Source organism: Delphinus delphis, chromosome 1 (genome assembly GCF_949987515.2).
Source record: "Delphinus delphis chromosome 1, mDelDel1.2, whole genome shotgun sequence".
NCBI lineage: Eukaryota > Metazoa > Chordata > Mammalia > Artiodactyla > Delphinidae > Delphinus > Delphinus delphis.
The window spans coordinates 7,557,248-7,675,284 of record NC_082683.1 but is presented as its reverse complement, the minus strand read 5'-3'; the positions used below and the strand labels follow the sequence as shown (position 1 = coordinate 7,675,284).

General features: G+C 42.6%; 1 protein-coding gene across 4 annotated transcripts; it reads right to left on the bottom strand.

The window, feature by feature from the left end:
• Positions 1 to 1,138: 1,138 nt before the first annotated feature.
• UBE4B (ubiquitination factor E4B) lies at positions 1,139 to 112,289 on the bottom strand. 4 transcript variants are annotated; one of them, XM_060013887.1, is made up of 29 exons: positions 111,569 to 112,235; positions 83,024 to 83,210; positions 76,582 to 76,717; positions 70,005 to 70,092; positions 68,808 to 68,952; positions 66,852 to 67,080; positions 65,971 to 66,387; positions 65,112 to 65,255; positions 58,197 to 58,338; positions 56,599 to 56,699; positions 55,493 to 55,607; positions 51,652 to 51,735; positions 49,014 to 49,070; positions 48,329 to 48,445; positions 48,143 to 48,241; positions 47,656 to 47,769; positions 45,612 to 45,810; positions 41,490 to 41,628; positions 33,315 to 33,414; positions 31,916 to 32,043; positions 27,471 to 27,569; positions 26,526 to 26,761; positions 20,498 to 20,624; positions 18,707 to 18,851; positions 14,500 to 14,634; positions 11,864 to 12,055; positions 4,005 to 4,179; positions 2,911 to 3,057; positions 1,139 to 2,578 (listed from the first exon to the last, which is right to left on the bottom strand). In XM_060013887.1, exons 1-29 carry the CDS (start codon positions 111,590 to 111,592, stop codon positions 2,517 to 2,519), a joined length of 4,083 nt encoding a protein of 1,360 aa, XP_059869870.1. In that variant the 5' UTR covers positions 111,593 to 112,235; the 3' UTR covers positions 1,139 to 2,516. The 4 variants fall into 4 exon arrangements, with proteins under 4 accessions (XP_059869870.1, XP_059869858.1, XP_059869850.1 ...); XM_060013875.1 differs by lacking the exons at positions 65,112 to 65,255; positions 65,971 to 66,387 and adding an exon at positions 112,247 to 112,289 and having other exon boundaries at positions 111,569 to 111,715; XM_060013867.1 differs by lacking the exons at positions 65,112 to 65,255; positions 65,971 to 66,387 and having other exon boundaries at positions 111,569 to 111,715; positions 111,901 to 112,235.
• Positions 112,290 to 118,037: the final 5,748 nt, after the last annotated feature.

Below are 118,037 nucleotides of genomic sequence, written 5' to 3'. Positions count from 1 at the left end.
GGAACTTACTTTAATATCCATAATTCACAGAATGAAGGCAGTCACAAGTTTCTATACAATAGCAAGCCTTAGACTCTAAAAATAGAAATAGCAAACATCTTCCCCCTAGAGACAGTACAAGTAGGAATGCCCTAGCCGGCAGAAGGTCCTTCAAACCTCCGAATTCTGAATTTTCAAAATGATGAGTACATCTGAAGGGGTAAAGCAGCATCTTATTACATTCATGGGGAAAGAGTGAGGCATGCAAATAACACGACAGAACCTGTGCCTGAACCTGATAAACCTCTGCAGAGTTTATCTTCTGGATAGAGAGGAGAGAAACAATACACATGCATGACATGGAGAAACAAAACTGGCAATAGAAGCCAATAAACATCATTAACTGTATAGGCATAAATGTATATAAACTTGGTAAAAAATAAATTAACAATTATCTGCACAGTGGGATTACAGGTGACTTTGGCTTTCTTTTACCTATATTGTCTAAAATTGTTGTTAACAGGAATACATTATATTTTTTGGAAAAAGGAAAAAGTTGATTTAGTCCAAATGTGCTCAAGAGTAGTGGCTGAGGGCATGGACTCTGGAGCCTGGACACCTGCTCTTCCACTAATTGGCCAGGTGACCTTGGGCAAGTGACCTAACCTCTCCACATCCCACACCCTGACCTGCTGGAAAAAAAACAAAGATGATTGTACCATCTTAGAGAACGAAATCGTAAATGTAAAGGCCTTGGCATAGGTTGGCACACAGTAAGTGCTGCAGAAACGCTTGCTCTTATTACATGAGCTGGTAGGTTTCATCAACTGCAGTACCTAAGATAATGTTCATGAGATGCGTTGAACTTGAGCAAAAATTTTCAAGGTCAGGGAAAATATATTTGCAATAGGGTAACCACCTGAGAACTGAAGAGACTGAACATGACAAAGCTCAACCCCCTTGAACAAGCAAACAGTGACACAAGAACCAACTGGAGCATCAAGACTGACACAATAGGAAAGTTTTATTTTAAAAACAGCAACTCCTAATTGGCTCCAGGAAAGATCATGTACCACATGCCAACACATCTGGCTCTTGGTCTTCACCCACCCCTTTGTTTTCCACAAAAAGAAGAGACTCAAAGAAGATTCCTTCTGAATGTGTATCACCATTTATTGTAGTTTGCGTCAGGAACTGAACAGAGGACATTGTCTGTGGAGCGGGAAAGAAAGGAAAAGAAAAAGAAAGTATGTTTTTGTAGACTTAATTTCTTCAAAACACTTTATGGTTTCAAATTCTTTTTTACCCCAAAGGAGATTCAAGAATCCGAGTATGGTTAAGTAGGGAGCAGTAATACAAAAAATCGTGTGTGTGTGTGTGTGTGTGTGTGTGTGTGTGTGTGTGTGTGTGTGTGTGTGTGTGTGTGTGTGTGTGTGTGTGTGTGTGTGTGTGTATGTTTTTCTTTGTGTGTGTTTTTACAAGCAGATGTACTTCCACATTTCTTGCACCCCTTTTTTGCTTTGGTAAGGCCAAGCCCCACAGGACACATCATACAAACGACCCCTGCCTTGAACTCACAGACTCAAGGGTTGAGGAATTTATTTACCCTCGCAGGATAACTATAAAGGTTTCCAACTGTCACATAGCATTAAAAATAACCCAACCCCCCCCAAACCGTAAGACGCGAAATCCTGATACACTTAAATGCTTCCTTTGCTGCAGCTGTTCCTCAGATTCCTAATCGTGGACTCACTACAAGGACCAGAGCAACAGGATTCTCTTCATTTTGTTTAGAATAAAAAAAAATTTTAAGGGACATTTCAAAATAATAAAAAAAAAAAAACTGAAATTCAAATTCTGAAAATATCTTGCCTTTTTTATTAATCATGTCATCTAACACCAATTAAAAAAACAAATATGTGAATATGATATAAAAATACGATCCCAGGATTAACACTTTGTTGCAGGCACAGTTATCTCACAGAATAAATGTTTGGAGGGCCAGGGAAAAGAGTTTATTTTTGTTTTTGCTTCTCTTAAAAAAAATCCACAGCAGTGCAAGTAGGATCAGGATGGGGCCGGCGGGGGGAAGAGTCTTAGCAGCAAAATGTCCAAGGTTCTCTAATCACAATCAAAACCAACGGATACTGGATTTAGGAAAAAAAAAAAAAAAAAAAAAAAAAGGGATGAAGGGGATGCTGCCCAGACCCATTCGTCATCAATCACTAAAAGACTTCCGTAGCAAAAGCCCCAAATTGTGACATATGAAGGACGTGCTCTATTACACAAGCAATCATAAAACGTATCCCTCAAGCTTTTGACCACGTCTGTCACTTAAATATATGTACAGGAATTGGGCTCCTCTTCTTATTCATGTCCTTTCCGGTCTCCACTGTTTGGTCACTCTGGGTAGGCTCTTGGTGTATTTTGCCACTTCTGGCCTCCAACATGTGAACAGCATTTGCACCACCGATGCTGCTCCTGCCTGCCTCGCCGGCCTTGGCTGTTTCTCGCAGAGGGTGGGCAAGGGGGATGGTTTAATGATCATTGTTCTGTTTCTCTCTCATCCAGGCATGAATCTGTTCTTTCAGTTCTGGCACTGAGAAAAGAAAGGAAAGAATTAATACCCCAGATGGGAGGGCTCTTCCTGAGAGATGATGCTTGTAGTTCTGTATAAAAGGAAAGAAAAGGCAATTCATCCCCTCACTGAACTGAAGGCTGAAGAAGAAATAGGACATGAAAAGTAAGAACTGGAATTCTGTAGTGAAAAAGAGCAAAGAATGTTTTATGTCTTGTCCATTAAGTGTCAGAAACCATGTAGTGTCTGGATTTGTTAAATTTCCCCCTTTTGACTACTCTCTGATACACGATTTTGGCCTCACTGCTCGGTACAGCTGCAGGCACTGCAGTTCGAGCCATGCCCTCCTCTACCTGGCTCCAGCATGCTCTCTGTCAGCGTCTGTCGGTTGAAGGGGTCCGTGGGGGAGTTCAGCAAGTGCCGCAGGATGATGGAGCGGTCCATGATGGTGCCAGAGGGCAGCCGCACGGGGTCAGTCATCAGGGTGTCCATCAGAGGGTCTACAGAGACAGAGCAAAGCAAACTCTGATCTAACAATAGAGCCTAAAACTGAAAAAGAAAACAGAGTCCCTCCTATCAGTGAAAAATATAACCATAGGAAACAGCAACCAAACGGCCCCTACCAGGCCCCCAAGTTTAGGAGGAAATCAGCATTAGATAAAGGCATACACTTCACCTTTTGTAGAGAGGGGAAGCACCCTTTTGTCAGCTACTGCTGGGAGGAAAGAACAGACAAAAAAGACAGCAGGACAGACAGGCCCTCCCGAGCTGTATGGCGAAGATGGCAGGCTAGAATCAACCTTTCCTCTTAGGACTACTCAGAATTCTTTGAAAACATGAGTCCCCACTTGTAAAGGCAAGATTGACCTTAGAATCTTCAGGGTTGTTATCTGGTTTGAAATCAGGCTGAGGACTTTTTTCTCTTGTAATTTATAATATGAACTAAAGGTAGATAAACAGAATTTCAATTTCTGACCAGTGTCTCAAAAAGCAATGAGAGGGGGCTTCCCTGGCGGTGCAGTGGTTAAGAATCTGCCTGCCAATGCAGGGGACACGGGTTTGAGCCCTGGTCCGGGAAGATCCCACATGCCGCGGAGCAACTAAGCCCTTGCGCCATAACTACTGAGCCTGTGCTCTAGAGCCCGCGAGCCACAACTACTGAGCCCACGTGCCACAACTACTGAAGCCCACGCACCTAGAGCCCGTGCTCCGCAACAAGAGAAGCCACTGCAGTGAGAAGCCCACGCGCCACAACGAAGAGTAGCCCCCGCTCGCCGTAACTAGAGAAAGCCCACGCACAGCAACGAAGACCCAAGGCAGCCAAAAATAAGATAAATTAAATTAAAAAAAAAAAGTAATGAGAGCACAGAATGTCCTCTTCTAATGTTACATGTTTCAAGTTAACTCAAATCAAAGAATTCCACGTGAAAAAAGCGGGCCCACTCGCCTCTGAACTCGTCTGGGGCGTCACTGTAGTCGATTTCTGCACGCGCGTTCTTGGCCACGATCTCCTCCACCTTCTCAGCCAGAAGTTTAAACTTCTCTATCGCTATTGTGGATTTGATCCCTGCCTTCCGCATCTTCAAAATAACTTCTTCAAACAATTCTTTGCTGTAGGATCTCTGAAAATGAGGAAAGACACCGTGAGACGTAAATATATTTTAAGTGGAAAAAAGCAAGCTGCAGAAAATACCCAAAGCATCATCTGTTTTCTAAAAAAGCCCTAAAATTCTAATGTACATATATAAATACTTTGACATGGCTATAAATACATAAAGACTGGGCTAATACGCACCAAACTGTACAAGGCCTCTGGAAAGGGCTTCAGGATTGAGGCAAATGAGGGGAATTTTAAAAAGTTTTAATTACTTTTATAGCAAACATCCATTTCTCTTAAAATTTAAATATTAAAAAGAGAAGGAAATATTAAAAAGAGAAGGACTGAAAGTCTACTTCAGTCCTTGCCAGGCACTGAGCCCTAGCAGCCTATGAGAGGAGGTGGAAATTTCAGTTCTTTTCCCTAAAGGTAAACATGGTGAAAACAACCCAATATAGTTCATAATCAACAAGCGCGTTCTCCCATTCCCTGTCAATCCTTATTTAAGATCTCTCAGTTCAACGCTGTTAAATGTCAGGGGCTCTGCTGACGGGAGCAGACAGGGTTTATGCCTGTGAGAGTGGGAGGGCTGGTCTACACAGCAAGCGCCCACCAAAGACCCAGGCAAGCCTGGGTTTCAATCCTGGCTTTACCATCTACCTGCTGTGTGGTCTTAGAGAAAGCTCTAACTCTCCTGAGCCCCAGTTTCCTCAGGTGTAAAATGGGGGTAGTAACACCTACCCCACAGGTGCCTAATTTATATAAATCACTGCCATTTCAAAATATCAAAGTATATCGTATTTTGCATTTACGGCAAAATCACTGAATGCTTGTCACTTTAGTGACAGTGATGCAAATGGAGGAGGGGAATGACTAAATCTGAAACTCTGAATGACAGGACCATAATCTGTGACCTGTGATTTCTAAACGAGGATTCACATGAACATCATGGGATGAACTCATCTCAATACTTGTGTTCCCTTAGAAGGCTGGAATGAAAGTCCTCAGTCTTTCTTCGGTTCTTTTTTAACTTCAGTTTCTAAATAAGTGCACATGCTCGCTTTCTCTCTCCACACACAGCCACGCCCCTTATTTAATCCATGCAACTCAGGGGAAAAGAGAGGAGAGGACAAAAAGCCAGCAGGGCACTTGGGCCTGGCAATAATCCTTTAAAATAATTTGAAAAGTTCAGAGAGCCTCGGTTATAGTTTTCTGAAACTAAATTACTACATTAGGTCAACAGATACTTTATTTGGTGTCTACTTATTATGAGCCAGGTAAGCTACAGTCCCCGTCCCTTTGGGAAGAGGCACAGGGGATAAATGGCCAAAGGGTTATGGTGAGATGTTGGAAGGGCAAAAACGCACAGGGTGGGTGCTGCTATCCACACTACTGAGACGATTCATCTTGAACTTCTCTGTGTAAACAAGTAGTCATTCTTAGCCCATTTACTATTCTCGAAAATATCACCCACTCTATTTCTCAAAAGATGATTGAGTTTTTAACCAACTGACTTCTGCCTGTTGTTAAGTCAACTTCTAAGATAGAGCAGTGGAGTGAGCATTATCAGAAATCAAAGGGTAGGGACTTCCCTGGTGGGGCAGTGGTTAAGAATCCGCCTGCCAATGCAAGGGACATGGGTTCGAGCCCTGGTCCGGGAAGATCCCACATGCTGCGGAGCAACTAAGCCCGTGTGCCACAACTACTGAGCCCACGAGCCACAACTGCTGAAGCCCGCGTGCCTAGAGCCCATGCTCCGCAACAAGAGAAGCCACCGCAATGAGAAACCTGCACACCGCAACAAAGAGTAGCCCCCGCTCGCTGCAACTAGAGAAAGCCTGTGAGTAGCAATCAAGACCCAGCACAGCCAAAAAAACAGAAATAAGAAATCAAAGGGTACTTATGATAAGAGGACATGGCACTCAGTTTCAAAGAGCAGTGGTGCCAATGAATCGACCAAATACAGATTACTGAGTTGCTGCTTCAAGTTCAGTGTGGATGGTGTCAGAGAGGAAGCAAAGATGTTGTGGGTTTTTTTGGCTGTGCTGGGTCTCGGTTGTTGTGTGCGGGCTTTCTCTAGTTGCGGCAAGTGGGGGCTATGCTTTGCTGTAGCGCACGGACTTATTGTGGTGGCTACTCTCGTTGTGGAGCACGGGCTCCAGGCGCGCGGGCTTCAGTAGTTGCAGCACATGGGGCCCAGAGCGCACGGGCTTCAGTAGTTGTGGCGCGTGGGCTCAGCAGTTGCAGTGTGCGAGCTCTAGAGCACATGGGCTCAGTAGTTGCGGCTTGTGGGCTCTAGAATGCGGGCTCAGTAGTTGTGGCGCCTGGGCTTAGTTGCTCCGCGGCATGTGGGATCTTCCCAGCCCAGGGCTTGAACCCATGTCCCCTGCATTGGCAGGCAGATTCTTTTTTTTTTTTTTTTGCAGTACGTGGGCCTCTCACTGTTGTGGCCTCTCCCGTTGCGGAGCACAGGCTCCGGACGCGCAGGCTCAGCGGCCATGGCTCATGGGCCCAGCCGCTCCGCGGCACGTGGGATCTTCCCGGACCGGGGCACGAACCCGTGTCCCCTGCATCGGCAGGCGGACTCTCAACCACTGCGCCACCAGGGAAGCCCGGCAGGCAGGTTCTTAACCACTGTGCCACCAGGGAAGCCCAGGCTGATTCTTAACTACTGGACCACCAGGGGAGTCCCAAGATGTTGTTCTTGACCTCAAGGACCTTACAGAATGGCTACAGAAATTAAACATAAAAATATCTGCAAATCATGTATCTGATAAAGGTCTAGTATCCAGAATATATAAAGAACTCACACAGAATATATAAAGAACAAAACAGAAAGAATCCAATTTAAAAAATGGATAGGGGCTTCCCTGGTGGCACAGTGGTTAAGAATCCACCTGCCGGGCTTCCCTGGTGGCGCAATGGTTGAGGGTCCGCCTGCCGATGCAGGGGACGTGGGTTCATGCCCCGGTCTGGGAGGATCCCGCATGCCGCGGAGCAGCTGGGCCCGTGAGCCATGGCCGCTGAGCCTGCGCGTCCGGAGCCCGTGCTCCGCAACAGGAGAGGCCACAGCAGTGAGAGGCCTGCGTACCAAAAAAAAAAAAAAAAAGAATCCACCTGCCAATGGAGAGGACACAGGTTTGAGCCCTAGTCCAGGAAGATTCCCACATGCCGTGGAGCAACTAATAAGCCCATGCACCACAACTACTGAAGCCCGGGAGCCTAGAGCCCGTGCTCCGCAACAAGAGAAGCCACCTCAATGAGAAGCCCACACACTGCAACAAAAAGTAGCCCCCGCTTGACGCAACTAAAGAAAGTCCGCGTGCAGCAATGAAGACCTAATGCAGCCAAAAATAAATAAATAAGATAAAAAATGGATGAAGGGGAGTTCTCTGGTGGTCCAGTGGTTAGGACTCGTGCTTTCACTACCGAGGGTCTGGGTTGAATCCCTGGTCAGGGAACTAAAATCCCACAAAGCTGCTGGGTGCGGCCAAAGAAAAAGAAAAAGATGAAGGATCGAACAGACATTTCTTCAAAAAAGATATACAAATGGCCAGCAAGTACACGAAAAGATGTTCAACAGCATTTGTCATTAGGGAAATGCAAATCAAAACCACAGTGAAATACAACTTTACTCCCACTAGGGTGGCTATTTAAAAATAAAAAAACAAAACAGAAAATAGCAAGTGTTGGCGAGGATGTGGAGAAATTAGAACCTTCGTACACTGCTGGTGGGAATGTTAAACATAGAATTACCATATGACTCAGAAATTCTACTCCTAAGTATATCCCAAAGAATTGAAAATAGGTATTCAAACACTTTTACATGAATGTTCACAGGATACTATTTATAACAGCCAAAAGGTGGAAACAATTCAAATGTCCAGCAATGGATGAATGAACAAACCAACCATGGTATAGCCATATAATGAAACATTAAGCCGTAAAAAGGAGTAAGGTACAGATACGTGATATAACATGAATGAACCTCGAAAGCATGCTACATGAAAGAAGCCAGGCACAAAAGGTTATACACTGTATGATTCCATTTACATGAAATATTCAGAATAGGCTAATAGATAAATGTAAAAATAGGTAAAATAAAGACAGAAAGCAGTTTAGTGGTTGCCAGGAGCTGGGGTGAGGACGAAGGGACACTGACTGCTTAATGGGTACGGGATTTCCTTGTGGGGGTGATTAGAGGTGATGGTTGTACAATACTGTGAATGTACTAAATGCCACTGAATTACACACTTCAACATGGTTAATTTTATGTTATGTGAATTTCACCTCAAAAAAAAAAAAAAAAAAAAAGGAAGGCTGCAGGACTTCCCCGGTGGCGCAGTGGTTAAGAATCCGCCTGCCAGTGCAGGGGACATGGGTTTGAGTCCTGGTCTGGGAAGATCCTACATGCTGTGGAGCAATGAACCCCGTGTGCCACAACTACTCAGCCTGTGCTCTAGAGCCCGCGAGCCACAACTACTGAGCCCACATGCCACAACTACTGAAGCCCACGCGCCTAGAGCCCGTGCTCCGCAACAAGGGAAGCCACCGCAATGAGAAGCCCGCGCACTGCAACGAAGAGTAGCCCCCGCTCGCTGCAACTAGACAAAGCCTGCGTGCAGCAATGAAGACCCAACACAGCCAAATAAATAAAGAAATAAATTTATTAAAAAAAAAAAGGAACGCTGCATAGGAGAAGTGAGATTTCACATGGGCTCTTTTTTTTTAAAATTTTTATGGTTGTGTCGGGTCTTAGTTGCGGCATGAGGGATCTTCGTTGAGGAATGCGGGATCTTTCACTGAGGCATGCGGGATCTTTCACTGCAGTGCGTGGGCTTCTCTTTAGTTGTGGTGCGCGGGTTCCAGAGCGCAAGGACTCTGTAGTTTGTGGCACGCGGGCTCTCTCGTTGAGGCACGCGAGTTCAGTTGTTGTGGCGCGTGAGCTTAGCTGCCCCGCGGCATGTGGGATCTTGGATCCCCAACCAGGGATTGAACCTGTGGTCCCTGCATTAGAAGGTGGATTCTTTACCGCTGGACCACCAGGGAAATCCCAAGATTTTTTTAAAAATTTTTTAAAAGTCTTTATTGAATTTGTTACAATATTGCTTCTGTTTTATGTTTTGGTTTTTTGGCCAGGAGCCATGTGGGATCTTAGCTCCCTGACCAGGGATCGAACCCACACCCCCTGCACTGGAAGGCGAAGTCTTAATCACTGGACCACCAGGAAGTCCCCATTACGTGGGCTCTTTACTACTATTGTTGTTTAATGGAACATGGTGTGAACAGACAGCGTTCCATGAACAACAGATCTGCCGTCCATCTGCCCGGAAACCACAGGCAGACTTGGCCCTCAGTGCAGCTCACTGTGTCAGGCTAAGACCTCTCTCTCTCCTGGGCTCCAGGGACAACTGTCCTGTCGCACTTCCTCTCTGACGAGGGGCTCTCTCCTCAGGCCTGTGAGTGTAAGGCTCAGGGCTCCTCGCGCTGGGGCCTTCTGTCACCTCTCCCGGGCACCTGTCTTCCGCCCGCTCTCGGTGCACAGGAGAGAAGGCTCTCAGTTTCTTCCCTTGCTCGGCTGCTGTTTTTTTCTCCTCTGTCTTCCCAGGAAAACAAGACATACCAGACGGAACCAGAGCGAAGCAAGAGCGCTGCTCCCAAGGGAGAAGATGAAATTCCACCACCTCCCTGGAGCCTTCTAGTCTTCCATCCTTCCACCCCCAGCGCCCCCAGCCCCTCTTCCGAAACAATCCAGTGGGCAGGCTCCTCATCAGCTTACAGCCCATATAAATGGAAAGTGTCCAACAATGAAGACAAACGCCACACTGTACAAGGCAGCAGAGAAACCACTGCAAGAGTGTTTTTCTCTCCACTGTGCCGCTGGCACTTGTGTGCCTGCTTCACGTGTCTGCAAGAACAGGGCTATTTAGACATTCGAGAAGACCCACGTGTCACTGTGCAGAAACCACTGCCTGTGACTCAAGCCACGTGCCACCACAGGCCACCACCTGTGCCACCACCACAGTCCATAGGCATTACCAGGCAGTGTGGACGTTTTGTTGGTCACCAAGGAAAGGCAGCTGGAAGCACTCGGAAACACTCCTTTGTCACCCACTTGGTTTGCACCGTCTCAGTGGGTGTGCTGTGCTCATGCACACTGCAAACTTTATGTTACGTGTTATAACCGCTTGCGACGTGGCAGCCACAGCAAGACCTACCAGGAGAAGAGGGAGCAGGCTAAACGACCCTTCTGAGTCCCTGACAGTGAAAGCAGAGGAGGCCCCGGGCACTCCTCACACCCGATCTCTGGCTGGGCCGGAGAGGCCCAGCTCCAGCCGGCCTGCTGCCCAAGCAGACGACCTGACCTTGCCTGGGGAGCGTTGTCATTTCCTGTCCCTCTTAAGGCTACCGCTTATCTTCCATTTCTCAATATGTGCGGCATCATACAGTCGTAGGCTAGAGAATCATTTTAGCATCTACCCAAAGTAACTGCAAACACCTAACCTGCTCTTTTAACGCGACTTTTTATGGAAAAACTGCTTTAGACATATGTGGTTTTTTCCATTGCAGGTGCTTTGTCAAGACCACATCTCTTGCTTTATCCAAAAGTACCCATGTATGAGAATTATGTCTCAATAAAGCTGTTATTGAAAAATAAAAAGTACCTACAATTCCCCTATTTTGACCTTTGGATGAGATATAAGTAAAGAACCTTCTGGAATGCCTAGTGATGGTTACCCTGAGATGTGAGTTAATACTTGGATAAATAATGTGAACAAAGATGCGGAGACTGAAACGGACATGGCACTTTGGGGGCATTTTAAGTGGAGAGCAGAGAAGCTGAGAACATGGGCTCAGGGCCAGACTGCCAGGTGGGAGTCCTGCCTCTGCCTCACATCAACTGTGCAGCTCGTTAACCTCCGTGTGCCTCCCTGAAAAGCAAGGAATCCAACTAAACCTCAATCGTAGGATCCTGTGAGGATTACAAGTGAAAACATGAAAAGTGGCTAAAACTTGATGCGTGGTTAATAACACCAGTTATTATAACGCTGAAGATGCTGCAGGACACAGGACCGTGGAGGGAGGGGAAGCCCTTCATGAGATACTGAAAAATTAAACATCGAGGCCGGACAGGGGCCGCTTGGACTAAATTGGTAGCTGTGGAAATGAAAACCACAAAATGGATACGATCAGAGGGACGCAAGGAATAAAGGAGGGAAGAATGTAAAGATAACGTAACGGTTTGAAACCTGGAACCACAGAAATAATGGCAGCACTGAAGCTGTTATTAAATCTCCTTCTTGGGAAGAAGATTTGGATTCCCTGCGAAAACCAGGCTCTTTCTGGAAATGCAACCGATTTGTCGAGTGAGGCCCTTAGTAAGATGGGTACAAACTCAACTGGAGACGGATCTGAGAGCCAAATCTGCTCTTTACGCCCAAAGGAAAACAACTGAGTCACATCCATTTACACCAGACAAGTTCCCCTTGCTACTGTGGCCATTATTTCTATTTACATACTAAAAACTTCTCAAACCATGTTTTGAAAAGTGTCACCTTCCTTGATTTCAAGTGGGGAAAATCCAGGAACAGATGGATATGTAATCGCGCAGGGTCTGCCGGGAAATCCACAGGGAAGCAAACTCAAGTCACCCACCTCAGGAGCCTGAACTCCAGGCTCCCTCTGAAACTGTTCCCTTGGGCACTAACCTGGTCGTCAGCAATGGCTTTAGCGAACCGGGCACAGTCCAGCTGCAAGTAAATATCCGTCAGTTGGTCCAACAGCTTCTTTGGTTCAAAGCCATATTTCTCAGGGTTTTCCACTTTCAGGTCACGGCACTTAGGACCACAGAGTTGCTGAAGATTAAAGTTCAGCATCGCAGCCAATCGGGGTCCAAGTTCCTAGGAAATCACAGGATAATAGGACAATTCATGGTGTTGAGACAAGCAAGAAGGACCCAAAACTCCCATTTCAGTGGAGGAACAGGAATTGGCAGGCCCAATCTTCAAAGAATCCCTTATATGTGCTATATCATACGCTGAAGAAGGACACTCCATTCAAACTTTTCTTTACTCTCCGTTTCTAATCCAGTAATTCTAATACTTCATAGAATGTTGCATGCTGATGGAATATTTATAAATACCAAAAAGGCAACATTTTCATTAAATTCATGCTTTTATTATAAAAACAAGGATCACTTCGAATTTGTTAATAGGTAAAAGAGGGAAACTATTCATAATTCCATCATCATCACACGTGTCATGAAAGTTTCTGGAGTATGCTCTTTCAGCCATCATTTTATGCATTATTTTTCTATAAATTTCAAGTCCCTGACAGTTCAGGCAATATGCACTATTCTTATTTATTTATCAGATGCAAAGAGTGAAGAAATATAAAAGAGGTAGAAGATAAAATTTATGTCTTGAATAGTTTTAAATCTAGCCAGTGAGACAAGACAAACTTAAATGAAACAACTAAAAACTAATTATGAAATAATACGCTATAACCCCACAAGGTGACACAGTACCTACTACAGGTGGGCATACATTGCTTTAAGCAAACCTGAAATAGGAAAACCTGGCTTATAGAGTATTAAACACTGGCCATAAAAAATGAGCTGTGAAAGCTTCTCTTTAAGTAACAAGGTTTTCATTAAATTTCATGACTGGATTTATACAAATTCAACTTAAATTTGGCTTCTAAAGGACCTGCTTTTGCACAAAGTAAAAAGTACTCCTGTATTTAATTGTTAAGAAACTGTGAGGTAAAGGAGGGATAAGAATAGGATATAATTGGTAATTTTTTTTTTCCTGAAGTGGGAGAGTTTTGTGTTAACCAGCAAAGAAGGTGAAAACAGTGCAGCAAAGGAAAAGGAAAGATCAAAGCAGGCACAGGCAAAGGCTGGGGGGCAGAAGACTGTGACCCAGGTGTATGGAGAGCTCAGATCAAAGAGTAGGTCTTGAAAAACATTAATTTTAATTGACATGAAAATAATCGACTTAGCTTTCAATAATGTCCTTTACAAAAAATGAAGAATTTAGAACTAAAAATAGGCTTTATGATAATTTAGTCTCAAGCAATTTTTATAGTTTCTGACCTTCTGAACAATCAAAGAGCACTGCCATCGGAGTAGTTGAACACAAAATAAAACATGACTTAGAGCAGGGATTGGCAAACTGCTAGCTGCAAGACATATCTGGCCTGATGCCTCACTTCATGGAGTTTTATTGGAACACAGCAACAGCATAGCTAGCAGCTGCAACAGAGGCCATGTGGCCTACAGTGCCTAAACTATTTACTGTCTGGCCTTCATAGAAAAAGTTTAAAGAAGTCCATTGCAAACCTTTAAGGGAAGCAAGTGTCTGAAGTACCTTATCTAAATGAGTTGAGTGTTCTTACGCTTTCAGTGATGCACTGTTTTGCTTCATGTTCTGCTGCTCTGGCACTGAAATCTATTTATGAAGAGACATGAAATGTAAAGGGGACAGAGGAGGGGGCTCATCTCTTGAGTTGCACGTAGGACAGGGTGTAGTGATAATGATGGAGGTGAGAGTAAACAGGGAAACTGGAGGAGACGTGGAGTAAAATTATATCCCACTGTAAACTTGTCTCCATGTGGGCAAGTCACTACCAAATCTCAGGCCCCTTTCTTGCCTTCCTCACTATCCTGGCCCCGGCCTCACCATAAGACTTCCAAACTCTGTGTGTGTGTTTGCGTGCGTGCGTGTGTGCGTGCGTGCGTGCGTGCGTGTGTGTGTGTGTTGCGGGGGATTGTTGAAGAGAAGCAGAGATCTTCATTTATGCCCCTCAGTTTCGATTTCAGAAACAGGATCCCGGTCTCATCAATCAAGTCATGGCCAAACAATCTGGCTACCTTTGCCCTATCATAAACCCTAATTACGGCTCTCATTAACCTTTGGTTTCCTGAGTGTAACAAACCTACACTGAAGAGAGCCAAAGATCTTATACACTATCAATTATTTCTACTTAATATAGTCTCATTTCCAATTGATGTCACCTACACTTTTCCTATAAATAAAATACTGGAGTCGACGATGACAAAAATATGTCACAGCTTCGACATTAATAATCCAATGTGCTGTCTCAGCAGAAAGTGATATCAGTTATCTTGGAAGTGACCTTTCGCAGACTTCAGACTATCGATAGAATGTTGTGTGTATCGATTAGCATAACTGGGAACAAAATCCGTAACAGAATCTCACCGATCGGTGACTGTGGTGCTGAAACACCCAGGATTTCAACAACTACTCTATTTAGTTATAAGTGATAGACTCTGAATGTGGAATCCAACAGACAAAACAAATACCCCCAAGGTTCTACTCACAGGTCTGAGGAATGGCTTCTGGACCTGCTTGGTGAGGATATGGAACATGTCCACGGTTTCTGTCGCCAGGGCAAGATACGAACGTGAAACGCGCTCATCCTGAGCGAGCTGGGACTGGCGGGCCTGCTGCTGATCCTGGGGAACAGTGAACAGATGCCAGACACATCTCAGTACAGTCAGCAGCTCAGCAAACGCCAAGTGTGAAGGAAAAATACAGTCAGCTCATAACTGGGGAAGTGCAGAATACAGCCAACATACTTAGGGAATGATACAACAACCTGTACAGCAAACCTCCCAGATAACTGGGGTTTATTCCTTTTGCCATCGGATGTCTTAGGGCTTTGAATAAGGGGACCTTGGCACATGACTTAACTTACATGAGACTCAGTTTCCTCAATGATAAAAGAACTCACCATCAGCTTCTATGCAGGACGCAATAAGTGATTCTTACATCCTGCCTGATACACGTGCTAATAAAGGATATTCACCTTCCTCAATAACAACGTCTGCGTAGTCATCGTTATTTTGAAAACCACAGGCGTGCTGCACTATCACTGGCCTATAGGTTTCGCCACAACACCAAGGGCCTGTAGATTGCTCAGCTTTTGAATTCTGTCTCTCCACATCGGTTAGGCTGTCAACCTCTACAACTGTCAGCATGCTTGCCTCTGGTGCCATCCTCCTCCTTCTACTCTGCCATAGGCTGGGAAACAAGACAATAAAGTGTGTTTGACTCATGGGTAAAATAAGGTGGAATCTACTGAAGGCTCTGTGATAGACCAAATACAGAAACATCAGTACGGGCTTAAATTCCTACATCTGCTCAGAGGCCTGTTTACTTTACCTTGGGGGAGGGGAAACAGCTAGAACAGCTGATGTAGCCACACGAGTGCCCCCTGGGTAAGTGCCCGGTGGAGATCCCGCACCAGTGCTGGGTGACCTGCCCACCGCCCTTCGGTCAGGAACGAAAGGCTGAAGCAGGGAGGATGGAGGGAGAGCAAGGTGAGAACCACCTCAGTGTGTGTGTGGGTGTCACATTCATTCATCAATCGTGTGATCCAGCCCCTTCCATAGGCCAGGCCTCCTTTAGGTCCTGGAGATGAAGCACAGAACGTGACCAAGAAGGCTCCCTACCTCATGGAATTTAGACGCTAGTTAGGGAGATAAGCAATAAACAGACACCCACCCAGATACAGATAAGTCTGATAACGATGAAGAAAAATAAAGCCGAGCTGGGGTGGCTGGGGTGGCGGCAGGGTAAGAGTGTGCTGGGGCTGGGGTGCTAGTCTGGAAAGGGTGGTCAGGGAAGGCCTCTCTGAGGAGGTAACATTTAAGCAGGTATCTGAAGGAAGTGAGTCAGCAAGATCCAGGGGAAAAGCACTCAGGGCTCAGGGAACAGCAAGTGCAAAGGCCCTGCTGTTCGGTGGAAGATCAAGGAGGCGAGTGGGGGCAGGGTAGCATGAACGAAGGGGAAGGGCGGGGCCGAGACTGCAGTGCCCTCCAGGCCCAGAGTGTGAGAATTCGGGAAGCCTGGAAGGTCTCTGAGCAGAGCAGGGATGAGAGGCTGACAGATTTTAACACCATCCTGCTGGAATGCACATGGGCAAGGGTGGAGGCTGAAACCAAATGGGGGGCTACTCCGGTAATGCAGGTTAAGAGACGGTAGTGAGCTGGAGGTGGGGGAAGAGGTCAGATAACAAACATACTTTAGGACAGAGCCCAGGGGCCTTTGCTGGGAGAGAGAGGAATCAAGGAAGACTCCAGAAGGTGCTGAGCCAGAGCAATGAGCAGAATGCGGTCGGCACTTCCTGCGACAGGGCAGTCTGGAGAGGAGATCTGGGGGACGACATCAAGGGCTCAGTTTTGGACAAGTCAGGTTTGAGATCCTATTAGACCACTGGGCAGGGGCAGGTCAACAGCTGGTTATGTAAGCCTGAATCAGGAGTGAGCCGAGCTGGGGAGGCACATTCTGGAGTTGTTAGAATACAGACAGCTAAAGCCTTGGAATAGATGAGATCAGCTAGCAGTGATTTTCAACTGGGGGCATCAGGCCACGTGTGGGAATGTTTCCGGTTGCATGGTGACCCAGGGTCGGAGGGAAACATCACTGGCATTCAATGGGCACGAGCTAGAGATGCTAAAGGTCCTGCAGTGCCCGGGACCTTGTCCCATAGCAAAGAATTACTCTTACAGCAAAACTCCAACCAGCATCCTCACCGTGAAACACACGACCTAGGGAGCAAGTGTGTAGAGAGAAGAGAAGCCTGAGAGCTGAGCACCTGGGAGGACCAGGCGGGGAGGCAGGAGGCAGGAAGTGACTCCAAAGTCAAGCAGACCTGATTCTGAAGGAGCATTGTTTTAGGGATTATTTATGCCCTTTTCCATCCGCTGACCCAGAAAAATCAATCGTATCTGCTCAGTCGCCTCATAAACAAATGCTATTATTATAAGCACTGACTCTGGACGAGGTAATGTGCCACAGACCCGCATCCCAACATCGACAACGTAAGCTGGTCCAACATTAGCATCATGAGTGACATAAAGAGGTGTTACAGGAGTGGGGAGAAAGGTGAGACTTTGCAGCTCCACTGATGGGGCAGGTCAGCCGTGAGGGAGTATTTGGACAAGACGTCCCTCAAAGAATGGGTAAGATTTTAATACGTAAGAGTAGAATGTACAGCATTTTGGACAGAAGTGTCTCAAGGCAAACAAAGCAATAGGGGCTACACATCCTGAACACTTTCTCTGGGCTGGTCATGAACTATGTCCTCACCATCTGTCTCTCCTCACAACTTTCCCACAAGGCAAGAACTATCTCTGACTTACGGGCTAGGAAACAGCGAGGAAGAACTGTTAATGTGCGGCAGTGACAGTTCTCAAACCCAGGTCCCCTGGACCCCGAAGCTGGGGCTCTTGCAACTACAGCTCATCTGTTTCCCCGGCACGTTCTGCAAAGGCCGGGGGACTGGACCAGATACGAGCTGACGGACTGTGACAAGGGGTAAGCATGGGAGGAGTTCTTAGAGCCACCCTGGGGAGCCTCAGGCCTGGGGGTGACGCCGCCCCATGGGAAACGGAGAGCGGCAGGAGGAGGGTTTTGGAGGCATAGGAGCGAAACAGTTTAAGATGTGTTTAGAAATGCATATGAGGCTGGTGGGTAGGATGAACGCCATCGAAAGGCTGCCAGTACAGTGCCGAGGGAAAAGATGACGACCACTGCGCCACCTCATGAATACAATTAGAGGGGCTCAAGGAGCGTGGTGGCGTGGACACCGGAGAAATCCAGCATCCACGGACTCTGCGCAAAGCCCCCCAGAAGGTTTAAGTTTGTAGTTGAAGCATGTTGGCTACAGTAAGACGTAAAATTCTCATCAAAGCTGCAGGAATACTTGGAATGAAAGCCTTCCCTAAGTGTGCTTCGACAGTCTACGTTTAAGCGAGTTTTGACTCCACAGCTTTGGAACAACCTCAGTACTATCTTCACCTCGAGAACGCTGCTGCGAGTAAAGAAAAAGCGGTCCTCCCAGCTTTCCGGAAAGCAGTTCTGATTTTTGAACCTAACAAAACCAGGAGCAGAACTAAGCAATATATGAAGTCACCAATAGCTGCGAAGGGCCTAATAACTGACCGGGGAATCGTCTAAATGGTGGCAATCAATGTCAGGAGAGGGCAGTGTGCTGTCACTGGCACAGCAGGAATTTCTCATGGAACCTGGCAAAACAGACCTCTTTTCTGTTTATAACTGAATGTAAAAACCAAGATGTACTCAGAGGAAAAACACCCCATCAGAGCCCTCCTGAGTTAGTCACACAGATGTCCAAAGAAGATCATGCGAACAAACCGAATTCTTGACTAGCAGACAGAGTCCTAGAGATTTAGTTCCTAGTTACTTTCCTACATCTTAACATATTCCAACAATAAAAGCTCTTCTCCAAAACAGCCTTTGAAAGTTAAAAAGGCAGAGAGAGTTTTCAGGACAAAGACTTCTCACCTCATTTCCTAACTTTAGGTCAAGTGTTTAAGGGTTCTCCTACCCCAAACCTGGGCTCTAACTTCACAGAAGCCCACAGGTGGGACGGTAACAAGTACCGACAAGTCTGTCGGACCTAAGCCTTCAGACCCAGATGCAGCCCCCAAAGCAGGGCTCTGCCTGGGGCCAAGGCTGCTTCCCTGCGATGCTGTCCCATCACCTGGACCGTGTCCTCACCCGGGGCAGCTGGTCCCACTGTTCTTTGTTCTTCATCTCTTCTTGCACTTCGTGGATCCGCTTCAAAGACTCCAGGCTTTCATCGAGCAAAAATGTTGTGTCGTTTATCAGCATGTTTATATAGCGGACAAACTGCTTCCCGGAACTAAAAAGGCAATTACACGGTACATGGTCACACATTTCCCTGGAGCGGAGGTGCAGTTCTGGTGCTGCAGCCCCACATCTCCTGAGACCTTGTCATTCTTCTGTATTAACTGATAAGCTCATTCCACCGATGTGCTACAGCCACCCTGCGCGGTTCCCGAGAGCCAAGTCCTAACATTCTAGAGTTCTGCGAGCAAATTCCCTTGGCAGCTCAAATTTGGCAACAGTGGTGGTATTTACACCCTGGACGACCAGCAAATGCTGATCTTTCTCCCCCTCCAGAGAGTGGATTTACCAGCACTCCCCAGCTCATTCCCTCAATAATTTTAAGTAGAGAAAACACTCTTCCAGACTAGAAAAGAAAATATGCTTAAACTCCCCAACATATAAGGAAAGCACAAATACCCACATATAAGAGATAAGAGAACTTCCGATACAGTTCTTCTTTATTATAAAGAAAGACAGGTTGAAGAAAAAGTGGAAGCTGTAATACTGATAAAGTAGGATATTAACATACTTTATGGAAACAGAAGTTTCCAATCTCTGGAACTGTCCTGCATATCCTATTATAATGGAGGGACTTGCTGGTGAGCTGAGATGGCTTGGCCCACCTGTTAGACTCTGTATCTGCCAGATTAGTAGAGAAAAGAGGAGCTACACTTCAGGATCTACTGCTGGGTGACCAGAGGGCAGTGAGCCCATGCCAGGGGTGCGGGGAAGAGAAGTTCCTGTGAACAAGGGCAGAGGCCTGGATTTCAGGAACATGGCAAGTTCAGGATGAACTCTCCAGGCAGATGAAGCTGTGGGCCTGCCTGGTCTCCTAAGCTCATGCCAAGCTTTTTTTGCTGGAATGTAATTCTGATGACAAGAGCAGTTCATGGAGATAACTAAATTAAAGAGGTTACTCTGCAGAAAGGTGTCTAGCAAATGGCTACTCCACTGGTCATACTTATACTGTTGACTAGTAACTCAGTAAACAAGTGACAGCTAGGCTTGACCAAAGACTGAACATGGGTTGCAAAAGATCCAAGGAGATGGGATAAAATCTCTTCTGAAGAATAATTCAAGAGTTCAATATTTTCACCTACCTTTCTATTTGAAGCACTTTTCTTTTTAAAGTAACTTAGATGGAATTACTAATGTCCAGGTTTAAGTAGTCACCGAAATTTCAGGTTGGTAATGAAAAGCCCTTAATCAAGGTCTAGGGCCTCACTACAAAGAACGTCACTTCAAGTGACAGCCTTATCCTATCTGCTTCTGAATCTGAAGTTCTCCTTACATTTCTAACTCTAAAGCTTGGTATCATATTCAAGAGCACCGTAAGATCTCATTTCAGGCATTCTGCAAATTCATTTAATACTGTACTCAGGAAACACCAAAAAACACATCATTTCAGAATAGTTACAGATTCTTTCTCTACGTATACCATGCCCACAGTATCCTGAAAAATCTAAAGTTCAGCAATGTCTGTCAAGCACAGAGATTTAGATAACCCTATTCACATTTAGCAGTACCATCTGGAAAACTTAAGGGAGGCTGAGACCAAGCAAACAGTCAACAAGAACCCAGCTGTGAAAGTTTTTAAGCGGCCACTCTACCTGTGATTTGCAAGAGAGCAAGCTGTGACATTAGGGGCCCAATACTCACTTGAACTCCTCCATAAAGGTGCCATGGTGAGCTATATTTTGCCAAAGGCTTTTAAAAATGGTGCTAATATGATAGCGAATGGTGAACTTGTCATAGAACTCGCTGGTGGCTCCGGTATGCTCAACATCTAAAGAAGAAAGACAAGGGACTGAAGCATATGTACTTTCTTCCCTTTCTAAAAGCAGTTATTGCTGCTACAATGTCATTGAATGAATAATACAAATCTGCAAAATCACAGATGTGATAAAATCTTGTCTATATCTCACATGGAAGGCAGAAGAGAAATTACGAGGTGGTTTTGAAGACAAAAGTTTCACAACCAAGGTCTGGCAATGACACAATAACAAAAGGAACTGGGCTGGGAAAATAGCTTGGCAACACCCATGACCAGAATCTGAATTCTCATAACTCCCCCAATTTTCTTAGTAATTTATAAAAATTCCATAGGACTTTAAATGAGTATCCCTGAGCAGGAAAAAAATTGGGTTAAGTTTTATTAAGGGCCACATACCTACTAAATGTGACTATTATTTTAACTACTTTTGTATAATTGATGTTCTAAAAGTAGAGAAAAGCATAGTAAATCTCTATGTACTCATCATTCATTTACCAATTACCATCATCCATGTATCTTTTTACATGGAGCAAAGATCAAACTTAGTTATCCAAAAGACAAACAGCTTAAGCATGAGAAATTCCTGAATTCATGACAAATCTTAAAAAGAAGGAAAACTGTCAGGTAAAGACAGTACGACTCAAAGAAAAGATAAAAGCCACCCTATAAATGCTGGTGGGGATGAACAGACAATTTTACAAAATGTATCACCAAGCCATCAGTATGCCCATCTTTCTGACCCACCAATTCTATTCAAGAAAACACATGTTCAAAGACTGATCTCCAAGGATACTCATTAAAGTACTATTTATATGAAAAGAATATAAATAATCCAAGTGCCCAACAGAGAACCCAAAAAGGTATTTGTGATATATTAAGTGAAAACCATAGGCTACCAAACAAAATATACAGTTTGGGTCCAATCATATTAAAAAATACACACACACTCACACACATGATGTACAAATTGACTCGAAAGATACAGAGCAAAATGTTAACAGATTCTCTCTGAGTGCAGAGATTATCAATGATTTTTATTTTCTTTTTTGCTATTTTCTATATTTGCCAATGAACAGTTTCTTGGGATTAAAAAGGAAAGTAGTTATTTAAAGATAAAAGGAATAAGCTAAGACCTACGGTACAAAGATCTAAAAGCACTTACATATATTCATTAGGTCAACCTTTCTTTAAGCTGAACTAAGTGTCATTTTATTAACTGTATAAAAATGTGAACTAAAGCGTGGAGGGCTGATTCAGCAGAGTCCACAGGAGAAGAACACCAGGGGCTGACAAAGCCTGGTCAAGGCTCTAAATGGCTCATAACACCTGTACTGTATCCTGAACAGAGCAGAGGCTAAGTAATGACCGTTAACTTACTACCCATCAATATACATCTCTCCCAACATTAAAAGAAAATTCATTCCTAATGTTCCCTCAAAACTGCATCAGCCCAAGTTCTAATTCTCAAGTCCTAGTTCTGAGAGGCCTGCAATGAACTATCCCTGGTAGTTGCTCCCCCGTCACGAGTCTTCTGGCTTGATTCACTAGGCTGCTCGGGCTTCAGGGCCTTTACACTTGCTGTCCTCACTGTCTGCACACTGCGGCTGAGATCTGCTTATTGTCCCCTCTTGGGTCTCATTTTCAACATTACTCCAAAGTCATCTCCTCAGAGACCTCCCCTGACTATGCTTCTTAAAGCAGCACCAGGCCTTCCTCTCACACTCACTCTCTGGAATTACCTCATTTATGGGTTCAGTGTCTGTCTCCCAGCTAGGGTGCCTGACTGGTGATGGCGGGGATTTGGGGTCCTCACCGCTAGGCCCTGGCAGCAACACCAAAGCTGACCCGCAGTAGGAGCTCCGTACGTATTTGTTGAATTAGAGATCGAATCTACTTGGGCTAACGCTGGCTTTGCTGATTCAGATCAGCGTGGGGAAGAGAACAGTCTTGAAGGTAAGTCTTGGTTATCAGTGTTCTTCCTGGTTCTGAGTAGCCAAGTTTTGAGAGCTGGTCCTTAAGGCACTGACTGCTGTGGTACAAATAAAATACTCTTATTTTTGAAACTCAGTTTTATTTTTGGAACAAACATTTGATCTTAAGTATTGTCTAAGCTAGAATACCCTCTCTGGGGTGTAAAAGAGGAGACTGTTCCAGAGATCAATCTCTAATTCACATCTGAGAGTCAGCTGTGCTCAGGAGCCAGGACCTCAGTCAGCAGGACTTAACATGGATTTGATGGACATGTGGGGAGTGTCCACCACGCCCGCGGCAGGGCTCCCTTGGCGCTGGGCCCGTGGTAACTGGAGGAGCACCTGTGCTAATGCCCGGCTGCTGAGGCCGCTGCCACTCACTGGCTGTTTACCTTCAGCAAGCTTCTTGACCTTTCTAAGCTGCAGTTTCCTCATTCGTAAAATGGAGATATTTATAGCATCCATCTTGAGGACTGCCGTGTGGATTTAGTGAAAGGATTAGTAAATGTTCAATAAGCAGTGGCTATTATTAGCATGGGTATCATCTAATACCCATGGACCACCACAGAGGTGGCCCAGGGCCAGAGGGCACACTGCTCCGTGGCAAGGGGGAAAGGAAAAACAACACCCGCCCACCAGCTCCTGGAATCTTACCGGTGGGGGGCCCCCCAGGCCCAGCACTGGTCTCACAGGCAAGAGGCCCAGCCCTGTTCTTTATACCAAAGCCACAGTGACAGGCCCAGGGCACTAACTGAGTACAAAATGCACTTAACTAAAAATTTTTTTTTTAATACTAACAATGCATGTTTACTGTAGAATAATTAAGATGTTCAGATAATTAAAAAAAAAACCCAAACTACCCACAGTTCTACCATTCATAAATAACCAATTCACTGTTAATATTTTGGCGTATACTCTCCCATACTTTTTTCTGTAATATATATATATGTGTACCAAAACGTGGTCCTACTTGACATATTGTTCCATTACATGGCATTTTCTTTACTTTTTATTACTTAACCACGTACTGTAAATAACACACTATTTTTCATGGTTCCCATAGACCCACCGTATGGATACACTATAATTTACTTAACTGACCCACAATTGGCAGGAATTTAGGTTGTTTTTAATACTCTCACTGTACCGCATTATAAATACTAACACAGTGAATGCTGTTATAAACATTTATAGACATTTATATTTATTCCCACAGAATCGATTACTATGAATGAAATTTACAGGTAAGAGGGTGTACTCATTATTTAGCTGCTGTCTCTCAGCCCCAAATCCACCAATTTTTTTTTTAAAAGACATTTATTTATTTATTTCTTTGGTCGCGCCGGGTCTTAGTTGCGGCACTGGGCTCCTTAGTTGCGGCATGTAACTCTTAGGTGCGGCATGCACGTGGGATCTAGTTCCCTGACCAGGGATCGAACCTGGACCCTTGCATTGGGAGGACGGAGTCTTAACCACTGGGCCACCAGGGAGGTCCCCCCAAATCCACCCTTTATACTTGGCTTTGTGATACTGACGCTGGGACTCTTAAGTTTCCCTTTGCCGGCTGGCCCCCTGTTAGGCTCGCCAACAGGGGGCGCTGCAGGGGAGCTGGAAAACTGAAGAAGGGACTTGGACCTCTGTTGGCTTGCTGCTCCCATCATGGACTCTCCAGCCCAGCAGCAGCAGCTGGCTTGTTTCCAGCTTTGTTCCACACTCGCAGGACCAGGAATCCCACATGCCCTCAGAGACACCAGCACCAGCTGGCCAGCATGCTTCCTCAGGCCTGGGTCCCAGTTCTGTCTAAGCACTAATTTGAGGCACTAGAATCCCATAACCCCAGCCTTTTCCCTTGGTTCCCCCAGTCCTAGGGACAGATGATGGCTGCTCCCTGCACCGACAATCTGTACTACCCCAGTGTTCCTTATTTGCCTTTTCTGTCTTCCACTACCTATTTCACCAGTTCCTTATGTTAAATTCTCTCTCTTAAACTAACCAGCAGGTTATGCTAACTGGGCCTTGACTGATATGGAAGATAAAAGGCTTTGGTGTGGACTGCCAATTTGCCTTCCAGGAAGGCTTTACCAACTTACATTCTTAAGAGAGTTTCATAGCACTAATTCTACACACGAGCTACGGAGGAGATGAAACAGACTTGCAGGTTCGTTTATTTCCCTACAACCATATTAGCACTAGGTATTCCCATCTTAAAAATAAATTTAACAGGTAAAAAGAGGTAGTACCTCATCATTATTTTAAGAAATGCAGAATTACCTTCAATTCAGGTAAGCCTGACAGGTGCAAGGGACCATACAAGGTCCCGTCCTGTACACGGGTGATGTACCACTTGTACCTGGAATGGCCCGTGGTCCTCTCCTACCAGGGCTGAGAGGTAAGAGAAGGACAGGAGAGCCAAGCGGGGGCCTTTTACCCAGGAGTGTTCTGCTGTTGCCAAGGTGAGCATGTTAACAAAACTTCAAGAGGCCTGCATACTTGTTTAGGTTTAAGAGGATATAGGCAGGCTTGGGGAAGGAGAGAATCTCCTAGTAGGTGACATAAGATAATAGTGACAAAGGGGAAAGGAGGTAGACAGGTTCTTGAGCCTCAGAAGCACACACAGAGAGATGTCAGCACCAGCCCAAAACAAGCAGGAGCAGGTCTTGGTCTACAGGGAAGGGGTGGTTGTCACTGAACACAGAGGAATCCTCAAACCGCCGCTGCCGCCGTGAACAACAATGGACTGTGCTCCGGGAGGCTAGTGTTTCTTCTAAGAGCATGGCGAGTACATTCTGCTAAATGGGTGCTCAGAACGTGCTAGGTTCAATAGAAGATAAGAAGACAGACAAGGGCTTCCCTGATGGCGCAGTGGTTAAGAATCCACCTGCCAATGCAGGGGATACAGGTTTGAGCCCTGGTCCGGGAAGATCCCACATGCCGTGGAACCACTAAGCCCACGTGCCACAACTACTGAGCCCGCACGATCCACAACTACTGAGCCCACAAGCCACAACTACTGAGCCCACATGCCACAACTACTGAAGTCCGTGTGCCTAGAGCTTGTGCTCCTCAACAAGAGAAGCCACTGCAATGAGAAGCCCGCACACCGCAATGAAGAATAGCCCCCGCTTGCTGCAGCTAGAGAAAGCCTGTGCGCAGCAACGAACACCCAACACAGCCAAAAATAAATAAATAAATAAATAAATAAATAAAAAGAAGACAAACAACACACTTCCTTTCCTGAGAAATATACAAACTGGAGGGAAATGTTCCATCTGTATAATTCTGTGCCTTTGGTAGAGAACAGGTGAATGCGTCCCCTAAGTAATGGGCTTTATGAAAACACATTTGCAGTTCAAAAGCCAAATTAAAAATGAAAATTTGGAATACAATTCAACCAGAAGAGGAAGACCTCCTTGCAGAGTGCCTGATACATTCTCAGTTTTGTTCACCAGTGTCGCCTAGCACCTAGAACAGTGCCTGGCAAATAGCAGGCATTGGATGAATGTACAGAATTAGTCAATGAGTGACTCTCAGAGATCCTGATTCTGTCGGTTTGAGTGGGATCTCCAAGAATAAGCATTTTTAACAAGCTCCTGGTTTTACCCAGTTTTGAAACTCTGGGTTATAGGACAGTGTTGCAAAACTAATGTTGTAAGTTAAAAGCCAAAATGACCCAGGTAGTTTCAGATAAAAACACCAACTTGATCTCAGTGTTACCCATCTGACTTTCAATGGATCTCACTGAATCATCAGGGACTAGTATATAGAGTGGTCAGTGTAATATTTCCACAACTCAGGGGAAAAATAACCGACAGTTTATGCTCTGCTGGCAGTGTATTAGTGGGTCATACTTAAGCCGATGTCAGAATATTAGGTAACAGGTTTAGAACAACTTCAACCACTGGCTTTAGACGACCTTGCCCACCTGTACACATCAGGAACCTACCTGTATAAAACTTCATCAGGGAAGGGACCAACAGCTTGGTGGAGAGAGGATGGTTCTCAATCATTTCAAAAAACTTCTGGGTCCGTGGCTGAACAGCAGGGTTAGTCATAAACATGACTTCTACGAGTTTGGCCACCAGATATGGATTTCGGATGTAGTTCTGGTTACACAACATCACAACGAGGAACATCACAATATCCTGAGTACAGGGCTCATAAAGCACCTGAGGAGAGTATCTGAAGAGAGGTGAGAGGAACAGGTAGTAAAGCTCTGAGAAAACACGGGTGGATGCTGGTGTCATTAGGCAAGGAAGGGGACGAATAGGTCTAGGAGCCAGGACACGGAATTCCCTTTAACTTGCTGAGTTTAAGGTGACTATCCCCATTACAACTAGGTAGATTTAAAACCCATTGCGTCTATTGGCCATAGCATGTTATATTAACTTATGTTTTAGAAAATAAACCAAAGGTATGATTAAATCATAGGTGAATTTTACAAAAGATCTTCACGACCAAAAAGACTTTAAAAAATATTTTGATGGAGCTGTTTTCATTTTTTCAAAGTTCAAATATTGGTTATACACTCAACATATTTCTTTGTAAGCATTCTCTAATTTTACAATTGAGAAAAATTTTGGTACAAAATATAGAGGTGGGTATTTCTGGCTTTTGAATGTTCACTCAGATATTTATAAATGGTTTTCTCCTTGTTTCTCAGACACACAATTCGACTCACTTTTCACAGAGCACATTATTACCAGCACTGTTAATCCTCCTCTGTCTTGAGTTATTACTGGAATTGGCTGGATGCCACAGCCGGATTTATTTTTCCAGTCTCCAGGCAGCATTCGGTTAAAGCAGTGGCATAAGATGGAGGTTCATAATATAATGTACATATTAAATATAAACACATATTAGAACTATGTAATATGGGAATGGGACTTACTGTACAATAAAAAATAAAAATTCAGCAACATCTTCTACATAAAACTCAGGCAATGCTGCAAATACCTTGGGGACATCTGCACTTAAAGGCAGCGTGATGCTGTCAAAGAGAAAAAGTACCGGTTACAAAATGAAATCATGACACATCAAACTACAAGGAATATTACACTACCAACACAAGTAAGTGTTTCACTTGGAAAAAGCTCTCATTCTATAACAGAACTATGTAAAAAGTGCACAGGCAAAGAAACTACAACCAGAAATGAACAGGGAATAATGAAGACAGGGATAGGCTAGGGTGGACGTGAAACATTTTCGTTTTTCCTTTCCTTGATTTCTTGATTTTTATTTATTGCATTAAGATTAATGCAATAAATGTGAAGGAAATAAAAGGGTCATGTTTGGTCATTTTATGGAACTCAAACTGTTTGAGACAACAGAGTTACACATGTACTTTAAATACTATTGGGTTGGCCAAAAAGTGCCTTCAGTTTTTAAGTAAAAATAAAAGACACATTTTTCATTTTCACCAAGAACTTTATTGAACAACGTCTTCACCCTTTTGATCCACTACTTTCTGCCATTTTTCAGGCAACTTCATAATTCCATCTTCCCAAAACTTTTTATCTTTTTGAGCAAAGAACTGTTCCAGGTGCCTTTTACAGTCTTCCAGGGAATTGAAATTTTTTCCATTAAGAGAATTTTGTAAAGACCGAAATAAATTCAAATCCAAAGGTGCAATGTCTGGTGAATACGGCAGATGAATCAGAACTTCCCAGCCAAGCTGTAACAGTTTTTGTCTGGTCATCAAAGAAACATGCGGTCTTGCGTTATCCTGATGGAAGATTATGCGTTTTCTGTTGACTAATTCCGCACGTTTTTTGTTGAGTGCTGCTTTCAGTTGATCTAACTGGGAGCAGTACTTGTTGGAATTAATCGTTTGGTTTTCCAGAAGGAGCTCATGATAGAGGACTCCCTTCCAGTCCCACCATATACACAACATCACCTTCTTTGGATGAAGACCGGCCTTTGGTGTAGTTGGTGGTGGTCCATTTTGCTTCCCCACGATCTCTTCCATTCCACATTACTGCACAGTATCCACTTTGCATTGCCCGTCACAATTTGTTTTAAAAACGGAACATTTTCATTACATTTAAGTAGAGAATGGCATTCGGAAATACAGTCAAGAAGGTTTTTTTTGCTTAACTTATGTGGAATCCAAACATCAAAGCAATTAACATAACCAAGTTGGTGCAAATGATTTCCAACGCTTGATTTGGATATTTTGAGTATGCAGCTATCTCCCACGTGGTATAACATTGATTGTTCTCAGTTAATGTCTTGATTTGATCTCTATCAACTTCAACTGGTCTATCCGACCGGGAGTGTCATCCAGTGAGAAATCTCCAGCACGAATCTTCGCAAACCACTTCTGACAACATTCGATCAGTCGCAGCACCTTCTCCATACGCTGCACAAATCTTTTTTTGCGTTTCAGCTGCGTTTTTACCTTTCTTGAAATAATAAAGCATGATATGCTGAAAATGTGACTTTTTCCCTTCCATCTTCAATATTAAAATGGCTACACAAAAATTCACCAATTCTGATGTCTTTTTTTAAATGCACGCTGATATGACAGCTGTCACATACACCCTAACAAAATTGTTTCGAATGAAGTTAAAGACCACTAAGTGCTACTAGAGCCATCTTACAGAAAAAACTGAAGGAACCTTTTGGCCAACCCAGTATTTTCCACTCCTGCAGGGGGCTTGGGCCAACCTCACCAACATTGGTGATCCTGAGATTTCATAATAACCATAAAATAATAACAAATAAAACAAAAATGGCTGCCTGGAGGAGCTGTCCAGGTGATGATAAAGAGATCAAGAATGTTCTCAGCTCATTCTCTGAATTCGCTAGGGATTTGCCTGGACCCAGTGTCTAGGGGGACCTAATATCCTGTTAACTTCAGCGTTTAGCTTCCAATTTCCTTTTCTATCAATCAAAGATTTTATAGCCAATTTTCCAAGAATATAAAATGGGAAACAGTCTCTTCAGCAAGTGATGCTGGGAAAGTTGGAGAGCTGCATGTAAATCAATGAAATCAGAACACTCCCTCACTCCATGAAAAAAAATAAACTCAAAATGTCTTAAAGACCTAAACATAAGACATGACACCATAAAATCCTAGAAGAGAGCATAGGCAAAGCATTCTCTGATATAAATCATACCAATGTTTTCTAAGGTCAGTCTCCCAAGGCAATAGAAATAAAAACAAAAATAAACAAATGGGACCTAATCAAATTTACAAGCTTTTGCACAGCAAAGGAAACCATAAAAAACAAATGAAAAGACAACCTATGGAATGGGAGAAAAGTATCGGCAAATGATGTGACAGACAAGGGCTTAATCTCCAAAATATACAAACTCATACAACTCAACAACAAAAAAAATCAAACAACACAATTGAAAAATGGGCAGAAGACCTTAATAGACACTTCTCCAAAGAAGACATACAGATGGCCAGTAGGCACATGAAAAGATGTTCATCATTGCTAATTATTAGAGAAATGCAAATCAAAACTACAATGAGGTACCACCTCACAAAGGTCAGAATGGCCATCATGAAAACGTCTACAAATAACAAATGCTGGAGAGGGTGAAAAGAAAAGGGAACCCTCCTACGCTGTTGATGGGAATGTAAGTTGGTGCAGCCACTGTGGAGAACAGTATGAAGATTCCTCAAAAAACTAAAAATAGAATCACCATATGATCCAGCAATCCCACTCCTGGGCATCTACCTGGACAAAACTATAATTCAAAAAGATACATGCACCCCTATGTTCACAGCAGCACTATTCACGATAGCCAAGTCATGGAAAAAACCTAAATGTTCATTGACAGATGAATGGATAAAGAAGATGTGGTACATATATATACAATGGAATACTATTTAGCCATAAAAAAGAACAAAATAATGCCATTTGCAGCAACATGGATGCAACTAGAGATTATCATGCTAAGTGAAGGAAGTCAGAAAGAGAAAGACAAATACCATACGGTATCACTTATACGTGGAATCTAAAACATGGCACAAATGAACCCATCTACAAAACAGAAACAGACTCACTGGCATAGAGAACAGACTTGTGGTTGCCAAGGGGGAGGGGGGTGGGGGAAGGAAGGATTGGGAGTGTGGGATTAGCAGATGTAAACTATTAAATATAGGATGGATAAACAACAAGGTCCTACTGTATAAACACAGGGAACTATATTCACTATCCTGTGATAAACCATAATGGAAAAGAATATTAAAAAAGAAAAGAATGTCTATATATGAGTAACTGAGTCACTTTGCTGTACAGCAGAGACTGGCACAACACTGTAAATCAACTCTACTTCAATTAAAAAAAATAAAGAAAAGCGAGGCTTCCCTGGTGGCGCAGTGGATAAGAATCCACCTGCCAATGCAGGGGACACGGGTTTGAGCCCTGGTCCGGGATGATCCCACATGCCACAGAGCAACTAAGTCCGTGTGTCACAACTACTCAGCCTGCACTCTAGAGCCTGTGAGCCACAACTACTGAGCCCACATGCCACAACTACTGAAACCCGCGCGCCTAGAGCCCGTGCTCCACAACAAGAGAAGCCACTGCAATGAGAAGCCCGTGCACCGCAACGAAGAGTAGCCCCCTCTCGTGGCAACTAGAGAAAGCCTGCGTGTAGCAACGAAGACCCAATGCAGCCAAAATTAACTAACTAAATAAATAAATAAAAGCAAAAACAAAAAAACCCCCAGAACAACAACAAAAAACCCTGAAGATTTTATAGTCAATTTTTAAAAAGCATTATGTCAAAATTAATAATTTAATAGGTGTTGACAGTCCCTTATTACTGTAACTAATTCCAAGGAAAATATTTACTTACTTATTTATGTTTTTCCCCAGGCCGCGCCATGCGGCATGTGGGGATCTTAGTTTCCCAACCAGGGGTCGAACCCATGCCCCCTGCATTGGGAGTGTGGAGTCTTAACCACTGGACTGCCAGGGAAGTCCCCGAAAATATTTATTAATACTACTACTTTCGGGCTTCCCTAGTGGTGCAGTGGTTGAGAGTCCGCCTGCCGATGCAGGGGACACGGGTTCGTGCCCCGGTCCGGGAAGATCCCACATGCTGCGGAGCGGCTGGGCCCGTTAGCTGTCGCCACTGAGCCTGCGCGTCCAGAGCCTGTGCTCTGCAACGGGAGAGGCCATAACGGTGAGAGGCCCACGCAACAACAACAAAAAAAAAAAAAAAAAAAAAAATTACTACTTTCTATATAAGTACAACCTGGAAATGAATTCTTAATAATGTAAGGGTCTTGTCTTAGGTATTGGCTTTGAAGAACAATAAAGACAACACAGCCTGGGGAGTGCAGCCGGTGTGAAGAGGACAGAGCACACTCACTCGGGATAGGCAGGGTCCAGGATGCGGAGCAGCAGCTGAATGAGAAGGCCGTAAAAATTCAGACATCTTCTCAGGAAGCTCTCGTCAAGTAAACCAGCATCAGCACAGGCCTTGCATCGTACCAGTTTCTGCGGAAGCAGGTATGTCCCCACCCATAGATTAATTAGTTGGTGGCTAAGTACCTGCAGCGTGATTGGGCAGGGAATGGGCAAGGAGATGGGAAACCTAGGCTCTAGAGCTTCAAGAGCTTCCTTGCTAACTGCCTGTAAGATGCTGGTCATGTCTCAAGAGCTTTCTCTTTCTCTGTTCTAAGAGAAAGAAAAGGCACGCCATGCGAATCACTGGGCACAGAACCTAGCACACAGTTAGTGCTGAAAAAGGTTAGGCTGTCACTGCCATATTCAAATAACCTGATGGGGGAGGCCCTTCGGAAGTCAGGGATGGTTACTGAGAAGAGCCAGACAAATCCGCATCTCAGTGCCAGGTCAGCATTGAGCTGAAAAGCTGCTCTTGGGCAAAATGCTTGTCCACCAAGGGTATGATACCCCCCCAGAGTATCGCTGTGAGTTTAAACACACACGTGAGCACACAGTGCATATAAACAGTTTATAGGCTTCTTGAAACCTATCTCTGGAGTGCTTAGGGGGTCTATAGACCCCAGAAAAGAGCCCCCAGCTTTTTCAGCATCTCAAAGAGGTCTACTGTATAGATAAATAAAACTGAAATCTTAACTTGTACCAGAAATCTAAGTCAGGTAAAATGTCTACACATCATCCTACTAATCAAGAAAAAACACGACCAGCTAACACTCAGCTTTGTAATGTGAACATAAAAATGCATAAATGAAAAATGCATAAATTTGCTGTCTGTGCTTCCCTTGTACAACCTTAGCTAGCATTTGTTCCCAGTTATGTCTCATAAGCAGAAATCTTCCCATCTGCAGTTAGGTTCTATACGATGGATCGTTTTCAATTAAACGAACAATGAGGGGCAAAGCAAAGAGATCTTTGCACTACCACAAATCCACTTTGTCAAACATCATGAAAATGCGTGGCTGGACAAACTGGAGTTGTGTGTGTTTTGAGGTGCGGGGGCGAGGGTTAGCAGATGGGGAGGATCTTGCACAAGGCAAGGAAAGGGAGGTGATGTTCAACTGAGGATGATAAAATCCATTAAGAATTCATATTGTCATTGGCACAGGCATAGGCATTTTCTGTCCTGAGATTTAAATATACATAGAAACTATCCACAAGTTTTTAAATGTACCATTTTTATCTTGGGGGGAAGAGAATAATGAGAAAAACTGAAGACATTAAACTGCTCACTCAAGGCGCATATTCTGGTGGGAAAATTACTATTATGAGGCTGGTGTATAATTATCCCGATTAATGATACAAACCTTAAGCTGAGTTTTGCAGCGCTTCAGCATTTCACGGTGTCTAGCTGCCAGTGGGGAGTCTTTCCATTGGCTTTCATTGTTTTTCAAATCTTCCACAGTTCTGAAAGTGAAGACTAACAGTCAAATGAAAGAAGACACAGAGATCCATCACCCACCTTATCTGTTCATTTTCACCATGTCACTGACTCTCAGACACATGTTCCCTCTCTCCCCCCATGTCAGCATCACCAAACTCAGTGGCAAGTTATGGCTAAATTGGCAGTATTTTTCTTTCTTACTGATTCCCAACATAACGATGTCTTAAAGTGGATGGCATTTTAGATTTGATGAAATACAGTAATCATTACTTTTGGAAGGACGTACATTGCTCCCTGTTTTTCTGGGAGGGAGAAAGTGCAAGGTCGCCACGCCTACTCAGTGACCCAAAACAAAAGGCTGCTTTACTAAGGACACTTTTCCTTCTGCTTGGAATGCTCTTCTCTGAGGTTACCTTTGCGACTTGCTCCTTCACTCCCTTCGGGTATCTCCTCAAATGTCACCTGTCAGACAGGTAAAGCCTTCCCTGATCATGTCATATGCTGCATATTTTAAAGACTGGCTCACTTAACACTATGTCAACCCTTTCTATCTATCAAAACACTGTGTAGGAAACTAGGGGGCAATAACTTCTTTAAAAGTACATTTCCTAGCGACTTCCCTGGTGGTGCAGCGGTTAAGAATCTGCCTACCAATGCAGGGGACACGGGTTCAAGCCCTGGTCCGGGAAGATCCCACATGCCGTGGAGCAGCTAAGCCCGTGTGCCACAACTACTGAGCCTGCTCTCTAGAACCCGCGAGCCACAACTACTGAGCCTGCGTGCCACAACTACTGAAGCCCACGCACCTAGAGGCCTGTGCTCTGCAATAAGAGAAGCCACCACAATGAGAAGCCCGTGCACGACAACGAAGAGCAGCCCCCGCTCGCCGCAACTAGAGAAAGCCCGTGCGCAGCAACGAAGACCCAACACAGCCAAAGATAAATTAATTAAATAAATAAATAAACAAAAACAAAAACTACATTTCCTTGATTCCCTTGCTGCCAGCATTTCTGCACATGATCTAGCTTCCACCAAGAGGTGAGCCCTCACTGAAGGCAGAAGTGAATATAGTGAAGTGACAGCCACATGGTTCTTCTGGAAGCACAGTGTTGACGGGTTTTGCTTGAAGCACTGGCAGAGGCTGAACCCTGAAGCAGCTTCTTCCTGCCAGGCCAGGTTCGAAGAAGAGCTCTGGGAGTCCTCTTTTCCAGGCGTGCCAGTGATTCAATAAACCAAATAGTAGCCTTAATTATCCTCTTGCTGCTTATCTCAGACGAAGTGGATTCCTCTGTCTACAACTGGAACATGAATAATGGTAGACAGAATAATGCTCCGCCCCACCGCCCCACAGGAAGATGTCACAGCTTAATCCCCAGAACCTGTGAATATGTTACCTTACATGGCAAAAGGAAACTTGCAGATGTGATTAAGGGTATGGAGTCTAAGACGGGCCCATATGTCTGGGTGGGCCCAATGTCATCTCAGGGTCCTTCTAAGAGAAAGAGGGAGTCAGAGTAAGAGAAAGAGTTGTGACAAGTGAAGCAGAGATCAGAGGGAGGGAGAGCTGAAGATGCGATGGTGCTGATTTTGAAAAGAGAGGAAGGGGGCTGTGAACCAAGGAATGTAGGGGGTCTCCAGCAGCTGGAACAGGCAGAGAAAGAGATCCTTCCCTAGAGCCTCAGAAGGAATGCAGCCTTGATTTTAGGACTTCTGACCACCAGAACCCTAAGGTAATAATTTTTGTTGTTTTAACTCAGGAAGGTCGTGGTAATCTGTTGCAGTAGCAAAAGGAAACTAACATAACGACCTATATGCTTATTGGCAAGAAGAGGTTACAGGTAACAGGCCCTTCAGAAAAATGGGCCTTTGGGATTAGTTCTTCGACTGGGCTGGTTTGAAAGTGGTGAAGGGGACTTCCAGTGGTCCAGTGGGTAAGACTCCACGCTCCCAATGCATGGGGCCTGGGTTCGATCCGTGGTTGGGGAACTAGATCCCGCATGCCGCAACTAAGATCCCGTGTGCCACAACTAAGACCCGGTGCAGCCAAAATAAATACATAAAAATAAATACTTAAAAAAAAAAAAAAAAGAAAGCGGTGAAGATTCAGTTAGCATGTGAGAGCATAAAACTGGTAGCCCAGGTTCTCAGTGGAAAAACAGCTGCATAAACGATCACCAGTGACCTCCTGGAGTGAAGAGATGGTGTGGCTACTTGTAACTATGCTGGAAAGCTCACAGAAGAAAATGACAGGCTCCAGATTTTAAAATCTCGCCTCAAGAACAAGCCAATGAGTCAGGGAGTTTCTAAGATGACCATAAAGAAGTAGAGTCTGGTCCTATAAAGCACCAAATTATAACATAGACTGAATCCATAACCTCACTGGATCTCTTATCTAAATGTCAGAGCAAAGACTGGGACTCCAAGAATTCAAATGGAGGAGTTCAGGAGAACCAAAGTACCCAAATCCCTAAATCCCCTGAGCCTCGTCTGACAGCAGAAGCAGCTCCTGCAGTGACTGTAGCTCAGATGGTCAAATTGCAGGATGATGCCATTTCCCTTAGGTCCCAACCCATCATATGTCATTGCTTCCAGAACCGAAACTGGAGTGAGATCAATCACTGTCCTTATGGGCCAATTACAAAGCCATATGCAGGAAAAGCACACATTTGAAGAAAAAAGAAAGACCAAGATTTGCTAACATGTTATATTAGCTTCCTATTGCTGCTGTAACAAATCATCACAAACTTACTGGCTTGCAGCAACACAATTATAGTCTTAGAGTTCCAGAGGTCAGGAGCCTAAAATGGGTCAGCAGGGGATGCATTCCTTCTGGAGGCTCTAGGGAGAGTGTTTCCTTGCCCTTTCCAGCTTCTAGAGGGAGCCTGCATTCCTTGGCTTGTGGACCCACATCACTCTGATGTCTGCTTCTGTCATCACATTTTCCTTTCTCACTCTGACCTTCTTGCCTCCCTCTTAAAAGGACCCTTGTGATACATTGGGTCCACCCAGATAATCTAGGAAAACCTCTCCATCTCAAGATCCTACAATTAATCACATCTGCAAAGTCTCTTTTACCATGTAAGGTAACATATTCACAAGTTCTGGGCACTAGGACATGAACATCTTTGCCGCACCACTATTCTACCTACTATGTATGTAGTGAAGAAATGTGGCAGTATGTGTGGAACAGATTCTGAAGATGCTTGATCACCAAGAGAGGAACATGCTAACACACTCCTAAGTGGGGATAAATTCATTGACATGAATACAACGACCAGAGTCTCTGGATTCAACCTTATCCTGAGTATCTGGGAGGGGCTCTAACTGTGTGCCCACCTGGTTGACTAAAACCTAGAATTGAAGTTGAGTTGTTAGGAATTCCTTGATATAAATTCAGAGGAAGGAATCCAAAATATAAGAAGCTTGGAATATTAATACAGATTTACCACATATGACTAGCTCAGAAAACCACCCTCTCAAAACACACACATATCCCAACTGTGTCCTGGAAGATACTTCTTTTATTTTCTTAATCTGACTTCAGCCAGATGTACTTTTATTTATTTAATTAGTTTTTTTATTTAAAAAATTTATTTATTTTTGGCTGCATTGGGTCTTCACTGCTGCACGCGGGCTTTCTCTAGTTGCGGCGAGCGGGGGCTACTCTTTGTTGTGGTGCGCAGGCTTCTCATTGCAGTGGCTTCTCTTGTTGTGGAGCATGGGCTCTAGGTGTGCGGGCTCAGTAGTTGTGGCTCGGAGGCTGTAGAGCACAGAATCAGTAGTTGTGGCACACGGGCTTAGTTGCCACGGACTACAGGCTTAGCTGCTCCGCAGCATGTGGGATCTTCCCGGATCAGGGCTTGAACCCGTGTCCCCTGCATTGGCGGGCAGATTCTTAACCACTGCGCCACCAGGGAAGCCCTGGAAGATATCTCTTGTATCACCGCACTGAAAAATACACAGGTGAGGGGAACACCAACATCTCTGAAAGGCACCAACCCTCACTGCAGGCTGGGAGTGAAGATGGCAGATGGTGCCATTGACATGTATCCTCCGAAGTCAGTGGGAATGATGGGACCACAGGACGGCATCCACTCCAGGATGAAGGAACAGACAAATCAGAGTTGGAAATTTTTATAAGCCTCTCAATAACTGATATTATAAGCTGATAAAATCAGCAGACATAAGGAAAACTTGAACAAAAGATAAACAAACTTAAACGATATATGTGAAATACTGCAAAAAGCAATATAGCAAGCGGATTCTTTTCTTTTCTTCTTTTTTTTTGGTTGCGTGGCACGTGGGATTTTAGTTCCCTGACCAGGGACTGAACCGAGGCCCTCGGCAGTGAGAGTGCAGAGTCCTAACCACTGGACTGCCAGGGAATTCCTGTGCGCTCATTTCCGCTATGGAACATTTATTAATTTAAATGTTAGCTACAAAGCAAATCTCAATAAAGTTCAAAGAACACAAATCAGAATATGTCTTCTGACAATGGAATTTAGCTAGAAATCAGTAACAAAGGATAAATGAACAAATCCCCCCAAGAATCTGGAATTTAAGCACCCCATCTTTATATAATCCACAAGTCAAGTAAGAAATAATAAAAATTAGAATATATTTTGAACGGAACAATAAAATATGACATACCAAAAGGTGCTCAAGATCACTAACTATTAAGGAAATGCAAATCAAAACCACAATGAGATATCACCTCATACCTGTTAGAATGGCCACTATCAAAAAGATAAGAAATAAGTGTTGGTAAGAATGTAGAGAAAAGGGAAGCCCTGTGCACTGTTGGTGGCAATGTAAACTGGTACAACCACTATGGAAAACAGTATGGATATTCCGCAAAAAATTAAAATTAAAACTACCGTATGATCCAGCAATTCCACTTCTGGGTATTTAGCCCACGAAAACAAAAATGAAAAGATATATGCACCCCCATGTTCACTGCAACATTATTTACAATAGCCAAGATAGAGAAACAATCCAAGTGTCCACCAACAGATGAATGGAAAAAGAAATGTCTCACACACACAGACACACACACACAGAGGAATATTTTTCGGCCATAAAAAAGAATGAAATTTTGCCACTGGTAACAACATGGATGGACCTTGAGGGCATTATGCTAAGTGAAATAAGTCGGACAGTGAAAAATACCATATAATCTCACTTATGTATGGAATCCTAAAAAAACAAACAAAAACCCAAAATACCAAGTTCAAAGACACAGAGAAGATGACTGGTGGCTGCCAGAGGTGGGGGAGTGGGGTGGACAAAATAGGTCAAGGGAGTCAAAAGGTACACAAACCACCAGTTATAAAATAAGTAAGTCATGGGGATGTAATATACAACATGGTGACTATAGTTAATAATACTGTACTGTGTATTTGAAAGTTGCTGAGAGAGATCCTAAAAGTTCTCATCACAAGAAAAAAATATGTTACTATGTACGGTGACAGATGTTAATTAGACTTATTGTGGTGACCATTTTGCAATATATGCAAACATCAAATCATTATGTTGTATACCTGAAACCAACATAATGTTATACGTCTATTATACCTCAGTAAAAAAGATGACCTACTAAAAATGAGGGATGCAGCTAAAGCCATACTTAGAGGGAAACTAAACAGCCTTAAATGCATATATAAGAAAGGGCTAAAAAATGAATGATTTAAATATCAACCTCAAAAAGCAATAGAAACATCAACAAAAAGCAAATTAAACTAAAAGGAAATAATAAAGGCCCTACAGACACAAAAGTGATAAAAAGAGGATACTATGAACAACTTTATACCGAAAAGTTTTGAAACTTTACATACCACGGGAAAACTGGCACAAGATGAAATGAAAATCTAAACAGGCCAATATCTATTAACAATAAAATACATAATTTAAAAAACTTCCCACATAGAAAACTCTAAGCCCAGACAACTTCATCAATGTTTCCAAACATTTAAGGAAGAAATAAAATAATTCTTACACAATAAACTCCTCAAAAAATATAAAAAGAGGGAACACTCCACAACTGATTCTATGTGGCAAGAATAATGTTGATAACAAAATTTGAGAAGGACTTAACAAGAAATGAAAATCATAGGTCAATCTTTCTTTTGAATATAGACTCAAAACTCCGAAACAGAATATTAGCAAATTGAATATCCAATGAGATTTAAAAGCAATAATATAGAGTTGAGTTTATTTCAAGAATATAAGGGAACTTCCCTGGTGGTCCAGTGGTAAAGAATCCACCTTCCAATGCAGGGGACGCGGGTTCGATCCTTGGTCAGGGAACTAAGATCCCACATGCCATGGGGCAACTAAGCCTGCGTGCTACAACTACTGAGCCTGCATGCCTGAACTAGAGAGCTCACACACTCTGGAGCCTGCGCGCCACAACTACAGAGAGAAAACCTACACGCCACAACTAGAGGAAAGCCCAGGAACTGCAACAAAAGATCCTGCATGCCTCAACGAAGATCCCACGTGCCACAACTAAGACCCAACACAGTCAAGAATAAAATAAATAAAATAATAATAATAATTAAAAAAGAATGTAAGATTGGTTTGATATCAGAAAGCCAGTTGATGTAATTCAACCATATTAATAGAATAAAGGGGAAAAAAATCTGATCTCCTCAACAGAGATGGAAAAAGATTTTAATAAAATTCAATTCCTGTTGAGAACAAAAAACTTGTAGAAAATAATCACCTAAAAGGGAATTTCCTTAATCTGATAATAGAGGATGTCTAAAAAACTTCCCCCCATTAACTGAAATAAGAAAGAAATTTTAATAAAGTTATCAATACTTCTACTCAAGACTGTAGTAGAAATTGTAGCCAGGGCAGTAAGGCATGAAAAAGAAAATTATGAGGGCTTCCCTGGTGGCGCAGTGGTTGAGAATCTGCCTGCTAATGCAGGGGACACGGATTCGAGCCCTGGTCTGGGAAGATCCCACACGCCGCGGAGCAACTGGGCCCGTGAGCCACAGCTACTGAGCTTGCGCGTCTGGAGCCTGTGCTCCGCAACAAGAGAGGCCGCGATAGTGAGAGGCCCTTGCACCGCGATGAAGAGTGGCCCCTGCTTGCCACAACTAGAGAAAGCCCTCGCACAGAAATGAAGACCCAACACAGCCAAAAAAATAAATAAACAAATGTGGGGTCTAAAAAAAAAAAAAAAAAAGGAAAAGAATTTAAAATTAATCAATACAATCATAAATAGCATGTAGGTCAAATAATAAAGCATAATTAAAATTAGAAAAATAAGAAAAAAGAAAATTATGAGAAAGAAAGAAAACTGTCATCATTTACAGACAACATGATTACATGTAGAAAAAAAAATATTAAGAAATCTACCAGGCAGTTATTACAATTATTAAGTGATTTGATTCTATTTTAATTCAAGGTAGATATAGATATGACACATTTTCTATCATACTCAGACTACACCACTCCTGGACCAAATGGTGTTAAGTGGCTACTCCATTATTATTGCAGATGACCTGTTCAAAAAAATGTTTGCCTCCTATTCCTGTGACCTTTGTTTGCAGGTGCTGGTACATGGGGAGAAATGCTTAGATTAAGAAAAACAACAATGGTGCTAATGAATAGGAAACTGAGGCTACTATCTGGCCCTTTTAGACTTCTTATGCCACAGGACAATGTGCAAAAAAAGTGAATTACATGTTGGTGGGAGTAAATGACCTTGTTTATTAAGGGAAATCAGAGTTACTGTTTCACAGTCCAGGGAAAGAGGGGTATGTCTGGAACCCAAGAAATCCTTTAAAGTGCCTCCTGATATTACGGTGCCCAGTGGAAAAAGTTAATGGAAGTCTCAACCACATACCAAGTGTTGAGAACTCTAGAAATCAAAGTTTGGGTCACTTCACCATGTAAAGAACTCTGGCCAATCAAGGAACATGGATGTAGTAGCAGAGGCAGTACCCTATGTACCCCTCACATTCAAATCTACTGGCAGTACCCTATGTACCCGTCACATTCAAATCTACTGGTCACAAGGGAACTGCCTGCTTGTGAGAACAAGTGGTGACTCAGGCAACCTCAGGACATGGCATCATGCACATACCTGTTGAGCTCCCGTATGGCCCGGAGTCTGCGGATGTAGCGTCGGCAACCCGGCAGAATTGAGAGATGGTGGGCGTGCAGGGTAAGGAAGAAGCATTCCGTAGGGAATTTCGGCTCAGAAAACGGAGATTGATCTCCATCTAGGAAAAAGAACAAAATCCCCGAAATAAAATCTATCACATGACTATATCAGAGGAAAAGCACAATTAAGAAGACAAAATTACACTTGTATTTTCAAGAAGTTTAAGGACACTTTTTTTTTTTCTTTGCGTTACGCGGGCCTCTCACTGCTGTGGCGTCTCCCGTTGCGTAGCACAGGCTCTGGATGTGCAGGCTCCGTGGCCATGGCTCACAGGCCCAGCCGCTCCACGGCATGTGGGATCTTCCCGGACTGGGGCATGAACCCACGTCCCCTGCATCGGCAGGCGGACTCTCAACCACTGTGCCACTAGGGAAGCCCCCAAGGACACTTTTAAAAAATTAGAATTAATGGGACTTCCCTGGTGGTACAGTGGTTAAGAATCCGCCTGCCAAGGCAGATCAAACCAAACACGGGTTTGATCCCTGGTCCAGGAAGATCCCACATGCTGAGGAGCAACTAAGCTCGTGTGCCACAACTACTGAGCCTGTGCTCTAGACACCGCAAGCCACAACTACTGAGCCCACGTGCCCCAACTACTGAAGCCTGCGCGCCTAGAGCCCATGCTCTGCAACAAGAGAAGCCACTGCAGTGAGAAGCCCGCGCACTGCAACGAAGAGTAGCCCCTGCTCGCCGCAACTAGAGAAAGCCCATGAGCAACAGCGAAGACCCAAAGCAGCCAAAATAAATAAATAAATTTATATTAAAAAAATTAGGCTTAGGTAATGTTATAAGAAAAACAGACTTCCTCTGAGCTCCATGTGTGATCAGGTACTCTGCCCCATCTAATTAAATGTTTATACAAATGTACGCCAACAATCTTCGGTGATGTGTCTTCCTGGTGTATTTTATAGAATCATTTCTACTATTCAAACATCATTGTTAAACCTCAAAATGGTATTAGATTATGTAAATAAGCTACAGATTCCATAGCCATTTCCCTACTGTTGGACATATTTGTTGTTTCTAATTTTCCTCTATTAGAAACAGTGCTGGGAGGATCTATGTATAACAAGTTACTCCCTCACCCCCTCTCCGTTGCCAGCTTTGGGAGCATATTCTGGGAAGTGGAATTATTGAGAAAGACAGTATTACAGATTTTTGTTATGAATCACCAGAATTCACTTTAGATAGACTAAATTAATTGATAAAATGCCATCTATTTATTTACAAACATATTCTATCTTATCACTCTGTTTTTGAATAATTTGTAGTTACAGAACGTTAATTTGAATTTCTTTCAATTTGTATCTAATTCCTACAAATATGTATATTTTCCCTACATTTTATTTGACATATACTGCTTATATTTTTCCCCCCAAACGAAAGACAACTGTTTCTTGGTAGAATTTAGTTTTGGTCTTACACATTTATAACAGTTCTGCATTTTGAATATGATTTTATCAATTATGTGACACATATTTTCTCCCATTCTTTTATTTTACATATTCATTTTCTCTCCCACTATAAAAAGTATGTTTATATATTAAGATATATATATATTATCTCTGATGATATTTTCCATTTCTTAAATCATTAAAAATTTCTCTCTCTTTTATGGCTGGGTCAAATCCTCTGTTCGGCTTTTTCGTGCCAGGGAAGGGTGGAAGCTCTACATTACTCCATGAATAATTTTATAATGTTTAAAACTAAATGTCATATGGTTTTTATGTTTGTCATTAAGTAACATGTTTAAAAAAAATTTTTTTTTAGGAGTTTATTAATTAATTAATTAATTTTTGCTGTGTTGGGTCTTCGTTTCTGTGCGAGGGCTTTCTCTAGTTGTGGCAAGCGGGGGCCACTCGTCATCGCGGTGCGCGGGCCTCTCACTATCGCGGCCTCTCTTGTTGCGGAGCACAGGCTCCAGACGCGCAGGCTCAGTAGTTGTGGCTCACGGGCCTAGTTGCTCCGCGGCATGTGGGATCCTCCCAGACCAGGGCTCGAACCCGTGTCCCCTGCATTAGCAGGCAGATTCTCAACCACTGCACCACCAGGGAAACCCCTTAAAATTTTTTAAATTGAAGTATAGTTACTTTAATAACATGCTTTATAATATAGAGAAAAAGATCCATAATCATAACACTTTCAAAATATTCGTATTTTTATTCCATCAACTCATCAAGATCTATGAGAGATTTCATGAGAATTTTAACTGGCATATATAAAATCTACATAATAACTAAGTCATTGCTATCATTTCTATTGTATACACATACATATTTAAACCCAGAACAGCACATTTCCTCCCATTTGTTCTACGTATCTATTTGATGTTGGCTAATCCAAAAGAGAACTTCTTTTTTTATTGTATTAATTTTTATTGCATATCTCTAGCTCATAAATGTATTTCTAGAGAGGTAGTAACAATTTATGAGGAGTCATTAGCATCCAAACAAAATAAATTTTTCTATTTTTTCCTAGACTCTGTAAACTCTAACTTCTCACCTGGTGCAGCCGAGAACCACCCCTCCACATAAGCTGGATGTGGCTCACTTGGGTGAATGAATAGCATTCCCAGTACTGACAGATTCTCAGGGATTGTAACAAAACAAAGAAATGGAAAAGCAGAAAAGTCTTTTTTTTTTTTTGCGGTACGCGGGCCTCTCACTGCTGTGGCCTCTCCCATTGTGGAGCACAGGCTCCGGACGCGCAGGCTCAGCGGCCATGGCTCACGGGCCCAGCCGCTCCGCGGCATATGGGATGTTCCTGGACCGGGGTACGAACCTGTGCCCCCTGCATCGGCAGGCGGGCTCTCAACCACTGAGCCACCAGGGAAGCCCAGAAAGTCATTATTTTCCTTCACTCAGGAATCACTTTCAAACCCAGTATTTTGCAACATAAAATATGTACCCATTTCTCTTGGATTTCTACTTTTCTGTTTTCCTGATCACCGGTCTCTCAGATACATTTTATTCGTCACAAGCTTCCCTTTGCCTGTGTCTTTCCTTCTTTTCTGCCTTCTCCATCTATACTCCTTTGCATTCTCTCCCTCTGCCCCTCTACCTCTCTGTCACGACTGCGTTTAGCCGGGAAAGCAGCTGTGGTCAAGCAGGGTAGGCTCTCTTCTTCCTCTCCTACAGGCCCTCCCTCTGGAAGGGCCCTTCCTCAGAAAGCGTCTTCCTTAGCTCCAGCCGTCCTCTGGGCAGCCTGTTCTTTAGGGGACCCCCTTGACCTTCTCCACAAACCCTCTAACTACCCCCAACCCGGGCTGGCCTGGCCCCAGGAGCCCAGATCCTAATTCTGGAGCCTGGCTTATCAGAAATCAGGTTGCCTGAGAGGAACAGAAATTCCCTAAAGAATTAGGTTGCTTCCCTCACTACTGCCAAGTAAGAAAAAGTGGAACCGAACTAAACACCGGGAAGGATGGACCCAGATCAGGGAGTGTGGTGGAGCAGACAGAGCCCTGGGCTCGGCTCAGCACACCTGAGCCGCAGGTGCAACTCGCTGATTGACAGGCTAGGTGAGCTGAGCACTTTCTGGAGCCTCAGTCTCCTTATATTTAACGAGTAAGACAGTAGCGTTGCTATTAAGATGTTTATTAAAGTTCTCCTCCTGATAATCCCATAACAGTCTGATGTAGCAGCTTTAGGGGGAGAGGAGTCAATGAAAACTGGCACTGATGATGGAGAACAGGAACAGGGCAAGAGGGAGCCCCAGGGATGGGGGTGGGACGCTGGGGGTGGGACGCTGGGAGGTGACAGACAGGGACGCTGTAGCTGGTGTCAGATTCACACTGTGGGATGATGCTGAGTCCAAATGGGTCCTTCTGTTAGAATGCGTATCTACTCTACTTTTTGTAATTAAAAGAAAATAGAAGAACTGCTTCCCTGGTGGTCCAGTGGTTACAACTCCATGCTTCTGATGCAGGGGGCGTGGGTTCGATCCCTGGTCTGGGAACAAAGATCCCATGTGCCACGTGGGGGAACCAAAAAAAAATAATAAAAGAAGGGCAGCTTTTAACGACCTAATGAACATGTCACTCACAAAGTTCAGTCAGCCAGTCATTCACGTCCTCCATCGTTGCATTCACTCTCGTCTCATCGCTGGGAAGAGTAATCCGACACCTCGGGTGGAATATGTACGTGGGGTCGACCGTCTCTAACTTGATCTTTGTGCTTAGCTGCTGCAGCACCCAAAGGAAATTCAGCATCAATCCGTCCGTAGATACCAATCTATCATCCGTCTGTGAAAGAGAAAAGTATTTAAAATCATGATCTGAACAGAAATTTTGGCACAAGCGTACAGAAAGGAGAGCAAACTTTCATCCTGAAGTCAGCGAGGGGACACCTATAGCACCACCATCGTCACTCTACTGGCAGGTGCGATTTGTTGAGTGTTAACCATACGTGAAGGGTTTTCTCTCACTGAATCTCCACAATAGCCCTTAGAATTGAATGATACTGTTACTCACATTTTACAGAGGAGGAAACTAAGGCTCAGAGAATTTAAGTGATTTGCCTAAGATCCTCAAAATCGGTAAGCAGAAATGCAATAAATGCTATTTCCTTTCTCTTCTTTATTTCCCCTCAGAAGCATCGGAACAACTCGTTTCACAGTTACCACTTGACTAACAGCTTCTCTGGCTGACAGCGATAGCATAATCCTGCTCTAAGAATACAACAATTCTGGGAATTCCCTGGAGGTCCAGTGGTTGGGATGCCGTGCTTTCACTGCCCAGGGCCTGGGTTCAATCCCTGGTTGGGGATCCTGCAAACCGTGTGGCACAGCCAAAAAAAAAAGACCATAATTCTAATAAAGATAGTTAACATCGGTGGAGTGCTCACCACGTACTGGGCATGATTCTAACAGCTTTATATACACTAAGTCCACGAGTCAGGTACTATTATTATCCCCACTTGGCAACAAGGAAATGGAGGCACAGAGAAGCAACTGTCTACGTCCTACTGCCGGCAAACAGTGGAACCCCAGTTGGAAATCCAGGCAGTCTAATACCAAGTCCATGGTATACCTCTTCTCTCTGCTTTTTCTTCTGAGTAGAAATGTCACATCGCTCATTAATAATATAGCAAGGGAGCTTCCCTGGTGGCGCAGTGGTTGAGAATCCGCGTGCCAATGCAGGGGACACGGGTTTGAGTCCTGGTCCGGGAAGATCCCACATGCCGTGGAGTAACTAAGCCCGTGTGTCACAACTACTGAGCCCACACGCCTGGAGGCCGTGCTCCGCAACAAGAGAAGCCACCGCAATGAGAAGCCCGCGCACCGCAAGGAAGAGCAGCGCCCGCTCACCGCAACTAGAGAAAAGCCCACGTGCAGCAACAAAGACCCAATGCAGCCAAAAATAAATAAATTTATTAATAATAATAATATAGCAAGGATGCCCTTTTAACTTTTCCATGCCGGTGAAGTGGTCCCAGCCACCAGCCTCCCTCATCAGGAACACCGCACCTTGTACCTGGTCTCTTCGGGTTGGCTCCTGTACCCCCTCCTCCCATTAGCCCATCCTCCACACAGCAGACTTGGTGATTTCCTTCCCGAAAACCCTCCAGTGGCTCCTCATGACACTTCTTACAACATCAGCTCAACCTGATGGAGCCTCTGCCCACCCCTCCAGCCCATGACCCGCCGGTTTCCTTCCTGTTCACTATCCTCCAGCCATGAAAGCCTGCACGTGGGGCTCGTTCCAAAGCTGGTTCACTCCCACCTTCGTGTTTCACACGTATCTAGAAAGTTCTTTTCTCAGCCTTGTGATGGCTGGCTCTTTCTTATCAGTCAGGCCTCTGATCAAATGTCTCCTCCTTGGACACTCCCATGCCTTCCTTCTGGTGCCTCCATGGTTACTTTCAAGTCCTCTACCTTGCTTCACTGGCTTCATCGATTCTAGAATTAAACATTTACACGTCTACTCATCTACCCTATAGAACATAAGCTCCACAAAGGCAGGAAGCTTGTCTATCTTGTTCAACACTGTATCTCCATTTCCTAGCACAATGTCTGGTAGGTTCTGAATAAATATGACTTAGATGAATGAATTTAATGAATAAGTAAAAGCAGTCTTCAGGAATCCTACCTGCATCTGTGCTTTCTTCATATTGGCATTGACGACAGCTGCCATGTAACCAAGAGCAGCCTCCCGGGTTTCTCCGTTTAACAAAATACTATGCAGAATCTTGAACAGCTCTTGCTGAAATTTATTTTATAAGGGAAGAAAAAAATTAAAACTTTGTTTAAGAAATTATTCCTTTTTGACTTTACGAAAAGCTAAACTCCTTCCCACTTTTTCTCCTCTCCCAGGTCCACTCATTTTAGAAGAACCTGACTACAAGGATAGAAGAAAAGTCCGTATTCAACTGTATCAAGATGATCAGCATGAAAGCAGAATGTGGAGTGGAAGAGGGGAGTAGTTATAGTTTTAATAAAATAGCCTTTGCTATTTCCTTTCCAGGACAGGGGCCCAATTACCTTAATCACACTATAATGAGCCTGTAATTGTGCTGCTTTTAACTTTCAGAACTGAAAACACATTCATCCTTTGGATTCATTTTCTCAACACCTACCCTTCCCAGCTCCAAGTAATGCTGCAGTGATTGGCTCACCACACGAGTGTTTTCCAGGGTAATGGCAGGCCCTGAGAAATATTTTTCAACCACTTTTGCCTGGAAAGAGAAAGCAAAAATTCAACGTATAATATACATTTGGGGAAGAATCTGAACATAAGAGCAGCAAAGTGCCGCTGTACTTACATCATCTTCTGCAAAGACTGAGAAGCTAAAGAAAGCCCCCAAGTACGAGAGTCTCTGCAGCTCCCGCCCAGAGCCAGGGCTTAATGATTTAGGCAACCACAAAGGCAAAGAAGCAACCTAGGAAAAAACAGAAGAGGCAAGTCAAGCTGCTAAATCAGCAAGTGATGTAAAAATGAGACAAAAAGAATTCTCGGCAGGTGACCTGTTCAGCTGGTTCTTAGCCACCAGCAAAATGGCTGACACTTAACATCCAAAAACACAAGGTCACAAATATGTCAGGATGCCTGTCCACTTTTTCTCATTTCAGATGAAGGAAAGCACTCCAGGTCCGCTACATTTTTACAAGATATACTTTTAATTTCCATGTTTCATGATAATATTTGATATCATGCAAATGAAGTATTCCTATACCACCAAAGGACTCAAGGAAACGTTTCCAATAGGACCTGTTGTACTAGCTGTACAATACTTATCTCCCGAAAATCACAAAAGAGAAGTGAATAATGTCATTCCCGGAAATAACGTAGGTGACAACAATGTAACAGTTGAGAGCCACCCACATGTATTACTCACATCTGCATCTCAACGTCCTCCAAGAGACATTTTTCAGATACTGTTACTTAAGGAATATCTTCTGTGTTACATGTTCACTGAAAATGTGCAAGTCCATTAGGGTGGCACTTACCAAATTGCACACAGGGTGTGTCTTTCCAAACTTGGTTTCACAGAGCTCACCTAAAGCCTAGAAACAAGATCAGAAAGGGTCATTTACATGTATTTCATCCTAAACTGACCACCATGGGTAACATCAAGACATAGCTTTAATGCTGCTATAAATAGGTATGCATTCCCAACAAAGCACAAATAGCTTCACTGCTTTTCTGATGAATAAACTAGTACATGTGTGTTGTAAAAAACTTCCGGTAAAACAGAAATATAAAATGAAACTACAAGTCGCTCATAAACTTCACCCTCATTAACCCCTATTGATATTTTGCCCAAGAGCTTTCTAGACATATTTTTGTACGTATACACACAGGGGTAAATGAGTGTATTCTTACAATAAATGATTTTTTCATTTAACATCTTTCTATACCAGAAAGATATGCTTCATAAACTTGAGATGGCTAGTCTTGCCAGTATTAAACAGGACTATAAATAATTAAAATTTAATAAGCGACCAAATTCAAAATATATTTAAAAGTATTCCTTGGTTTCAAGATCCCTGGTTTTTTGAGAACCTCAGAGTTTTCCATTGGCGCTCCAATCGTTCTCGAGTTAAGACAATCAGGAAATATAGTTCTTAGGCACATAGAAAGCGTTTACCATGGCCATGGTAATACAGTCAAACACTATTTTAACAGTGAATTTAATTTCCTCTGTGATTTGGATGTTGCTATGGGAGTTGCTAAAACAGCTGCTGGAAGCCTTTGAGTCCATGCATTTAGGCACTGACACAACTGAGAAGCCGCTGAGGCTCAGAGAGCCACTGAGAAGGAAACATTCTCCCTGCTCAGCACCAGGGCTCCCAAACTCAGCTGCACATTAGGATCACCTGGGCAGCCTCGGAAAGCCCCATGCCAGGCCACGCCCTCACCACATCCTCAACGAATTAAGTCACAGCTTTGGAGAGCCAGGCAGAGGTACTTTCTACAGATCCCCAGGTGATTCCAAAGTATGGCAAAGTTGGGATCCACTGGCCTAGAGGATAATCATGCTTCTTTCTGATTTTAGCTCCAACGGTCTTCCGCTTCCTGCCTTAAATTATTGCCCTTTCTCTCAGTGCACTCCCTTTGCTGCACAAGCATCAATAATGGTACAAAATAAAACTATTGTCTATCATAATGGAGGCCTTTGTCTTTTGACCCAGAAGAACACTTTGTTGATATCTGACACTAAAAGCTCCTTACTGAATCATCAAGCTAATTCAAACCACAAGAGAAAAGCCAACAATTCCAGGAGGGAATATTTATATAATACAGTGATAATTAATGTACACTAAGAGATTTCATCACTGAACTCAAATAATCAGATTTTTCCACTTCTTTTTATGTGCCAGAGACAGAACAATGCACGAGGATTCATAGAATTTCATTAGGAGTGGGAATAACATGTGCACTAGGAAGAACCCTGACATAAATTCATTCAAAATTATTTTTAAAACTAAGACTTCCTGCTTCACCTTCTATTTAACTGGCTTTAATGTTTAAAACATTAATTAATGTTTTAATGTTTAACTTTAATATTTAGCCTTTTAGCTCAGTTTTGATTTTCTGAAACAGATAAATACACCTCTGTGTTGGCACTGATTGTAATTATCTGACTGTATCGTTGTGGTCTTGATTTTTGCCTTGAGGAGAGGCACCTTATCTCATGAGCTCCTGGGTCCTCTGTGTGTGTCACACTTGAGGCGCTCAGGAAGCAGTGAATTAATGGTAAGATGGAATCAAGTTAGCAGAATGAGTAAAAGGAACATGGGCAGCAAAACATCAATTTAACCAAGGCTTCAATTTACACAAGGTCGTGTTTATACAGAGTCAACTAATTTCATGTTTTGATATTTTTCCTTCATACTTTTAGAATGAAAAATATTCAGTAATACTTCAAAGTATTTTTCTCCCAAAATTTTAAAGAAGCAAGGTCAGAGAAGAAAACAGCCTCTTATTTTCTTTCTGGTTCCAATATTTTCACAACTCTGAAGACCCTTGGTGAGAATCTAGCCAATAGTTCTGTTCACAATTTATGCTTCCTCTAAGTGCCTGGAGGAGCTGAGCAAATTCGTGTTTTCCAAGTAAAGCCTGAAGTGAAGTGTACAGCCTCAGGAAACGGGGAAGATGAACAAGAAAAGCACTGTGCAATTTTCTGTGCAAAGTCACTATGTAAAGACAAAATTGTATTCCTTTTCTTAATCTAACTCTGCCTTCTTTATTTGCATCTGTCACAGTGCTTTTTTTTGTTTTGTTTTGTTTTAAATTAACAAAATTTCACCCCAAATATGGTATGCTCATTGCTAGGACAATCAAGAAGGAGACCACCAATGATTATTGTTTTCATAAGCTATAGAATAAGGCAAAGTACATTTTAATGACTGTATCACTGACTCCTGTCTAAGGCTCGGATGGTGAAATATGTACCGCGCTGCTAACTGTCTTCACTGATGCATCTCACTGCACACCAAACACTCTGCACGGCCAACACAATGATTTCATGTTTTAAGTTTGAAAACAAGGCTGATCATGGACCTGAAAGAAAAGTGTATGTTAAAATCATCTGGAAGAAAAACATCTGCTGAATGTGTTACAAGGAAAAGAAAAAAGTTTTACCATGAGGGGGTATTTAAAGTAGTCGCTGTCGAGGGAGCACTCTTTGGCAGCGAGAGCCAGGCCTTGTAAAATGGGGATAAAGATCTACAAGAAAAAAAAATCAGAAATATAAGTTACAGAAAATTTAAGAACAGGAGGCATGTCAAATAAAGTGCCGAATCTGCAAAGTCCAGGCACTTGCACTGCTTGCCCAAGGAAAAGCTGTTTTGCATACACAGGAGCCTAGAATCCAGCCACAGGGTGTTGCTTTGTCCTTTCACAAGGCTGACCGTAAAGTAAGGCAGCTGAATTCTCCAGAAGTAATAGGTTTTGGTGAACCCTAAAACTCTGACAAGACTCCCCGTGATTCAACAGAAACTCACAGATGTGGAGCCTGCTGCAGGACTCTCCCGGGCTCCTTGCTCTAATCAAATAAATTACTCTAACCTGCATATCACAGCAACGAGTATGTTTCTGATTACCAAGCACCTATAACCTGTAAAGAAATTGGACTAAATGTTCCAATATCTGCTCAATTCTATTAACGTTTTAAGAAATTTTTTGTTGCCACCCCTACACCTACACCTTTAATTCTTTCCATCTTTCCTCGTTTACTTCGAAGAGAACAAAAAAAATAGACCAATAATGGATATTATTAGTATCTTAACTTGAATTATGTAGAACAAAGAGATGGCTGGTAAATGTTGAAACTGAAAAAGAAAACTTCATCAGGATGCCTTACCTCCATATGTGGTGTGATTAGTACAACAACCTGATGTCAGGGCCTAAGGGCACTCAAATTTACGTTTACAAGCTCACCATTAATATCAGGGCACAGGAACACTGCAGAATCTGCTCAGCACAGCTCATGTTTAAATTTCACAGTGTACTCACTGAGCAGCACATTTAGGGAGTTGGTTGGGATTCAAGACTAATAACATTAAGCTGAGAATGTTGTAAACAACAGCTGACAGTCTGAATGCCAACAAGTTGAAAAAGGGAGTGTTCTAAAAAGCTACTAGAAAACCTGAAAAATTCTCTTTCCTACTAATTTCATCCCATCGTATGGAACACCTCTGTCATTTAAGGAGCACAGTATTAAAAAGGTGCCCTGCATTACAAAGTGTATTAGAGTGTCTTGAGATATCAACACAGCTCTTGAAGAGATCCTTCTAGTTCTCGCAACCCAAGCAATCAGGGTAGAAGTAATGTGCTTTCGTAAGCTAGCTAAAAATGGAGAGGAAATGCTTAGGTGTAGGGGTGGGAGATGCCCAAACTGCAATCGAGGGAAAAACAGTAGTTCCAGAATCACCAAAAGATAAATTTCACAATTGATCATCTAGAAAAATCTCTTAAGCATTTTTTTCAGGAACGCTATAAAGTAAAACTTCTTTAGAGTTACCCTGTTTTGCAAGTAGGGTTTAAATTATAATAAGCAGACAAAATATTACTAAACATAATACTTTTCAAATATCGAACATTATACTGTTTGTGTGACTTACACGTTTTTAAAATAATTTTATTTTCAAATAAATACCTCCCAGCACCGATAAAAACTGCTCCAAGTGTTCATCTCCAATTCTAAATTCTAACTACTATTTATTGCTGTTTATTTATCTATGAACATCTCAAACTTTAATTAAAGGAAGACTGAAATTTCACTCAAAAGATTTAATCATTCAAATCTGCCACATTCTTAAGACAAAAGGTAAAATGCTGTTTTTCAGTTCAGCAACTCCACTGCACTCATCATTTCTCTTGAGGAAACATGGTGACACGTAAGAAAAGACAAGGGATCAGAATTCTGTGATTAAAAATAAACAGATAGGGCTTCCCTGGTGGCGCAGTGGTTGGGAGTCCGCCTGACAACGCAGCGGACACAGGTTCGAGCCCTGGTCCGGGAGGATCCCACATGCTGTGGAGCAACAAAGCCCGTGCACCACAACTACTGAAGCCTGTGCTCCACAACTGCTGAAGCCCGCGTGCCTAAAGCCCATGCTCCACAACAAGAGAAGCCACCGCACTGAGAAGCCCGCGCACCACAACGAAGAGTAGCTCCCACTGGCAGCAACTAGAGAAAGCCCACGCACAGCAACGAAGACCTAACGCAGCCAAAAAATAAATAAGGTGAAATAAATAAATTTAAAATATAAAAACAAAAAAACACACATAGAGGTCATTTCATAGCCTCTATGTAAGTTTCTTTATGAATAAACTAGGCATAACGTACTTTTTTAGCTGATCTCCAGGCTTTCATACAGGTAAAGCTACTCTGGTTCCTCAAGTGATGTCTTTTTGAGTAGAAGTATTCTACTTTATGTATATTATACATATAATATAGTGTATCACTTAAACCTTACAAGACAGTTATATATTTTCATCAGAGTTCACTTAATTTTCTAGAGAAGAAAAGCTCACTATAATGCCTAAAATATTCCTATAAGTCAGTAAGACCATCATCTAAGATGAGCAGTTGATAAATTCCAAATACAGAATACACAACACTCACTGACTGGGATTTTCACTCCTGGATGCTTCTTTTACTAATATTTTGAAAACTGCTGAAAACACAGTTTCTGAGAATTCAAAGGCCTCAATATGAACAGTTAAAAATAATATTAGGTATAAAAACAGATTAGGGATCTCCCTGGTGGCTCAGTGGTTAAGAATCTGCCTGCCAATGCAGGGGACACGGGTTCGAGCCCTGGTCCAGGAAGATCCCACATGCCGCAGAGCAACTAAGCCCATGCACCACAACTACTGAGACTGCACTCTAGAGCCCATGAGCCACAACTACTGAGCCCGCGCGCTGCAACTATTGAAGCCCGTGTGCTGCAACTACTGAAGCCCGCATGCCTAGAGCCAATGCTCCGCAACAAGAGAAGCCACTGCAATGAGAAGCCTGCGCACCACAATGAAGAGTAGCCCTCGTTCGCCAAAATTAGAGAAAGTCCGTGCATAGCAAGGAAGACCCAAAGCAGCCATAAATAAAAAAACAGAGTTTTTAAAAAAATAGATGAAAAGGAATCATATCATTTGTAGCTATTGCCTCTATTATTCTTTCTAGAAACAAAAAAAGAGATTATCAACAAATTGTAAGAAAATGTCATTAGCATCCTTTCATCATGGGAAATAGCTGTGTTAAAGTTGTTGTGGCAAAGTGCTTACTTTACAACACAGGCCACAGAACAGTAATCAAAATTCATGCCAAGGTTTTACCTTGGAAGAAATCTTTAAGACTAACTTTTTTAGTTGTTATTATTATTATTAAGCTTTATTATTAAATATTACATATCTGCATTTTCACTTGCCTTTACACAATGGGATATCAAAAATGTATGGATACTTAATGAATGAAGTAATCAGTAAGATCTGAGACTTCATTCCCGGTCTAGTGGTGAGAAGACAATGGTTTTATGTGACCTGCAAACTGCAGCTGAGCTAATTTGGTCTTTGATTTATTAATCTCCTTTTTGTAAACTCAGAGAACTACTTTTCAACACTACTTATCTGGCAAATGTATATCACGTCTTATGCTACCTCTTGGTAGTGTGTTAAGAGCTTCTTAAAATCAAAGACAGGGCCTCATATTTCTTCTACTCTCCCAAAGCACTTAGCACAGACCATGTTTAAAATACCTGATGCTTGACTGATTAGTTGAAATGTACACATGATTTGAACAATGCAGCTGGCAATCTGATTTCCTCAGGACAGGAATCTCAGGGAGCTCTCTCTGAGCAAATGACATGCGCATGTTCAAATTCAGGAACCAAAGTTTTCAATATATGGTGTCTTTAGAAATCTACCTCGGCAGGGAAGCTCCTAATCCAGCACTTCCAGCAGCAAACGCACAAAACCTTACCTGCTTGAACACTTCTTCATCCTGGTGAGTGGTTCTCACCAGTTCTTGAATAAAGCCGTATGGGAGATTCCTACACAGCATGTACGGCACCAGGAAGGACGGCTGCTGCAGGGACCTGCAGACCCACGAAAGTCAAGGGCTCTGATGAATCAACTTGTCACCGTGTAACAACAGAACATACAGAATGTCATGTAGCTGACAATCACAGGTCAAGCTTCAAATTTCCCAAATAATCCACACAACAGTCAATCGTTTTAGGCAAAAGATCACCTTTCTCATTGTTAAGATAATCACTTTGGGGGCTTTTCAGTGAGAAACTATAGAAAGTTTGAAAGGATCCATCTTTGCCTCCATATAGCCCTTGAAAAATAAAGCATTAGAAAAACCAAAGTATTATATGTCTCTTTTACTTATTTATTTATGCCTCATCCAATGGGGGAAAAAAAGATTAGCAGTGGCTGAAGACTTTTTTAAGCTCTTATTAATTTTAACCATGGAACAGTGTGTAAGTTTTAGTACATGTGCATCATTTTCCTTTTTTTTTTTTTCTGACAAATTTCAAAAATGGTTATGGTAAGATCATCCAGAATGAATAAATCTTGAACTTTGTCATTTTTCCTTTAGATGTTTTTTCACAAGAGAAATGAAATACACAAATACTCTTTTATTAAACTTGAAACCTTTATGGGACCCTCTGAACAAAAATTAATAATGTAGTACCCTTCGGGTGATTCCCATGTTACCTATTCCACCACTATTCTTTATTATTGAATAATAGAAATTGATTATACCATACATGGACAGTGATGATCTACACATTTTTTTCAAGTATCTATACTGCTTTCAAGCAGCTGCTTTTAAACTGAATTACTAATTTGCTGCCCTGATGTCAACATATTTCAACCACAGTCTATCTCAATAAACCACACAGAGTGTTTTATTTTCATAGTATTTTAGAGAAAGAAAGGGACCTCAGAAACCATCTAGTCAACCACTCATTTCATGGGTAAGGAAGTGAGTTATCCAACGTGGTGCAGAATGGCTGGGCAGCCTGATGGAGAGGGCCCTCTCCCTGCTAACAGCAAGCACATATTGGTTTTTCATACCTTGGTTGTGTGAGGGACCCTTGTAGTACTAATGCAGTATGGGATATGCACTGTGAGCGGATGTTGCTCAGCAGCTGGCTGACTGCTGGCTGGCTGCACATCTGCAAAGAAAGGTAGAGGTTAGGTCTACAAAGACAAACAAAATAATCCCATACAGTTGAAAACTGACAAGAGTCAGAAGAGATCAATCTGCAGCAAATGGCACCCTTTTCTCTTCCTTTACCGATGATGAACAAACTAGAGTAACTGTATCATCCAAGTATAATGTCTCCGCTAAAATCTACAATTAGAGAAGAGAGAAGCAGAAGCTGCAGGTGACCACGTGGGGATTTCAGAGATATGCCCACTCTCTTTGATTTTGCTAAGGTTAAGTGCAGCAAACCCCAAGAAGCCCTTCACAAATATGAAGCTAACAGGTTGACAACCGGATTAGTTTCCAATGGGACACCAGAACTAGAAAATGAAATTGGGGTGGTGGGGATAAATTGGGAGATTGGGATTGACATATACACACTACTATATATACAATAGATAACTAATAAGGACCTACTGAATAGCACAGGGGAACTCTACTTAGTACTCTGCAACGGCCTGTATGGGAAAAGAATCTTAAAAAAAAAAGAGTGGATATTTGTATACGTATAACTGATTCACTTTGCTGTGTACCTGAAACTAACACAACATTGTAAATCAACTCTACTCCAATAAAAACTTAAAAAAAAATGAAATAGGAATGAAATGTGATAATAATAAAGTAACTCAGCATGAAATAGAAGAAAAAGTGCAGCTTGCTGAGTTTAAACCCAGTTTTGCAATTTATTACTTATGTGATTCTGGACAATTACAGGTATCCCTCGCTTTTTGAAAGTTCACTTTACGCCACTTGGCTTTTAGGAAAGACCGAGGTTAGTATGTACTTGATCTCTCTGAGGTTCATTTGCTTATTAACACAACGGAAAAAAATAATACTTATACCACACAGGACCACACTGGACTAATGAACAACTGTGAGAATGAGACCTAGCCAAGTGTCTGGCAGTCTAGGCGCTCCATAAATGTTGGTTATTATGATTACGACAGACTAGGAGAGAAATCATCAGGGCCGTGTAAGTCGCTGGTGGCAGTGGCACTTGGCCCTGTCACTTCTTCCCTCTACTAGGATGTGAGTTCCATGAGGACTGGGATCCTCGTCTGTCTGGTTCACTGATCCACCCCCAGCTTCTAACACAGTGCCTGACCCATAGTAGATGCTCAATAACCACTTTACTGATTGAATACATGAGTGAATGCTCATTAGGGGGTCAAAAACCAATTATTTATCCACCACATAACCAGGTTTTTGTGGGGGTTTTAAAATGAATCCATTTCGGGCTTCCCTGGTGGCGCAGTGGTTGAGAGTCCACCTGCCGATGCAGGGGACACGGGTTAGTGCCCCTGTCCAGGAGGATCCCACGTGCCGTGGAGCGGCTGGGCCCGTGAGCCATGGCCGCTGAGCCTGCGCGTCCGGAGCCTGTGCTCCACAAACGGGAGAGGCCACAGCAGTGAGAGGCCCATGTACTGAAGAAAAAAAAAAAAAAAAAGAATCCATTTCATGTTACCTTCGGTGCTTTTTTTTCCTCTATTCCAACTCGGTCAAAACACTCGATGAGGTAGTTCAGCATATCTGTCTCTTTGCACGTCTCAATGGTGAAATGGTCGCTGTAGGAATCCCAAGTACTTGCCCCACCAGAGGCTCCAAAACTTTGGAGAAAAGAAGAATGGATGATTTTTAGCTGTTCTCAATAAATCACGTTTGATAGAGTTCGCACTGCTGCAGAAAGCCCGTTAGGGTCCCCACGCCCAGAACAAAGCACAGACACCCATGCAGCCGAGGCTGGAGCAGACTGCTTGTTTCACCTGCTCCAAGTCCAACAATAGCAATTTTTAGTAAACATTTTATTGACCTAAGAAGAAAGTCTGTCCAGAAACCCAACATCTTATCTTCTTGGGAACAGCACCTTACAAAACCAGGAGGACTCTAAGAATTGCTACTGAGCACTGGGCATTTGAAGGGATACCACACGTATGTAAATCCAACTGGCCAGCTGCGATTAGGCAGGCTTGGAGGTTAAAGCCAACCTACGCTATTACGTAATCGAAGTCTTTAGGAGGGAAGTTACAAGGGACTAACAAAACATCCCTCTTCCTAACTTCTAGCACAGATCTTAAAAGCCTTCATCCAGCATTCGGCAACAGGACCAGGGCTTAGGAAAACCGTCCAGTTAGAAGGAGACACGAAAAATATGTTACAAACACAAATTTTCCAAAATGTTTGGCAAAAGGGACAAAGTAGTATAGTGAAAACAAAACAAAAACCTTGCACTAGGAGTATCCAAACTTGCGTTCTATTCCCATCCCTACTGCTTACTTGTTACCTGAACCCAGAACTTCATCTCATCTGCAGTGAGGGTTCAATAAAATCACGTGGAGGTGCTTTGTAAAATATAAGCAGGATACAACGTGAGGCACTGTTATTATTAGTAACAACTATTCCCTGAGACCATTATCACAAGGGTTAGGTGTTAGGAAATCAAAGTTTAGATTAACCATCAATAGGTCAAATACCAAATCTGATGTTTAACTCACAAATTTGATAAGACATAAAAGATACAAAAAGATTAATCATGGCATAGGAAGAGGTCAGGAATTATGAAATGAAGACAAATGAAAAAATATAAACTTAGCAAAAAAAAAAAAAAAATTTACATGTGAAAGATGATAAAGGCGGGGAAGAATATCAGGAACTTGAGATACCCATCCCTACTTCAGCCTGGGGCAGAGAGGAGCTAGAAACTAAAAGAAGAATTAAGATATTAATGATACGTTATGCAGATAGATGCATAGATACACAAAAGTAATTTTGGAATATATACATAACTGACCTTAGAATTTTAGAAGAATACACATAATTGACCTTGGAATGAAAGTATGATATTAGAGTATTTCAATTTAAAAAGATGAAAACAATAGCAAGGCTTTAAATCCAAGGCTCTCAGGCCAGAGTCTCGTAAACCTGAATTCTTACAACTTACTTACTACATAGGTCTGACAGAAGGGAAGGGAGGAGGGGAGGCTGAGAAGCAGTCAAAGGCACAAGGCACGGCTTCCCTGGTGGCGCAGTGGTTGAGAATCTGCCTGCTAATGCAGGGGACACGGGTTCGAGCCCTGGTCTGGGAAGATCCCACATGCCGCGCAGCAACTAGGCCCGTGGGCCACAACTACTGAGCCTGCACGTCTGGAGCCTGTGCTCCGCAACAAGACAGGCCGCAACAATGAGAGGCCCACGCACCGCGATGAAGAGTGGCCCCTGCTTGCCACAACTAGAGAAAGCCCTCGCACAGAAACGAAGACCCAACACAGCCCAAAATAAATAAATATATTAAAAAAAAAAAAAAAAAAGCACAAGGCAGCCAACGCCCTCCTGACTGGGCAGGTAATGGAGCCACCCACAAAGTGCCTCACCAGAGACAAAGATGGGCAGCCCAGGGTGGGACACCTCAAAAAACCAAAAACAATTCTTGTGTCTTCACACCACTTAAATTTTGGACTACAGTTCATGGTATGGTAAGATCTGTTATCTGTTAATTGACCTGACAACAGAAAGATGAGGACTGTAATGAAGCAAAGGAAAAAAACAAAACAAAACATAAGAACAAAACCGAAAAACCCACCCATAAATATAAGTAGTGTGGTGAATCCCCAGAAGGAGACAGGGGAGAAAGATATTTGGCTTTACCTGCCACGATCCCGCTCTCAAGCTATCTGTTATCCCTCCCTCTTCCATCTGAGGTTAGTGACTCAGGGACTATATTCACTGCACTTCCCAAAGATGAAATTTGCTAACACAGGCTTATAACTATACACAGTTAAGGTTAAAGTCCCTTTGAAAAGCTCTCACAGATGACACTGAAAATAGATCTTCCTCGTGTTTAAAATGAAGTATTTAAACTATACATTTCCTTGATAATAAGCCCCATCTTTCTCACATTTTTACACCTCTGGAATGGAAAGCATCTGATATTTGATGCCAATAGGTCCTTGCCAGTTGCAAGGAGTCAGTCTGATGCTGTGCCTGTGAACGACTGTGGGAAGTCAACGCGCTTAGCTGGTGGCTGCTGATGCACTGACACTGGGTTCCATTCTCAGCCAAAATGTCCCCTTTCATTTTAACTTAGATCTGAACACCTCAAAGTCAACCGAAATGCCTTCACGAACATTTCGCAAAGGCATGAAAAATGACAGGGTGTGTACGAGACCGCCAGGCAAGGCAACGAGAGACACTCAGAATGTATAAGAGAAGTTTCAAAGATAAAAGACGTTGATGTATGCTGTGATCATCTGTCAGGGACCAAACAACACTTCCAAGTGACTTTCAAGAGAAGAGAAAGAAAGAAAGAAAAGAAACGTAAGTTTAACTAAACAGAAAACATAGAATAAACCCTAGTGTTCGTCAATATGCTTCCAAATTATAAGATCAGTCCTAAGGGTGCCGAAGTAGGTCATGAGCACAGGTATGCAAAGCGGCCAGCGTCACCAGGGATGTGCATGATTGTCAGTGGTCAAAACCGGTTTATAAGGATCTCTAGGTTTGAACTCAAAGAGCTGAACTCAAATTTTGAATGTGATACTGAAGGAGCAAGGGGTGTACAGTTTATATGCATTAAATTTATGCTATCAATGGACATTTTTAACTGTTTTAAAATAGTATTTCATTTTTTTCCTGAAGAAGTTGTTATGAAATTCATGATGCTTTTACAACCGTAACATGGAATGTGACACTGGAAATATGTCATGTTTAAGTCCTAAGAGTATCTATAAAATTATACCTCCCTTGGGAGAACATGTGAACCATTTTCTGATAACGACATCAACAATCCAACTGAATAATTTAATTACTTCACATATTGGAAATACAGCTGAATCCTTCTGAAAACACAATGAAAATATTTCTGGGGATTTATACATGCATCAGATCTGTGCAAATTGAGTCCCATTTTAAATGTACCAAGAAAACTTGTTTCTTAAAAGGATTCCATCGCAGTTTCCGTTCTTCTATTATGGGAATAATCACCCTATTTTATTACTTTTTTAGATGCAGACTTTGGAATGGTATATTTTCTAGATGCAAGGCAAAGGCAGAGCTGGGCAGGGTCAAGCCATGTAAATTCCCTGAACAAATGTCTGCACTGTCGAAGGTCCTGGGGACAGTACACTGAATCAAACAGATAAAGACCTTGTTATATGCCAACTACATTACAGAGAGAAGACAATTAAAAACAAAAAGAGTATAGAAGTGCTTTAAGTGCTATGAAGGAAAAGAAAGGCAGAGTATGGGTGACAGAAAGGGGCAGGAAGAGTGTGTGAGTGTGAATGTGAGTGTGTGTGTGTGTGTACATGTGGGACGCACTGTCTTGCAGGCCAGGGTGAGAGGCTTTGGGTCTTACTCTGTGGGAGAAGGGAAATCACTGGAGGGTTTGGGGGACAGACATGGCAGAAAGATTTCCTTTCGACCATCTCTGTTGCTTCATCTCCAAATAGTGATGGTCAGCAGAAATAAGAGGGGAAAGGTCAATGTTTTCCCCTATTTGCTAGTTTTCTCTTTCTCTATTCACATAGGCTCAGGACTTGCAAGATTTGATCTCCTTCACTGAAATATCTGAGCAGTGAGAAGAAGAACCCAATAAACGAAAGAAAAACTTCTTTCTAGTCCTCAACTTCCTAGGAAACAATCAGAAAACGTTTCCGCAGAATAATTCCTTTGTTATATTTATTACAAAGATAACTCTCACTTCACTCATTTCCATTCCTGCAGGAAGTAGTTCCTTATAATTCTTATAGCTTTTTTCACAGAGCACTACGAAACAGTCTAGAAGGAATGTTTTTGCCTTTCTTAAATTAACCCTTATTATCACCACTATAAATAATTAACATAGGAATGTATGTCCTAACTACTTCACAAAAGATGTACAACCCATCGATTCCACTGGGCAAGCACAAAGGGAGACAGAAACAAGCCCCCTTGACTGCTGCTTCTATGACATTGATCTTACCAGGCGAGAAGTGGGTGTTAAAAGTGCTTACTTCAAAGTAAATAAAATTCTAAGATTAATTAGAAAAGGGAAAGAAAAAAACTCTTCACCGACTGCCCAAATTAATCAGATTTTTCTGCTACTTCTTGGTTCTGACACTACGTGCATTCTCAAGTTCTTCTCTATTTGTTTAATCAGTTATATATGAATATGCCCTGTCCTTCTACATTCTTTTTGATATAGATTCTGATATAGATTCAGAATCTGTAATTTCTAAAACCTGGACAGATCAGATTTCATTTGAACAGCCAGCAAAGGACCTGCCAGCTGACTGGAGTGGAATTTTGTAATTAAGGAGTAAAATGTTGGCACTTTCTTGCCAAGGAACTGAGTAGATGTGTAAACTCTGGGCAGCGAAATAACTCGTAAGGAATGAGAACAACACAAGTCCCACTGGGCAAAGATGGAGAAGCCAGAGGCAGCTGGGTATGGTGGGAGGAATGTGAGTTCTGGACTCAGGCTCTGCCTCGTACTAGTTGTGTGACTAACCTCCCTGTACCCACGTTTCCTGGCAGTAACTAGGGGCGGTGCTGTGAGGATTCGAGTGATAACGTAGGTTGAGAGCTGACACAGTACCCGGCAGGTGATGCTCATAACTATTCGCAGCTACGAGTACATAATCGGTAAGATTTATTTCTCCTTATCAAGTCTAGATCTGAGACAAGGCTGGGATGTTATAAGTCTAGAGCGGAGTCAGTGAAAGCAGCGTACAATTCTGGTATCTTTGTTAGAGGAAGCTGGAATTCAACAGGCCCGGGAGAGACAGCGTTTCTCCCACAGATAGCTTACAGTAAAACAGATAATAAAGCACTTTTTTCAGGTACAGAAATTGATTCCTGACAAGGATGTCTGCTGCATTACTATCATCATGGATGAGGACTTTATCTACATGAAAAAGACACTTCTATCTGTGGGAAATTTACTTGAGAAACAGTGATACAACGTTCAACCTAATACAAATATTGACCTTCCTGAATCAATATTCGACATTGCACCAACACCCCTCTCTCTTTATATACCCTCTAATGGTTCTTCTGAACACCGACGAATTGAATGCAGTGTACGTCACTCCTACGGCTGTCTCTATTTATAGCCTGGAGCTATTTTTGAACACTGCTGGGCACAAATATCAACTTGGTACAGAGGAAACTTCAATTTAAGAGCAAAATTGTAAGACAATGAGTGGGAGGGTTAGAAAGACGGGGCTGTATTTTCTTGTTCAAAGTCACCTAGAAGACCCAAGCGGTCTCTTTCACTCGGTTTTCAGGGGTGAACATTCAGCAACATCATGAGCCATGCTTTAGCCTCTGCTGCCATTCCACAGGCCGTCTAAACAGATACGGTTTGGCTTTACCAAGGCCAAGGAGGTGAATGATTAGCAAAATTTAAGATTAGAAGTGAAAGCAGCGGGACTTCCCTGGTGGCGCAGTGGTTAAGAATCCGCCTGCCAATGCAGGGGACACGGGTTCGAGCCCTGGTCCAGGAAGATCCCACATGCCGCAGATCAACTACGCCCGTGTGCCACAACTACTGAGCCTACGCTCTAGAGCCCGTGAGCCACAACTACTGAGCCTGCGTGCCACAACTACTGAAGCCTGCAAGCCTAGAGCCCATGCTCCGCAACAAGAGAAGCCACCACAATGAGAAGTCCGCAAGCGGCAATGAAGAATAGCCCCCGCTTGCTGCAACTAGAGAAAGCCAGAATGCAGCAATGAAGACCCAACACAGCCAACAATAAATAAATAAAATTTAAAACATTTATTGAAAGAAAAAAAAAAAAAGAAGTGAAAGCAGCATCACAGTTGTACCAGACAGTATGACCCCACATGCTCTTCAGTGGACTGCCCGGAGTGAGCTGGAGGGACACACTCACACACACACACTCACACACACACACACAAGTTCCAGCCCCTCTGCCATTCCTAACTAGCAGCAATCCATGCAACTGTACATAAGAGAACATGCCTCCCAGAGTAGATTTTGCTCACACCTGGCAGCTCCTAAGAATACTCTTCCAACGGATAAATGGAGGGCCTCTCATTTTAGATCTTAGGGTGGGTGAACTGAATGATGACTGATCTTTAATCTTTGATCTTAACGATGACTGATCCTGTTCATGTTCTTGACAAATGATTACATGTAAGTTTTTCTCCAAACTTGTCAGGCAACAACTATGAAATTTTTTTCTGTGTACCACTTTACCCCATGAGAAGGTCCTAATGCTTTAGTACATGCAAAGTTTCTCACATCTTGACTTTTCAGGCCACCTGGAGTCATTTGACCCTATCCTGTTTGGATTCAAAGCACACCTCTAATTAAGACTTATAAAAGTTAGTTTCTAAGCACCTAGGCACATGCAGGGGTAAGACTCCATTCCTCTGATACCTGGACCCAAACTGGACACAAGAAAACTCATCACCACCACCACCACCTTCATCATCACCATCATCATCATCTTCTTCTCCATCTTCATCACTACTGTCCCCAGAAAGTGCGAGGAAGAGGAAGGAGAAAGGACTGTCGTACATACTACCGTAACAAAAGCAAAAAAAGTCATCAGGGAACAAAGGAAAACAGAGAGGAGGAAAGCTTTTACAATTGCTGGCCTTTTAATGAAATCTTACACTACAAGTTTTGTCTACTGACATGCAGAAAAATAATTCACCTAAATTATATAAAGGCATAGGAACCCTTGAGGGGTGGAGGGCGCGGATTAATGGAGTCACGATACTGCTTCTTTCTAAGGGGCTGAAAACAAAGTGTCAAGGCATAACCACTTGCCAGAGGTAAGGGATCTGCTCCCTCAACCCCTTGGTCTGACTGTATTTCAACTATGATTAGCAACAGTACGAAACGTGGAAAAGTGGTCCTGTGAGCCCCAACTCTCAAATACAAGCTGGCCAGTCTCTGAAATTCATTTGTCAGGAGGCATGACATGTGCACTCGATTTCAAACACCAAGTGACTTCTTTTTATTTTGTACAGGAAGGAGGAAGAGTGAGGGGGAAGAAGGGAAGAAAGGGTCTCACCATCAAGCAACCCATACTTTCTGATGTGACTGAAGCCTGGCTGGGCGTGGACTCGGGGCACGAGTCTACCGAACCAGTTAGACACGCGGGTTAATGACCCCAAACAGAGAAACACAGGTAACCGAGGTCAGTGCCACACGACAGTTCTTCCAAACCGTGTTAATCTCCTCTCCCTGCACTGCAAACACGCACCCGACTCTCCTGCTGCATAGATACCTAGGAGAGCTCCTTAGGGAGGAGGGCCGTCTGCTCATGGCACCCGCACCGGATGAGGCGGACAGTAAAGGTGGCCCCGCGCCGGTGGGTCTCTGTCGGGAGGAGCTGGCGGGCACGGCTTGAGGGCTACTAGCTGGGGTGGGCAGGCCTGGGGAGCTCGACAGGATGGAGCTGCCCGAGGACCGCGGGGCAGGAGAAGATGACGACCCCCAGGGGTGGGTGACAGTGTAGGGCCGGTACCGCGGAGACGAGGGCTGGCTTCCCGCAGGTGTCCCTGCAGCTGCGCCGTGAGGACTGAGGGAAGCGGGAGGAGTGGACGCCTGGCTGGCTGCCCGGGACGGGGGGGCCAGAGGCAGACTCATCATTGGCACAGAGCTCCAGACACTCATGCTGGGAGCTGGGCTAGTCTCATAGAGGCTAAACGAGTTGAGAAAGGGAGGAAAGGAGAGAAAATTGAAGAAAAGCTTGAGATAAATAACTAAAATGGAAAATATCATGTTTTTAAAGAATAGTATAATTGCACTTCATATCTCTAAGCGTTCAAGTATAGAGATCTTTTAGAGACTCACCTAAATAACTGTAAGTAGACTGCCGCACTGATTTAGAGGCTATACTTATAATATGAGAAAGCCTTCTTTCCAGAGAATAATATACTATACACAGTCATTTGTTCCTAAAACTTAACTTACCAGTAGCCTAACCATGGAAAGCCACAGAGACCCAAGTGGAAGAGACAATATCTCCTCAATGAGTCAATCCATCCCCCAAACACAATACATGTCATAATCTGCATGACAGGCCCACAAATGAACATTCCCTTCTCTTACATACTTCCTGGCTATTTTACCACCAATGACATGTGCAAAAAGAACCACACCGACCTAGATAAAGAGCTGGCACCGAAGGAACCCACGCTGCAGAACATGGGGCTTGTTCCTGGATTGGAGCCGGTATTTAGCATGAGATTTCTGTCTGGTGACCGAGCTGCCGCTGCAATTGGCTGGGATGTGGCTGTCAGACTGGCAAATGGGTTTTCATCTCTAGTCTGAGTGGACATCATTAGCACTTCCATTAAAATCTGGCCAATCAAGTCCTTAAAATCAGAGAACACTGTTGGAAAGGCAGAATAAAGAAGAGGTTACACATGGTTCTTCATACACACAGTCCTTGAATAAGCCAAAGTGAACCAGAGAAGTTCGATGTGGTATCTTGGGTTGGATTCTGGAACAGTAGAAGGACGTCAGTAGAAAACCTGGTGAAATCCAAATAAGGTCTGGAGTTTAGTGAACAGTAAGATCTTAGTTCTGACAAATATACTATGGTTATGTAAGATGTTAACATTAGGGAAAACTGCGTGAAGTGTATATAGGAACTCCCTGCACTATCTCTAGAACTTTTGGTAAATCTAAAATTATTCCAAAACAGAAAGCTTATCAGAAAAAAAACAAAAAAGAACTGGCGCCCAGCTGATGAGAGTCACTGCTGATATATATTAACTATAAAAAGAAGCTACTCCCAACTACAGAGGTTAGTTTATCACACTAGAAATGCAAACGGGGTTACTATTTCTTCACCTCTGTATGTTTATATAGTTAAACTGTTAAGTACAAAGTTCAAAGTATTTTATGAAGGGTCTAATATTTAGTCACCACCTGCCTTTCTGGAGCAGACTCTTGTCTTCTAGCTTCCTTCTTATTCTTTGCAGCTCCCAACTGCTTTACTGTAGGTCTTTAGATATATTTTAAATATTACTAAATAAATAAAATGTCTAACCCATGTAAATCTTATCTGATTTGTTATTAAAAATTACCACTTATATATGTACTGGACAGATTTAAGAATCTTAACAGTTACAATAATTACAAGTGGCAGGGTTTTGAAACTCATGGTTGCTAAGCTCATCTCTATAACCAGAGTTAAGAAGATCTCAGTGAAGTCAGAAGTAAACTGTCCATCCACCAGGAACACAGAGGACTCATGTGTGTGGGGGTGTGTGTGGGGGTGTGTGTGCGCGCGCGCACGCATGTCTGTCATGGAAGACAAGCAGCAGAGAAAAGGGAATGCAATCTCCTTGATGTTCATTCACTCATTTAAAATGTATCTACTGAGGGATTATTAAGTGCAGGCACTGGGAATACATCAGTGAGCAAAACAGACAAAAATTCCTGCCATCAGGGAGGTTATATACTAGTGATACGTAGAAGAACACTCTGGCGCACTTCCCCTCCCTCTTCTGTTCTCGAAATGACTGCTGTAGAGAAAAGTGAGTGTGCCCTGTAATGCTGGTATCTTGCTAAGAGTTTTATTACTTTGCTGTAAGTGTGGTTTAGTGTAGCCTCTTAAAATAGAATCCTGTAAACACTGCAAAATATCAACATGTGCTATCTTGCTAAGCAGTTTAATCAAGCCGATTTACTCCACTGTCTCCATATGACCCGGGAGGCACTTACAGCAGGCATAGGCCATCCAGAGCGCCTCTCTCAGGATCCCCGGAGACTACCCAGTATACTCCTGCCCAGAGTATAAGAGGCACTAATGCTCTCTCTAAGCACCTTCTTACTGCAAAGGAAAAAACTTCAACCCTGAGACAGTAGAGACTATTAACTTATTTATACGGTTTTCTTTTAGAGAAATCAAAAAAGTAAAAAAAATAATTTATCAATAAGATAGGTGGAAAGTAGCCAAACAGCAGTGTCCTCATCAAGAAGTATCCCTGTAATCAAAAATACAACTGCAAAGCAAGACAATGAATGTGGATAGGCGGGAAAGACAAAAGATTTTTCATCCTGGTTTTCTATTAAGGGCTCTGAAATAAGACAGCTGAGCTTGATTCCTACCTTCTTTTGGGTTCTGCTTAAATTGTGCAGAAAGAGAAGAAAGAAAGATGACATCTCTGTCCCGGTCCTTCCAGGAGACACGGAAGATCTTACAGACCAGCTGTAAGGCCTGTTCTTCAGACACTTCAGAACCTGATGAAGGCTCCTTGTGAGGAAGAAGATTTGAGGGTTAATTTCAAGTAGTAGGAGGTGTGAGTTAGACTTTAATAGAAATACCTAATTCTGATTTAATTTTTTACAAATGAGGATATTTTAGAAATGCATAAAACTATTCACCTACTGATTTAGGGAAAAATAAACTTGCTACTATGACTTCAAGGTTACAACATGTAGGTCTCACGAGCTTACAACGGAAGTCTATGGGGTGGGTGGAGTATAAACCAGCAGGATTGTTATCAGGAATTGCCAAGGAAGATAGTGATAAAGGATGTACATATATCCCATTTATTTACTTTTCTGAATGCTAAAAGACCAGGTTGACATTCTAGGTATACAACCAATTTTTCTCTAGAAATGTTTCCAGAATTCAATGTTTTTCACTACTTTCCATCACAGAAAGTATCATATATGAAAGAACTTTGTAAACACTCAAAACCTATACAAAATAAAGCACTGCACCACCAGGAGGCTACAGCCCAGCTTCTAATAATGTTGCTGAACACCAATAATTTACTGAACAGAAAGTGATGCAATTATCTCTACCAGTTCTACACCATGACACACACCAAAAACCCAAAAAATCCTTTTTCTAAATATAGGGAACTAAGGCTCAGATGATAACAAAATATAAAAGCCTCCTGTTTCCTCACATTCTTGCTTCAATTCCCAGTCATTTCCCTCAGAATACAACCAAAGATGTGATGACCTACTTGCTTAAGCAATTAAAGACAGAAAAAAATTCAAATTAGCTCTAAATTATTTGCTAACATTTACTGAAAAAAACATGGACCTGAAACAAAGATAACTGAAGGATTTTTATCAGGTTAAAAGGACTGAGTTATACTTCCACTAATAAGGGTGATCAAGGCTACCCACTTTTCCTGAAAAAACTAAAAGAAAAAACCCAGTCAACTAAATAGGATCTGCTGGTTTGGGGTGGCATTCTCTCATGGACTTTACAGATACAAGACATGAAGCAGTGTTTATTTATATTACCTGTAACTAAAAACAGAAGCAAGGGCTTCATCTCTTACCAACCTTATCGCTGAGGCTCCTTTTTTCTCTTCGGTCATTTTCATCAACTTCCATATTTTCAATTCCTGAATCCACATCCACCTGGGACATGCTTTAAGTATAAAAGACAATCAGTCTTTCACCTTAGATAAATCCACCCAATGTCATAGCTACTGGTTGACGAAAAGTTTTTGTTTTTTGTGGTTTTTTTTTTTGGCCGTGCCACATGGCTTAAAGGACCTTAGTTCCCCGACCAGGGATTCAACCTGTGCCCTCAGCACTGAAAGCACCAAGTCCTAACCATGGGACCGCCAGGGAATTCCCTGGGGAAAAGTTTTAAACTATCAATCAAAATCAGTCAGGAAAGCAAAATAATAAAGGTTCATCTTTTTTCTCATTAATTTTTAAGAGCTCTTCATATATTAGGATATAAACATTCTATCATTCTTGTTGAAAATATTTTTCCCAAGTTGTCATTTCCTTAGGCTCACTTTCAAAAATAATAATAATATTGTTGGAAATATTTTCCTCGAGTTGTTATTTTCTTAGGCTCACTTTCAAAAACAAAAATTAAGAGCAGGTTTTCTATACATACTATTTCTAAATGATATACAATCAATCAGAGCCTGATTACAAAATCTGGTGAAGTACATATATTATTTCCCCCACATTAAATAACTGTCCCAGCACCACTTATTGAAAAGACCATCCTTTTCAACACCAATATGAAATCACCTACGTCATACGTCCAACTGTCATACATGTGCAGGTCTCCTTCTGGATACTCATTGCTGTTCCATTAGACAATCTGTCTGTCCCTGAGCCAATACCACTGTGTTGTACTTACTACGACTTCACAATAAACCTTGCTATATGCTAGGTCAACGCCTCTACCTTATTCTTCTACCTCAGGAGAGTCTTGGCCATTCTTGGCCCTTTGCTTCCACATGTACTTAAGAATCAGCTTGACGGGTTCCTTAAAACTCCTGTTGGGATTTTGACTAGAATTTCACTGACTCTATAGATCAAATTGGGAAGAAAAGACCTCATTATGTTACTGATCTATCCATGGACAAGGTACCTCTCTCCAAGTATTTAAGGTCTTCTTTCAATAAACTTTGATAATTTTCTCCCTAAGTCTTCCACTTCTTTTGCTAAATTTATCCTTAGGCACCATATATATATATATATATATATATATATATATATTTTTTTTTTTTTTTGGCTGTGTTGGGTCTTTGCTGCTGCGTGCGGGCTTTCTCTAGTTGTGACAAGGGGGGGCTACTCTTTGTTGTGGTGCGCGGCCTTCTCATTGCGGTGGCTTCTCTTGTTGTGGAGCATGGACTCTAGGCGTGCGGGCTTGCTTCAGTAGTTGTGGCTCACGGGCTCTAGAGCCCACGCTCAGTAGTTGTGGCGCACAGGCGTAGTTGTTCCACAGCATGTGGGATCTTCCCGGACCAGGGCTCGAACCCGTGTCCCTTGCATTGGGAGGCGGATTCTTAACCACTGCGCCACCAGGGAAGGCCAGCACCAAATATTTTTAAATAAAATTGTGAATGGGCCTTTTTAAAAGTTAAGTTTTCTAATTTGTTGCGAGTACATAGTAATGTAACTGACTTTAGACACAGACCTCTTATAAGCTACTTGTTTACTTATACACTGGGCTTATAAGGCAATCATTTTATCTCCAAATAATAACTGTTTTGTTTCTTTCACTCCAATCCTAACTTGCTTTACTGCAGTGGGTAGGATCCCATGTTGAATAGAAGCAGAAACAGCACTCATCCTTTTTTTATTCCTGATTTTAAAGAGAATGCTTCTAATTTCTTACCACTGAGTATGAGAGCTGCTGTGGTTTTTTGGTAGATGTCCTTTATATTAGTGAGAATAAGAGGCTATGTTGTAGTAACACATACACTCTGCAATCTTAGAGGCTTCACACTATAAGGGTTTGTTTCTTGCCTCCGCAAAGTTTGACGAGTGAAGCAACCTTACGCCATCTTTAATCTATGCCGTCTGCAATATACAGCCTCCAAGGTCACTAGAGCAAGAGAAGAGAGGGATGGAGGAGGATCATCGGCTCAACTGCCTTCACCTAAAAGTGACACATGTCACTTCCATTCACAAGTCTACTGGACAGAACTAGTTAATTGGCCCCAATCTAATGGCAAAGGAGACTGGAAAGGCAGGGGAGCCTGTGGAATATTTGGTGAACTCTGTCTCTGCCCTACAGTTTAAGGATACAACTTTCTGTCTCCTGTTTGCTAAGATTTTTACCATGAATCAATGTTGAATTGTATCAAACCTTTGCAACTTCCAAGATTATATGGCTTTTCTATTTAATATATAATGTAGTGAATAATATTTATAGATTTTCTAATGTTAAAGCACCTTTGCATTCTTAAGATAAACCCAAGTTGGTCATGTTATATTATTTTTTTTAACTAATCTTTTAGTTGAAATATACAGAAATGTGCATACATGATGTGTTTGGCTGAACAGTTTCACAAAGGAAACATACTAATGTAACCGACACCCAGATCAAGCAACAGATCATTACCAGCACCCCAAAAGTCCCCCTCATGACCCTTTCAATCACTACTACGCTAGCCCACAGTAACTGCTCTCCTGGCATCTAGCCCCATAGATGTTTTGTCTTCTTTTTATGTGCTGCAGTATTTGATTTGCCAATATCTTCAGACTTTTGCAAATATGTTCATAAGCATGATTACCACGTAATTAATTTTCTTCTTTTACGTTATTCTTGTCTGGTTTTGTACATTAAGGTCATATTAGTCTCGTAAACTGATTTGGTAAGTTTAAAAATTACCTGAAAAATGTGTGTAAAGTTGGAATGCTGGAATTACCTATAAAATCATATAAGAAACGTGCTTTCTTTGGAAAATTTTAAAATACTGATTCAATTTATTTCACGTTTTTTTGATTATTCAGGTTCTTTCTTTTTTCTTGAGTCAATTTTGGGAGAATGTGTTTTTCTAGGAATTTGATTTTCATCCAAATTTTGAAATTTATGTGCATCCTGCATATTTACATTTTTTGCAGAATTCTTTTTCAGTAACAAGTATTACTGAGTGCCCGTTCTATGCAGGCATTGTTCCAGGTGTCTGAGATGCCAACAAACAAACAGACAAAAAAATCCCTGCATCATGGAGCTCCATTCTAGTTAAAGGGAGAAAGATAATAAACAATAAACAAAGCATATAGTATATGATAAATGCTATGGAAAAATTAAAGAAAACAGAGCAGGAAAAAGGCAATTGAGAGGGCAGGGCTTTCCCCCTTTTAAATGGGGTGACCTCACTGAAATGCTATCCGGGCAAAAATATGAAGGAGGTTAGCCATGCACATATCCAGAGGAAAAGTATTCCAAGAAAAGGGGTTTTATTCCCAATATTTATTTATATTCTTTTTCCATTTTTCATTTTTAATGTATTATATATAGCTTTATATTCTCTTTAAGAAGCACATTAGCTGCAACACACAAATGATGATATGTAATATTTGTTATTGTTCAGTTCTAGATACTTCCAAATTTCCATTATGATTTCTTCTTTGACTTGTATTTAGAAGCATGATCTGTTTTTAAAATTTCCAAATTCATGATGGGTTTTTAAAAGATTTTTTTACCTTATATAATTATCTAAGCTAATGTCAGAAAACGTGATCTGTATGATTCTGACTCCTGAAACCTGTGGGTCAATGGATTTTATCAGAAAAGAATGTGTATTCTCCAACTGCAGAGTGCCAAATTCTGTATCTTTCAATTTGATCAAACTTGTTAGCTGTGTTGTTTAATTTGTCCATATGCTTACTGATGTTTATTCTCTTTGCTCTATTGATGACTGAAGAAGACATGTTAAAAACCTCCCATTATGATTATGTCTGTGTCAATTTCCTCTAGTTCTATCAAGATTTGCCTTATTTCATGTTGCTATTACATTACTAAGTGCATATACTTTGGAAACTGTTATATCCTACTGGTAAACTAAACACTTATCACTGTACAGTGCTTATTTCTAGTAATACTTTGTGGCAAAGTCTAATTTATTAATATACTTTCCCCAATTTTCTTTTGTTTAGTATTTTTGCCCGGTATATATTTTTCCCTTTCTTTTATTTTCAAACTTTCTCTAACCTAATGTTTCAGGTATGCCTTCAGTAAACAAGAATAAAGCTGTGTTCTATTTTGTTTTTAATCCAACCTGACGTTTCACTGTGATTTACTGTGATTACTGACGTATTTTCATTTCTTTTAACCATCTTATTTTGTGCTGTTTGCCTTTTTTAAAATCTGTGTTTCTTTCTTCCCTTTCTTTGAATTGACTTAAACCCCCTCCCTACCCACCCCAATTCCATATTTTCCCTTTGCTGGTTTGAAAATAAACTCTTTCTATTCTTTCAGTGGTTACCCTTGAAACTTCATCAAGTATTCTTAACTCAAAATCTAAAAGTTGGCCACTGTCTTCACCCCTCTCCCAAGCATACAGATCACTCCCCTTCCGGCTTACCTGCCACTGCTGTTCAGTATGTTAGATCTACCTGATGATCTACTTCTCTCCCCTATACTATTTCATAAACTGTTATTACTGTCTTACACCATCAGTGTTTAGGGTTACCACATATTTAATATTTTCTTGACTCATCTTTCCTTCTTGCATCTCAGACATTAGTCCTGAGACCATTTTCCTTCGTCTTAAACTGCATCTGTTAAAAGTTCAGGTCTTCTGGTGGCAGACTATCAGGTTGTTCTAGTTTGTTTTTTAAATCTATAAATGTCTTTATTTCACCCCTGCTCTTAAAAGATAGTTCCACAAGGGCACATAATTCCCAGCTGACAGTTACTTTCTCTCAGCACTTAATGCTACTTCCACCATCCTCTGGCCTCCATCACTGAGACATCTATCTAACTATTGTTCTTTTGTAGATAATCTCTCATTTCTCTCCGGCTGCTTTAAGCGTCTTTGTCTTTGGTGTTCTGCAATTTTACTATAAAATGTCTGGATATGAATTTCTCTTTGTTTAATCTGCTCGTGAGTTGTTGGGCTTCCTGATCTGAGGATTCATAACATTTATCAACTCCAGAAAAATCCTCAGCCATTTATCTTTTTGATAATGGCTTCCAAACCAGCAGAGGAAAAAACATGGAATAAGGAGAAGGGTGGGGAATCTCCCAGTCTGCCTATTCTCTCCTTTTGACATTTCTATTAGATATATATTGGATCTGTGTCCTCTATATTTCTAAATACCCTTCGTATTTTTCAGTTCTTTTTCTCTTTGTGGTACACCCTGGATAAGTTCTTCAGCTCTATCATTCCATTTGTTAATTTCTCTTTAGTTATTTTAATCCACTGTTTATTATTTTCATTTCTAGAAATTCTATTTGGTTCTTTTTCAAATGTGCTTGGTTGTTTTTATAGTTGCTTATACCTTATTCATATTTTCCATACTCTTAAACTTATTTAAACATACAAATTTTACATTCTGTATTTGATCATTCCAAACCCCAAAAACATCACAGTGAATAATTCTGTTTTTACTGATTCTACAGACTCTTCTTACTCATGGTGGCTTTTTCTAGCGTGCTTTAATTTTTGACCATCAGTTCATATTTCTCGGAAATTTTTCTAAGGACATTTTCTAAAGACTTGGATGATTTATGTTTATATCTGCTAGATGCCTAAAGACACTAAAGAGTCCATTGTCTATGACAGTTCTTAGCCTGAGATTTTTCAGACTACCACGATAGTGTAAATTTAGGTTCTAAACCCATGTGAAAGTTGCCCACTGGCCAAGAAATTGCAGAGTTGACTTGATTTTTAAAAATTCATCCACTCAGAGCAAAGGTAATAAGAACACAATTGTTTTTACTCTATGGGGTTGATTTTTTTTTACTTGATCTTCTTCCTGGAAGTGTAGTCCTTTCTGAATTCTTGCCTAATGCGGGGTAACCCCTGACCTGGCTCCTCACCCCAACCCACCAAGTGCACGACACCCCAATATCCTAACACACACAGAAAATGGTATCTGTCTGGCCCACTGACATAAACAGAGGGGGCTGCTTGAGGGCAAAGGAGCCAGGCCCTGGAGGTCTGGCTGCCCAAGGAGTACTCAACCCTTCAGCGACTCTGTTATCTTGTCACAGCACACCTGCAACACAGGAAGGCTCTGCTCCAAGACACCCTGATCCTCATGGAGCTCCTAGAATATGGGGCTTACCTGCCTATACCCTTCCAAACTTTTAAAATTTCACCAAGCAGTAAATCTTTGCAGAAATTTTTAGGGGCTGACCTATGCTTGCCAACTTTGCATTTACAAAATAAAGACATTAAAAAAAATTTTTTTTTACCACCTATACCATTATTTCATAAAAGACATTCCAACACCAAAAACAAAAAAAGGTATACAGAACATTTCAGAATAAAACAAAGACCTTTCAATTTATTATATTTAGCTCTGATTTGCTAAGGACTGCCATGGATCTCTGGGCTGGCATTTGAGACCACTGGACTAGAGATTAAAGTGAATGGATCTTTCCCTTTCCAACAACAAAGCAGCTTACTGGAAAACTGGCTTACTTTACCTTTTTTCACAAGAGACTCCATCGATATCCATGCTCTGGGAACGTGAGAGAGACTGAGATTGTGTTTCAAGGCTATTGGAGGGCGAGCTGCTGAGAGAACTGACTCCTTCACTGCTCTGGCTTCGATGGGCTACTCCTAACCAGAAGAGACATGAAAGGTGAAGTCTCATGTGAGATAACGTCAAAGCTATTTGTAACGGCCACAGTAAACACACAGAATCGGCATTCACACCACCATTACAGTTGGCAACCGAGGACTTTCTATCAGAATATTACACTGAAGGTTGAGGGAACATTAAAATCATAGGAATGTTAGCAAGAAATCATAATTTATCAACAGATATCACATGAGGTCAGTTACAGAGCTACGTCTGATACCTAAAACTAACTCATCACCTTCTCTTTCACTAATTCAAACTATGGTCCCTGAGTACAAATCAGCTTCCAAGACAGTCCAGAAATATCCTTGAAATGTACCAAAAATAAGATACCTTAGTGAATGGATAGAGAGACAGACAGATGGAGAGATGTATGATAAAACAAATACAGTAAAATGTTAATAGTAGAATCTAGGTGATGCGTATATAAGCATTCGCTGCAAAATTCTTTCTACTTCTCTGTATGCTTAGAATTTTCATAATAAGATGTCGAATAGATCCATCTAAGCCATGTCCTTAAATACAGATCAATCCATTTATTAACTGAAGATCTTATCTTGTGATAGTTTGGGGAAAACAAAAATCCTGACATCATCCTTGCCCTCACAGAGACCACAGTGTAGTGAACCACCGCCAGGTACACAGGGACACAGTGTTTCTAGTAATGTCTTCAAAACCATCTTTTTCATAGAATTTTAAAAATTACTTTAACTCTATGAATATCTTTCTATAAAAAAGAAAAGTTTACCCAGGCATTTTCAAGTACTTAAAAAATATATACCTATGTTGCTGAAAGGAAAATGGCTCATATATTTTAAAAAGCAAAACAACACAATTTGAGTTATCACTTGTAGCTGAAACAACTATCAAGTGGAGGAAACTTTAACCCTCCCAGCATCCCAAGAAAATCCACTTGCCACCCTTTCAAGTCTCTCTTCGTTGAACACTTTATCCATGCCCGACAGCAGGTTTTAACATGGACCTGTTTGGTTTTTTTTTTTTAATTTTTAATTTTTTTTTGGCTGTGCTGGGTCTTTGTCGCTGCGCACGGGCCCTCTCTAGTTGCGGCGAGCGGGGGCTACTCTTTGTTGCGGTGCGTGGGCTCCTCATTGCTGTGGCTTCTCTGGTTGCAGAGCACGGGCTCTAGAGTGTGTGGACTTCAGTAGCTGCAGCATGCAGGCTCAGTAGTTGCGGTGTGTGGGTTCTAGGGCACGCGGGCTTCAGTAGTTGTGGCGCGGGATCCGTAGTTGTGGCTCACTGGCTCTAGAGAGCAGGCTCAGTAGTTGTGGCACACGGGTTTAGCTGCTCCGCGGCATGTGGGAATCTTCCCGGACCAGGGATCGAACCTGTGACCCTGGCATTGGTAGGCAGATTCTTAACCACTGCACCACCAGGGAAGTCCCAGACCTGTTTATTAAAACTTTTGCAGGACTCAGGAGGGAAAGAGAAACTAAATTTTTACTATTCATAAGTAGATTAAAGTAAAATACCAAAAGCATTTGATGTAGTGAGAATTTTGAAATAAGCTTAGAGAAGACAGTAAAACTTTAAACCATCAATTCCAGTGTAACCCAAAATAAGTCCTCAATAAATATTTATTGAAGGAGTAAATAACAGAGCATCAACAATGTCCTGAAGAGAATATCATTTTACCTACCACACTGAAAGGACTGACAACTTTTTAATAAAATAATAAAGTTCAACAATTTTTATGGGATATCAATTTAGCAGCTTTTAAATCTCCACCTTGTAAAAACCAGTTCTAAAATTAAATTGATAATTACAATAAGTTGTTTAAGTAACTATACTTGTAACATAGGGTGCTCTGCTATACTATGTATACAATAACCCTATAGTAATAGAGTGCCAGAGTATATCATATAGTATAATATACTGTATTTGCAATATTTTTATAAGACGACAAGAATATCATCTGAATTCTTTTTTTCCTCAACCCTCCATATGATCTTCACAAGGCTCAAGTGGGGCAATTCTCCCCAGAATTTATTATGTCTACCAGTGTTCCCCAATCTCTATACACCATCTAGAATCTAGGAGGGACCCCACTTCTTTCTTTTTATTTATTTATTTGGCTGTGTTGGGTCTTCGTTGATGCATGCAGGCTTTCTCTAGTTGCAGCGAGCCGGGGCTACTCCTTCGTTGCGGTACACGGGCCTCTCATTGCAGCAGCTTCTCCTGTTGCACAGCACGGGCTCTAGGCGTGTGGGCCTCAGCAGTTGTGGCACGCAGGCTCAGCAGCTGTAGCGCACGGGCTTAGTTGCTCCACGGCATGTGGGATCTTCCCGGACCAGGGCTCAAACCCATGTACCCTGCATTGGCAGGCAGACTCCCAGTCACTGAGCCACCAGGGAAGCCCTCCACTTCTTTCTTAAACTTAAAAAAAACGGAGGGTCTCTTTGACTTTATCTAGAATCGATATAAATTAAATACTGTAACTAAAATCAAATCAAAACAACAGAACAAAATATCACTTTGGGGACTCCCCTGGTGGTAAAGTGGTTAAGAATCCACCTGCCAATGCAGAGGACACGGGTTCGAGCCCTAGTCCGGGAAGATCCCACATGCTGCAGAGCAACTAAGCCCATGTGCCACAACTACTGAGCCTGCGCTCTAGAGCCCGTGTGCCACAACTACTGAAGCCCGCGCCCCTGGAGCCCGTGCTCCGCAACAAGAGAAGCCACCGCAATGAGAAGCCCGCGCACCACAACGAAGCGTAGCCGCTCGCCGCAACTAGAGAAAGCCCACGCACAGCAACGAAGACGCAACGCAGCCAATAAGTAAACAAATTAAATTAAAAAGAAAAAAAAGAAGCTGGGACCAGATGGGAGAAACAACTTGTAGGACTCACTACAGCTTCAGTTACTTTAACTGAAAGTTACTTGTAACTGAAAGCATCTCAATTTAGAAGGCTGCCAGGTGACTGCCAAGTCACTCCCGGATGAGGACCTCCTTCCCATGGGTGGCAGCCCACCCAGTATTTGTCTCTGTTAGAAAGCACATCATTCTGGAACAGAAGCCGTCCCTTCATGCTCAATGGATAATGAAGCTACCCACTGGCCCTATTTTTACCATCTAGGACCAAAGGAGGCAAGCATAAGCCGGCCTCCTCCTCATGATGTTTCACACTGTTTTCATGGAAAGCTATCACAACCGCCTGAGATTTCTTTTGTTTGAACTACACATGCCTATGTTGTTTTGGTCATTTGCTCTTCCAATCCACTTACTGATCAACAGATCTTTCTTCGGTGCCTACCACGTGGCATGCAATGTTAAGGCACTGGGCACGCAGCAGTGAATAAAATGGACACAAGTCCCTGTCCCGTAGAACTTATACTCTAGCAGAGGAAGCAGAGAAAACAGGATATACAAGTAATATACATGCTATGTCAGCTGGTGACAGGAGCTCAAAGAAAAAGTGTCTATGTCAGATAAAGGTTGCACTTTTATACAAGGTGGCCAGAGAAGGCCTTTTTTAAAAAAAATTATTTATTCATCTCTAGTCGCAGTGAGCAGGGGCTACTCTTCGTTGCGGTGCGTGGGCCTCTCACTATTGCGGCCTCTCTTGTTGCGGAGCACAGGCTCAGTAGCTGTGGCTCACGGGCCCAGTTGCTCTGCGGCATGTGGGATCCTTCCAGCCCAGGGCTCAAACCCGTGTCCCCCGCACTGGCAGGCAGACTCTCAACCACTGCGCCACCAGGGAAGCCCCAGAGAAGGCCTTTTTGAGAAAGTGACACGTGGATAAACAACTGAAGAGCTGAACAAAAAAGCCATGTGGACTTTAGCGTAGGAGAATTCTAGGCGAAGAAATAGCAAATAAAAAGGCCCCCACTAGGTACCATGCCTGGAATGTTCCAGGAACAGAGAGGAAGCCAGTATGGCTGGAGCAGAGGGCGCAAGAAGGGCAGTGAGAGAGGAGGGCAGGGCCGGGGCAGGGCCAGGTCACACGTGGCCCCGGGTCGGGGTGAGGACTCTGACTTTCATTCTGAGTGAGGCCGGGAGCTAACAGAAAATGATATGACCTGTCTTACGAGGGGTTCGTTTTCTATTTTGTTTTGTTTAAACTTGTTTATTTAATAGATCCCTAAAAATCTGTTTATCCAACCTGCCAAGAGCCTGGCTAATAATATCTACCTATTTATGATTATGAATAATGATGATTATATGAGAAACACAATCGGGACTTAACAGCAGAGAGGTGCACTGCCAAGAACTAACCATTCAGAGTCTCCCGAGTCTGTTGGTTTGTGATAGTAACTATCCTGCTTGCTGTAAAAAATAACGCTGCTGTCATACAATGCTGTACTCGTGCTTTAGTGGGAGCCAGTATGGCTCTACACTGAGAACAGACTGAGGTGAAGCAAGGGTAGGCATGGAGAGACCAGTCTGGAGCCCACTCCAGTAATCCAGGCAAGATATGCTAGTGCCTTGGACCTGGAGAGGTGGTGAGATGAGAAGAGATGGTGAGAATCGGGTCTGGTTCTAAATTTTGCTGATAGACCTAGAGCTGGGGTCGGCAAGCTACAGTCCACAGGCCACTCTTACCTATTTTTGTAAATACGGTTTTATTGGAACACAGCAATGATCACTAGTTCATCATATATTGCCTATGGCTGCTTTTGCACGGGGCAGAGAAGAATATTTGTGACAGAGACTGCACAGCCTGCAGAGCCAAAAATATTTACTATCTGGCCCTTTAGAGAAAGAGTGTGCTGACCCCCGATCTAGAATATGAGGTAAAAAGAAGAGAGAATGTTTTAGGCTTAAGTAACCAGAAAAAAAAAAGTTGTCATTTATTGAGAAGGGGTCCTAGGAAAAGACAAGATGTAAGGAAATATCAGGAGCTCGATTTTGGACGTGTTACCTGTGAGATGTGTAGTAGATGATGCGTGGGTCTGAGGTTCAAACGACAGGTCTGAGCTGGAGATATAAACTTAGGCATCATCAGATTAGAAATACCAACTAAACCCAGGAAGCTGGATAAAATCAATAAGAGAATAAGCATAGACGGAGAGGACAAGAGGTTAACTGAGTCCTGGAACCCTGACACTTCGAAGCCAGGGAAACGAAAAAGACTCATACAAAGAGCTAAGAATGGAGACAGGACGAACACCAGGAGTGTGATGCTCCGGAGCGAACAGACACCTCAAGGAGAATAAGGCCAAACCCACAGTGAACGGGGCTGACAAGTCAGATCAGACAGTGACTCAGAGCGGACCACGGGAGGCCTCACCTGACGGGATTCGACTCAGCAGAGGTACAAGGACAGAAGGAGGAGACTGAGGACAGGCAACTCTTTCCAGAAGTTCTGTTGTGAAGGGGTGCAGAGATGTGGGGTGGAAGCCGGCAGGGTATATGAGATCAAGAGAGTTCCTTTCTATTTACTCCCAAGAGGGGAGAAAGAACAGCATGCACAATGGCTGTTAAAAGAAAAAATAAAAGGTTTCCACTTGAGATGGAAAACCAGATGAAGCAGGAGAGAGACAGGAACTGTTGGAACAAAGGCTCTGGGTAGGTGAGAGGAGATGGGATCCGCGGCGCAGCCTGCAGTTAGGGCAGGGACAGCTCAAGCCCAACAAGAACTGGCCACATATTCGAGTAGGTGGGTGGAGGCATGACCGAAGCTTAAGGAGGTAAGTTCCCTTCATTTTGACCATTAGTTTAATCTTGCATTTTCAGATTATTTTATCTTAAAAAAAATGCATCAACCAAACTCATGAAATCAACAGAACCAAATTTAGTCTTAATCTCCTTGCCACCAGAGATAAAGACCTGACCCTGTTTGAAAAAAAAGATGAAAGCTGGGCTTCCCTGGTAGCGCAGTGGTTGAGAGTCCGTCTGCCGATGCAGGGGACACGGGTTCGTGCCCCGGTCTGGGAGGATCCCACATGCCGCGGAGCGGCTGGGCCCGTGAGCCGTGGCCGCTGAGCCTGCGCGTCCGGAGCCTGTGCTCCGCAACGGGAGAGGCCACAACAGCGAGAGGCCCGCGTACCGCAAAAAAACAAAAAAAAAAGATGAAAGCTATAGAATGGAAAACAAGTAGCTTCAACAGATCACTATCAAAATGAATAGACATTAACAAAACACACTCTAATGATCTTAATCTTTAAACTACTGCTTGCAGGATTTTAAAAAGTTGCTGTTCAATTCAGCAATTGTTCAATTCATTTTATGTTGCTGTGGAAACGCCACAACTGTAAGCGTTAAGAGCAAGCTTACAGTTGTGGGAACGATAAATGTGTCCCAGGTGTGAAGGCAAGGCTTACCTGATGCACCTATGGGGGAGGTAGCTGGGGTCATGTTGTGGACATTGAGACCAAGACTCTGGGACGGGCCTGGGGCTGAGGCTGCTACAGGAGGCCCCGGAGGGCTCTCCCTCTGGGGAGAGGTGAGCGGGGTGTTTGGCTGGGAGGTCTGTCCACCAGCAAGTCGTGCCAGGCGCCTCCGTCGGATCTACAATGAGAGCGAAAGGGCATTTCATAACTGAACAGCAGAAACACAATTCTGCCGAAGAATAACAACGTTAATGTTATCAATAAGCATACTAGAACTTGACAACTAAATACGCCTTGAGAAAAAAGCACTCATTCGAGACAAGTGATAACTCTGTGTACCAGTATTTTTATAAGCTACCACCTCATATTTTAAAAACTGAATCTTTTTTTTTTTTTTTGGCCACACCACACAGCTTGTGGGATCTTAGTTCCCTGATCAGGGACTGAACCCAGGCCCTCGGCAGTGAGAGCTCGGAGTCCTAACCACTGGACCACCAGGGAAGTCCCTAAAACCTGCATTGTAATCACCTTACCACCTCTGTTTACTGAATCTTCTTGAGTGACACTGTGAATTTGTAATAAGCATACAACACTTTTAAACACACTAAAGCTTGTTGTTATTGTAATAAAACTATATAAATTTGGTCATATTAATAGGTAGGATATGAAATAAATATAAGTCACTGAAACAGTGAAATTAACAAGTTATATTAGGACAAATTTTACTCTCACTTTCAAGAACAAAATGATTAGATTTTTCTTACTTAATTTCAATAAAAACATAATCAACAACTTCCTCCTTATAATGACATCTCAGAGTTATGAAGTGATTACAAATATGTACCACAAAATCCCGGTGGATCACAGAAATGTTTTCCCCACATTTTGATAGTCACTAATTCATAACCAGGCAAAAAACTGAGCACCTGCGCTCCCAGGCAGTGGGCATACGCAACAATTACGATAAGGCTTCTGGCTCTAAGTAGGCAACAAAGAAGCAAACCAACTAGGTTGCTCACACTCTTTCCATTACGAATAAGTTAGATGAAAAAGTTAAATTACGACAAATGCTAACGGGGACGGACCTCATCTGAACTAAGAACCTATTTGCCATATTCTAACATTGTTGGAAATCTGCTCCTTCTATTGTTCAGACAAGAACATCCTGATTCTTGACCCCAAAGTTCAGAAGCCCCTCCCTGTGCCCCTGCTGTAAATACATCTATCGATGAATTTATACAAAATCCTGAAGTTGTTTGGTCACAAAAAAAAAAACTTGTATAAATTATTTACTATTGTGATTAGATCTACACAAAGTTGTCTTTTCACTGTCTGTGTTTTGTTAACGTGAAATTAAATTGTAGTTATAAGTAAAAGTTGGCTGCCTAGGGAACAATAACTGTATATTCAGTTTAACAGAAATAAAAGAATATGTGTCTTAAAAAAAAAAAAAACACCTCACTGAAAGAAGCTAACAAGTCGTTCTCTCAGGAATACTTCATTGGGGGGGGCGGGGGAGGGGGACGGACCAGAAACACCACCCCCAACCTGTTCCCAACGCAATTATCAAGCCAGAGACCCAGGGTCTGTGTTCCCAGCTTCTCTGCTGCCCTTCACCTCCTCAAACATAGACAATTTACCACCAAGTCCTGTTCCTTCTGCTGGAGTACACCCTCCCCGCTCAGCTCCTCTGCCACCACCCTCTCTCACCAGGACCTCTGCAAAAGCTTCCTAATGGATACGCCTGGGTCCACTCTGGCCTAGTGAGGGTAGAGGCCCCATCCGCCTTTCTTTAAACACTTTCAAAGCTTTAGATTTCTGAAATGCAAATCAAAACCACAATGAGCTAATACCTCACACCCATTAGGATGGCTACTATCAAAAAAACAATCAAAAACCCATAAAATAACAACTATTAGCAAGGGTGTAGAGAAACTGGAACCCCTGTACACTGCTGTTGGGAATGTAAAATGGTGCAGCCGCTATGGAAAACAGTATGGCAGTTCCTTAAGAAATTAAACATAGAATTACCATATGATCCAGTAATTCCATTCATAGGTATATACCCAAAAGACCTGAAAGCAGGGACTCAAACATGTATTTGTTTACCCATGTTCATAGTAAAATTATTTCCAAAAGCCAAAAGGTGGAAGCAACCCAAATGTCTATTAATAGATAAATAAAATGTGCTCTAAACATAAATGGAATATTATTCAACCTTAAAAAGGAAATTCTGACTGCAACACAATGAGCCCCAAGCACTTTATGCTAAGTGAAATAAGGCAGTCACAAAAAGACAAATACTGTATGATTCCACTTACATGAGGCACCTAGACTAGCCAAATTTCATAGAGGCAGAAAGTAGAATGGTGGTTGCCAAGAGCTAGGGAGATATTTTTTTTAATCTAAGTATAGAATAAAATCCTAAATGATAAGAAAGCATGTATCACCGAGATTCCTCTGCAACCCATTCCCCACACAGCAATCACAGTAATTCTTTAAAAACACAAATCACGAGGCTTCCCTGGTGGTGCAGTGGTGACGAATCCGCCTGTAAATGCAGGCGACACGGGTTCGAGCCCTGATCCGGGAAGATCCTACGTGCTGCGGAGCAACTAAGCCCGTGCACCACAACTACTGAGCCTGCGCTCTAGAGCCCACAGCCACAACTACTGAAGCCTGCGTGCCACAACTACTGAAGCCCGCGCACCTAGAGCCTGTGCTCCACAACAAGAGAAGCCACCGCAATGAGAAGCCCATGCACCGCAGGGAAGAGCAGCCCCCACTCGCCGCAACTAGAGAGAGCCTGCGCACAGCAACAAAGACCTAACATAGCCAAAAATAAATAAATAAATAAAAAGAAAAACCAGACATGAAAAAGCAAACACTGCATGATTCCATTTTGATAAATTTCAAAAACAAGAAAAACTAAACTGTAACATTAGTCAGGATAGTGGTTACCTTTGGCAGGGGGTGCGGGGGTACAGGGAGGATGGCTGGGGGAGGCATGAGCGGGTGTCTCGGGTGCTGGTAATGGTCTTTTGTCTTTTTTAACGAGATGCTAGTTTCACAGGTATGTCCGCCCTGTGACAATTCATTGGGTTGTATACTTACAACTGTGGGTAGTGAGTTCACGGGTGTTCATCATATTACTCTTCATAACTTATAGGTTAAATATAGTCTTTTACATGTTTCAAATAGGATATAATTTTTAAAAATAAATCCTACTTATCCCTCAAGGCCCACTGGAAATGCTACAGTCTTTATGAGGATTCTCCATTTTTTTTAATTTAGTGTAAATTAAAATACCTTACACAAACACTGTGCTTACTACCTGATACTGAAATTAAGGCAGTATTTTCATTTTAAAATGTGTTTGTGTATACACACCAATACAACAGAAGAGACTTTAAATTTTCAAGGAAACCAGCATTTGGGGATTTGCTAGAAGTTAAGTTTCATTACTTTAGAGGCAGCTAAACTTAAGAGCCCGTGCTTGACTTGAAATTCAAATGCAACCTTTACTACTAACTCACTACCTAAGTGGGTTCAAGACAAGTCGCCTGACCTCTCTGGGCTTCCAGATCCGAATCTGTACAATGGGGATAAACAGTGCCTTCCTCAGAGAATTGTGAGAAAACTACCACTTTGCCCTGTTCTCTAATTCATTTTATGTTCACGGCTCTTAACTGACCTACTACATATGTGATGTTTCTTTTTTTTTTTAATTAATTAATTTATTTATTTTTTAGCTGCATTGGGTCTTCGTTGCTGTGTGTTGCTGGGCTTTCTCTAGTTGCGGTGAGCGGGGGCTACTCTTCATTGAGGCGCGCGGGCTTCTCATTGCAGTGACTTCTCTTTTTGCGGAGCATGGGCTCTAGGCACGTGGGATTCAGTAGCTGTGACACGCGGGCTCAGTAGTTGTGCCTCATGGGCTCTAGAGCGCAGGCTCAGTAGTCGGGGCGCATGGGCTTAGTTGCTCCGCGGCATGTGAGATCTTCCCGGACCAGGGCTCGAACCCGTGCCCCCTGCACTGGCAGGCGGATTCTTAACCACTGCGCCACCAGGAGAGCCCTGTGATGTTCCTTTGTGTATTGCTTGTTCACCATCCCCCTACTTTAAGTTTCTTCAGGCCCGGGCTTTTCTCAGTTTTTTCTCTGATGGCTCATCTGTGCCTAGAAGAGTGCCTGGCACATAGTAGGTGCTCTTTAAATATGTGCTGAATGAATTAAAGAATAAATGAAAACTATCAGAAAATGCATTGCACGTAAAATTTACTGTTTAGGGAATGATAATATTACCTTTGAAAAAGCACACATTGCTTTTGAAAAAAATATGAAGCCACTTTAAATCTGGGTGCCGGGCTTCCCTGGTGGTGCAGTGGTTGAGGGTCCGCCTGCCGACGCAGGGGACACGGGTTCGTGCCCCGGTCCGGGAAGATCCCACATGCCGCAGAGCAGCTGGGCCCGTGGGCCATGGCCGCTGAGCCTGCGCGTCCGGAGCCTGTGCTCCGCAATGGGAGAGGCCACAGCGGTGAAAGGCCTGCGTACCGCGGAAAAAAAAACCCAAAAAACTGGGTGCCAAGTTCAGCCTGAGATGTTACATTCAGATGTCCTCCTCAGTGATATAAACATAGAATAAATGTCCTGACTCACTGTAATACGGGCTTGAAGGAAATTTTCCAAGAAGAAAGATTTCCACCGTGCTGGGATTCCCTAATCCCTCCCCACCACCACTCCACAAACACAGCTTTAAAAAAAAGAATAAGAATCAAGACTTTGTGAAATATACTGTGGACCAGGAAGGGAGATGGAGGAGTGGAGTAAGGAAAAGAGACAGGTCCACGCATAACATGAGCTGGTAGGAGGAGACTGGCAGAACCTGTCCTGACCCCCCATCTTAAAAACCTGCTGGGAAGGGAAGAAACAGCCATGGATGGGGCAGTGCTCTGGGCGGCCCCGCTGCAATGCTCTCAGTAGAAGACAGTGCCCTTCAGTGGACTGACCACTTTCCACCATGGTGGTGGCTCTGAACTGGCCTAGCAGCCTGAGGACCCTGGGAATTTCTGGACTGGAGACTCAAGAGAATGGCTTTGAGCAATCGCAGGTATGAAGGCCTACCTAATTAATTTGACTATTAAGAGACGTGACCTCACTTTCATCACAAGCAAAACGTACGAGACACAAACTAAAAATAGTCCCAACACACCAAAGTATTATTAAACGTTTTCCTCTTTGCCTACTCTATACATAAGCAGGTAAGACCGGTAGAATGTCTTTTAAGTTAAGCGGAAGTCCTTTTTAAAAGAACTGTCTTCCTAGATGTCACAGAGAGTAAAAAACCAAGAGCATAAAAAAGGAACTTCCAATTCCTCAACTTACGACCTAACCACAACTCAAACCCAAACATACTGATCATGAAATCTCATTCCTAGAGTTTTTCTTGTCTTGACTGTTTCAGTTCTTATTTCACAAATGACATTAAAATAGGGGTTTCCCGGGAATTCCCTGACGGTCCAGTGGTTAGGGCTCAGTGCTTTCACTGCTGTGGGCCTGGCTTCCACTGCAGGGGGCACAGGTTCAATCCTTGGTCGGGGAACTAAGATCCTGCAAGCCACACGGTACAGCTGAAAAAATAATAATAATAGAATTTTAAAAGGATAAAAAATAAATAAAATAGAGGTTTCCCTGGAATTGTTTTATCTTGATGCAGCATTTCCTACCCTCACGTTTCTGACTAACTAAAAATAGATTCAAAACAGCCTCTGTTCAAAACAGCAAGGGCCACTGTGGTGACATGAGGCAGAAGCTAAGACAGGATGGGCCAAACTGATCCTCCTATTTTTAGCGTTTGTGTGGGGAAAAATAAATCCAAAAGGCACTGTTTTAAATTTAGTAAACAGTCATTCTACAAAAGCATCTTACTTTTCCAAATTATTAAATTCTAAAATATTAAATTCTAACATAAAGAAAAACATTTTCAAATATTTACTCTTTGGGATGGTGTCCTTCTAGAGATATCTCCTGTTTTGATTATTATTGTAGGTTTTATTTTCTTTTTTAATAGCTGGTCATATCTAAAAGTTATTAAAGGCTATGACAATTTCACAGTATGCCTATATCTAAGCCCAACAATATATCTCAAAGTAAATACATTCAAATCTGAACACCACAGCTCTGAGATCTAAAATTCACAAGTTTCCTTTTTAAAATTCACAATTTTAAATTAATTTTCACTTAAAGCTCCAAAAGTCTTGTCACTTAAATCCCCCCCATTTAAAAAGAATATATTAAACTCAGTCTATCACTGTCACCCTATATACATGAGGCCAAAAATATGAAAAAATGCTTTTTCTTTAAATCCTAACATTATAGCAAGAAGTGACAAGAGTTTAAGTCAAAGATTTCAGCTGAACACAAGTACATGTCTCCTTACTTCTCAATACAATCCTATAATCTCCTCTCCTGCAAAGAGGAAGTGAATACGGCACTCAGATAATAAAGTTTTCTAGGTTAGTCACTGACGATTATTGATACTTTGGGAGGCTGCTGCAAACTCTAAGACAAAAAAAAATTAACATTAATATGATTAACACTTACCAAACCCTTATCATGTCTCAAATGCTGGTTCTAAGGGCTTCACGTATATAAACTTAGTTAATAATCCAAAGAGACGGTACATTTATTTTCCCATTTTATAGATGAGAAAGCTGAACTCAGAGAGGCTAAGTGACTTGCTCAAGGTCACACAGCTAGAAAGCCAAAGAGTAGCCACTCTAACTCCAGAGGGTACAGTCTTACCCAAATCCCATTGATCTTTTACAGAAGAAAACCCCCTCTGAAGCTGCAGTGTCTTGCAGATGGAGGCAGCCTTACTTCCCTGATGACACAGTGCTTGTGCACTATCAGTTACAAATAAAGGAATTTATGCATAGAATGTTGGTATTTCAGATACTGTATTTATATTCTAACAACATTAGAATATTAGAAATATCCCTCTGATGACTGTGTATTCTGAAACAAAGAAAATTTCCATTTTCTTGTTTAAAATATACAGAGTATCGATAAATAAAACAGGAAAAAAATGACACTTTATGAACATAATCTTGCCCCCCAAATTCAGTCCTTTGTTGGTTTTTTTGTCTACTTTGCACCAGTCACGGTAGCAGGCACTAAAAGTAAGACAACACTGGGGTCATAAGCTCTATCCTTAAGGACTTCCAGATCCACTGTGGAAAGACATAGAAGAAAATCAACAATTATGATACAGCAAAATAAGGTCTGCACAAGATATAATAAGAGTAGAAAAGACACAAAGGAGAAGAGTGCAACTCTTCTCCTTTGATAATGGATGTCTGGGGCATCCATTATCACTTCATAGGGAGGTTACACATACACACATACATATATAATACATACATACGGAGCTTAGTCATGCCATATATATATACATTTTTTTTGCGGTACGCGGGCCTCTCTCTGTTGTGGCCTCTCCCGTTGCAGAGCACAGGCTCCGGACGCGCAGGCTCAGCGGCCATGGCTCACGGGTCCAGCCGCTCCGTGGCATGTGGCATCCTCCCGGACCGGGGCACAAACCCGTGTCCCCTGCATCGGCAGGCGGACTCTCAACCACTGCGCCACCAAGGAAGCCCAGTCATGCCATATCTTTTAAAGAAAACAATGTGTTTCCTATTCAGATATCTCCTGCTCTTAAAAGAAGGTATATTTTTAAGTTATATGTATTTTACCACAGTATTTTTTTAATTGAATTGAAAAAGCAGGTTGCAAAAGGGCACACACTGTGATTCCATTTGGGTATACTTACATTACAATAGGTGTTAGTGCAAATGAAAATGGCAATGATACATAATAAATTTCTATTTTTGCCCGTCTTCCTTCTCCTTTCACACAATTTCTGATGAAGAGAATGAAACTATTATTATCTCCTAGTATGTCTATAAAATCTGAAAACATTCAGATGCAAGGGCTGTTCTGCTCCAAATCGTCCTCACTCCAAGGACCCAGGATGACAAAGCAGCCTCTACAGGGAACACTCCCACTTGTCAAGGCAGAGGGAGAGGAGCGTGCGCACTGGGTGCCGGCCCAGAAGGGACCTATTCATTTCTGCTCACATCTCATTGGCCAAAACAAGTCACATGGCCACACCTGCAGCCAGTGGGGCTGAGAAACATAACCTTCCGCCAGGAAGGGGCAGGGAATATCTTGACAATAAAACAGTCTAGTGCAGCAGAGGCTCTTTTCCCTTCAGCACACACGCTGTCCAGGTGTTAGGGGTCACTTCCTGTACCGCTGCCTCTTTCTCCCTAGCACATTCCTGTCTAAGACAACTGCCCAGCATCCCCTCCTCAGGTCTTTGCTCAAATGCTACCTTCTTCGTGAGGCCTTCCCTGGCCACCTCCTGTCCCCCATCTCTGCCTTATGGTTCTCTGTACTTTCAAACAGTTCAGTCAAAACCAACATGTATGTTTACGTATGTTTACATGCACACACACACACACACTTACATACTAAGTGAATACGGAACAAGGCAACGCTAACACACGATGAATCCATCCAGGTGACTTGATCAATCTTTCTGCAGATTTGAACATTTTCAGAATAAAAACTTGAGAGAAAAATTATACCTACCAGCCCACCCGGCTTGGCTTTTCTCTAGCCGTGTTCAGCTGCACACAGTAGGCATGAAGTGGGAGCAGCCAGGGTTGCCCATGAGTATGAGACAGTGAGACAGAGGGAAGGTAATGCACAGTGTGTACAAGGGGCGATTACAATGAAGCACAAACCCAAGACAAAGGAAGCCCTGGCAGCGTTCTGATTCCAGGTTCCAGTTCCTTCCCGTGACCCAGCTATCTTGCTGTCCCTGGGCTCAGAAGCAGGACCCCTGTACCCTTAAAATAAATCCTATTTTGCTTAAGCTGGATAAGCTGCTGTATTACTTACTGTGTACGTGTTTATAAATCCTCAATTCCCCAAAGACATGATCAATAGTTTGTGCACAGAATAACACCTGGCTTTTGTCACTATTAGGTTTTCAGGACTCAAAATCACTTTCGCTAACTATAGTAAGTCATTTCTGAATCGGCCCAAAGAGTAATCTTGAAAGTCAAGCAACATACAAATTCTACAACAGAACACGCTGTGCACGTTACCTGACTAGAGTTTCTTCCTCAGGACAGGTAGGACTCAGCAAGCAAAGGGACACGGGAGCACTGGCAACGGTGGGGAGGCTTTGTGAGAGCACACAGTGTTTAGGGAATTCTGGGCTGCTTGTTAAAGATGCGTGTGAATGGCCAAAGCAAGACACAAGGCAGGAAAGACAGGCTGGGGCAAGCCCATGGTGAGCTCTGAATACCATCCTAAGGCTGAACTTTTTCATGACGTCAAGGAAGAGATTTTGAAGGAGTGACTGGGTCAGATTTATCTTTTAAAACACATCACTCTAGTTACCATGTGGAGAATGGACCAAGGCAGGACAAAGCAAGCCTGGGCAAGGGGGACGCTGCAAGCGACAGTTCCAGGGATATTTAATGTGTATAATCAACAGAACTCGGTCATTATTTTGGAAGTGAGATGTGAGGAAGGGTGGAGAGTCTAGGTTTCGGGCCAGGATACCCAAGTGGATGGTAAAATTCCTAAAACTGAGAATACAGAGGGAGGGGTTTTTACGAAGAGAAGATGAGTCATGATTAGACTACTGGGTATGAGATGCCTGTAAGAATATCTCAACAGAAATGCCCTACAGGCAGCTGACATTTGTTTTATTTATGGTTATCATTTCCTTGTTCTAACAAGGATCGAAAATGATTAACAAAAAAACCACATAAAATACATTTTTAATTTAACTTAATTAAGTTAAAATCAAATATTGATAGATAAGGAAACTAGGACAGAAATAAGATGATGACAGAAAAAAATCAGATAAAGCCAGAAGGGAGATTAGTACACATTATGCCTGTAGTTTATCAACACAGTATGTGAGTGACAACTCATATCACATACTCAGTATCGGCAGATGCTAACGCCAAAATATGACTCAGAGGAAGCAATCCAGTTTAGAGTGGCCCCAATGAGGAAGGAGGGCCTTGCCCCACCTTTGTGGCCTGGCTTGATTTTGGGATAGACTTCAGAGTACTAAGGGCACGGATTCAAAATCTGAGAGTCACGAGGATCTCCAGTTTTCATAAGATTTATAAAGAGGTCCCTGACTCAGAACAGATTAAAAAGCACTTTCTCAGGGAATGAATGGGCTGCACATCCTTCACTCGATCCCCCATAAACATGTGCCCTCAACAGATCTCCTAGTGAGCACTGAGCTGAAGCAAGTTTTAGTGGCCCTCCAGTGATACCCCAAAGCAGAGCCGTGTGTAGAAGTATAGCTGCTGAGAAGACACGCACCCTCACTGTCTGCCAGGCTGGGGCAGCTGGAGATCTGGGTCCAGATCGCAGGCAGGAGATACGAACTTGCAAGTCATCAGTACCAACACTTACACGGCAGATAACTCTAGGTACCAAGAGCAGAAATTTGCTATCTAGTTCACATCCATCTCCTGAGGCCTGCAGAATCGAGCATGGACCACAGGAGCATTAAATAAGTACCTGGAGAATAAATAAGTGAAGGCCCAGTAAAAGGGTATTCATTCGTGCATGCATTCATTCATTCACCAGATATACCTTGAAGGTAGGGAATGAAGGGATTCGAGAGTAGAATCCTGAGAAACATCATCATTTAAGGTATACAGGAAAGAGCAGTCTGTGATGGAGACAGAAAAGAAAGAAAGAAGTCAAGAAAAGCTGTATCCCCATGATATCCAAAGGAAGAGACTTTGAAAAGAAGAAGTGGTCACCATGGTCAAAATCCAAAGAGAGGTTAAATAACACATTCTGAAAAGTGCCAAGGGATTTGTCAATCAGGTGGTCTTAGCAAGAGCAATCTAAGTGGAAAGATGAAGGAAAAAGCCTCCCCAAAAAGCACAGGAAAGGAGGGGGGACTGAAAAATGAGTGGGGAGAAGAGATCTACCCTTGTAAGAGCCTAGTCTGTGAAAGCAGAGCCAAGGGATCAAGTGACAGCAAGAGGGGAATGCAGGGCTAGAGGTGGCAGCTTGTTTTTCGAACCAGAGTGAACTGGACATTTTATTAATCGAAACTTGTAATGTTCAAGAGGGAGGACGCTAGATAGAGCAGAGGTACAAAGGTAGGAAACAGCAGAGTATGCGAAGTATATACACACTGAGAAAATCTGGGAAGGCAATCCCCCCGCCAAATTAACAATGGTTCTCTCTGGATAACAGGTTTACAGGTAATTCTTGCTTTTCCCTTTATTCCTGATTATGGAAGTCTTTGACAATGAATCATGCAGAATTCAGTGAATCTATACTACTGAATTTATAATCAGAAAAAAGTAATTTTAAACGAAGAGGGTAGGTTAGAAAAATTTCTAAAATCGATTTCCAAAAATCTATGACTCTAGAGGGAGAAAAAAAAATGTTAGAAGGTTTAGTTGTGGGGGGAAAATACCTAACCTAGAAAAAATAGTGGAATAGTGGAAGAAAGTATATACACCAAAATGTAAACTACAGGTACCCCTGGATGGTGAGATTCTGAACAAAGATTTTGCTTCTACCTTCTGTTTCCTATTTTTACTTTTGCCTCATAATACAATGAACCTAAAGTACATTTAATTGTAGAATCTGCAGTTCTCTACCCTTCCTTTAATGGCAAGTCATAAAAGGGAGGTAACAGAAGAAAGGAACAGACAGCTGGCCGCATTCCTGTGACTGTGCACTGTAAGTTGTAACACATGAATTTAACAGCTCAACGAGCCCAGATCCCATACTCCAAATAAAGGACCAAGCCCTCCTATCAGCTGAAACCTGCCAAAGGACACACAAAGCACAGCAGAGAGAGACAACAGTAGACCAGTCATGTCACCTCTGCAATCTGTCTTCCAATCATTTTCTGCTTCTCTTTCCAGATTACCCACCCAACTCAATAAATGTTTACTCAAAGCTACAAGAAGCCTGCTTTCTCTACTGCATTTCCTCTCCAAAGGATATGATGACCACGTTCACGACTGACTCCCAGATTAAAACCATAAAGCATCAGTGCTTTTCCCCAACACTCCTCCCCAGCCCAAACGTGTCACACACAGCAGGGGGACCATGGATCCCAGCAGTGCACTCCAGGTGCTCCTGTCTAATTTTAACAGAGCCCCTTCCACTCTCGGAAGAGTCCTGGTTTGGACACAACCATTTCGTGGTCACTTGCTATCTGTCTCATTGTCCTGCGTTCAGCACCCCTGGGCTGGTGCCCCCTCTGTTCCAGCGCCTGTCTTTACCCACATCCACTCAGTTGCCTGCCAGGTTCCCCTTCCCTTCCCTGCGAAAGGAATGCAGACAAGGTAAGTTATCCGACTTCCTCCATGAGTACTTTTCTAGTTGAGTAAATCTCTCAAAAATAAAGTACAAAATTCTAACAGAGGCCAAGTTCCAGCAGTCGCTGGCAAAATACACAATTTTCAAACTAACTGTCTTTTGAACTCTACTACCCTGGCTGCTTTACCATAGGACACTCACACCTACGTAACTAGTCTAACCACCAACCCCACAGTCTGGCTCACGATAAAGAAATGATTTTATTGTCATTAGAAAAGAGACTATAAACTGTTTTGTCTCAGGGAGAAAAAAGGTTTGACCCTTAGTAATTCTCCAATGCCAGGCAGTGATTACAGGGTTTTTCATTACATGGAGTTTTATAAAGTCCAACAAAAATGACTGATGTCAATACTTTCTGCATCTGATCAATAGTATGGAGAACCCTGGGTATGTGTTAGGTATGTGCCTAAGCACATTCTGCCAGAGGGAGAGGGCTAAGAACCAAAGGCATAAGCTGCCTGATCATCCAAAGTACCTTCTTGAGTCACCCTGTAACACTGAAAATATTAGTTAATAGTATTACTTCAAATTAAAATAATAAACGGCTTATAGCAATACTTATTCTAGACTCTTCATCAACATTTGATATTAGAGCAATTTTTTTAAAAAAGCATTCCGCTTGAAAGTAAAACAAGGGGGAAAAAAAGAGGAAGTAAAACAAGAGACCGAGCGCAGTGGGTGAGCGATTGCTGCGCCAGGTGCCGTCTTCACAGCCTTCAACGGGACGGACGAGCTCTCCTGGGGCCAGCTCTGGGTCAAAATCCCAGCTGTACCCATTTCCAGCTGTGTTACCTCTCTGGGTCTTGGTTTCCCCATTTGGAAGCAGGTGATGATATAAATATCACTCATCTTGCAGGACAGTCATCAGAGATTAAGGTAACGCAACACATGACCTGGGCCGGTCTCTCTTTACGGGCGTATGGCCTACCTCCCCGCGGCGCCGCACAAGGAGAGCAGGGATCTGGCCTATCGTGCTCACCGCCACAGCCCAAGCAACGACAGCAAAGCCTACAGCAGAGAGCACTCGGTAGATATCTGCTGAACAAACCAAGCGCCCACCTGACACACAGTAAACAGTCATTGTTTTTTTGTAGCTTCAGCCTCCAGGTTTCCACCATCCTTTTGCTCAGTCCACCTCCCTTTTAGGCTCAGACGCTGTTTTCCTTTGGCTCAGGGCTCTGTTTCACCCAAACGGTATGAATAAACAGCACAGCTATATCAGATCTGTGAAAAACATCGGATCTATTAGCCGACTGTGAAACGAGGAGAAACCACTAGAATCAAGAGCCTAACATCATAGAGCAGAGAAACAGCCTGAGGGTAGGATCATTTTAACTACATCTGATTTTTAAAAAATGATTCTTACAGGGCTTCCCTGGTGGCCCTTAAATAGACGAGAAGAGCCTACAGACCAAGTAGCAGCTACTTCTGATACTCTCTCACAGAATGGCTCCTGGTCACTTAAGAATGACCGAGTGAAACAGGCAGTATTAGACATTTTAAAGAATTTCCTGAAGCCCAGCTATGAGGAAAGAGTTTTTAAATTGACTCACAAAATAATTATTGCTGAAACAAAAGTGTAAATTCTTCTGGGGCAGGGTTCGTGCGTTTTCTCTAATCTCTACCAAAGTTCTACATTCACACCAACTCTGAACACTCCAACGCCAATATTCTAGCAGATCTATATAGCAGGGCTGGGGAAAGCGGGCTCTTTCAGAGGGAGAAAACACTGACTTCTGGCCATTTCCTGTCCATATATATATATATTTTTTTGCGGTACGCGGGCCTCTCACTGTTGTGGCCTCTCCCGTTGCGGAGCACAGGCTCCGGACGCACAGGCTCAGCGGCCATGGCTCATGGGCCCAGCCGTTCCGCAGCATGTGGGATCCTCCCGGGCCGGGGCACGAACCCGCGTTCCCTGCATCGGCAGGTGGACTCTCAACCACTGCGCCACCAGGGAAGCCCCGTCATAATCTTGATATGAATAAAGGTTTCCTTCCTAACATGGATCATTAAAGTTTAAGTTCCTCCTACAGGTTAAGCATCATCCCAAATGCCACTCGGCCCTTTTTAAAAACAGAAATGGCAATACTTTCATATAAATATCTCGTTCCAGTACGGGTCAATGTGCTTTGTTACCTGTCCACATTAACATCAAGAAAGACAAAGAGGGACTTCCCAAAAAGTCCGTGCTCCGCCATGAGAGAAGCCACCACAATGAGAAGCCCGCGCACCGCAACAAAGAGTAGCCCCCGCTCGCCACAACTAGAGAAAGCCCACACACAGCAACGAAGACCCAATGCAGCCAAAATTAAATAAACAAATTTAATTTTAAAAAACTTACCAAAAAAAAAGACTAAGAGGTGTCTAATGGGACACTTTCACAAGCATATTTTCCACTTGGCATTCACTAAAATTCTCCCACTCACAAGCCATTCTAATCATAACATCTCAAGGCAAAAGACTGCTTTATCCGCATTTCCCTAGACCAGAAATCACCAAACTATTCGAGCGTGAGGACATTTATACAAAGTAAAAAAGAACAAACACACAAAAGCCCCTGCAGATGACCAACCCATCTGCCCCAAGTTGGCCTTGAAAGAAAAAAATTGGGCACTCCTGTGATGAAACTCCACGGAAATGATGTCTGGTCTGTATTTATCATAACTAAAAGGTTAACTAACATAAAAGTGGAAAGCTAATTAATTAATTAATGTTCACCAAACATAAACATATATATGCTGTCATACAGTAGCATCCTAAAACAAAAATGTCGTAAATGACACTCTAAACATCTACTCTACATAACTGATGTTCAAAGCTCAAAGGGGCTATACATTTTTTTCTCTGTGTAGATTGAATGTTAACATTTTTTAACTGGCCCACAAAATAATTATTGCTGAAACGAAAGTGTAAATTCCTCTGGGAGATCTATATACAGCAAGGTAAAAAGGTTTTGCTATTGCTTTTTAGCATTTAAAATTTTTCCTTCATCTTGCCTCAAAATTTTTTTAAATTAATTAATTAATTAAAAAAAAATAAAAGCGACTTCCCTGGCGGTCCAGTGGTTAAGACTCCGCACTTCCACTGCAGGGGACACAGGTTCGATCCCTGGTTGGGGAACTAAAATCCCGCATGCGCATGGCGTGGCCAAAAAAAAAAAACTTTACTACCTGCTTTTTTCTAAATATTCATATCCCTCAATAGCCTAAACAGGATAATTTTATGGGTAAATTAAATCACACATATAAAAATTTCTACTCAGTAGATTATAAAGGTTGCTAGATATTTTTTAATTTTCCACCAATTTTCATTTCCCTCTCAGAAATAAGTTTTTCCCACCAGGGCATTCATATATACAGAATTTTTCCATCTCTAACATTAAATGTACTTTATTATTTTTGAAAATGAGAAATCTGTATATGATTATTTTGGGTCAATCATAATACCTGATTGGCCAGCACAAAGAAGTATTTACAGATAAGCACCAATAATATAGAAAACTAGCTGTTGGATAACACTTTTTAATCAAAAATTTTTTAAATTTTAAAACACGAGTTATAGTTTTAAATACAACAATCCATAATTCATGAAAACAAGTGTTTATACTATAAAAATATGACCAATGTATTTGATAAAATACAAAAGAGGTTTCATTGAGATTGGAGAAATAAGATATGCAACATGAAAACGATAATATGGAAGTAAATGCCTCTATGTAAAAATATTGATTAAAAAAAAAAGTGAATCTGGGCTTCCCTGGTGGCGCAGCGGTTGAGAGTCCACCTGCCGATGCAGGGGACGCGGGTTCGTGCCCCGGTCAGAGAAGATCCCACATGCCGCGGAGCGGCTAGGCCCATGAGCCATGGCCACTGAGCCTGCGCGTCCGAAGCCTGTGCTCCGCAATGGGAGAGGTCACAACAGTGAGAGGCCCGCGTAAAAAAAAATACACACACACACACACACACAAAAAAAGTGAATCTATTTGATGAAGTTTAATGAGTTATCCAAAGATTCAATATTGTGTATAAGTAGAAACTTGTTAAAAATTTCAAGAAATTCTCTTAATGACATGGCATTAGAGTCAGACACATATCAATATTTTTTCCATTAAAACCTGAACATCGGTCTTTGATGAGCTTTCATACGGTTTTCTATAAGCTTGGTTCTAACCAAACGCTCTCCAGACATATACCCACCTGTACAGAGAAAGTCAGTGACAAACGAGGACCAGCTACAGGATTTGTGGGGCCTGGGGCCTAATAAAAATGCAGGGCCTCTTTCTCAAATGTCTTAAAAATTTCAAGACAGCAACAGCAGAGCATTCGACCAAGTGTGGGGCACTTCTGACTGCAGGTCACATGTCCGCGAAGCCAGCCCTGGTGACAAGTATAGACAGAGGTCTGACCAAAGACCCTGACCTAATGTGACCCTAGAAGAGTGCCTGGCAGATGACAGATGTGCATGATGATTTGTTTGGAAATCCGAGGAGTTCAGCTCCCAAAAAGACCCATAAAAGCAAAGGGCCATCTCATCTAGGCAGAAAATTTAACTAATTACCATGACACTATTACACATCTAGAATCTATGCCAAACACTGACAGGGAGCAAAGAAACAATGTGCACTGAATACACTTCACAAAGTTTAATTAGAAAGTTAATTAAGTCAAGGCCAGATATTCTCCATACTAGGACCCAAAAGAGACCTCTTTGCCCAGCCTGACTACTGTTTTCAAATGATGCTAAAGATACGGCAGCTGGTAAGCAGTTCGCACAGTGTCATCCCATTCAGAGATTCCCCTTCTCCAGCCCTGCAGGAGGGGACAGTCCCTTCAGAAGACAAAACACGTCATCTGACTTGAGCAGACTGAATCACCTCGTGTTTTGGGTTTTGGTCCTGATACGCAGCGTGTTTCTCCTGTCTGCACAGTTCCCTTCCTTTCAAACTTCCTCGCTCTTCCTTCACCCCCTTAGTACATGCAGGCCACCTGATCACTCCAGATTTTAGGAAAAAGGAAGAGGAGGTGTGCCAAGTGATAACACTGTGGCTTCACACAAAAGATGGCAGCTGGGGGGGAAGAGACTCTAGGAAGCTTAAGGGGCTGGGGGAGAGGATTCCAACCCAACCTTTCACACAAGCCTCAGCCTGTTTGCTACCTTAACAGGTAAGAGACCTCCTTTTATGCTCTCCGCATTGTTATGTGCGAAGGGCTCGGCAGGTGCTATATGAGCACCAACTAAAATTCTTACCATGTACAACTTAATCTTACTCTGGAAAAGAGAGCTAATTTGTCCCAGGAAGGGACATATGAGAGCTAATATGTCCCTACATGCTCTGCCAGGGCACTGCACTCAGCACTTTATGTATCACTGCAATTAATATGAAGAACAATGCCACGGATAGGTATGCAGACCCCCATTTTACAAGTGAGGAAACTGAGGCTCAGAAAGTACTTTGCCCGGGGTCATCCAACTGGTTGGTCCACCTAAAACCCAGGTACATCTGACTCTGAATTACAGCTCTGACAATAATGTTTCTTTCCAGTGCCTACCTTAACCTAACTAATGTAATTTTACGTAGTAACAGCAAAAACAAAACAAAAAACGATTGCAGCACAAGAACCGGGAGTCACGGAAAGATGCCTTGTAGTCAATTCGTGAACTCAGCCACTATTTACCGTGGGGCACCCTGTGTCAAGCCTCGTGCTAAGAGATGGATAAAAAACAGTGAAAACAAGAATAATCAGGGCTTATGCTGCAGTAGGAGATACGCCAAACAAATAGACAATTCCAACCAGTGTGATTAATATCAGGATAGGAGAAGCGATTTTAATGAAACACCTTTTCTGTTCTTCCTATTTCTCCTCAACTCCTCCTCCTCCAGCTTCTGCTCACTTACTGGTTTAGGAGCGTTTGGGGTTACACAGTTGGCTGTGCTCGATAATCACACGGCAAAACCTTTCAGACCCACAAACACCCACCAATATCAGAGATTTTTTCACCATCTCCAATGCTTCTTCAGTGCTTCTAAAAATTTTACAAGCAATTTCAAAGAGTGAATGTAACAGAGTTTGCCCAGAGTAAGAAATAACTGAAACATTTATCCTCACCACAGATTTTTCTAAATGTCAAAAATTCTGATCATCTTTACAGACTAACTCAAATCCTCCCAGAGCCCTTCCCAGATTTCCCCAGTCAGGATTCACTGCTCCATCAACCGTACTCCTTTACTTAAATATCTATTTCAGCCCTTGAGCTCTACTGGAGTTGGCTGTGTTCCTGTCTCCCCATTGCAGTACGAGCTCACTGAAGGTGAAGACCAGGTCTCACTCATATTTGAGACGGTATCTCCACACAGGTACCCCCAATACCCAGCAGAGAGTAAACATCCCACATATATTTGCTGAAACTACACAAACAAAATTAATATTTTATCATATACCTACTTGCCACTCTTTCTTAAATGTTTTAAAGATTAACTGTAGTATGATTCAGTGTGCCCAGATTATGGTTCAAAATTTACACTTGGAACTCTTCAGGCCCCAAACACCCTGCTAGGAATAATATACAAATCTACCTCCACACCTTTACTTCCTACCTCGGGAAAGAGAGGAACAGAGTAAAGAGTAAATATTTATTGAATGAATAAAGGAATTAGTGATCATAATAGGAAATGGTAAAAGATAAAATTTAAAAGGATATGTTCTGGGACTTCCCTAGTGGCACAGTGGTTAAGAATCCGCCTGCCAATGCGGGGGACACAGGTTCAAGCCCCTGGTCCGGGAAGATCCCACATGCCGCGGAGCAACTAAGCCCGTGCGCCACAACTACTGAGCCTGCGCTCTAGAGCCTGTGAGACACAACTACTGAGCCCACACGCCTAAAGCCCGTGCTCCGCAACAAGAGAAGCCACTGCAATGAGAAGCCCGCGCACTGCAACGAAGAGTAGCCCCTGCTCGCCGCAACTAGAGAAAGCCCGCACGCAGCAACAAAGCCCCAATGCAGCCATAAATAAATAAATAAATAGATAGATAGATATGTTCGCCAAATATCTTCTTCCCACTTTTTAAACCCATGGCTTCACAGTGTATGGATGGCTCCCCAGTATACCCCTGGAGCTGATACCTCACTCTGAGCTATGTACTCTCCCATCCCGTTCTGTCTTACTCTGTCTTGAACCTATTCAGCAATGAAATTGGTCTTGTTAAGGTCACTAATGACCTCCACGTTGCCAAATCCCATCGTTGAGTCTTGGTCTTCCTTTAATTTACTTTACTGGCATTCAACAGAGCTGAACACTGCCCTCCGTCATGAAACACTTTCTTCTCCTGGACACCAGAACTCCAGGCTCTCTTGTCTTTCCTTCTATCTCAGTGGCTATCCCTTGTCAGTTCTTTTCTGGGTCCTCTTTTTTTTTCTCTTTATTAATTAATTTATTTTTATTTAGTTTATTTTTGGCTGTGTTGGGTCTTTGTTGCTGCGCCCGGGCTTTCTCTAGTTATGGCGAGCAGGGGCTTCTCATCGGGGTGGCTTCTCTTGTTGCAGAGCACGGGCTCTAGGCACACAGGCTCAGTAGTTGTGGCTTGCGGGCTCTAGAGCACAGGCTCAGCAGTTGTGGCGCACAGGCTTAGCTGCTCCGCGGCATGTGGGATCTTCCCGGACCAGGGCTCGAACCCGTGTCCCCTGCATTGGCAAGTGGATTCTTAACCACTGCACCACCAGCGAAGCCATCTGGGTCCTCTTTCCTTCCCATCTCTAAATGCTGGAGAGGCTCAAGGCTCAGTCCTCTGACCTCCACTCTTCTATCTAGGCTCACTCCCTAGGTCATCTGTCCATTCTCATGATTTTAAATATACTGACAACGTCCTGATTGGTATCCCCAACCCCAGCCTTCTTCCTGAACTGCAAGCCCAACACACATCCAACAACCTACTTAACATCTCCAAGTGGACAAATAATAAACAGTATAACAAGAATATGATCAAAACAGATAGCTTAATTTCTCCCTCTAATCTCCTCTTTCTGTGTTCCCCACCTCAGTACAGAACAACTCCATTTTTCAAACTGTGAAGGCTAAAACTCTTGGCATCACTGTGGTAGAGATAGCTAGTTGCTTCCTCCTCCTATACATTCAGCCACCCTTGCATTTGGTTATGGCCACGTGACTAAGTTCTGGCCAAGGAGATGTAAGCAATGATGTGTGACATCTCTGATCATGCCCTTGACAGACGGGAACATGTCCTCCCCTTTGGTCCCCGAGGACTGGAATGCAGACGTGCGTGTAGGCACTGGAGCAGCCATCTTGGACTACAAGCTAGATGCCTCATACAGAGGATAACACAGCACTGAACAGAACTGGCTCCCTAGTGATCATGGAATTATTAAACCGGCTCTCAACCACCTACCCAGATTTTTACTTAAAAGACATATAAGCTTCTATCTTATTTAAACCATTATTATTTTGGATCTCTCTGCTGCAGCAATCAAACCAATACCTTAACTAATATATAGAATTTGGAACCTGGAAGTAATCAACCTAAACAGAATATAAATACGTGGCAGTGTTTTAGGGCTCAGCATGGGCACAGATATTGCAGGATGGAAGGCTGGTAACCTTGTTAGGCCACAATAAAACGTTTGGTAAAACCTGTGACACCTCAGAAAATAGCCTGCATGCCTGCACGGCCTACAATTCTAGGGGAACTGGTTGAACAATTCGGAATTTGGGTGTCTATTGGCTTCTTGCCACTTTAAGCAAGAAGTTCCGCAAGAATGAGACAGACTCAAGCTGCAGTTTGCCGATTTGCCTGCAGAGATAAAAGGGAAAACAGGTCTGCCTAAGGCACGTCCACAGTCTAGTCTAAGTTTGCTCAGAGTCTGGTAATTTGGGGATCAAGTAGGGTTGAAAAAGCCAACTCCTTCAGGCTCCTGAAAGAAACAAGCTGGAGACACTGTTCAGCCCCAGGAAGGGGATATTCTCCAATGACCTGGCCCCAAAGGACTGATTCAGGAACTCCCACCACTGCCAAGGCAGGGAGACCCCCTACCACAGCCTGGCAGGAGCTGACAATGGCTGTGGACCAGTGAGGGATCTGTACTCCCCATTCTTCCCTTTTCGAAATGGTAGTTATTTCCATGATTCTATCCTACTCCACCACAGCACATGGTGGGGCGGGGGCGCGGGGAGGGAACAGCAGCTGATAACCTGCATTTTAATCTAAAGGTTCCTGGATGGTACATCACCCAGAGATTCTGGACTCAACTGAAGGTTGCCTCTTCAGGAAAGCAGAGCGTGTGTTTTAGGTTTTGGAAGAAGGGTTTGAACAGAACAGCCTTCACTGTACTCCCCTTCTAACGTGAGAGAGCTTTTAGATGAGCATACAGCTACCCAGTAAGAACTGCAGTTCTCAGCTTCCCAGCCAGGAGCCGTGGCCACGTGACTTAGGTTCTAGCCAACGGGAGGTGAGCAGAAGTGAGTGATCTGTGCAACTTCCAAGCTGTGCCATTAACGAGGAGCATGACTTCTCCTTCCCTCTCCTCTCGTCCCTCTGGCTACAGTGCAGACAGACGTGGACCAAAAGATGGATGCCACACGTTAGGAGAGTTGGTACAACAGGACAGAAGGCGCCTGGGCCCCTAATGAGCGCGGAGCTGCCGCAGCAGCCCCAGCCTCCTACCCAGACTTCTATTTAGAGAGAAATAAACATCTATCTGGTTTAAGCAGCTGCTGTTTCGTGTCGTGCTATTTCAACTGTTACAACGGTCCACTCGATGACATCCCAGCTCAGATGGCCATTCTTGACTCCACTCCACATCCATCCCATCACCCAATCCTATTGGCTCTACCCACAAAATATCTGACCATCCTCTATCTGACCTTTTCTCACCTTCTCCACTACAAACCCTGGTCCTGGGACTCCTGCACTGGCCTCCTAACCTTTCTCTCCATTTTCACTCTTTCCCCCTTTATCTATTCTCTTCACAGCAGCCACAGTGATTCTTTTAAAACATAAATCAGGGACTTCCCTGGTGGTCCAGTGGTTAAGACTCCACACTCCCAATGCAGGGGGCCCGGGTTCGATCCCTGGTCAGGAAACTAGATCCCACATGCCACAACTAAGACCCGGCGCAGCCAAATAAACTAATTAATTAATAAATTTAAAAAAAACATAATTCAGAATGTAAGCCCCATGCAGGCAAGGATTTCTGCCTGTATTGTTCATTCATATATCCTCATGATCTAAAACAAAACTGGGCATATACCATATGTCATCAAATACAAAATGTCACTGACTGTAAACTGCACCGTTGTTTTTTGCACCACCAAGACAAAAAACTACTGTCCATTAAACCACAACAAAATACCTTAACAACAGACCAGGCCAGAGTAGTAATCAGTTACACCAGCCTCTCATTGCTTTGAAATTTCTTTCTGAGAAGGTGGAGTGTCTCTGACCTTCAATTGCATTGCCTGGGTGTAAAAGGCAGTCCTTCTAACTGTATGTTCAATTTCAAAATGTGACACAGCTTCAGAGACTTGTGGATTTCTGCCTTTCTACGGCTCCCTAATGCACTTGGTTGCTGCTTTGCAATAAAATATGAAATTGTGGTCATTCTTTCACCAACATTTTCTTTGTTTCCTTTACTAATATCAAATTGAGACCCCACTGCTATTTCCATTTCTCTCTGCATACAAAGTAACATATGCTTTCACTGCTAATCAAAGTGTAATTTGGGGGGAGGCATTTAAAATAGCAACTATATTTATCATGCACAGCATTTAATTGAAGGTACAACAACATGAACAGGTATAACCAGGTTTACACATAAACAGGAAATGACAACTTTCACAACTACCACGTGGCCAACCGTGATTACACCAAGAAGCATCCCAATTTCAAAGATGTGAAAATGTGAAGTAAAAAAAAAGGTTGGGGCACCTCAGAATTGATTGAAAGTCGCCTCCTAAAATTGCACACACTCCTCGCATTGCTCTCCATCCCTTTATAGCCTATTTTATTTTTCTCCGTGGCACTGTCACCAAATGACATCTTATGTGTATGTATTTGTTTATCACGTCTCCTCCCACTAGAAAGGAGCTCCATGCAAGCAAGGCTCGTGTGGTGTCTGACATGCAGCAAGTAAATGGCAAGTATCACTGAAGGAGCTGCTACAGAAGCTCTCTCCACCTGGACACACCACAAGTACCTTCTGAGAAAATGCATTCTGTGCCAAGCACAGGCCTGAAGACCCAAGGACCCGTTGTCAGAAGTCTTTCTGTCTTTTTCCCCTAAAAGAGTAGAGGGCTATTTGATAAGCTCCACTCTTAGCAATAACGAGGGCTTCCACTTCCCATCTCAAGAGGGACAATAAAAATGCTGCAACCATTACATCTGGCTGAGATTATTCCTATTTTGGAGGTAGTTTAGCAAAGGGATTAAGAACTCTGGGATCAGACTCTGGATTAGAATCCAGGTTCTACCACTTCCTCGTTGTCCACCTTTTGGCAAGTTAATTTCTATCAGCCTCAACTTTTTAATCTGTAAAACGGGGCTATTAATACCAACCTTGCTGAGCAAGTTAAGTGCTTAGCACATATTAAGAGCTTCATAAATATCAACTATTATCATTACCCTTCTCTGTTTCTTGGCTAAAATGAACAAAAAGGAGTGGAGAAGGGGCCTGGGAGGCAACATCCCACTCTCCTTCCAGGCTTGAGGAAGGAGAATCCTGGTTATCAAGTGAGTGTTAGCAATGATCTACTGGAAAAAAAGTGAGCTTAGGTCCTGAGGCCTGTTACAAAGAAAGAAAAGGTCAGAGATGGAGATGTTAAGAGCAGAAAGGCCAGGGCTGGCGCCTCTATGTCAGCTCATCTCTCAGTGGTCCAAAGGAACAAATCTGCTTTCTCCAAAATCTGCTCCTTGTCTGGAATTCCTTCTTTCTCCTCCAATGAAACCAAGGAGTCATCTTTTTCTTTCTTCCCCTGCGTCCACCTCTTTCACATCAAACTTATCATCAGAAGTGGGTTAACTTAGATCCTCAATATTTCTGATGTCTGCTCTCCTCCTTTCCCACTGCCAAGGCCTTGCCTGAGACTCCACTGCCTTGGTTCCCATAGCAACAGCAGCCACCTTCTTCCTATCCACCTTTGACACCCTTGCCAGTTATCTTTCGAATCCCTTAAAATCTCTCAAAGGCTTCTGATAGTCTTACTGAGAAAGTTCAAACTCCTAAGCATTTCTGAAAACCCTCGGAGACCTGGTGCCTGTCTGCCTGCGGCCACTCCCCCAGGCAAATCCTGTCTCCAGTCCCACTACTTCTTGTGGTTTCCTGAGCTCCCCAGTTTCACAGCCGGTTTCAAGAGCCCTTCGCATGAGCATCGCTTTTTCTTGAAAGTTTTCGCTAAGACGCTAAGCCAACAGGGCTCCCTTCTTGTTTTTCTTACTGTCTTGTGCATAGGTCCACAACAGCTCTTAGCACCCTGTATTGTAATTGCTGGACTCCCAGCTATCTCTATCTCTACCCATCCCCTAACCCCAGTTAAATAATTTCTTTAAGAAAAAGACTGTGTTTCTCCTAACCTACCTAACACATTGCTGGAAATGCACAGCATCTTTTGTTTTTAACATCTTTATTGGAGTTTAATTGCTTTACAATGGTGTGTTAGTTTCTGCTTTATAACAAAGTGAATCAGCTATACATATACATACATCCCCATATCTCCTCCTTCTTGCGTCTCCCTCCCACCCTCCCTATCCCACCCCTCTAGGTGGTCACAAAGCAACAGCATCTTTTTTTTTTTAATTTTAATTTTTATTTTTTGCGGTATGCGGTCCTCTCACTGTTGTGGCCTCTCCCGTTGCGGAGCACAGGCTCCGGACGAGCACTGGCTCAGCGGCCATGGCTCACGGGCCCAGTCGCTCCGCAGTATGTGGGATCCTCCCGGACCGGGGCACGAACCCGTGTCCCCTGCATCGGCAGGCGGACTCTCAACCACTGCGCCCACCAGGGAAGCCCCAACAGCATCTTTTTAAAAAATGTTTGCTGAGTGAATGATTTTGGAGGGGTGTGATGAGAGTCAGCACCAAAAAGACTAGGAACTTGATCACATCATGAATGAATTCATAAAAAACAACACTTTTACAGAAAAACTATGCAGATCAAGCATGTTAGTAGGATATTTATGTAGAAGCTGTGGTGAATTTATTGGCAGTTGTTGGGCAGTAAAATACAGTAAAAAGAGCTTTTAGATCAGGAACCCTGGGTTTGAATTCCAATTCTGTCACTTCTAAGCCAGGGCACTATGGACTTAACCTAATTCTCAGCTGCTTCACCTATAAAACAAGGAAAATTTAAGGAACTGCTGGACTGCACTGTTTTATCAAATGAGACAATGGTTGTAAAATGCCTGGCACAGAGCAGGTTTCTAAGACTGCTAATAAATGTTGGTCCCTTTCCACTGAAAAAACACTGCTAAAATGTCCAAGGTCATATATTCTGCATTTGGGAAGGAAGACAACTTCTAAAACCTTGACCACACCCTGAATCCCAGCCAGCCCTCTTGAAGATGAACTAGGTCATACAGATTTTGCAAAAAAAAAAAAAAAGAAAATCATTTCAATGAAAACACATCATCACCATAGTTGAAAACCAGTTTAAAATACCTGCCCTACTCAGAGCATCATTTTGGTATTAAAAAAAAAACAAAAAAACACATGAGCAGGGTACAGAATGAATGAAATGTAAACAATGATGCCTTGAAATGCAGGCTCCTGAAGAGAATAAACTTAGTCATGGATCTGCTCTATACAGCAAAGGGCTCATTGTAATGTGCTATATAAACAGCACTGAAGTTAAAGAAATACTCTACTTAGAAAGCACAAGAGAAGAAAAGTACAAGAATTCAAGGTGATCTATAAGAGGGACCAAAAAGTACCCATAATGTAAAATCTTCTAAAGCTACTACCCTGGTTATAGCAGGCTCTATTTTTCATGGACTACATTTTCATATATTTTCATTTTGCTAAAATATGAAACTCTGTCATACCTAATTTAGATTGAAAGATCAATGTCTTGATTGTTTACACCCTGAGATACATGTTTGAGTTTTCAATAATATAAATTATTATTTTCTAACCAAATAAATGTCAACTACCCTATCTGTGACACAAGTTTCCACCAATAGAGTAACAATAAGGCAAAAGTTCTGGAAATGTCTCTGTTGAGAACTGTTCACCTAATCCCAGAATTACAGGAAATGGATTAAAAAAAACTTAAGCTTCTTCCCCGTAAAATATTTGTTTTAGATTATGCTGAGAGTAAAATTACCAGTTATTGAACTGTCCCTTTGTGTTCAGGCCAACTAATTTGTTGAACATAATTTTATATTGATCTTATATTAGTGAATTTAATTTTTCACATTTATTTTAATATTTTGTTGACCTTGAAAAATGTCTATCTCCTCCACAATGATTATATTTGTTCCATATATGGTAAAAAAAAAAAAAGTTAATACCTTCCTCAAGGACTGGACAAAGTGAAGAGCTACAGTTCAGATTATACAGTTCTTTAACCGGTCTGTATGCTTTAATGGTTTTCTTAGTGAAAACTCAAGTATGTAAAAACTTCTAAACCAGGAACAATTTAAAGAATGTCAAGAAAAAAAGTAATTTCTGGAGGTAAAAAACTCACTAAAAAACTCTCTGCCTTAAGAGAAATGATCCACTAGCATTAATGTTAAAGAAAAAAGGGGGTGCACTTTAAAAAAACTACACAAAACAAAGTGCCTCTAAGAGGATCTCTTGATAGTTCCTACCTGAATCAAAGAAATTGTTCAATATTCTTCTAATTTAAGATTACACTATTGATGTATTTAGAAAACAAAATCAGTAACAAAGAATGGGCAATCCTGACTTTCCAAAAAGCCAGGTATCAAAACCAACAAAATTATTTGCTTCCTTTCCTATGTGACCCTTAACCCACCACTTGCCTGCCTCATCTCTGGAGAATTTTAGTCCCTAGGTAAATATACTGACTGCTCTGCAGCTAAAACTGAAGCATGGAAGTTTTACAGTACAACCAACCTGATGGATGACTACTTTCATAATACTGTAGAGAAGTTTTACATGAACTGTGGAAGAAATGGTAGGTGGAAGAGAATGAGGCCAGCAGGGGTCCTGAAAGGGAAGCTCCCTATTTGTAAAAAAAAAAGAAGGGAAAAGTCAACAGAGTCACAGGAAAATCCTGGTACCCTAAATGCCACTTTTTCTTATTATTATTAAATAATCTTGAAAACATCAAGAAGGGGATCTGTAAGACTCCTTTCAGAAATGATAATAGGGGGAATTTTCAAAGTCATTTGCTTCCATTTGCTTCCTGTTCAGTGTCTGTTACAACAAAACACAAATTTGAAAGGGGCAAAAACTAGAAAAAGGCATAATGAAAGAGGAGTATACCAGAAGCCATTAGTGGTCTGTTAAATTGCTAGAATTTAACTGTAATTCACGAAGCTATTGAGAAGATGCATATTTTGTTAAATATCAAAGAATCTGTCTGTAGACCACCCCCAAACACATATGTAATGTTTAATTAACTTATACAGTGAAATGCCACACATACTTGGGATTTCAAATCCTTTAAAAACATACACCTATACATTATGATTCCTCCCAAAATTATTCTTTAGATCTCTGCAGTAAGGCGCGCGCGCGCACACGCACATGCGCGACCGCGCGCGTATACACACACACACACACACACACACACACACACACAACTTGATGTAAATCTAGCCCTTTTTGCTTAAATACCCTGAAGGAAAGAATGAAAGCCTCAGTATGCTCTCCTCTTCTTTAGACCCTAAAAGAAGACTCGAAAAGAGGCAAATGGAGTTCAGGATGGAAAAAGAAGGCAAAGGAATACAAGAGAATACAACCGGAGACCCTCTGAGGGACTCATTTAATTCTTAGAAAATGTCATCTCCATTCCTGCCCAAAGGCCAGGCACCACTGGCGCAATATCAACCCTATCCAAAGCGCCAAAGAGTTGCCAACTAATCTCCCAAGGTGTCCCCCAACCTCCTCACCTCATCAGCGCTCAGCTCCTCCATCGCTTTCCTCTTAATGGTGAAAGGCGTTAAGGAGAGATCTTCTGTTCTTTGAGACCAGGGCGGGAGGAGAGTGGAAGGTGTCTATCGGGCTGTCTGGTCCCCCGAATGGGGGAGGTTTCAGAACTGCATAGTCAGAGGTTAAAAAATAAGAACACGAGAGGCAGTGAAATGCCTTGGCGTCGGTCACTCCAATTGCCCCAGAGACTCCTACAGCTGCTTACGCCACGAGCAGCCTCCTTTGACCGCCACTGCTGCTGCTACAGGGTTACCGTAAGGCGCCACTTTTTACCCTCTGCTTCCCAGGTTACCCAGACTAGGGAGCTCGGTCTCCAGCTCTCCTCGTGCCCGGAGCCTACTGTGTCTTCGTGGTGGTGGCGCGGCAGCTGCGCCTCCTCCAGCAGATCGTGCTCTCCTTCCAACCCTTTCCCCCTGGCGGGAAGTGTTCAACTGCAGAGTGGGTGCCCCGAGGCAAGGCGACCCCAGAGCCGCCCAGGCAGAGCCCAGCACTGAGGAGAGAAGCTCCTCCCCTCCCAAAGCAGGCCGGCCACGCCCCGCCTCCACGCCGGAGCCTGGGCAAGGGGGAGGGGGAGGACCGAACTCGCGATGTTCTGGCTGGAAGAGTAAATCCTCCTACCCCTCCACCCCTACTCTTACCCCCTCGCCCCACCAAGTATTATTCATCAAAACAACAGGGCGGCCATCTTTGAAAGGGATCACGTGACCCCGTCAGACAGGCGGGGTTTCTGGCCCCAGGACGAGGCAGCCAATGGGCCGCGGTCGTCGCGCGGCCGATTTCCTCTCTCCTGAGTCTCCTCCCGCCTCCGCCCCACCCTCTCCCCGGCAGCCGCGCGGGGCGGGGGGAGGGGCGAGCGGGGCCGCCGGCGGACCGGCCGAGCGCGGGGGGCGGGGCGGAGAGTTGCCATGGCGACGGCACGGGGAGCGGTGCGCGGGCCCGGCCCAGGTTGGTTCCCGGGAGGGCCACGTGGGCGGGCGATGGCGGAGGCCGCGGGGCACGGGGCCTGCAGACAACGGAAAGATTGGCCAGAAGGGGACTCCCGCCCGCGACCCGGGCCCACAGCGCCTCCCTTGTTCCCAGGCTTTTCTCTTTAGCGGCTCACAAACGCCTCTCGACTGTCCACGATGCCGCCCAAACGAACTAAAAGAAACGGAAAACGTCTCCTTTCTGCGATGCGCGTTCTCTACCAGCCTGACCGCTCACATTCTGCAAAACCTTTCTACGTAGACTCTTCCTCCTCCGCAAGGAAAGCCCATTTGGAAGAAAACTTTAACACAAGCAGAACTTCATTTCATTTCACTTTGTTCTTTTAGAGAGATAATTTATGATTTTTTTTTTAAAGTGTGTTCCAAATTTGAAAGTATAAATGGGTTTGAGACCCAGAAAACTTTGAAGTGCATACACAAACACAAGGAAGACTTGTGGAGCCAAGGAAAAGAAACCATCGTCCTCACCTGGACAAGAATACAAAAAAAATTTTAATTGAAATGTGTGTGATCAAAACATCGTATTAGTTTTAACGTGTACAGCATAATGATTTGACATACGTATATATTGGGAAATGATTACCACAATATGTTAACACCCATCACCACACATACTTGTTTTTTTGTTTTTTGTTTTTCTTGGAATGAGCACTTTAAAGAGTTATTCGCTTAGCAACTTTAAAATATATGATACAGTATTGTTGACTATAGTCCCAATGCTGTACATGACACCCACAGGACTTCTTGTAACTGAGTTTGTACCTTTTGACCACCTTCACCATTTTGCCCACGCACTATCCCCCTCTGGCAACCACAAATCTGTTCTCTGAAGAATGCAAATATTTTATAATATACAAGTCTAAACAGTGGTCAATGTTTAACAGTGTCATGAAATTCCAGATTTTGCCACCTACGAAGAATGTAATGTATGGGATGGTTTACTTAACCATAATATTACAGATTGCATTCCAGAATTAAAAGTCACAATTTTTTTTCCTGCTACTTACTTAAAATAGTAACCTGACAACCAGATATGTAAGGAATTTGTAAGTAAAATTAGACCACTGCTGACTTTACATATTATCTGCTCTCCAGGAAAGGAATTCTGTGTAAGCCAGAATTTAGACGCCTGTTGACATTGATATCAGTACATTTACTTCTTTTTTTAAACGTGGTCATTGCCATGTAATGCGTATTCCATACAATTCACCCATTTAAAGTGTACGATGGTTGTAGAATATTCACAGTTATCAACCATCATCACTAATTCCAGAACATTTCATCACCCCAGAAAGAAACCCTGTACCTGTTAACAGTCACTCCCCATTCTCCCCTCCCCTCCCTCTGGGCAACCACTAATCTACTTTCTGTCTCTACCAGTGGAATCCTACTCTATGTGGCTTTTTGTGTCCAGCTGCTTTTGTTTAGCATATGTTTTCAAAGTTTATCCATGCTGCAGTATATATCAGTACTTCATTTCTTTAATGCCGAACAATATTCCATTGTATGGATATACCACATTTTGTTTATTCATTCATCAGCTAATGGACATTTGGGTTGTTTCCACTATTTGGTTATTATGAATAATGCTGCTATCAATATTTATGTGTAAGTTTTTGTGTGGACACTTGTTTTAATTTCTCTTGGATATATACCTAGGAGGAGAATTTCTGGGTTTTATGTTTAACTTTTCAAGCAACTGAAAAACTGTTTTCCAAAGTGCCACACCATTGTACATTCCACCAGCAACATATGAGGGTTCCAATTTCTCCAATCCTCACCAACACTTGTTAGTATCTCTTTTTTAGAATAGTCACACTAGTAGATGTGAAGTGGTATCTCATTGCAGTTTTGTGTTTTCATTCCTCTGAGGGCTAACAATATTGAGCATCTTTTCATGTATTTATTAGTTATTTGTATATCTTTGGACAAATATCTGTCCAAATCCTTTGTTCATTTTTTAATTGGTTATTTGTCTTTTTATTTTTGAGTTGTAAGAGTTCTTTATATATTCTGGATATTAGTCCCTTAACAAACATGTAATTTATAAATATCTTTCCCATTCTGTGGGTTGTCATTTCACTTTCTTGATAGTATCATTTGCAACACAAATTTTTTTATTTTGATGTAGTCCAATTTCTTTCTTTTGTCATTTGTGCTTTTGATGTAATACATTCACTTTTATAAGGCATATTGAATCATTTATTATTTCTCTTAGTCAGTTTTTGCTGCTATAACAATACCATAGACTGAGTGGCTTATAAGCAATAGAAATTTATTTCTTAGTTCTGGAGACTCAAAGTCAGAGGTCAGGGTGCCAGCATGATCAAATCTGGTGAACTCCCTCTTCCAGGTGGCTTGTACTAGCTTCTGCTGGTATCCTCACATGACTGTGAACGGAGAGCAAGCAAACTCTCTAGAAACTCTCATAAGGGCACTGATCTCATTTGAGTGCCTCACCCTTATGACCTCATCTATTCCTAATTATCTCTGCAAAGTAATGCCATCACATGGGGAGGGTGTCAACACATGAATTTGCAGGAGACACAAACATTCCATCTGTAACAATATTCAAATATTATAGGAAATATCCTTCCCATTTTGTGGCTGGAGAAAGTGAAACTATGAATATTAAATGGCCTGCCCCAAGTCAAATGGGAAAATGATTAGAAGTCTTGCTTCCCCTGAATTCTTTCCCTATCACACAAATATCTCTGTCTATACATCACAGGAATACAATATCTAGAACAAAATGGGTATTCGAAAAATGTAAGATAAAGTACTGATTGTATGCTTGTTTGCTGAGTAGTGATATTGTGAAAATGCCACAGTATTTTATTCACCATAGATTCCATGTCCAATCTAGCTTTAACCTTTTATGATTTATGACATTTGGATTTTCTGACATAGAATTCACTTTTAAAGCTGTCTCACTATTTTAAGACTAAGAAATACAGGGATTTTTTTTACCATTTGCGTGACAACTCCACTCCCTTTCTTTTTCTTCAACTCCAAAGTACTCTTTCTGCAAATATAATGAATTTTGTAAAATCACAACAATTAAAAGTGAACTCTCTTTAGCCATGTACTGTATTTCCCATGGTCTTTTACAGGATGAATCCCTCTAATATGTTTTTTAGTGCCTTTTACAGTTGTGTTTTAAACTGCCCAAGTGCTGGAGTACCTACCACTTCCCTTAGGGGAAGCTTTCCCACAAAATCGTAAATAAGAGTATCTCAGAGGTGTTCATGATACTTAGCTCATTGTTTTGCTCAGTTTCTTCCATCTTCCATCTTCTAAAGGGGGCATTATATTACCCCCTTTAGATCATGCAAAATAATCTGTCTGCCTCATTTGGGAACTACCAAGCATCAAGGCCCAAGACAAATTAGTTCTCAGAATTACCTAGAAGTTAGCAAAAGTACTTTTTATTACTAGTAACAGATAAAGGAGGAGAACAAACTGAAACGTGACTGAAAATAAAAGTATACTTTGGGCAGATTTTGTTATTTTATAAGGGGAAAGGAGTTTTTGTGGGGTTTTTTTCACTTGAAAGTAAAAATAGGGACTTCCCTGGTGGCGCAGTGGTTAAGAATCCGCCTGCCAATGCAGGGGACACGGGTTCAAGCCCTGGCCCGGGAAGATCCCACATGCCACAGAGCAACTAAGCCCGTATGCCACAACTACTGAGCCTGCGCTCTAGAGCCCACGAGCCACAACTGCTGAGCCCGCATGCCACAACTACTGAAGCCCGCATGCCTAGAGCCCATGCTCCACAACAGGAGAAGCCACTGCAATGAGAAGCCCATGAACCGCAATGAAGGGTAGCCCCCGCTCTCAGCAACTAGAGAAAGCCCCCGCGCAGCAATGAAGACCCAACACAGCCAAGAGTAAATAATAAAATAGTCTTTAGAAAAAGTAAAAAATAGCCTCCTAGTCAATTAAAAGGCATTTGTGAAGGTAAATTCTAGAACTTATAATCTTTTAGGATAGCTTTTATTCAAGTGCCAGGATATAGAGAGTTCACTGGACCAAAATTTGTCTTCCTGATGATCTACAAAGCTACCTACATCTATAAGTACAGTATATTCTGTTTTCTCTTCTGCCATCAGAGGTCAGCCCCTGCACCTGGACCCTGGATTCCTTCCCCTCCCACCTTCTTAAGGACTTTGGTCCAGAATTTATCCTTTTTCTTTTGCATCATCATTTTCTTTCTCCCCACTGGACACATTTCTGCTCTAGGAACGCTAACTTTAAAAACCCCTACCTTGACCTTACATCTCCTTTGGGCTATGCCTCCTTTACTTGCTTCCCTTCACAGCAAAACATCTCAAAAGACATTTTCCATATTATTTCCGCTACTTCCCTTATTCCTCAGTCCAGTCTATCCTCTGTCTGTGCCATTCTGAGAAAATTCTCTTGTTGAGATCGCCAATGATCTCCATCTAGCCAAGACCAGTTCCATTTTTTGTATCCAGTATTTATCAGCCTTCTCAGCAGCAGTCAGTACAGTTGAGCACTTTTGAAACACGTTCCCCTATATTGCCTTTCATTGAGGCCACACTCCCTTGGGTTTCCTCTTGCCTCACTGGAAGCTCTTCCTCAGGTTCATTTGCTGCCTCCTTCACCCAAGTTTTTTTTTTTTTTCTTTTTTTTTTTTCACCCAAGTTTTAAATATTGTAGAGCTGCAGGCTCAGTGCTGAGTCCTCTTCTCTCTGCCAACATGATAAGTGCTATAGATTAAAGTAAGTCCAAGAAGGAGAATAATGCTGGAGATTGGTGTTTCCGTTTTAAAGAGGGCGGTCATACAAATGAATCTGTATACAAAACAGAAACTGAGTCACAGGTGTAGAAAACAAACTTATGGTTACCAAGGAGGAAAGGAGTGGGGGGGGATAAATTGGGAGATTGGGATTGACATATACACACTACTATATATAAAAAATAACTAATAAGAACCTACTGTATAGCACAGGGAAATTTATTCAGTGCTCTGTAATGACCTATACGGGAATGGAGTCTAGAAGAGAGTGGGTATATGTATATGTATGGCTGATTCACTTTGCTGTACAGCAGAAATTAACACAACATTGTAAATCAACTATACTCCAATAAAAAAATTAACTAAAAAAATAAATAAAGGGGACTTTCCTGGTGGCATAGTGGTTAAGAATCCGCCTGCCAATGCAGGGGACACGGGTTCGAGCCCTGGGCCGGGAAGATCCCACATGCCGCAGAGCAACTAAGCCTGCACGCCACAACTACTGAGCCTGCGCTCTAGAGCCCGTGAGCCACAAGTACTGAGGCCGCGTGCTGCAAATACTGAAGCCCGGGTGCCTAGAGTCCGTGCTCCGCAGCAAGAGAAGCCACCACAATGAGATGCCTGTGTACCGCAATGAAGAGTAGCCCCCACTCGCCCCAACCAGAGGAAGCCCCACGCAGC

What these genes read in the sequence shown, in the direction of transcription:
- UBE4B (XM_060013887.1), bottom strand. Translation starts at nt 111,592, where the DNA reads ATGGAGGAGCTGAGCGCTGATGAG. An exon ending in AGGAAAAAAAAGCACCGAAG is followed by an intron (nt 56,700 to 58,196) that starts GTAACATGAAAT and finishes CTTTCTTTGCAG; the next exon opens with ATGTGCAGCCAGCCAGCAGT. An exon ending in ATGAAGAAGTGTTCAAGCAG is followed by an intron (nt 51,736 to 55,492) that starts GTAAGGTTTTGT and finishes TTTTTCTTGTAG; the next exon opens with ATCTTTATCCCCATTTTACA.